The 115469-nt window shown below is 44.9% G+C and overlaps 8 protein-coding genes across 10 annotated transcripts; 6 read left to right on the top strand and 2 right to left on the bottom strand.

The window, feature by feature from the left end:
• The first annotated feature begins 588 nt into the window (after positions 1-588).
• On the top strand, positions 589-10818 carry adora2b (adenosine A2b receptor). Its single transcript, XM_079737601.1, has 3 exons — positions 589-685; positions 831-1294; positions 8014-10818. Exons 2-3 carry the CDS (start codon positions 969-971, stop codon positions 8777-8779), a joined length of 1092 nt encoding a protein of 363 aa, XP_079593727.1. The 5' UTR covers positions 589-685; positions 831-968; the 3' UTR covers positions 8780-10818.
• A 435-nt stretch (positions 10819-11253) lies between these two features.
• zswim7 (zinc finger, SWIM-type containing 7) lies at positions 11254-23509 on the bottom strand. Its single transcript, XM_079738713.1, has 5 exons — positions 23403-23509; positions 22662-22683; positions 21519-21621; positions 13598-13702; positions 11254-11389 (listed from the first exon to the last, which is right to left on the bottom strand). The coding sequence occupies exons 1-5, from the start codon at positions 23476-23478 to the stop codon at positions 11276-11278; spliced, it is 420 nt and encodes a 139-aa protein (XP_079594839.1). The 5' UTR covers positions 23479-23509; the 3' UTR covers positions 11254-11275.
• Positions 23510-23899: 390 nt separating this feature from the next.
• Positions 23900-81264, bottom strand: ncor1 (nuclear receptor corepressor 1). Of its 2 annotated transcripts, XM_079738669.1 has the most exons (46): positions 81146-81264; positions 77946-78132; positions 75841-75935; positions 75251-75455; positions 74688-74864; positions 73277-73390; positions 71551-71607; positions 71394-71446; positions 70486-70552; positions 68700-68872; positions 68350-68440; positions 67825-68003; positions 67601-67655; positions 66267-66368; positions 56686-56816; positions 55632-55930; positions 53497-53562; positions 50723-50859; positions 50516-50609; positions 48328-48847; positions 48109-48220; positions 47245-47413; positions 46275-46442; positions 44841-45004; positions 44334-44448; positions 42710-42795; positions 39672-39843; positions 39193-39318; positions 38842-38925; positions 38337-38584; positions 37512-37821; positions 36963-37178; positions 36272-36481; positions 35668-35817; positions 34508-34762; positions 34079-34220; positions 31898-32472; positions 31376-31492; positions 30909-31093; positions 30268-30473; positions 30010-30147; positions 29557-29699; positions 29400-29453; positions 28828-29013; positions 28138-28311; positions 23900-26458 (listed from the first exon to the last, which is right to left on the bottom strand). In XM_079738669.1, the coding sequence occupies exons 2-46, from the start codon at positions 78054-78056 to the stop codon at positions 26241-26243; spliced, it is 7449 nt and encodes a 2482-aa protein (XP_079594795.1). In that variant the 5' UTR covers positions 78057-78132; positions 81146-81264; the 3' UTR covers positions 23900-26240. The 2 variants fall into 2 exon arrangements, with proteins under 2 accessions (XP_079594795.1, XP_079594796.1); XM_079738670.1 differs by lacking the exons at positions 66267-66368; positions 67601-67655; positions 67825-68003; ... (9 more) ...; positions 77946-78132; positions 81146-81264 and adding an exon at positions 62616-62853.
• Positions 81265-81896: 632 nt separating this feature from the next.
• pigl (phosphatidylinositol glycan anchor biosynthesis, class L) lies at positions 81897-94511 on the top strand (the record flags this gene model as incomplete). 2 transcript variants are annotated; one of them, XM_079738495.1, is made up of 7 exons in its annotated part: positions 81897-82164; positions 83134-83233; positions 90009-90099; positions 90951-91018; positions 92558-92589; positions 93728-93861; positions 94131-94511. In XM_079738495.1, 7 exons carry the CDS (start codon positions 81897-81899, stop codon positions 94257-94259), a joined length of 822 nt encoding a protein of 273 aa, XP_079594621.1. In that variant the 3' UTR covers positions 94260-94511. The 2 variants fall into 2 exon arrangements, with proteins under 2 accessions (XP_079594621.1, XP_079594622.1); XM_079738496.1 differs by having other exon boundaries at positions 81900-82164; positions 93944-94167.
• Positions 94512-96705: 2194 nt separating this feature from the next.
• Positions 96706-99028, top strand: LOC307077171 (polyubiquitin). Its single transcript, XM_079738494.1, has 2 exons — positions 96706-96765; positions 97533-99028. The coding sequence occupies exons 1-2, from the start codon at positions 96714-96716 to the stop codon at positions 98912-98914; spliced, it is 1434 nt and encodes a 477-aa protein (XP_079594620.1). The 5' UTR covers positions 96706-96713; the 3' UTR covers positions 98915-99028.
• Positions 99029-103139: 4111 nt separating this feature from the next.
• Positions 103140-104805, top strand: LOC307077102 (polyubiquitin-B). The gene is made up of 2 exons (XM_079738385.1): positions 103140-103218; positions 103767-104805. The coding sequence occupies exon 2, from the start codon at positions 103774-103776 to the stop codon at positions 104689-104691; it is 918 nt and encodes a 305-aa protein (XP_079594511.1). The 5' UTR covers positions 103140-103218; positions 103767-103773; the 3' UTR covers positions 104692-104805.
• A 4141-nt stretch (positions 104806-108946) lies between these two features.
• On the top strand, positions 108947-110347 carry LOC307076547 (polyubiquitin-B). Its single transcript, XM_079737587.1, has 2 exons — positions 108947-108995; positions 109544-110347. Exon 2 carries the CDS (start codon positions 109551-109553, stop codon positions 110238-110240), a length of 690 nt encoding a protein of 229 aa, XP_079593713.1. The 5' UTR covers positions 108947-108995; positions 109544-109550; the 3' UTR covers positions 110241-110347.
• Positions 110348-112389: 2042 nt separating this feature from the next.
• On the top strand, positions 112390-113844 carry LOC307077313 (polyubiquitin-B). Its single transcript, XM_079738694.1, has 2 exons — positions 112390-112517; positions 113081-113844. Exon 2 carries the CDS (start codon positions 113088-113090, stop codon positions 113775-113777), a length of 690 nt encoding a protein of 229 aa, XP_079594820.1. The 5' UTR covers positions 112390-112517; positions 113081-113087; the 3' UTR covers positions 113778-113844.
• Positions 113845-115469: the final 1625 nt, after the last annotated feature.

The following is a 115469-nucleotide window of genomic DNA, read 5'->3' as shown; positions in this document are numbered from 1 at the left end:
CTGTTTTCAGCAGACCCATGAGTCTCACCCGCTTTCCCCCGTGCCTGTTAAAACGGCCAGAGTAGTAAAACTTTTATGTGTTGGAACAAGGGGTGGAAAATTAAACACCATGTTTGCCACTTTACAAGGAATTCAACACTTTTTATTGTTAGCCTTTATGGTTACTTTTATTCTACTATATATATATATATATATATATATATATATATATATATATATATATATATTCAGAGAGAGAGAGATTTTTTATCTACTAACGCGGCGGGGTAACAACATATCCAAAGTCTCATGTGAATTCGTCTATTCTATAGCTTGTGGCGAGAAGTATCTTAAAATGATAGCTTCCATATGGAACCGAGTGCCTACTGATTCAAACAGCCTAGTCGTTAAAAAAATAATAATTACAAAGGACCCAATTTGACCTCATCTACCGTGCGTAATTACGCATTTGGAAACGGTGAGAGACCGCGAAAATGGTCCCTCTTCTCTCACCTCATAAGTGAGGAGATGGTTGGGCTGGGGGCGTGGCCACTCCGCGTAATTGTTTGGTTTTCTTCACTTGACAACTCGTGCTAGGGGAAGTTCAGCTACAGACTCCATGCGCGACGGACGCAACCCGACGAGCAGCTGACGAGACGAGACCAATGAGTTATGTGGATGTAGAAAATTGTCCAAGTCAATTAAGGTCAGCGACAACATGCTTTATATTATTTTTGTGAATTCTGCATTTCAAAATAAGTCAATCTTATGAGGATCGTGGCAAAATCATTATTTCGTAGTTAAGAAATAGGTATGATTTATGACTTACTTGATCCTGTGTTTTTCTGCAGATGGCTGTTTTCGAGACGCATGCTGGTGGAATATATCTGGATTACACCCTGCAGACTTCTCTCTTGATCTAGGTCCTCCGTGCTCATGCTTCTCTTTCGCCCTTTGCCAAGCCATAGACCTGTTACACACTTGCTGAGATGAGTACAGCGTACCCATACATTGTCATTGAAATAATAATCGCTATATTGTCTGTAGCAGGCAACATATTGGTGTGCTGGGCTGTCGCGATCAACACCACTTTGAAAAACGCCACGAACTACTTTCTGGTGTCCCTGGCTGTAGCAGACATCCTGGTGGGCTGCCTCGCCATCCCCTTCGCCATAACCATCAGCATCGGCATCAAATTGGACTTTTACGGATGTCTTTTCCTCGCGTGTTTTGTGTTAGTTTTGACCCAAAGCTCAATATTCAGCCTACTTGCGATTGCCATTGATCGATATTTGGCCGTCAAAATTTCTCTTCGGTGAGTATTTCTTTTATTACTCTCCATTATATGCCTTTATGTGTATGGTTCTGACTTTAATCCGTTTTGTTAACCAATAGCTGTAAAAAAATTAAAAAAAAACACCGGTTGAATGATGGACATCGTCAGGCAACACCCAGTGGAGCGCTTATTAGCGCGCCTATAGTCCAACAAAACCTTGCCTTGGGGTCCGCAGATCCCCGTTTTAAACACATTTGTTCCGTTGGATAATTCACAAAATTTGAATAGGATCAGCCTGGGAAAGACCATGATCAGCCCTAGGCTCATGATGCTTTCATTTATTGGCGGACTATTTTTACATTTTTACTAAGTTTACATATTTTTCGGGTGGTTAAACTTCATGATAACAATGGAAGATCATATCGCAGAGCTACTGTGTGTGTGTGTGTGTGTGTGTGTGTGTGTGTGTGTGTGTGCGTGTGCGTGTGCGTGTTTGTGCGTGTGTGTGTCAGTCAGAGAGCAGACTCACGTGTCGTGAGTGATTGCCACGAACGTTAATCACGTTGTTTAATGACATTATTTGCTCTTTAAATCGAAGATAAAATACATTCCTCACAAGTCCTAATCGTTATGGTGATGTATTGCTGGCCGAATATATTCATTTAGACATAGGCCTGTATAATATATATAATCTTTATTCAGTAGGGAAATAAAATGCATACTATTCGTTGTAGGCAAAGCGTTCTTAAACGCGTTCCTCAATGAATCAACAACTGAGCGATAACTCAGAAGAACAAGGCAGGCGAGCTTTTCATTCGTCACCGAGGGCATTAAACAACAGGATGGAGAGGTCTGTCACCGTCTCCTCCGCCACAGACAGTGGAAGTCACTAGATTAATACCTAACCACAGTTCGTCACCTCATCGATCACCAAAAAGATTCCGGCTCCAAAAAGATTCCCTCTGGTGACCCAGAGCTTGTTCACACATTGTAATTTCAACTTTTCAAACCAGCCAATAGAAACATCAGGGGTGGTCCATATCAGCTGGGAAAATAAGACCCTCTTATTATATCTCTCCTATCTTATCTTATTAATCATCTGGTGTCTCTGTGGTTATCACACAAAAGAAGATTCAATGGGCGTGGAGTTGGTGTGTTCTCCCCGTATTCACCCCGGTTTCCTCCAACACCACAACATCATGCGAGCTAAACCTCCTGCCCTGCCCATAAGCAAGGCAAGGCACTACACCTTGACTTGGTTCCCTGGTCCCAGCACAGGATTGGTCCAAATGTAGAGCATGATTTTCCATGAAACAGGGATTAATGAAGGCATATCACATATCTCATGTAGGCTTACCAAGTTAATTTTTGGCCATCTTTATTATTATGTAGTATTATGGCTAATTACTTCTAGAAAAGTTGTTATATGCAGCCCGGGCAGGCATGTCATTCAACAACTGAAGCTGATAGAGGTTGGGTATAATGGTGCCATTCAATAAACCCAACCTCTGACTTCTAGTGCGGTAGCTGTCTCCCGTGCTTGACTGTATCTTTTCTTTACGTAAACAAACTGAACCTCAAGAGCAGAGTCTACCTTCTACTCCGCAAACTTTTTACTGCCAGCGCCTGAGTCTGTTCTCTTTAGCAACGTGACATCTCAGTGTTTACCCCGACCCTGTACCCCGACTCTTACCCTACAGCATCTAATGTGCATGTGTAATGAGAACAATGTGTGTGACCAGCTCGTATTACAAACGCATGGCTAACCGTGTGCGTGTGCGTGTGTGTGTGTGTGTGTGTGTGTGTTCATGCATAAAACACACTCTATCCCCTAGAATGTGATGTTAATGTACAACAGGCTATCGTTCTTGTTCACATTGTATGGTTTTCACAGATGGTTAGAGTAGAAGTTAGCATTGTTCACACCACGACGAGGAGGGGATCTTCCACACACTTCTAGAGAACTAGCGACACCAGCATCATGTTTCTTGCACATTTACCAGAAACACATTGGAATTCTGTTGACGTTCACGCTAGACGTGACCACATTTAGCAAGGGTTTCCATCTGCAGATACATCATATCAACCACAACGCTGTCTGCCGGCGCCAACCCAGTTTCAGCCCGACAGTTTCACTTACATTGGTGCGCCTAACGCTTCAACGCTTTGACTTCTGTGGCGGGCGACCTCTCTTTCAGGATGAGTCGATGACATTTGGCACACAACGACAAGCTGGTTCTCGCTGGGGAAAGCGGAGACCTATAGAGGTTGCCCACGGGCGACCACAGGGGGTCGAGAGGTGAGGCTGTGGTGGGATCCCCCTTGCAGAGCTATCATCCCAGAAGTGTGTGTGTGAGAGTGTGGTCACTACAGCGGGTGTGCCCTGTCGGTCACGGCTTTCGTTTGAGCGTTTGAGCGGGATTGGAAAAAAGAGAGGCAGGTTAGTAAGGAGGACGAGGTGAGGAGGAGGCAGGGAAGGACTCAACCTTTTAAAAAACACAGCAATTCAAAACAGCCCAGCTGAATAATTGATCAAAGCATTTACCGATGACAGGTATGTGCTATAGGGGACGTGTGATTGGTTAGTTTGGTCATCTGCAATGCTTCACCTTGCTCGCTCACATTCAGCGTTTCTTCACCTCAGCGGCAACTTAAGAAACCGAGGAATGTGTAACATCTGGCACCAGCTTCTTTAGATCAGCCCATAGTGTTTGTTTTTAGTGGAAATGATCTTGAGCCTTGGTTTTACTTTGGGTGTATTCAGTACTTGGGGATTCACTGCTGAGACTTGGGGGGACTTTACCAAGTTCTGTCCACGTTCATTGGCTCATCGGTTGGGATTTATATGGAGCTCAGCCTGTTTCGGTTGAGAGAGTGCATTCTAAAAAGTTCAGCATCAGTACAGCTCATCCATAATGTTTGAGATAAACTTTACCTACATTAGGGACACAGTCATATTTTCAGCTTTTTTAATAGATTTGTGTTTGATGTAGATGGTTTAACAAAACAATTGATGTAATACTGTTCCATATCACAATCAGAAATTTCTTTGTGATGACAGATAACTGTAGTTTCAATGACAATGAAAAATAATAGTATAGTCAGTTCAAATGGTGTATGCTGGTGAGATTACATATCTATAAAAACATAAATGTTTTGGGTGTGGATGCTATCTCTGAACCCATCGTGGAGAGATTGTACACATATTGGATTATCTTTTCAATCTTCAAAAATGTCGCTGTCAGTTTAGGCTCTCAGTTTCTCAATCCAGGCGTTTTATCTGACAGCAGTCTCTGATAGAACAGACGTTTGCAGTTTCAGAACACTAAGGCAAAATGCCACAACAATGTATTTAGCATCCGCACAAAAGCAACCATGAATAGAAGAGCACACAAACTTCCTCTGTTGTGTGTGTGTGTGTGTGTGTGTGTGTGTGGTTGTGTTTGTTAGTGCGTTTGTGTGTGTGCATGGGTGTGTTATTATGTGTGTGTATAAGTGTGTGTTTGCCTGAGTTTGTGCTTGTGAACATTAAAGCTATGTAAAATGGTGGTCCTCCTAAGCGGATGCCTTGCGGCAGCAGCAGCAGCAGCGGTGGAGGTGGAGGTGGAGGTGGAGGTGGAGTAGGGGGTGGGGGTGATAGTGGGGGTGGTGGGATTGGAGCTGGGGGTGGGGGTGGGGGGGGTGATGTGTGGAGAATGGAGCGAGTGAAGACAGCACAACAAAGTTGGAGATGCCAGCGTGCTGCCGTCATGCCGGAACTAATCCCCAAAGCCGGGCTGGGGCCAGGGACCCCAGAGAGATAGGGCCCTGACCGTGGCACCGCCGGGGGGAGAGAGAGACATGGGGCTGGGGGGGAGAGGAAGAGAAACCGAGGTGAGAGAGGCAGAGAGAGAGAGAAAGGGGGGGGGGGGGGGGTAGGGAGAGAGAGACACAGAGAGAAACCGAGGGGGGGGGGGAGAGAGAGAGACAGAGGAGAAACCGAGGGGGGGAGAGAGAGAGAGAGAGACAGAGAGAGAGATGGGGGGGGGGAGGGAGAGAGAGACAGAGAGAGAGATAGGGGGGGGTAGAGAGAGAGACAGAGAGAATCCGAGGGGAGGGGGGGGGGAGAGAGACAGAGAGAGACAGAGAGAATCCGGGGGGGGGGGGAGAGACAGACAGAGACAGAGAGAAGCCGAGGGGAGGGGGGGGGAGAGAGACAGAGAGAAGCCGGGGGGGGGGGGAGAGACAGACAGAGACAGAGAGAAGCCGAGGGGAGGGGGGGGGAGAGAGACAGAGAGAGAGCGAGAGCGAGCAGGAGAGAGAGCGAGAGAGAAACCGAGGGGGGGAGAGAGAGACAGAGAGAGAGATGGGGGGGTAGAGAGAGAGACAGAGAGAAGCCGAGGGGGGGAGGAGAGCGAGAGACAGAGAGAAACCGAGGGGGGGAGAGAGAGAGAGACAAAGAGAGAAACCGAGGGGGGGAGAGAGAGAGAGATGGGGGTGGGGGGTAGAGAGAGAGACAGAGAGAAACCGAGGGGGGGAGAGACAGAGAGAAGCCAAGGGGGGGGAGGAGAGAGAGAGACAGAGAGAAGCCGAGGGGAGGGGGGGGAGAGAGACAGAGAGAGACAGAGAGAAGCCGAGGGGAGGGGGGGAGAGAGAGAGAGAAAGGGAGGGGGGGGGGGGTAGGGAGACAGAGAGACACAGAGAAACCGAGGGGGGGAGAGAGAGAGACAGAGAGAGAAACCGAGGGGGGGGGAGAGAGAGAGAGACAGAGAGAGAGATGGGGGGGGGGTAGAGAGAGAGACAGAGAGAAACCGAGGGGGGGGGAGAGACAGAGACAGACAGAGAGAAGCCGAGGGGGGGGAGGAGAGAGACAGAGAGAAGCCGGGGGGGGGGGGGGGGGGGGGGGGAGAGACAGAGAGAAACCGAGGGGGGGAAAGAGAGAGAGAGACAGAGAGAGAGATGGGGGGGTATAGAGAGAGACAGAGAGAGAGATGGGGGGGGTAGAGAGAGAGACAGAGAGAAACCGAGGGGGGGGAGAGACAGAGAGAGACAGAGAGAAGCCGAGGGGGGGAGGAGAGAGAGACAGAGAGAAGCCGGGGGGGGAGGGGAGAGACAGAGAGAGAGAGAAAGGGAGGGGGGGGTAGGGAGAGAGAGACACAGAGAGAAACCGAGGGAGGGGGGGAGAGAGAGAGACAGAGAGAGAGATGGGGGGGTAGAGAGAGAGACAGAGAGAAACCGAGAGGGGGGAGAGACAGAGAGAGACAGAGAGAAGCCGAGGGGAGGGGGGGGGGAGACAGAGAGAGCGAGCAGGAGAGAGAGCGAGAGAGAAACCGAGCAGGAGAGAGAGCGAGAGAGGCAAGCAACATAACGAGACAAGTTGAGAGAAACAAAAGAAGAGAGATAAAAAGTTAGCGAACACAAAGGACAGAGAGAAAAAATAACGGTGTACTGAGAGTGAGAATCCAAAACTGAAACCATAAGATGTATGGGTTTTATTGAATTCACCCCTCACAAAATGGTCACCCTGTAGCCTTCCAGCCACATAGCCCTTCAGCAGAGATGCGTGTACGCTCCAGAGGCCATTCTTATCCTCACCTCATGGCATGCCAAACCGCTGCGCATATAATATTTACAACACCTGTTGTACTCAAAGCCACTAATGAATGATTGACCATTGCAACCTTTATGTTGTGCGATTTGCATCAAACCACGGCCGGCACCACCAGAGATCAGACCTGGTTCATGATTAAGAACAGACTTCCCTACTAGTCATTTAACTGGCAAATTCTGTTTAGTAATTGTGTCGTGACAGCGACTGTTAAACAATCCATGGATGGAACTCTTCGTCTTCAAGCAGCTCAACCACTTCCTGCTAACAAAAAAAGTCCCAACATTTCAACCCTTACCTAACAAGGACACTGCACTGGCAGCCTGCCTGGGGGTGTGAACTGAAATGGGCTTTGCCATTTGCTAGCTTGAGCCCTGTCTGTGGATGATTCAGTAGCTGGGGGATGGGCCTGAGGTTTTGCTCTATCTGAGGGTGTTAATAAATCATCAGTGTGAGGCACAGACCGCAGAGACTTATTGTCTGATTTTGCCATCAGCCCTCAGGCTTCTCGTGCCCTAAGGGGATTTCCAATACCTATTCCCCCTTTGTTGATGCCCCTGGGTGCTCCGCGTAGGGTTCAAGGGCAGAAGGCTGAATAGCTCCAGAGGTGGACAAATGGGTCTTCACATTGCCCATACATTTTTAGAGGATAGCCATAGGCCCATGTTATGCACCACCGGTTTACCGATATACCATCACGCTACGAAGTCGCCACAATGCTAGAAAAGTCTGCATCAGCAACTTCAGCCACTTGATCATGTTGATCAGTCTGCCCACATATTTCACATCTAAGTCTGTGTGCCTGTAGTTTAAAATGTCAGCTGCTCAATGAAAATAAATATTGATTGTCTGTCTCAAATTTTAAAGGTGACATATTATGCCACCAGGTGTGAGTGTGATTAGCCTTTACAAGCCGTTTTGAAAATATGCCTCTTCTGACATCATAAGTGGGCGTGTCCAACTGGATGTGTGTTGGATAATTGAGCAACAACCCACTTGTGATGTCAGAAGAGGCATATTTTCAAAACGGCTTGTACCGGCCAATCACACTCACACCTGGTGGTGTAATATGTCACCTTTAAATAAAGCAGGACAGGCAGGATAAAACACATGACCTATTTTTTCACTTAGAATATCCTGAATGAGATGCTAACAAGACGTCCCTCTGCAGGTACAATGAGCTGATGACCGGGAAGCGTGCCAGGGTCATCATCGCCATCCTATGGATCCTGTCCTTCGTGATCGGCCTCATCCCCTTCCTGGAATGGAACAAGAAGAAGGAGTCCTGTAACTCTTCCCCCCCGGGCAACCATTCCGGGGCAGGCGCCCCCTCCGGTGGCGGCGGCGGCGGCGGCTTGCTGAGCAGCTGCGAGCTGGAGTGCCTCTTTGAGAGCGTGGTGGATATGCACTACATGGTCTACTTTAACTTCTTTGTGTGTGTGCTGCTGCCTTTGCTCATCATGCTGGGCATCTACCTGAAGATCTTCACCGTGGCCCGCAAGCAGATGCGCAAGATCGAGCTCAAGTGCGTGGGCAACGGCGACAGCCACCAGCACCACCGCACCCTGCTTCAGCGGGAGATCCGCGCGGCCAAGTCGCTCTCCATCATCATGGGGCTGTTTGCCCTGTGCTGGCTGCCCGTGCACGTGCTCAACTGCCTGAAACTGTTCTTCCCCAGTCTGAATCGCCCGCAAATGTTGATGTACGTGGCCATCCTCCTGTCGCACGCCAACTCGGCCGTCAACCCCGTCATCTACGCATACCGCATCCAGGACTTCCGGAACACCTTCCGGAAGATCCTGTCTCGTCACATCCTGTGTCGGAGGGAGGATCTCTATCGCAGCTCCAACGGTAACCACCGGCATAGGGACCAGGTGCAGAGCTCCGGGGCCCCAGCCGTGGAGGGGGGCCAACGGGACGGCTCCATCGTGTGTTGATTCTACTGTGGTTCAATCGTTTTGAGTTCAACTATCTGTGAGGTTGTTGGAAATGTTTACAGAACAAGACAGTGTGTGCTATGTGAAGGTTGAGTGGATTTTTTTGGATATGCCTTGAAATGTGGACACTAATTTATGCAGTGGCTTTCAAGTCGGCGAAGGAAGCTGTCTGCGAAATGTGTAGATTTTGTTTTGTGAAGGATTTAAATGTCTTTTTTTTTCCATGTTGAAGCTAACTGGATTTGCAGGGCTGTGAAAAAACAATGGGTCCAGAAGGATCTGCCACTTTGCGACGTTCTTAACTTCTAATCTTCCTGCTGTGTCCCATGTTTCCCACTGAAGATACAACACACTCCTCTAACATGGGCCGAGCCGATGAAGATGTCTTGCGTTGTGTTTTTACGTGCTCATATTTAGTTATTTATTTATTGAAGTGTCCTATTCTTGAGAATATCAAGGTTAAAACTGCAGCAGTCATAAAAGACGACTAGTACCGTGACTTGTAGCTACAGGCTGCTAACAGCTGTGGGTATGGTGTTTGTAGGCCAAGTTATCATTCAAGACTGCCGACAGCCGACCGTGAGGGATGACGAAGGAACAGGGTAGGAAGGATTTGAACACCTCTTATCCTGTGGGTTCAATTATGTCAAAAAAATACTTTTAATCAACAAACCTCAGGAAGTGGAAAACTGATTGTGCCATAAAGGATAACTATTTAATCCACTAACGAGATGCCAAAAGCCAGGTTTTTGGTCAGACTTTAGCAAACACCAGAATATCCAAAAACCGCAATACGTAATAGTAGTGTTACTCCATCCCGCCCAAAGCTCAAAACGACCGAGAGCACTTCTGATGTGTTCGCTATGAATGTCTCTCTGGGTTGCTGACACGCCTTAGCAACTATGTTGACAACCCAAACACACACATATATTGACGTTTTACAAATAAAGTCTCATAGGCTGTCATCCGGTCCACTGAGAAGCTTGCAACACATTGTAGTGGGAGTCATTTTGCCACCATCATCGTTTCAATAACAACAGTGAAGTTATCATTGAAACTGAAACAGAGCAGTCCCCCTTTCTCTCTGTCCCTCTATCAATCTCTCTCTCATACACACATCAGGGACAACATTGGTTACCTATTTGTGCAACAGGAAGAGTGCAACCTTTGTGCGATTGGCCCAAAAAGCGTGCCAACTGAAACAACTTCCTGAGTGAACTGGGTTATTGTAAAGGCCCAGTCTTTCCCTCCACTGGGTATTCAGGAAGGTGGGGGGGGCATACCGGGCCTTCATTTGTACCCGCAAATTATTTGAAATGGTTCAATGATTTTCTCTTTATTCCTGGAATGAAATAACAATTGTAAGAAAATTAACTAATTACTTTTACAAGAGGTCATGCGCTAGTTTGAACCCCACATGCCAATAATTGTAATAAAGGGATGCCATAGTGCAGGTTCACTTCGTAACCGGGCTTATCTTGGGCATCACTACTACCTTTTACATCTAAATGCCCTAAATGTAAAAGGTTTCAAAACATAGAAATCTTCAGTTTCCTCCAAGTGACCCATTTCTTGCTTCTTTGTTCTCGTTCTGGCGTTCTTTGTTGGTGACTCACAGGAGCTTCTGGATTTCTACAACTCGATTGCATCACTTCAAAACACCCCATTATCATAACCAAGGGCTAAAAACAACTAAGGTGTGTGTCGACATTCTGGTACATTCCAACAGAGTTGGCTAAACTGTGTCCGTGCAGTATCATGTCAGCATCTTCTGTAATATCCACTATAAAGAAACTACACCTTTCTAGCTATCGACGGGAGTGTGCTCTCTCTTCCAATCCCAAATTCCGACAGAGAGGAACAGGCTAATCAACACTAACATTCCTGCCTTTTGTGTCCATGTGTTGCCACTTCGTCATTCCTTGTCAGGAAGATCCACTGAGGTCCCGCGATGTTCTCTGAACAAAACTAAAACTGTAAAACAATACTGCTATTTAAAATATACAAGCTGTATGTAAGGTGAATTATTTTGTTAATAAAGGCGATGTTTATATTGTTCCACAGCATTCTTTATTGTTAAGGAAATGTACATGTATATATAAAAAGAAACAAGGTTACATTGAAATTGTTGTGCATTAACAAGGTACTTTAGCAAGTACAAAAGAAAAACATGTTATTTTCACAAGGAGCAGCTGGCTCGGGAGCCCTGTGAAATCAAACGTCCCAGCTGTTTATTTAACCAGAACCCGACGAGGAACTGTTCCAGAAAACCCATCTGGAGTCCTTCAGCGAGCAGGAACCTCCGATTAGCGCCCTGCTCCTAGGTGTCACCCAGGTGTGTGCGTTGGTGTGTGTCCCGATAACTCAGCATGGTGGGTTGCGGGGTTAGGGACACGGGGCTTAGCGGAGCAGGGGGGGGGGGGGGGGGGGGGGGGGGTTATCCAGAGTTTTCCAGTGCTTTGGAAATGGAATGAGGGTTCAGGTGGGGGGGGTGGGTCAGGAGGCAGCGGACCCCCCAGCCATAAGGGCGGTGATGTGGTTGTCAGAGACGCTCTCCTGCTGGGTCAGCCCCATGGCCTGGCTCAGGTAGACGCCCAGGAGGTGCTTGCACTGGGCGGGGCCAACAGATTGACAGACAGACAGTCAACAGACAGACAGACGGAAAGGGCTTAATTAAACACACAGTGGAGTCTCCATCTGTCCGAATCACGTGTTGATTATGAGCTTTATATTCTAATGTGTGTTGACTGGTTGGTGAGAAGGATACATTGTACGGCTGATGCCAGCCAGTCTAATATGCAAATGTGAAAGACGCGTGTATGCGGCCTATAGAGCGAGTGCTGTGTTGATCTACAGACACAGGGTTTCGGTAAATGTTTGGGATGATTGAGCGATTGCGACAGTGGTGGTCACAGTCAAATGAAGGCACCAATGGCGTTGGATGGTGAAAGGCAGTAGCTCAGGCATTGGAGGAGGTTGTCTGGCAACGAGGAAAGGTCGCCGCCAAAGAGGCCTAACCCTAAGCGCTATGTAAATGCGGTAAATTTACCGGTCTGGGTGAAATATGTTTTTAGAAGCGTGGTTGTGATCCCGTCAATGTGTGTGTATTAGCATGTTTACTCAAGTAACAGAGGGAGATTTAGTTCTTTGTGTTAGATGGCTTACCACCGTGCCCCCTTATGATTAACCAGCAATGCTTAAAAGGGGCGATATTATTTTTGCAACTAGGTGTGAGTGGGATAAGCCATTACAAGCCGTTTGGAAATCAGCCTTTGCTTTAGTGACGTCACAAGTGGTAGAGGGTCAACCTAGTCGTAGGGATGATGATGTATGATGGATAGATAAGCTAATTGTCTACAGCCCACTGGGTAGGCTGGTAGACTGATTTATCCAGCATGCATCTAGGTGGACACGCCCACTTGTGGACTGTGATGTCTCTAAAACACAGGAAAAGGCAGATTTCCAAATGGCTTGTAATTGCTTATCCCACTCACACCTGGGGGCATAATACCACCCCTTAAAGGGGACATATTATACCACCAGGCGTGAGCGTGATGAGCCTTACAAACCGTTTCGAAAATCTGTCCCATATGACATCACAAGTGGGCGTGTCCACCTGGATCTGTGCTGGATAGATGAGCAACGTTTACTTCAGTCCACTGGGTAGGCTGGTAGACTGATCCATCCAGCACAGATCCAGGTGGACACGCTCACTAGTGATGTCATATGGGGCAGATTTTCGAAACGGCTTGTAGGGCTACACCTGGTATGTCCCCTTTAAACTCCATTCCCATCTTTGGAAGTCCCCATTCAACCTGAACGTGCCCCCCTGCAAGTGACATAGCTTCAAATAGACCATTGTTGTTTTGATACACAGAACAGTGGGGCAAAGCAAGACGCTGCTCATCAAGTATATTGTAGAAGATTTATGCGTCGAAGAAATCTCTCTCTCTCTCTCTCTCTCTCTCTCTCTATATATATATATATACACACAAGCACGTGCCCTGCCGGAGCCGTGTGAATGTACTTCTCTGACCATCTCATGGTACTCGACGGTCGTTAAAAAATCTGCAGAAAATCGACACAGACCCACCCCGCTTGGGGGGGGGGGAGCGGGGCGCTAGGCTAAATTTAGCTCGCAGCGCATAGCATAGTCATAACCGAAGCCCAGGAATGCAATGCAGTGGGCTTTCTTTTATAACCCCTGTTGTTGTGGAGCAGTATTTGCCGGGGGCGCATGGCTGGTGCGCGGCCAGGAGCCACACATCAGCACCCCCTCGCTCGGGGGGTGCTGATGTGTAGCTCTTCCAGCCAGCATCCTCCCTCCCCGGGGGAGGGGGACCGGTCATCCCGACCGCCCGTGGTCGGGAGGGCGCGGCCGTGTTCGGGGAAGCACAGTCGTGTTTTTTCAGCTTTTGCCGTGGGCTGGAGACAACCTCGGACAGCCAGACAACAACAGCACTCGCACCGCACCGAGGTTCCTCCCGGGTCGACATGCCTTAGCACGCGTACCCTCCCTTTCCTAAGAAAAACCCACGACCCAACGCAGGCTTCCTCTGAAGTGAAGCTTAAAGACGTTAACTATAGCGTTGGGGCAGCTGTGTGTGTGTGATGGTTGGATCAATGCATAGAGCATGCATACAGCGTTGGGGCAGCTGTGTGTGTGTCTGTGTGTGTGTGTGTGTGTGTGTGTGTGTGTGTGTGTGTGTGTGTGTGTGTGTGTGTGTGTGTGTGTGTCTGTGTGTGTGTCTGTCTGGCTGTCTGTGTGTGTGTGTGTCTGTCTGTGTGTGTGTGTCGGTCTGTCCCATCAGAGCTCACCAGAAGGCCGTCGTTCCTGTGGAGCACCGCGTAGGCGAAGGCGGGGCATGGGCAGTAATGGCAGGAGGTGAAGCAGGTGTACCGCCGGCCCGAGCCGCCTGTCACCTGCGTGGGGTAAACAAACAGGCCGTCAGTGGTCTCTATCCAGGCCACTTCAACCCCCAACCACAGGGAGTCAGGCGTGTAGAAGCGCTGATTCATGCAAAGCACATTTAAATTGGGTGAATGCGCTCAAATTTAAAACTCAAATGCATGTGGCCATCCGGCCAAACGAATCCATTGGCCATCCGGCTTCTAGGGGTTATGAAAACAACCACCAGTTCCCTGCTCTTAAAAACCAATAGATAAGGGAGTGCTTGGATCCAAACACAATTTTTTATGACGCCCAGAGGTATAATCACAAACCCTCTCTGTGCATCTCCCCGGACCGTCTACCTCTCCGACGAGTCCCGACACACCCACCCCCCAGGTCCTCTCCTGATGGCCCTCCACCGCTGTCACCTGTCCCCAGACCGGCTGAAGGTGATGGGTTTGCCTCCCCGTCCTTCCCTGGGATAATTAACGACCTTGGACAGGCGGGATGCATTTTTTAAACAAGTCCAGCCGAGCGGGACTAATGAGCCCTCAGCTGACAGCATCCCGCCCGAGCAGGGGTCCCGTTCTTGGGGGGGGGGGGGGGGCAGCGGTGACGTGAGACACATGGGAGAGCATGTCAGAGGAGCGTCTCCGCACCGTGATGTAACTAATGCCTCCCTGTCCCTGCTCCATTATTCCCCGGGGGCCCCTCTACATCACCTTCGCCTGTAACCTTCCCAAGTAAAACATCTCATTTGTCCCGTGTGACGCTTCATCGTTAAATAAGTCACGAAGAGAACCCATTACACACGAAGCCTTCTTCGCCGTGCCACAAAGAAAGGGCGGTCTGAGATCGTGATCGCCAGTGGGAACAAGGCACAAGCCCTAGCACAGAGGTCCAAGCCAGGGACGCCGGCCAGCCTCAGAGCACTGGACGCATTGAGAACCAGCTCACATTTTCGGCTCCCCTTTATGTTCTGGATCTGGCATGGCAGAGTCACATGCCACATGCGGCGGCCTGTTTGGGATGCACTGGCACCAGCCGGCTGGTGCTTTGCTCCCCTCCCTGTGTGACCTGGACGAAACCCAACGACTGAGGGAGCGATCCACAGCGGGCACTATTAATCAAGTGGCCTTGCCCGGTCGCTGCAAAGTTGAAAACAAATGAATCAATAAATGGATGAATGGTATGTGTGACGACAGGGCCTCTCTGAGCGGGCCCAGGCATGGGCACGGTCCTCCGGTAGCCATGACTCTGGTTCTCAGGGGGGGGGGGAGGGGGGTTGACATAAAACAGCCAAGAACACCACGTGAGAAATATGAATTGACACGGGAAGTTGTACGCCGGATTACGCCTCCGTTGTTGATGGAAGCATGCATAAATATTTGATCCGACTTGTATGCAATTTGCTGAAGCAGGCTGTTTTCACAAAAGTTGTCCTAAACACGTTTCCAAACGGGTCCAATGTGAACTTCGATTTGCATTCCAACCCGTCCTCTGTCATCATAACAAGCGCACAACGCCGGATTCAGCTGGTCACTCTTATCAATGTTTTGCTCGTTTTTCTTTCAAACAAAAAACAAGGGGAAAATAGAGACTGTTGTTATTCATAAGAAGTCTTATCTTAATTTGTGACTCGGTTGTAACAGGAAGTGTGCCTGTACCCTTTGGTTAGCAAGATTTCCTTCTTGAGAAGAGGAGTAGGCTGAGAAGACGATGCGGCTCATTGTAATGTTAATATCAGAGGATAAATAATAGGTTCATCCGTTTAATATCTCTAACATACCACATTTTGACCCGACATCCTCATCATACTAACATGTTAATCATATATGAACTCGATTTGTACTATCATTTTGATTTATAGTCAAAATCAGCAAAAACAGCCCAGATTTAAATAAAATGGAAAAAAATCACTGGGAAAAACAACAAACTAATTGTCCTATATAAAACTACGAGCAGTAAAAAGCCACAGTCGTTCATCTTCTTCATGTATTCCTCTTTATGAAGTTTCACCAGAGAGCCCTGACCGCATGAGAAAGTGATGGCTCACAACACTGGGGCTGGTCCAAAGAAAACAGCAGAGACATATCAGCAGAGGAACCCAGGACCAGGTGCTGAGACAGGCCTAACACAACATGCAAAGGCAGAGCATACGGTGATTCCAGTAAGGCCCGGCCCTCTGACTCATCAGAAAGCCCCTGCTATTGATAAGATGAGGAACCCACAAAACTCCAGAAGAGTCAACTCTATCTGTACCCGAGTACAGCACGTACACATGATGTGCACCCACAGGCCACTCTATCTGGGAGCTACATTCTACACCGGTATAGCTACAGGTCACCAGCAGGATGGTTTGACATCTTTGGGAACCGTTGGGATACGGGCTTGTGATTGGATGAACCGTCTGTTTATCATGGGTGGTTTCTCATAGGACGCCGATTGGCCCGAACCACTTTGGTGCGTCCTCAATTGCAGCTTGATCTTGCAATCCAGCTGCCTCACAAGATAAAGGGATGGGTGTAGCAAAGGCATTTAAGTGCCTACTTCCTTCATACATTAATAATGATTACTAATATACAGGGTCCATCATCTACTATTCAAACTATTTTTCTGATCTGGTAGGCCAAAAGATACATTTCTAAAAGGTACATTTTGACCCAGGCTTATACGTGCAGAAAATGTACAACATGTTTTCACTTTGTCATTCACTTTATATAAAGAATAAAGATAACAATCGATCACAAAAATAACCAACGTTGGAAAGCCAGTCACCAGTGTGCTGACACATTTACAAGTTGTTATTCTAACTTCATAAACCACAGAGCATACAGTGGGGCAAAAAAGTATTTAGTCAGCCACCAATTGTGCAAGTTCTCCCACTTAAAAAGACGAGAGAGGCCTGTAATTCATCATAGGTAAACCTCAGGTATGAGAGACAAAATGAAAAAAAAAAATCCAGAAAATCACATTGTCTGATTCTTTAAGAATTTATTTGCAAATTATGGTGGAAAATAAGTATTTGGTCACCTACAAACCAGCAAGATTTCTGGCTGTCACAGACCTGTAACTTCTTCTTTAAGAGGCTCCTCTGTCCTCCACTTGTTACCCTGTATTAATGGCACCTGTTTGAACTCCTTATCAGTATAAAAGACACCTGTCCACAACCTCAAACAGTCACACTCCAAACTCCACTATGACCAAGACCAAAGAGCTGTCAAAGGACACCAGAAACACAATTGTAGACCTGCACCAGGCTGGGAAGTCTGAATCTGCAATAGGTAAGCAGCTTGGTGTGAAGAAATCAACTGTGGGAGCAATTATTAGGAAATGGAATACATACAAGACCACTGATAATCTCCCTCGATCTGGGGCTCCACGCAAGATCTCACCCTGTGGGGTCAAAATGATCACAAGAACGGTGAACAAAAATCCCAGAACCACACGGGGGGACCTAGTGAATGACCTCGAGCTGGGACCAAAGGCTTGGCCCAAAAACATCACTGCTCTAGAGGAGATCTGCATGGAGGAATGGGCCAAAATACCAGCAGCATTGTGTGAAAACCTTGTAAAGACTTACAGAAAACGTTTGACCTCTGTCATTGCCAACAAAGGGCATGTAACAAAGTATTGAGATGACCTTTTGTTATTGACCAAATACTTATTTTCCACCATAATTTGCAAATAAATTCTTTAAAAATCAGACAATGTGATTTTCTAGATTTTTTATTTTTATTTTGTCTCTCATAGCTGAGGTATACCAATGATGAAAATTACAGGCCTCTCTCATCTTTTTAAGTGGGAGAACTTGCACAATTGGTGGCTGACTAAATACTTTTTTGCCCCACTGTATGTTGGACAGGGCCCCAGTTAAAGCTACATTGCATATAAAACAACAGACACAACTGTGTCAACTGGGCAAACAGGCAGTGTTACAAAAAAAACACGTTTGACCACCTTAAGAGACCTACTGTACAGAGGCATCTTTCTGTTTTCAACTGATATTCTATATTCAAGAGAGGTCTGCTCAAAGACTACTTTAATTGCAGCCCCACCTGTGTAAGACCTCTCTCATGACTTACACAGCATCTTGTAATGTTTGGACTTAAAGCCATAAATGACAGGTCCAGAGATAAAGCGACCAATGATCTTGTTTCTGTGTCTGAATATGGTAATCTTCACATCTTTTTTTAGATTAAAAAAATAAAACACAAGTGACTAACACGAGAACCTTAATACCAGAAATAGAGGTAGAATGACATTTATCTGTCCTTATCTTGTTGAAAACCTCCATTCTGCTTGGTCGATTACGGCATTCTACCATCTATCATTTCTGAATAACTGTCCGCTGCCATAGATAACAGACCGTTGCTATGGATAAGAGTTAAATTTGCAGCATAACAATTTTCTAAATCAATCAAATTAATTGTTGAGCTATTGTGAGTCAAAGTAGGATAATGTACAGCGTCAATATTAGGAGATATTTGGGGTCTTGCTTCACCCTGTCTGGGTTTATCTCGGCATAATAACCTATTACTCATTACATTTTTCTTCATTAAAGAGGAATTCATAAGGACTTATTTAACTAAAGCGGCTATTAAATAGCAAAAAAAAAAGTCAAATGGGGAATCAGAGACAGAAGGAAGATAAATATTTGTGTCCTATGTATGCAATTGAATACTTCTTACTGTAACAACACAATCCGTATGAAAGACGTTTGTTACTAAACGTCACGTTTCAGAACAGCTGCCCATCATCACGGAAACAGATTCTTCATGTTCCTGTTTCTGCCTCTATATTTTCTAAAGAATCTGATCAAGAATGAAGATAAGGAACCCACAAAACCCCAGAGAGTTCTCTGTCAACCCTCTCTGTGCCTTGGTACTTGACGATACCACTGAGTACAGCAAGTACACATGATGTGCACCCACAGGCCACTCTATCTGGGAGCTACATTCTACACCGGTATAGCTACAGGTCACCAGCAGGATGGTTTGACATCTTTGGGAACCGTTGGGATATGGGCTTGTGATTGGATGAACCGTCTGTTTATCATGGGTAGTTTCTCATAGGACGCCGATTGGCCCGAACCACTAGAATAGCTGTCCGCTGCTATAGATAACAGACCGTTGCTATGGATAAGAGTTACATTTGTAGCATAACAATTTTCTAGATCAATCAAATTGATTGTTGAGATATTGTGAGTCAAAGTAGGATAATTTACACCGACAATATTGCGAAATATTTGGGGTCTTGCTTCACCCTGTCTAGATTTATCTCGCCATAATGACCGGCTCCCAGTAACTTATCAATTACTCATTACTAGATTACTCATTACTAAATGGGGAATCAGAGACAGAAGGACGATAAATATGTGTCACATGTATGCATTGATTCCTTCTTAGCGTTAGACAACAATTTACAGGAAAGATGTTGGTTTCTAAACGTTCCAGAACAGCTGCTCATCATCATGGAAATAGATTCATGTTCCTGTTTCTGCATTGCATGAACCGCATTCAACAAACTACATGTCTTCTTTTAACTTTTATTGTTGTTAGCTATTTGCCTAAGATTGAAGAAGCGGGCTTTTAACCAGAAAACCCTAAGAACTATGACCAAGAAGGTGGAAGGATCACAATGGGCAGGCAGCAACAGGGCAAACAGCCAGATTCACAGTCCCATTGGACGTAAGGGATTCATAATAGTTGCATAATTTAAATGTTAACTCAGTTTAAACAATCCAACAAACAAATACACAATAAACCAGAACATATTCAACATGACACTGTATCTTTTGGAAATGGGAACACAAACATCTTGAAATGGGCAAAGGCGGGTGCACTTCAGGGTTGACAAAAAAAATACAATCTTTAAATAAACTTTTATTGAATTAATTTCCCATAAATGCCGGTGGATCCCAAATACCATTTCAGCCTAGGGATATAAGGAACAATTAACAAAGGTATGACTGAACTGTATCCAAACCCAAAGGAGAGCTCAGGCACGAATGTAGGCTGATTATTTAGGGCTTTTATTGAGACGAAAATAAAAAGGAGGAAATGTGAGTCAGAATGACAATGAGTCACTGTGGACTGATACAGTGTCTATGAATGCCTAATGACCTTCAATTGAGACAAGTGAGGAATTGGAAAAAATAATTTCACTGGGCTTGAATATAACCATTCTGAGAAAAAGAAAATAAGAAGTTTTTCTTTCAGTATAAGTTTTCAGACAAAGGTCTATTTCAACATTCAGATAAGAGTTTACTTTTGCTTAAGATAACCACAGACATTGCCTCAGGCTAGTCTCGGTGGAGTAAGAAATGAAACGGTGATATGGTTGATATGATACTAACATCAACAACCCCATGCTATTAATTCTAGCAAGATATGCACTGTATTCGTCATTATCCAGTGCCTATCTCATGTATTTGGAATTCTGAACAGAACGACATACAATAGTGATAATCCTGCAGACACGTGAGATAGCAAATGCTAGCCTTAACTAGTTTATTAAATAACTAACCTCATTAGTATGTTATGTAGGAAAAAGGCACAAAATATGCATTTAAATAGTTATCAAACTACTTGAAGATATATGGTAAATGAGACTTGAATACTGGTAACATGGCCTTCATTTTAAAGGGGACATATCACACCACCAGGTGTGAGTGTGATTAGACATTACAAGCCGTTTTCAAAATGTGCAGCATTGTGACATCACAGGTGGGCGTGTCCATCTAGATGTGTGACGGATAAATGGACACGCCAACCTGTGATGTCACAATGCTGCACATTTTCAAACCTGCTTGTAATGGCTAATCACACTCACACCTGGTGGTATGATATGTCCCCTTTAAGATGATATTTTGATTTTTTTTTTTTAATATAATAATACAACTTAGGCACTGGGCATTAATATTTAACTATTTTGGATAAAAGGTGGCAGTAGGCCCCAGCGAGAATTGAACTCACGACCCCTGGTTTACAAGACCAGTGCTCTAACCTCTGAGCTATGGAGCCTTGATAGCCTAACCTGTTTGGACACACCTTAAACACATTGCAGTACAAAGAGGCCAACAGTGCATCACCAGCAGGAGGAGGAGTTATCAGTATGGTCACACCTAGTTCTGCATTTAATCTATGAGTTGACTGTACTGTAATTCATTTCTTATGAAGTACAGTAAAGTCAACTCATAGATACAGGAATCCTATCTTTGGGCTGCCTTGGTAGATCAATAAATCCGTTCAACTCTCCCTGACCCAATATAAGCTGAGAGTTGCAGAAACCAGTAGTGGAACAGATCTTTTACTGAAGCAAAAGTAGTAATACCTCTCTGTAGAAATACTCTGTTATAGGTAAAAGTCCTGCATCGAAAATGTTGCTTACATAAAAGTGCAAAAGTATGAGCATCAAATATTCTTAAAGTACCAAAAGTGAAAGAAGGCTTCTCCTTATGCAGAATGGCCTATTTCAAAATATAAATTATATTATTAAATACAAAGTTGGATTAATGTATCCTGGGCTTTATTTATACATTAATAAAGCTCTATTGAAATTATAATATGATTACATAATTGGTTATATTTTTTATTGTTATTCATAATCGTTTTGTTAATTGTTAATAAAGAGGTCAGACATAGTAGAGTAAAAAGTAGAATATTTGCTTGTGAGATGTATTGGAGTACAAGTATAAGATAGCAGACAAAAGAAGTACAAGAACCTCAGATTTCTACCCGAGTACAGAACTTAAGTAAATGTACTGAGCTATATTCCGGCAAAGACACAGAGACATACCGGGAAACCGGTGTATCATCTAACGTGGGACTAAAAAACAATGCAGACCTGGTACACTTTGCGTCCACTGGGTGAGGACAGACAGGTGACCGAGTGCTTGTCCACTAGGTCCAGAGCCTGCACCGCACAAGAGCCAAAGACAAACTTAAGCCTGAAAGAAAGCGGAGGAGAGCATTAGGAGAACATATTCACCTGGATATTTTACACTGCCACCCTAAAAGCTTGCTATGCAATTGAATGGCATTATGTACAATCATTATCTCTTGAATAAATAGTTATAATAAAATAATAATAAATAATAGAATAATAATAGAATAAATAGAGGCACAACGCAAACTTCAATAAATAAATCTGATTTGTTTATCAAGAATGTGCAGGATTGTCTTGGGGTAAGGGGGTTATTGTGGTCGCGCCACTTCAGTCTGCAGTCTACCTGTAGGCATCCTTGATCAAGTTGCCTCACTTAGATTTTTATCTACTAGCGCTGACTAATAGTGAATAATAAAGAAATTAAATTTAAAGCGGGTTTGTTGGATATGTTACCAAGTAATGTTACCAAGTAATCTAGTCATCTATGATAATAGGTCACAAACAAGACTGTAAAGTAAAACCAGTCAAGACTTATCTCGGACCACGTATCGGTTCCAAGGGAACAAATATGTGGTCTAGTGACTTAGTGAGGAGGAAGAAGTAAAAGTGGAAATGCCGATGTGAGAGCGACACTCAAGGTCATCCCTCAAACGAAAGTCATTCTGCCTCACAGACAGGAAGTGGTCATGTTGATGGAGCAATACTGTGCCTCCCTAGTCCCACAACCACGCAGGCAGTTCTGCAGGAAATGTCTTGACAAAAGGACAATAGCGTGGTGCACTGCCATTGCATTGTGTCTTTGGATTGTCACTGTGTCAACACTGAGCTGGTAAAAAAAGAATCAAATCATGCCGGTCAGCGAACAAGTCAGCCCATCCATGGACATGGACAAGGTTGTTGTTTTTTTAATCAATCTGGCATCCAGACCTCAGTGGTCTACCGTCCAAGCAAAAAAACTGATTAGTGCAAGTGCAAACTAAACACATTACTTGTGGGATAATGCATTACCAGAAGCCGTATTAACAACCCTAAGGCATGCGACTATACTTACACAAGTGCAGCTAAGAATACACACTCAGTACTGTAAGCTCTGATACTTACGCAATCAATAGGTCATCAGGTACTGCAAGGTAAAGACAAGACAGAAAAATAAAGTAAAATACCTTTGTTTAACGGTTCAGATACATCACATAAAAGTTATGGACAACAATGGCAGATTGTTTTTTCACAATTACTAAGGTTGAGACCAAAAGCATGCAGATCACCATTCTGGTAGTAATAGGATGTTTTATATTATACTCACAAAAAGTTGAGTCAGATTTTGTTGAGACCCAAGTCATTAATCATGGACATATCTACGTCAAATAACTGTCAATAAATAACTATAAGGACATAATTTTATTGTGGCAATTTATTCTAAGTCAAGATGTTATCTTATGTGAAAAACAACATCTGAATCCTTATCGAATATATGGCAATCATCTCATTTGGAGTTAAATTATCCAGTTGTAAGCCATGGTTCAAACTCCTCTACTGCAGCGGCCCCCACTGGTACACCTCAGACGCTTCACTGATCTTTCGTCACCAAAATAAACTACTGAAGTTATGGACATGACATTTACGTCGCAGTTCTCTGACCGTTGATAGGATTTTCAATTTATCTGAAGAATGAACGTTTTGGTTAGTGTGTAGCCTTTTAGCTTCGAGTTTGTAACGTTTAGTTTGAGGTTACCAAGACACCCTAACATCAACATGTTACGGTAAACGCTGCGTTACCAATATAACGTTACTAATAGGACGTATTAGTTAGCAATTTAAGACACTTAACAGTACTGTCCTTACTTTGTGACTTTTCTTCATATATTTTCTGAATGTCTTTGAATAACTGTTCAGCCACTGAAGGCAAAAAAGAGCGCATTGCTTACAGGAACTCTTCAGATTTACTTGCGGTATCTTGACCAATAGGCTGCTCGTATATTACGACGTTTCCTGTCTACGTTTTATTCCAAAGTAAAAGCCTAAGGCACGATCGAAATGTCATAATAAAGGTTTGGTCTTAAATTCAGGATATTGGTGTAAGGAATGGTGCAAACTTCTTTTTTTTTGCTTCGGCAGGCCTCGCATCCGGGCAACGGCATCATGTGCGTCCTCCATTAAAAAAGGGGGGGTAGTATAGCGTAGATATACTCAAACTAAGATAAATGAAGTTAATACTTTTGCCAATCATTTAGGAGGCACATACAAGTAACCTACCTAAGATACTTGAGCAAAATATTGAATGGGGTGTATCTATGTATGTGAATTGATTAACAGAGACCATTTTCAGAGGTGGAGAACTGATCCACTTTATTTGATTGGTCTGAATTCTTGTAATAGACTACCAAGAGACATTGTGCGATACGAACATTGCATTTCAACATCATAGGATACATGGGTTATTTCAAGTCTCAATTTCAAAAAGTCACCACTGCGTGTTTGATTGTGAGCTGAAAAGACGCTTCAATTTAGTTTCGGCTTCATTTTCATTTTTTTGTCTTTTTAAGATTCAAGTTTGTAAACTTTATTTTCGTCATTGCCATTGTAAACACATAACACCCTGTCAATACGGGATGAAATACATTGATGTGGAAAATCATATAACGGGGGTGGGGGTGAAAGGAGCTAGAATTCAGAATCATGACGAGAACGAAAAAAAAGGATCAAGTTTAGAGCAGATTGGTTGTCTATAATATAACACGTTAGGATTTCACATATTTGACAAAAAAAGAGGCTTAACCAGAAAGGAGCGTAACTGCCATTATAAATTATGACCTAGCGTTAATACTTAAAAGCTTCATGCTTGTGGAAGGGGGGGTAAAAATGCTATCAACCCAGGATCGAGAGAAGAGATAAGGTGACAAGGGTATTAAAAATGACAACGACAGCAACTCCCGGAAAAAAAAGTTTAATAAATGAAGGGACCATACACTAATCGAGACCGTGAAGCAAGTGTCCTACTGGAGAAAAAGAAAGATATGAAGCACCAGCTACTTATAGAGAAGGCCGGAAGTCCAAATATCCGTCTCTCTAGCGAGCCGCGTAGGGATATTTAAAGCACACCTCAGTAAGCTCCTTTGGCGGAGGCTAAATAAGTTACACAACAGGTAGTATGGCCTTTTGTTGACAAAAAGCCCCAATGCAAAACAAAAAAGTGCAACGGTGCAGCGACCTTTTTCACGTTTGGTTAGTTTAATTTTTTTTTTGTCCAACGGAAAGATAATACCGTGTTCAGTTTCAGATGACTGTCTTGACAGTATAAAAAAAAAGGGGGGACTACATAAGAGAAAAGGAACGTACAAATATCAATAAACACCAATGTATATCTCTGAGAAAATTTATTAAAGCTGCCTTGTTTTTCAAGCCGCCAGGGATGGCATACCCTCTCACGAAGGAAAAAAAAAAAAGAAAAATAGATTTCTTCTCTTGCACTGTTTTCACGTTGACTACGTTTCAGAGAGCATCCAATTTGTGCAATAGTGGGAGACTTTACTGCTTCATGTTATAAAAACCCCAAAACATAGACAACGTCAGGTCACGTTCATAATTCAGATCAATGCAGGGCGCAAGAAGTTGTCTTCAAGAATATCACTGTCGGAAATATTAAGCTTATCATTGACTTTCACTTTTCAGACTCTTGACACCAGTGTTTCTAACTCGCACCAAAGATAGTTTCCCTGACTGCAAAGTGGGTAACACAAGTTGACTTTACAGGTCGGTTCTTTCAATGAATTGTCCCAGATGTTGTAGTGAAATGTAAGTGTGTCCGGTGTGTATCTGCATGTTTCACTAATGTACACGATTTTGAGAATCTGGCGGTTTTTGGTGGGCAGGGGGCCGGCGCGTCTCTGTGTTCCACACGCACAATGAAGTATATCCCTCAGGTCCACCTCTCCCTCGATGCATCACAAGAGGAAACGTGTTGTGTGTGTATGTGTTAATGCGTGTGTCTGTGTATGTGTGTGTGTGTGAGAAGCGGGGGTGGAAGATGTTTCAAGAGGGAGACCATCTGTGATACCAAAAAGACTGCGATGCTCCTCCTCTTCCCCATTTTAAAGTGGATCAATTTTAAAAAGCAACATTAAAATAAGAAATCAAGTTACGAAAAAACACTGCAAAAAGCTGACTATTTACATACAATGATTTTCTCTAAAGACAAGGTGTATCTTTACAGAAATCAAACAAAAAATTGTCTCGTGTCGTTTCCTTTTCTCCATTTTAATTTTTTTTGTTTTTACATAAGTTCTTCATCTTTATTTTGTTACTCATAAAATCCTCTTAGTGACCCCCTACTCCCCATCATCCCATCCTCCTCTGCCTGGCTGTGCCAGTGCTCACAGAAAAAAAACAAGAGTCTGTCCTGAAAAGGCCTGGCCGGGTCACGAGCCACAGCTGCTATTCCTGACCGCTGTCACCAGGGGGCGCCATCGGACCCAGAAAAAAATAAACAACATCGGATACCATCCCCTTGCGGTCATTGGCCGCACTCACCAGTGAGTGAGGCCAGATCTAGAGAGTGGAGGTGAGGGGAAGGTGGGCAGGATAAGCTCTCTCTCTCTATCGCTACCTCGCCGGTTCCACTGGGTTTCCTGGGCGTTTCAGTTGGGGAGGGGGGGGGGGGGGGGGGGGCGGTTGGAGGCCCGATCAGTCGTCGCTGTCCGACAGCGTCTCGTACTGCTCTGACAGCAGAGGCTCCCGCTCCCAGACCCTCTGCTGCTGCTGCTGCTGCTGCTGCTGTTGCGCCGTGGGGCCAGCAGGGGGCGGCTGAGCCAGCTGCTGCTGCTGGCTCTGGATGGCCGGAGAGGCGATGGAGGTGGGCGGCATCCGCATCGTCAGTGGGTTGTAGGGGAACTGCATGGAGCCTGGAGCCGAGCAGGAGGAAAGGAGAAGAGGGGTTGATTTGTTAACATTGTTGTATTTTTTGTGAGATAGAGTGAGAGTGAGATAGAGAGGCCGGTATGGGAGAGAGAGTGGAGGACATGCAGCAAATGAGCCCGGTGAGCCACGAGGGCGCCCCGTTTATTTATTCATCTGTACATGTTCAGGGGAAAGAACAGTCTGGTGGACACAGGGGGGTCCGACCCGCAGCCGGAAGGTTCTTGGATTGATTTCCTTAAAGATCTCCTATTGCACTACTTTTCTGGTCTTCATTTCTTATTAATGACTTCTATAGAGCAACCCGACACGAATCACAGCACAAAAAACTATGTCGATTTTCGGGAAACTCTTCCTCTCGTCTGGGCGCTTTCAGTGTTCTCTGTCAACACTCGGCTTCGTCCTTCTCCGCCCCCTCGCCCCCCTCCTGCCAACCCCACTCCGTTGTGATTGGTTACCTTCCGGAAGAGCATGTTGCAGCATTACCATACATGGAAAATACGGATTGTTCTACGTAGATAAATCCCGGAAATGTGTGAATGGCGACCGGCGTCCCTAGTGTTAAGCGCTCTGCACAGCCACCCCAGACGGTCAGCAGGGAACACGTCTAAATGCATGTACGTCATTATTTGACACTTTAGTATGGTTAAACATGACTATAAATCATTATAACAATGTTTATAGGTCATAAAAGTCGAAAAAGCATAATGGGTGCTCTTTAATGTCTGCTGTCTAACCTTTAGGCATCCTTCAGCGAGATGCAATTAATCCGTCATTCACGTCGGTTAAATGCAATGTATCTCACCAAGGACTGAGAAGACTTCATTTGAGAAGTTATAGCTTATCAGGTCAATTGTTCAATCAATTAAATATCCTCAACTGTACACACATAACGTTGTGTGTGTGTGTGTACGGTGGATGGTAGTTATTTGGTACTTTTTGTTCAGTCAATGACTTCCTTCCACCGTACACACAATACCTTTGTGTTTACAGAGCAGGGTAGTCATTGAACTAGGACTCAGGGATGCAAACACATGTATGACAAAAAAGAGCGCTACCCAAAGTCGGAAAAAATATGACGGCGTAATATCCTATTAACATGAGAAGGCCTATGCTATATGCTTTAATAAATAGGAAATTCAATTTAGTATACACTGCTTCATAAGAGACAGACGGACAGACAGCACCAGCTAATCTTAAGCAAAAAGATTGTGTCTTACCTTTATTTATGTGGCAGTGATCTCATCCCGTGGTGTAGCCTACCACATCCCCTTAGTTAAACTAGTTATCGAAGTTATCTGAAAACTAGTAGGAAGTTGTCCACAGCTTCTCCATTGAACGACTTGTACGGTAGCTCTACGTGCGCATGCGCATCCAATATTTAACTATCTGTCGATGCGACGGCACGGGCTGTGATTGGTCCCCTAACAAAATCATTTCCGGAATCACTTTTCTTTACGTCGACGTCTCGAGGGGCCCTCTTTAGATCTGCACGAACCACACAGGTCCCCAAAATCTATGATAAAAAAGCGACTCGCGCCAAAAAGCGCGCCGTTTGCATGTCTGAGGACTACTTCGTCTACCCAAATGATGTGGGTAACTCCCATCGCTCTCCCCCATAGCGATTGACACGGTGGATGGCTTGTAGTTGTGGTGGGGGTCCTACCTGTGGACGAGGGCCGGTCCTCCCAGGGCCAGCCGGCGGCGGCCTGGCGGGTGTAGTCGCCCTCGGAGTGGACGGAGGACACGGAGGAGGGCCGCTCCGCCCCGGCGTAGCCCTGGCCTAGGTTGGGCGACTTGGACTTCCGGCTCGCCGCCTTGCTCTGCGGTTTCTGCTTACCTGTGTGGTCGGGGCACGGAGAGCAGCGTTTAGCAAAGCAGAGCGCAGCGGGCTCCAAAGCTGGTGCGTCATCAATAAACGTCCACAACCCCCCAAACAATAGTTCCGCTATACAATCCTTTAGCAGGTCGGCTTGTACACGTATTTCAAAGTAAAAGAAAATGCTGAGAACCGTAAATATATAATGGTATATTTAAATTATCAAAATTACTCTTACTCTTATCAATCTTAAACTATTCTAATGAACTTAAATGAGTCAGGTTGTTACAGTTAGCACCCTGACTAACTACAAACTATCATTTGGCCCCTCTAAGGAGATTTATGATGGACGTTGTGTGTCAGATTGTATCTTTTGACCTGCCAATATGGGAGTATCTCCCAGCCATGCGATTATTATTAACATAGGACCCAGAATTATTCTACCTGCCAAATGTGTGAATCTATCCGGCTTTGGCTGGTGTGTGCTCTGGGAGCCTGTGTGAGTTTGCGTGAGAGAGAGAACGGTGTGGCCCTCACCGATGCTAGGTGAGCGATTGGCATCCTGGCGGCCCTCGATGTTGGCCGGCTGTGAGCCGGGCCCCCCCTGGTGGTCCTGGTCCGGCCGGTCCTCCAGGTTGCCCATCAGGGCCTTGCGGATGATGTCCTCCAGACCCAGGTTGTTAGCCGGGTCGCTGAACGAGTGGTTCCGGGCGTTGATGCTGCCTGCAGGGCATCAGGGTAGCCACACACAGAGAGAGAGAGCATGAGGCGGGTGGGCTGGCGGCCTCGGCTGGTAGGGGCAAGCAAGCTCCTCTAGTGGTTCAGGTGTTCCTAATCTCTAGCCGTCCTGCTAGGTTGATCAGAACTACAGGGGGGAGACGGCACAGAGCCTGGGACCCGGAAACCAAAAAAAGGTTTACTCTGCCAAAGAAGAAGCGATTTGCGCGAATGGACGATGCCGATTCTAACAACTGTATTTCTACAGTGGAGAGTCTACGTGGTGTTGATTTGAAACCTTTACGGACACTTTCTCACTGCTCACAAGTGCTGGTCGAGTTTGTGTTCACCATTACTAGCCAATGACCCGCCTACAGATCCCCATTATTTACCTGAGCTGGTGACTGCAGGCAGATTGAAGATCTCGGTTCCTGGTTGTGCGTTTCCTATAAGACAAATTGTAGGAAGGATTGATAAAAACGGATCAATAAATCCCGATTTTGCATGAGTAAATGCGTATAGGTATGTGTATGTGTAAGGCACACTTACCAACATCAGAATCCCCGACACCAGAGGAGTTCAATTTACGGAAGATCTCCTGCTTCTTGGACTTCACCATGGGAGATGTGTTCTCCAGCTTGGTGAAGAAGGAGGGCAAGTAGGACATGTTCCCCGGAGAGCGGGAGTCACTCCTGGAACCAGAGGGAAGGCACTGAGGTGTCAATGATGAATGGGTGTCGATGATGAGTGAGTGAGTGGGTGAGTTGTGCAGCTTATAACAATTTAAGACTTTAAATTCACACTTGTAGTTAAACCTAAAAGTGTGAGTTGTTATTTCTGAATATATTTTTATGGGATTTGTCCTTGTGGGATCAGTCCTTTATACGGTTAAGATTCCTTACCAACAGCAGACCGTGGATCAATTGATTAATTTCATCGCTAGGCTTTCATCCGAGACTCTTTCACTACGATGCTGCCCTGGGTCCTTTGAATCCTCCCTACCTGATCTCCGGGTTGTCGTTCTGCCTCCTCTGGGGGGCCGGAGGGCCAGCCGCCTCCTGCTTGTCCTGGTAGCTCTGAGGCGGAGAGATGGGCTCATAGTTCTCCATCTGCCGGCCGCGCTCCGGAGACTTCCCGGGTCTGGCAGGGACAGCAGAGCAAACACAGCGAGTTGGATCAATGCACCAGCTGGGACACAAAGACAACAAGGGGTTCCGGTGGTCGCTCCCACAGGCTGGCCGGCGGGGGGGGGGGGGGTACCTGGCTCTGGGCTTGTCGGGAGCGTTCTCCGGGGACACCCTGTTGGAGGGCCTCTGGTGGTGGGGGGCCTGGTTCTCTGGACTGTAGCGGCTGGGGGCTTTGACCCGGCTGGAAGTGGACACCAGGGGCGCGGAGCTCTGGAATGTGCTGGAGGCAGAGGACGCCGGAGGGTCCTGGTTCCGGGCAAAGTCCTGGGTGATGATGTGCTGTGGGGACAATATGTGAACAAATATGGAGAGTAAATTAGAGCAATAGATGCAATAAAAGAGTGCTTTTCAATCTGGATTTTTTATATCTACATAAATAATAATATATATAAATAATAATTATATATATATATACATACATACATATACATATACATATACATACACATACACACATCTACCTATCTATCTAACTATATGCATGCCATGTCTGTTAATTTGTAAATTGATCAAAAGCAACTTTGCATCGTCAAGAATGTACAGAGATAGATTGATAGCGATCTCAATTGTTGACAGGCCATGACAACGCGTTGACTATTTTACCACACTACTTTACTATCATATTTGTCAATGGGCGAACGGTGATCACAGCAGGAAACCCCAGTAGTACTAGACCACCACTCCGGCACAACCCCAATCCCAGGCGGGTCTTACCGAGATGTGGTCCGCCAGGGTCATGACGCGGTGGGTCTTTGGGACCTGAGCGTAGCCGTCGCCCTGGGAGGAGGGCGGCTGCTGGGATGCCACGTGGGAGGACTCCCCCGGCTGTCTGTAGCGGCTCATGTCGAAGGGCCGCATGCCCGCCGCGGGGACTAGCCCCGACACGGAGCGCTGGTGGGCTGGAGGGCGAGGCGGAGGGACGGGAGGGGGCGGAGAGAGAAGTGGTTACGGAGACGGGAGGGGTTAAGGGGACACGAACAGCCTCTCGCAGTGGCCCGGTGACGGGGCTGCCATGGAAGAAGGGTGACTTGCTGGGCCCTTGACGGCATGGTTTGTTGACGGATTTAGAGTGAAGCCCATCTCTAGTTAAGGCCAAGTTTTGATACAACTTAAGAGTTGAATGCGTTTGCTGGTCAAATTGACAACAGGGTTCGATATTTTACGTATTGGTCGGTCCTCACCCGGTGGCTGCGGCTGCCTCTCGTCGGGTTTGTCTTGCTGCGGCTGCACCGGGGAGCTGGCGGGGCTGATGACCTCGATGGTGCCTCCGCTGGGGTTGTCATAGCGGTTGGATGCCACTGCATAATAAAAGAGATAAAGAGGTTAGCCTGTGATGCATGGAAACCGATAGTACTGTACCGAGCTCCGTAACACTACTGTCATCAGTTTGGCTTAGACAATCCACATTTTTGGTTGCTGCATTGGGGAACTTTATCTACAGTACAAACAAAGAAAGGGATCATCTTTGAGATAGGATTATGTGCTGTTGCTTTGTTGAAAAATGTGGACATTTTCCAGTGTTACTTCAGGGGGGGGTCGTCACATGTGATTGCACCTGTATTGAAGGCAAGGCTCCACTGTCTCCCAGCTCCCTTCCCCCCCCCCCCCCCCCCCCCCCCCCCCACACACACACACACACACACACACACACACACACACACACACACACACACACACACACACACACACACACACAAACTCACAGCTGCTGGAGGAGTCCGAGCTCTGGGAGCCCCTCTCGCGGGAGTCCTTGTCCGAGGCGATCTGCCGCGTGATGATGACGTCGATGAAGTTGGCGGCCGAGATGGTGGTCTTGCCGTGGGTGCGCAGCTCCTCCTCGATGCGGGCCTTGGTGCCCTTGTCCTTGGAGCCGTACTGGGCCTGCATGGCGTGCCGCTCCGCCTCCTGCTGCTGGTGCTGCTGCTGCAGCTGCTGCTGGTGGTGGTGCTGCTGCAGCTGCTGCTGCTGGTGGTGCAGGGCTTGTTGTTGTTGTTGTTGGTGGAGGTGCTGCTGCTGCTGCTGCTGCTGCTGTTGTTGTTGTTGTTGGTGCTGCTGGTGCTGCTGGAGCTGTTGGTGCTCGGCGAGGGTGGCAGCCCTCCGGGCGGCCATGTCGTCGTCGCGGTGGTCCTGCTGCTGCTTGCTGCTCTCCTTGGCCTTGGCCACGTCCATCTGGGGGGCCGAGGCGGCCGCGTCCACCAGGGCGGCCAGTGCGTCCGCCGCCGTGCTGTAGCGGGAGCCCACCTGCGCCGCCGCCACCGCCGAGGCTGAGGACTGGGGTCTGTGAGGGAGAACGACACCGAGACCCAGAGAGATTAGAGAGAGAGGCCGAGACCCAGAGAGATTAGAGAGAGAGGCCGAGACCCAGAGAGATTAGAGAGAGAGGCCGAGACCCAGAGAGATTAGAGAGAGAGGCCGAGACCCAGAGAGATTAGAGAGAGAGACCGAGACCCAGAGAGATTAGAGAGACCCAGAGAGGGGAGAGAACGACACCGAGACCCAGAGAGATTAGAGAGAGAGACCGAGACCCAGAGAGATTAGAGAGAGACACCGAGACCCAGAGAGATTAGAGAGAGAGATAGAGACCCAGAGAGATTAGAGAGACCCAGAGAGGGGAGAGAACGACACCGAGACCCAGAGAGATTAGAGAGAGAGACCGAGACCCAGAGAGATTAGAGAGAGACCGAGACCCAGAGAGATTAGAGACCCAGAGAGGGGAGAGAACGACACCGAGACCCAGAGAGATTAGAGAGAGAGACCGAGACCCAGAGAGATTAGAGAGAGACACAGAGACCCAGAGAGATCAGAGAGAGAGACCGAGACTCCGAGAGATTAGAGAGAGACACAGAGACCCAGAGAGATTAGAGAGAGAGACAGAGACTCAGAGAGATTAGAGAGAGACACCGAGACCCAGAGAGATTAGAGAGAGAGACAGAGACCCAGAGAGATTAGAGAGAGACACAGAGACCCAGAGAGATTAGAGAGACCCAGAGAGGGGAGAGAACGACACCGAGACCCAGAGAGATTAGAGAGAGAGACCGAGACCCAGAGAGATTAGAGAAAGACACCGAGACCCAGAGAGATTAGAGAGAGAGAGACAGAGACCCAGAGAGATTAGAGAGAGACACAGAGACCCAGAGAGATTAGAGAGAGAGACCGAGACTCAGAGAGATTAGAGAGAGACACCGAGACCCAGAGAGATTAGAGAAAGAGACCGAGACCTAGAGAGATTAGAGACCCAGAGAGGGGAGAGAGAACGACACAGAGACAAAGGGAGATTAGAGAGAGAGACCGAGACCCAGAGAGATTATAGAGACCCAGAGAGGTGAGAGAGAACGACACAGAGACAAAGAGAGATTAGAGAGAGAGACCGAGACCCAGAGAGATTAGAGAGACCCAGAGAGGGGAGAGAGAACGACACCGAGGCAAAGAGAGATTAGAGAGAGAGACTGAGACCCAAAGAGATTAGAGAGAGACCCAGAGCAAGAGAGATTAGAGAGAGACCCAGAGAGGTGAGAGAGAAACACCCAGACACAAAGAGATGAGCGAGACCCAGAGAGGAGAGAAACCAAGGCCAAGAGCGATTAGAGAGACAGAGCCCAACGAGAGACAGAATATGCGAAAGGTTGAAGGAGAGTAAAAGAGAGTGCAAGAGAAATAAACGGATAAAGAGAGAAAGTGAAAGATTAATAAATAAATAAATAAATAAATAAAGAGAAAGACAGAAGGATCGAGAGTATAAAGACAAAGAGAGACAAAGGCAAAGAAAGAAAATAAGAGGAAGCGAGATTCACATCAGAGCCACAATGAAAGCCTGGAAGGGGCCGCAGGTCTTCCTGTGTATGCTTGTGAACTCCTCAGAGAGCAGCTACTGCAGGTGTGCCTACATGAGAGAAGTGATGACGCTCTTGCTGTTGGTTCCCTGGAAGATGCTGGGCCTCTGCTGGACCACGCCTTCAGGGGTCCGCACAGAGGGAGACGGGGAGCGCAGGTAACCACGGCTGACCGGCCGGCCCGGCTGCTCTGAACCTGGAGGGACACGCACACAAACACGCACACGCTTGGATTATACACAGGAGACAGACTATTGGATGATATTGATCTACCCCGCATCCATTGAAGTCCTAGCTTCAATCATAGGGCATTAAATGGTCCGTCTATTAATCTAAACATACTTGACCAGTAGGCTCGATAGATGGACAATATAGATATACCTTATTGCCCACAGTGTAAGCGTAAAGTGTTTATTACGTTCACCTTTCGGACATAAATACAATCAATGAACAAGGACTATAAAGAGCCGTGACTCTGCTCACCACTGCGGATGTACGCGCTGGCGCCCGCGGCGGCCAGATGCTCGCGCTCCCTCAACTCTCGCTCCCGGTGCTCCCGCTCCTTCTCCCGCTGCTCGCGATCCCGGTGTTCCCGGTCCCGGTGCTCGCGGTCCCGGTGTTCCCGGTCCCGCTGCTCTCGGTCCCGCTGCTCTCGGTCTCGGTGCTCCCGGTCTCTCTCCCGCTCCCTTTCCCTCTCTCGCTCCATGCCAGCGGCGTTGGCTGCTGCGGCTAGGTGGCCTGAAAACCCAAGGACAACACACACACACACACACACACACACACACACACACACACACACACACACACACACACACACACACACACACACACACACACACACAATGCATAAAGTTTGGGTCCACAGGCGGTAGAAGGAGGGAACCAGGGCGGGGCTCGGAATGCCGTGCCAGGAAACCTTCTTGGAGGTGACGTGAGACTGGATCCCATGGCGGTTTTACTAGGGCAATAAACTCAGGTTGGACCATTACTGTTATCGGCCACTTCGGCAAGGACTGAACCAGGCTGCCAGTTACTAGAGCATGTTTCTATATGAATACATATATATATATATATACACAAGTAAAGCTTGGTGAAGGCTCAAATATCAAGATAAATTACCATTGGGAGTCGACAGTGTTACCATAATAATATAATACATTATTATAAAATATAATTTATTCTTACAAAATATTCTGCTTGTATTTAACACATACATTAGTGAAATTGGCCATTCTGGTTATTGGCCTGATACCAGTAATACACTTAATAATTGGCTCCAACTATTATCTTTGGATCATGAAACCATGCTTCGAAACAGGCAGCCTAGCAATATACATTTAGTTTAAGTCTGAAGTACTTTAAGTGTTACTTCTTTGCTGTGCTCAAGCACATGCCAATCCCCCCTTAAGTGGAGATGGGTTGGACTGGTCCGTCTGCAGATGGACAGGACTGTACCACAAAAAAAAACATCCACCAGGGGGTGATCAAGTGCCTCAAGTGGTCGTATGCGAGTCACCAACACCAAGGCCACAACCACTCGGACCTTGTGGAGAGGTCAACTGGAAAGGCAAAGTAAAGGGGGACGGAGAGGAGTGGGGGGGGGGGATTAAGAGAGGGGGACAGTCTGGGGATGCGGTCCTCACCTGGCGATATGGAGGCTTGGTTGAAGGGCCTAGGAGGGAAAGGGGGCTGAGCTCCGGGGAGGTAGGCGATTCGCTCCATAGTGGGGGAACCTGTTGCCCCAGGGTGAGGTAACAGGATAGTTGGAGGCATCTGGGCTAGATCAATTATCCCTTTTACAGACAGGAGCAAAGGGCCAGCGGTGAACAACAAGAACCAATTCCATCAATCTACCGGACGCCATGGGCCCCGCCATCAGCTGGGACCCATCGCCCGCCACGTCAGTTATAGATTCACAGATCAGTGTATGAGGCCCCAGGGGCGTGATTAGAGAGGCTGGGGACCGGGGGGTGGGGGGTGGGGGGGGGCAGCTGCATGGAGCTGAGGCCCCGCGGTACCAATTTGTACGACCCATGACCCGATCATTGAGGAGTATGGCCCAATCAGTGGTAGCCCTCCTCAGTGATTACAAAAAAAAACCTGCTAATTTTGTCGAGGTCATTTGCTTCTGGGCGTCTGGAAAGGGATAGCCTGTAAAAGGCACACACACACACACACACACACACACACACGCTGTAGGGAATCAGGCCTGCGTCCTACAGCGCATCCCCCAGCGCGGTTGCGTACCTCGAGCGCCGGCCGGATACTGGATAGCGATGGACTGCTGTTCCCGCGGCGACAGGCCCCGGGCCAGGTCTGGCCGCGGGATGACCTGCATCTGCTGGGAGGTGATGTAGTCGTTGAGGATGGTCTGGCGCGTGGTCTCCATGGTGTACAGCTGGTAGGTGTTGGGGTAGCCCGCTGGCGTCGGCTGCCGGGGGAAGATGTATGCGCCTGCTGTGGGACGAGGACAGAATGGGAGGGGGGGTATGATACGAGTAACCGGTGCAGGATGTTCAACCAAGTCGTTTTTTTTCGCTAAGTAAACTGCCACCTGCCATCCTAATATTGACTTAATATTGACTGAAAATAAAGAACTAATTTGTTTTGTTTTTTTTGTTTTTTTTGGTAGAGGGCATGTAAACCTATATGTTTGTATTCAGCTGACTGCCACCTTAATTAATACTATGTTAATAATAAGAATATCCTGATTATTTAATAAATCCTACAGTATAGCCAATAAAATCAAAATTGGCCCTGTGTCTCCATGAGATGTCTACAGTACGGTCAACAGAGCACATTAATAATTGGTGGTTGGACAGAATCCCTCCTGGGTGTACATGTAAACTACAGCTCAACGTAGCCACGTTAAGGTGGGTCACCAGGGAGTGACTAGAGCTACGAGAGGGAGGCTCCGGAGGAGTTGAAGCGGTCGTACCAGGGTCCAGGACTCGCTGGAAGGCCATGGCGGGGTCCAGGTGTGGAGGCAGGTGGTACACCTCCCCGGGGACCATGGGGCGGAGGTGGGGGTCGAAGGGGCTGTGGGAGGCCACCGGCTCGGACACGGGGGACTTGGCCGGCACGTTGTCCCTCGGCGTGGGGGTCATGACACTCTTCCTCTCGTGGGACACCGCCTTCCCGGAGCTGATGCCTCCTTTGTTAAGAGAGGACAGAAAAGACGATTCAGGTTTGGATGTCATGCGTGTGTGCTACAAGCAGTACCAGGGTTGCGAAATAAACAAATCCCAAGCCTCGTGCATCGTCCTCTCAAACATCCCTGTATTTCAAGCCCGGTTAAAATGCAGGGACGTGAGGTATAAAATCACTTAATAATTGTAGCACTCTCGGGTCTCAAAAAATAAGCACAACGATCTTCTGGTATCGGGGGTTGCTGGGCAACTGCCGGAACGGTTGTAGGTCTGCACCTCCATGTTCCAGCGGTCACCAGAGCGCTTGCACACTGGGCGCACCGGGATAACGACCCTACCGTCTGGGGCGCGTCCGAGCATGGGCGACGACCGGGAGTTGGTGCTGTAGTTGACGGGGGTCCTGCGGGCGTTGGCGTCCTCATACATGCCGGGGCTGAGTTGGGTCCTGTTGGCCTCCTGGTGGGTAGAGCGCAGCACGCCGGTGGAGTTGACCACGGACTGGCGCACGCGGTCCGGCCCGCCCTTGCTCTCCTCGTACTTGGCCCGTTCCATGGCCTCCAGCTGGGGCAGGCCATGGGGCATCTTGCCGGGACTGGTGATCAGGGACTTGACGTTGTGCTTGATGGCGGACTGGTTCATAGAATGGATCTGTGCAAAGGGGGAAAAATCCACTGGATCAACAAAGGATGTGTAAAATAAAATGGGGATTCACCGGATAATGTAGTGGGCGGGTAAGGATAGTATAGAGCAGTTGACAACCTATGGTTCGGGAACCCACTTTGGGTCCCCGGATTCGCATATGGAGATGCAGGCAATTGCTGATGTAAGCTATCGATAATCAATTACATTTTATATTTATTTATTTGTATCCACTTGATATTCAAACTGCCTGCCCAAACGATTCACAGCCAACAAGCAAACTGATATTCATCTAGTGTGTAGTTGAGCAATGTCATTACGTTCACGGGGACTTTGATAATACCGATGCAGATGTTCATCAGGTAAATACGATTTGTGTGGAAGCAGATGCACAAAAATTAAAGTTCAAACCTAAACGCCCGCAGCCAGGCTGCTCCCTACATCCAGTCAGTTTGATTACAAGTGTCTGCTTAGCAACTAAAGAGCATACACAGCGAGACAGGTTGATGGAGCCGTGGTCCTACCTGGGACATGGATCCCTCCAGAACCCTTCGGTCCGCCATGTCGGGGGTCTTCCGGCTGTCGCCGCCGGACTGGTCTTGGCGGGGGATCTCGTGGATGGAGCGGCCCAGCTCCTGGATGGTGTTGACCGCGTCGTAGGGCTTGCCCTTGCCGATGCCCCCGTCGAAGGAGCGGATGGGCGGGCTCTCCCTCTTGATCTGCTTGTATTTGGGGCTGTCGTCGTAGGCCTCGGCAGACGTCCTGGGGGTCCCTGAAAGTGAGAGAGACAAAACACATTTGGATGAGCTGCAGCAACGTGTGGTGTCTTTGTCAATTTGTGTGATGACGTCATATGGCTCCAAGTCAAGCCGAAAGGAAAATCAAATGATCAAATAAGTTGTTCCATCAAAGATGGCGCAAGCACTTGGAAATAATTATAGGTGGTTCTTAAAATATCCCCTGTTAATTAAAATAATGTGTCCATTGAATCTATTTATGAGCTACTAGGGCTTCAAGAGGAGAGTCTACCTTGCATAATGGATCCAGTGATGAAAGGCCTCTCTTTAGAATCTCCATGGAGACCCTCTCTAGGCAACGCTCGGCCCATCAATCCTGAACAAAACAACAACATACTTTCAGATAGTCTCATGGGTAACATGAAGAAACATCTTGGTGTGGATGCATTTCTTGATAATAAAATAACAATAAAAGTTAGAACAACACCTCTCCGTGTGTATACATTGAATCAGCAATTACGTAAATGTAATTATAATCAAAAACCGAAATAAAAAAAAAAACGCCACATCTCAATATCATAAAATATCGATTTAATGGTTGAGTAAAAATAATCCGGTAGATATTTCAATACAATCAAACTACCTTCAAACGGAGCTCCGTCGCGGCCGGTGAGTCCCCTGCCCATGGGGCCCTCCATCATGTCACAGGAGCGCTTCAGGTCGTGGCCGGCCCTGGGGCTGCGGGTGGCTTCTCTGGGGTTCTTGATGGCTGTGGGGAGGCCCGGGAAGAGGTTAGGTTCAGCTATGAGGAGCAGGGGCTCCATAGGGGAAAGATAAGAATTGCACCCCTGCTATTTAAAATGACAGACTATCCATGACTAAACCATGACTACATAAGTCATGGTTATACTGATGTAGCCATAAAGGTGATCAACCAAGTGACTTGTTTCGCTAAATATGCTAAGTAAACCGCTAACTAGCATGCTAACATGGACTAGTCTCAAAAGAACGACCTAATTAGTTTTAAGTGTGACGCAAATAGTTGAAACACTGCTTTGCCGTGGCAAAGCGAAATGGCTGAACGAAAAGGATAGCATTGGCAATAGCCACAGGAGGCCTCACCGTCGTAGGAGACGATGTGGCCGCTCTTGCCCTCGTAGATGACGTGGCCTTTGGGCATTTGCTCCCCCCGGCCGCTCTTGTCTGGGCTGCTCATGTCCTCGGCGGCCAGCTTGGTGATGGTGCCCTTCAGCAGGTCAGCAGCGATGCTGGACTGGGCCATGGCAGGAGTACCCTGGACAGCACACAGACAGGAAGAATTGTGGAGTGGTGAACTTCTTTAAACTAAATGATTAATCCCAGACTATGAAATAAATCATGGGTTGCAGCCATATATATATATATATATTAGGGCTGTCAATAGATTAAAAATTTTAATCTGATTAATCACAGGGTAGCTGTGGATTAATCACGATTAATCACGATTAATTGCCATTCATAAATATGCCCGGAATTTCTGAATTTCTCTGTATATTGTTGTAGGAACGGAAAGATAAATGACAGAAGGTGGATATATAGGCATTTAGCATGTTCTTTTATTCATGAAAGAATCCAGATGATGGTGTTATTAATAATGAAAAATAAAATCGAACTTAAACATACCACACCATATTTCAATTTTTGTTTTGTGCCAGTCTCTTTGCAATGCCTATGAGCATATAACATTTTTATTTTAATTTTTTTAATCAAACTTAAAGATAACAGTCATCCCAAACGTTATGGGCATCTTAGCCATTGCTAAGTTTAGAATGGTTAAACATTGGTTGAACATTTTCCCTTTTTTAAATTAACAAACTACCACACCTTCGTACAATAAAATGTGTCTCTTGGCTATTCTTCTTTTAGCCAGTTGCTGAGGCAAACTAACTGGCTGACATTTTCTGAAAGTAAGGCTGACCGTTTCTTTTGCACGATGTGGCCTGCCACTGAGAAGAGTCTTTCACATGGAACTGTGGATGCAGGAGTCGCTAGATATTTGCGAGCCAGCAGGGCCAGCTTGTCATGGGCTCCTGAATGAGCAGACCACCACTGCAATGGACAGTCCTCCATACTAATGCAGGGCTCTGCCCTGTACCTGTGTATGTCTCTGCCAGGCTGCACCTCCTCATCAGAATCTGAATCTGAGCACATTTGTAGGAGCAGGCTCATTTTCTTCTTGGGTGGCCAATCTTCAGAAGTCTGTGGAGACCTTCTTGGTGATTGTTCATGCAGCATGCCTCCCAGTGTGGTCCACACCTCTTCTCTTTCACTCTTGGGCAGGGTCTTCAAGTCTTTAAAGCGTGGATCCAGGGCCGTTGCAAGCTTGAGCCATGTGTTGTTGGTCTTTTCTTGGCGGGAGGCTAGGTCTTCTTTGAATGCCGTCTTAAATCGCACCACATATGCAGGGTCCTCATCAGAGACCTCCATTACACGACGCAAGTGGCAGAGGGCAGGCAGTACAACAGAGCAGGATACATAGGCCTCCCCACCCAGGATCTCAGTTACATACCAGCAGTTGAATGAAACACACACACACACACAAACACACACACACACACACACACACACACACACACACACACACACACACACATCATTAAGTGATTACAACAGAAGTTGGTAGTTTACAAAAAGGTAACATATAATTTCAATTTAATTAATTACATTTTATTTCAAACTATAGGCCTATTAATAATTAATATGTGGATTACTTACCGACAGGGCTCTAGAAGAGTCTCAAGTCTTTGCACCTTGTCCCATTCTGGTGGTGTCAGCATAATGAGTTTGTGCTGCTGTTGGTCCAGGGTTGCTTTTATTGCTGCTTGATTGCGGTTCAGACGCTTGACCATATCCACCGTCGAATTCCAACGTGTTGGAACGTCCTGGACCAGCGGCTCCTGCTTCTGTCCAAGGGCAGCTTGTTGTGCTTGAAGCTCCGCGGTGTTTGCCGGACTGTGTTTGAAGTGGCCCACAATTTTGCGAGACTTTGACAATGCACGCACAAATCCGCTGTCAGAGAGGCTCACCGTGATGCTTCTCTGTAGGATGTGAGCTATGCAAGGCATGTGCTCAAATGTCAAAAGTCTAGCCGCAGCGATCATATTGCGTGCGCTGTCGGTCCCTATAGTTGTGACTTTTCCTTCTATTTCCCACTTGCGCGCTACTGTTAGGAACTGCTCTGCACATGCTTCTGCAAAGTGACGCTCTTCTGTTTTCATTGTAGTTAGCGCAAACGACTTCAGTTCCCACTTTTTAGTGATATGATGTGCAGTTACACCCAGGTAATTGTTGTTACTCACAGAGGTCCAGTGGTCTCCTGTCAGGGCGACATAGTCAGCTACAGCCAAATCCTCTTCTTTCTTTTTCTTTTCCGTTTTGTAGAGGTCGTGGATTTTAGTCATTACTGTGCCTCTTGACGGTGGCTTGTAGAATGCGTCGCGTGAAGCAACTTGTAACACTTCCGCGAGGCCCTTGTCCTCGACAATATTAATCGGCCGACAGTCTTTTGCAATCCATTTGGCAATTTTTTGGGTCAAGTTCTCAGAAATAGACTTACTTAATGCACGGCCTTCGGTGAGCGTTGTCTGAACTAAGCCCCCTGGTCTTGCCCCAGAACTTGAAGAGCCGACAAACGCATGCTTAGCGTTGATATGGTACTTTAGGCTGGAAGTGCTTCGGTGAAACGAAAACTCCTTCTTGCAGAGTGTGCAAATCACTGCTTGTTTGTTAAGTGTTCCATCTTTGTTTTTTTTAAATTCAAACTTTCCATCCAAAGAGCCAACAACTTCTTTCGGTTCAGTATCCATCTTGTGTCTCAGTCAAAACTCTAGAGCGGCAAATAGCGGCGGCAAATAGCGGCGGCAAGTGCTGGAGCGGGAAATATTGGGCGGGTCATTTTGCGCATGCGTTAATGCGTTAAATAAATTAATGCGTTAATTCCACAAATTAATCACCCTGCGTTAACGCGTTAATTTTGACAGCCCTAATATATATATATATATATATATATATATATCTGGGTATGATTATTAAAAGATTAAAAGAGATCTGATCATAGGCTATGATGATATTTACTCTATATTTTACATATGATTGCAAATGATCTGATGGATTAGTCCTACCTGGGTAATCGATCCGCGCCCATAGGCCAGGCCCTCGCCCATCTTGCCTGGGTTGCCTCTCCCATCCTGGACGGATTGCATGGAGCCTGGGAGCAGGAGATTCGGGAGAGTTGAGATTAACACAAATACCAAGGGAACGCGATCCTGTGTCGAGAGAGCGGCTAGCAAAGTGGAACCATTTGAAACTCCATCGTCTAGCAACATCAATGGCAGGCTTGCAGCTGGAGTTTTGACCACACTCACAACCTTTTAGCCTCGTCTGTGGCGTCTGTTGATTCGGTTTGTGGTTGTTAAGATCCCCTGAGAGATGGAGAGAGAGACTACGGAAATGTCTTTGTGGAGATGCATCCGGTCCACACAGCAAAGGGAGTAAAGGTTTTTGAACTTGACTCTGTAGTACATTAAACCCCTTCTGCATCAGCCGAGAGCATCAAAGTCTGTCTGAGTATAGAGGCTCACAGTGGTAGACTCAATGGTTAGTTCTTAAGCAATAAGAAACAAAGAAACAATGTATTTTGATGCATTGCAGGTTTAGGCTTCGCAGGGATTTTGTACAGTGCATCAGTAGTAGTGTGAATGGGAGAAACTCAACGTGGAAGACACAAGTCAGTGTCAGAGAGGGGTCGGGGTGAACGCATGGAGTGATTAGCACCGCCGCGCAGGCTTGTCAGTGTTGTTTATCCGGTGTGAATGGAGCCATTCGTCGGAACAGGAGAGCTACAACAAAACCGCCGCAACTACCAAAACAACTCCAGGAAGTGGGTTCTCAGGACAGCACTAATAGAGTTGCCCCCAGCCTTTTATTGAGGGACGCATGGACCCAAGAGAATACAATGGGGGTTCCAATTCCTCAACCACCACAATCAAAACAGGCACACAAACTCAATCCAATCTCAAGATATGTCGCTGCACGGAAAAACTTGAGGTAAAGTGTTTGGCATTTCCTGTACAGCAGCATAGGAAATGACATCTCAAGGTAAACGGGCGGATTGCAGAACAGAATGTTTACGAGGGACATTATGCTACCTCCAATCGCCAACCTGATCATCATGCATGGAAGGCAAAGAGCCCCATTACAGTTTGTAGGTTTTTTTACATGAACCATTTATTGGGGGAACCCAACCCTAAGATTCACATCTAGAACATAAATACAGGGTGGAAAAATACAGGAACCCAAATTCAGCAAGAATGTCGATAAAATGTTGGCGGCTTTATGCCGCAATGGCAGCACAGAATGCTGTAGACTAGGCACACTGTACTTAACTCTTTCTACTTAATCTAATTAGGGATCACGCTGTCTGTTAAATATGAGGAAAGGATCAAATATCCATCCTGTTGAAATGGTGATAAGTCAATGGAAATTTGCTTCGGCATCAACGTAGAATGAGGAGGGACACTCATAGCCAGATGAAGGAAACAGACACCTGCTTTACCCAGACAGACATGCATATCAAATGGCAGCCTCTACCCGGATCAACGATTAATAGATCAACCTTGCGACCTGCTGGTCTAGTCTGCTAGGTGGACCCCCCCCTAGTGTGATGTCTCTAGAGGGTCTGTTTTTGAAATGGCTTGCAACGGCCAATCCCCATGCCAACCCGTGGTGAAAGCAGCGGCGTCCTACCAGGCTTGTTGTGGTCCTGCTGTCGGGGCAGACCCAGTGATATGGAGCCCACAGAGCTCTTTGTCCCCTCTGGCCCGTAGAGGGCGTGTGAGGGGAGGTACGTGCCGGGGGTTCCCTGGAGGAGCAGGAATAAGAGAGCAGGTCAGCACACCAGGCCAAGTCAAGCTGAGGCTGAAGAGAGCTGGTGCTCTTAGTGAAACAGTTTCGCTTTGAAGTCGGACGGGGATTCATGTCGTAGTTAGTATACATGTCGCGGACTGTGATCTGTACAGTTACCTAGTAGGCATATAACCGTTTCGGTCTCGGTTTTAAAAAGGCTCTTTACATACAATACACTCTGCTTTGTTTATAAAGTAATAATGACTTTGCTGGAGGATTATGCCGGCGGTTCGATACGTTTGTAGTGGTGTGTGTGCATCCAACAGAGAGGATCACCCATATCCATTTAAAAGCCGGTTCAAATCAAATCTAAGGGCGGTTGATTAAGCTGCTCCGGGGGGAGCTTACCTGGGAGATGGAGCCACCCTGGATGAAGGAGGGCTTGTCCGTGTGCTTGGAGGTGGGAATGAGGGGCGGTGGAGCTGGAATGTTTGGGGGCCGGCTGTGCCTGAACGACACCCGCACGGCCTCCGGCATGTCCTGGGCCGTCTGGCTGGGCGTCGGGTGCAGGACTAGAGCGACACAGGGAGAGAGAGAGAGAGCAATGAAAGAGATGAAAATGCTACCATGGATTACGTAAAGTGAATGCAATTGATTGTATTCAAGTTTGTGTTGATTGCACACACACAACCATTAATTAAAAAGACAAAAATAGCCGCCTTCCCCATTAAACACACACAGGTCTCTGACCCAGCGGACAGTATATGGATCCACAAAGAGCTTGGTAAGGGTTTAAATAGCAACAATAAAATATTAAGTTCCACCATAACAGGCTGTTACAGGCAGAGTGGATCTGAGGTCATAAAATGGCGGCTCTGCGCTCTGCCCTTGGGGACGCAAGCAGACTGTGGGGAGATGGCCAACTAAATGGATTAACAACACACACACACACACACACACACACACACACACACACACACACACACACACACACACACACACACACACACACACACACACACACACACACAGAGAGAGACAGACAGACAGACACACACACACATAGTCTGTCATGCCCCGGCACTTAACAAAATCAAAAATGCAAATGGCCGCTGTGTTATTAAGAGTTCTTCCAGTGGTCGCGGACGTTAGCACTCTGCCAACCCCAACCGGGGGAAACACAACAAACCACTCTATGACGCGAGTGACACACGAACGACCCTGCAGCTGGGAGGCATACGGCGGGGTGTAGGGGCGATGACATTAATATTCATTCTGCCAGCTCATTGTTGACGAAAGCGACTGGAAACTTGGTAGGTCGGTTGAGATGGGCTGAAGCGAGAGGAGTGAAAGGAGGGGAATGACCAGTGACGACTCAAAATAAAAAAGAAAAGCCTTTCCCTTCAACACTGAACCACGAGTCATCGTAACGGCCCTGAAGACTGTTCGTTTCACTTCCAAATCATCTCATCGGATTAAAGACATGCAAATGGTGCAGCAAACGACAGATGCTACGCTGCTATTGAGATATAGTAATGACAATTATACATCTACATCGTTATATCTCAATGACAACCTAGCATATAAGGGGGAAAAAAACCTGTATACAACTCAGATGAAACTAATCTAAAACAACCATCGCTCAACGTGCCAATGAAGTGAGGGTCAGGCGGCAGCCAGAAACAGCCCACAGCGTGAGGGAGAAGAGAGGCCCAGTGGCTAGCCAACAGTAGCTCACAAAATGGTGGAAAGGGCCCACTGGTGATGGGAGAGATGGGAGAGAAAAAAGGGGGCAGGCAGCAGGAGTTGGATGAAGAGAGGGAAGGGGGGTGTGCAGGTTACCTGGAGGCACACTGTAGCGGGAGACATTGGGGGCGCTGGGGTCGGACTGAGCAGGGGCCTTGCTCAGCTCCCTGGGGGAGAGCCTGTAGGGGGAGCCAGGCCGCCCAGACTGGGCCTCCTGCTCCAGAGCCAGCTTCATATCAAAAGGCATGAAGGGGTAGGGCTTACCTGCGGGTCACAGGCACACAGGACACAAGGGAGGGAACACGCACTATTAGGAGAGGAGGGTTTCAACAACAGACCGCCAGGGACCTCGAAAAGCACCCCCCGTACCTGGATGAAGGATTGTGTGACTTAATACACCCAGGGCCCTTGAACTCCATGGTTCACCGGGCTACTGTGCCAAAGGGCATGGTTGTCATCCATTTGACAACCATGCAGATGAATCAGTCAAAGGGTTCCCTATAGGCCTTTCCTGGCAAGGTGCTTTGAATATCCCCTTCTACTGGGGTGCACCGGCCTAACAACCATAAATAAAGCCACGTACAGTGGGAAGGACATGACTTGTCTGCAAAGTGGCACTCAGCGTCCAATCTCACTTATGCATGCAATGTGAAAATACGACAACACGAACTGGGTCAGCCAAGTTTCTATTCCTGCACTCACAGAATTCCCCCTCGTTCGACGACCAATCAGACAAACAAATGAGAGGATATAAAAACGGAAAGAATCAATTCTAGGTGCGAATAGTCTGTCATTCACAGACCACAGGAGGCCTACCTCACACCAAAAAGACAGATGGAGAGGAACAGCCAGACGAGGTCAAAGCAGGGTGTGTGTGTGTGTCTGTGTGTGTGTGTGCGTGCGTCTGTATGTGTGTGTCTGTGTGACTGTGTGTCTGCGTGTGTGTGTCTGTATGTGTCTGTCTGTGTGTCTGTGTGTCTGGCGTGTGTGTGTCTGCGCGCGTGTGTGTGTATGGGTGTGTCTGCGTGTGCGTGTGCGCGCGCGTGTGTGTGCGCCTTCCCCTTACCATCTCGCGTGCTGAAGGCGGGGTGGCTGGGGGGACGGCGGTCGGGCTCCCCCTGGTCCTGCCTCTGCTTGTCCTCCTGGTGGGCGGACTCATGCACCGCCTTGATCTGGTGCTGGAACATAGTGTAGCCACTGACGGGCACGGCCCCGGGCCCGTAGGGACCCTGCACCTGCACGGGGGGGAGAGAGGGAGAGAGGGGGGGGGGGGGAGAGAGAGAGAGGGAGAGGGGGGGAGAGAGAGAGCGAGAGGGAGAAGGGAGGAGGAAGAAGTCAGTAACCCTGACACTGGCGAGTATCAGGAGCCAAGCCCTCGCTCCTACCCTTAAGAGGGCTTTGAGATTGTTGCTGCGATTAAGGGCTATGCTAATAAATTGGACTTGACACAACCTCACCAGGAGAGATGCTGGCAGAGAAACTGAATACTCTCGGACTACACTGAAGTGGCCTGCCAGGTTTCAAAGTCACACAAAAGGACATGATTTGGTGCTTTTGTTTGTATAATGCTAGTCCAGGATTAACAGGACATATGTTAGGATCTAATATGCTGGGCCGCTGTAATAAGTGATCCTTCAATAGAAAGGAAACCATTCAGAAATATGTTCCAGGTGTGTATCACACTGCACAGAAATGTGGAAGAACAGCATCTAGCTGAGGAACAACAATGGGCAGCTTACAGCTCAGGTGTAGCGTGAACCTGACACAAAATAAATAAATACCAAATGGTTTGTTGACACAGAACGGTTCAAAATATCGACGGGGCGATCTCCTGAACGCATCACTGCGGATCCACTTCCTGTCCCCCATGCCTCCCTAAATAGCTCCATTGAGCTGCGGGGAGCCGTGGTAGGTTGCCATGGTGACCTACCATGGGGGGTATGTTTGCGGCGCGGTGATGCAGCTGCTGCATGTTGAGCTTGGAGGAGACCAGCACGGACCCCGGGGGCCCCAGCATCGAAGGCTTATCCAAGGTGTACATTCTGTAAAAGAGAGTCATCAGAACACCGCTCTACTACCACCATGAAAATCAACCAAGGTGCCCCCCTCCCCCCCCCCACCCTGACACCCAAAAAGCCAAAACACCCACTTCTGCCTCTCTGGCTCCGCCTCCACATCCTCGTCGGCGCTGCAGGTGGCGCTGGAGTCGTTGTCCGAGTGGAGCTCCCTCTGCCGCTCGTCCGGCTGGCCCTTGTCCCCTCGCTCTTTAGCCTCGGGCTCCACCTTCACCTGGACCTCCCCGCTGCCGCCGACGCTCCTCAGCTCCAGGTCCTGGGGCTCCGTCTTGGGGTGCAGCACGCCGGTGTACGGAGCCGCCCTGGCCCTCTCGTCCAGGGTGCCTCCGTCGCCCTCGGGGCTCTTCTCCTGCTTGACCCTCAGCTCGCCGTAGGGCGTCTCCTGGGCCTTGGAGCTCCCGCCCGCGGCCGTGCCCTGGGCCTGGGCCTGGGCCGCGCCCTGGGCCTGGGCCTGGGCCGCGCCCTGGGCCTGGTCCTGCTCCGAGGGGTGGCTGTTGGCCGCCCCGCCGTCTGCCCTCTTGCCGTCGCCGGCCTTGGAGGGGTCGGCCTGCGAGGGCGAGGGAGCGCTCTCTGTGTCCGAGCTGTTGTCCCCGGCTGATGGGAGGGGGAAGGCGGAGGAAGAGTGCACGAGTGAAGGGTTAGAAATCCAGCAAAAAGGATGTTAAGCACCCTGATTATATGGTCCATGCTGGTTTTACCATGACACAGTTTTAGGAGATAAGATTGATTTCAATCATTTATTAACTCCATTTAATAGGTATACCTAAACTGGATGTTCAATGGGTTTAAATTAAGTTTGGTGATTTAAGCGACATGTTAATCCAAACTGATATTTATTTGATTTATGTAGAAGCCAACAGAATGGGGATGTTGGAGTTTGGACCCAGGACCTTGTGCTGAGTAGACATTAAGATTAGCTGCTAAACTATATAGACAAATATACCGCTAACATATATGATTAACACAACCTATGCTGAAAATTTCCTGTTGGATGTTGGATAATTAACCTGTAGTCCATGGACATAAACTACAAATTGTAGTTTCTAAAGTAACTTGTCGGTGTCAATAGCCAGCCCACGACCACTACAGCCTACATGTATTAACACATTGTCTCAGCAAGCAGAACCGACGCATTATATACAATCAAATATATAGATCCCAGAGAAGAACGAATGCCGATATGCTGAGGATGACAACAAAATGGTGTCCAAAACAACAAAACCACAACAACAAAAAAGTGATCCAGGACGCTCAAATAGAGAAGTTTGACCGTGTATAACCGCTTTGATTCCTTCCAGACACGGCAGTGAGTATGCACTGCAGCACCAGTGAGGCGGACTACGGACGCATTCCAAACAGCAAGCCTTCTTCAAAGTCTTCAAAGCAGAAGACTGTTACGCAACAATGGGGCCCCTCCGGCGCTTAGGAAGACTTCATAACTTTAGATTTCACCGCACATGATTTTCCCACATTGCACACACTTTACAGCGCAAACGTTTTTTCCCTGCCTTATAAAACTGGAGGAGGATGGAGGAGGATATAAAAAGGCTCCGGTTCTTATTTTTTTTATGTAACCGCCCTTTGGCTCGTGACTTGTGACCATGCATGAGGCGTCACGGTCTTACTGCCAACTCGACCCTAGACCGGGACACCTGAGAGCACAGCAGGCTACGGGGGTCGTACAAACACCACATGCAGTGAGTGTGTGTGCCCGTGTGCATGCATGAATGCGTGTATGTATGTATTAATGTACTGTATGTATGTGTGCGTGTATGCATGTATTTTTCTACTGTATGTGTACATGCCTGTACCTGCATGCGTGCATGTATGTTATGGCTGGGCGATTAATCTAATTTCGATCTCGATTTCAGCGTCAAACGATCACAAAACTAATATAATCGATTTTTCGTTTTTTTTTTTTTTTTGTTATAGAACAGCCAGATGCATATCTGTAAATTATTTTAGATTTGAACATTTTCTTTTTAACCATTTTGTGTTTTTTTTTTTAAGGCTAAATTTCAAAGTTCTCAGTTACAAAGGGTTTTGGGGAGAGACATGCTGAATAAATACATCATGTTTTCAAACTCAAAAATAACCGTTTGAATAATTGTGATTTCAATATTGACCAAAATAATCGTGATTATGATTTTCTTTCCATAATCGACCAGCCCTAATGTATGTACTGTATATATGCATGTTTGTATGTGCGTGCGTGCGCTAGAGTGTGTGTGAGATGTGCAATCGTCCCATCCCCCCTCTGACCATCGCTGTCGTCCTGGTTGTCCTCGTCATCGTCGGCCGACGCCGTGGCCAGGCCTTCGCCTTGGGACATGTCAGCCCTCGCCCGCCGCGTGTCCTGAGGGCAGAGGGAAACACGGCCGTTATCACGGAGCCCATCATAGAATACCCATGATGCCTTTGCCCTCATGTTTATGGTAGGGGTGGGGGGGGGGGGCTGTGGTTACATACTTGTTTATGCTGCTGGAGTAGGTTGTCGAGGTTGTGTCGCCGCTTGTAGTTGAAGTAGAAGTTCTTGCACTGCGCTTCGCTTTTGGTGCCCACCATTTTCGCTATGGCTGTCCAGTTACGTCCGTGCTCCACCAAACCTTGAGGTGAGAAGAACGAGAGGACCGGGCGACTTAAGCACGGACTGCCAGCAAACGCCGGTCAATACACTTGTGTGTCGGGTCCCAAGAGGAGCAGATCAGTCAGATCTGCCCTCAGTTGGAGGGTGGCGACGGAACATAGCTTTTCAAATAAAAGTGAGAGTTTGTTGTGGTGGCTAGGGTGAACGTTCAAAACCAAAGCTGGCTGTCAATCCCAGCGCTATCATTTACAGTCGAGAATAGAGCAATTTCATTTGATACATATATACTTCTGTTAATACTTGTCGGTTTAACTACAGTGCCGGCATGCGTCCCAACGTAATAGAGCCGTATAACAGATGTAAGCACAAATATGTTTGCGAGCACAAATATACGAAAAATACAAACATTGAATAATTTTACAATATTTGGTCTTTATCGTGAAAATGCAGGCCTTCAAATAAATGGACTCCAATTTAGCTAAGAGAGTGAAATATGAGTTTTTTTCAACTCGGCATTCAGAGCTCCATAAACCCTTTCTCCCACAGGAAACGTTGGCCCGAACGATGGGACCTCTCAAGATGCCTACAGGAAAACCCTAAGAATCCAAGCTTACAATGAGATCAGATTGAAAGCGGGCCAAGGAGTCACTTAACACTGAACAACTCCCAGACTACCTCCAATAATAGGGCAACCTCCCACACAACTCCTGCAACCCTGCTGACCCCTCTCCTTCCCCTTCCTGCCTGGCATCGCTTATTAGAGTGGACATGGCTGGCATTTAACCCAGTACCCGCGACATAGGTGAGCTCAAAGCCTAATTAGTGCTCCTGCCAAAGTAGCCAGAGCAATGGGGCATTGTGACTCCCGTCCTGTTTCCCAGTCCCTTCAATAGAACAAAAGTCACCATTCAAACAGGATAGATAAGGCACCATGTTGATTATTGTTGGGGCGTTTATCACTGAAAAGGAACTGCCAATGAGTTTGTGTCTACTAGTCAAACTTGTTGTTTGTCCTTCCACCCATCACCGATAATGTTCATAGAATTTATACACTCTTAATATACTCCGCCTACTCGTGCGAAGTACACAACTGTAGACAACCTATTAACCACCTTTTATGGTACGCTGTCCATGGCAAGGTCCGATCGAGTTCGAACCCCCCGGCTGGGCACTGCTGACGCCAGGTTAAAAGTTGGCACCAAAGACTCAAGGTTTTCTTTTCCGTTTCTTTTTTTCAATGAGGTCAGGCTAGACGATTCCCTGGAAATGGCTGTGGGACGGGTGATTTCATAAGGCGTTTACTCTATTGGGAAAGTTTCCTCACTTCTGTGAATGATTTTATTTGAGTTTCATCATCCTTTTGGCTCACAAGTAGCAGATATAACGCACTTCATGGACTGCTGACTGACGGTTGTATAATAAAATAGTAGTAAATAACAAATCTCGTGGGCGGGGGGACTTAATCTAATAAAGATAAATAATTGGCTGACCTGACAGATCAAATGACCCTATCGGTTATGGACTTGATAGCACAGCTAAACCAATAGAATCTATGTTCGATAGCTGACATCCAAAATAGCACAATAGAGACATTATTCTCTTTTCAAAAGGCCCTTGCCCGGGACAACCAGGTAAGGCTCACACATCCAAAACTAAATTTCATCAAATCGATCTTTATCCTTGCTCTGTCTAAAACAAAGATCATCAGTCAAAAACGAATAATCAACCCCAAACACCAAATTACTCAAACAAGTTTCTAAATGTCAGTGAAGCTCAGTTCATCGGTCAAAAACTTGCTGTGCAGTCATACCTCATTTATCTCCCACATTGCATACAGTTACCAAGACAGAACTTCTTATGAATAGCGTCAAACATTCACATGAACAGTGGGCAGAGAGAATCATTTTGAACTCACAACCCCAGTGACTTTGAAAAATGATTTTCAGCTTCTCATTCACACAGAGGGGAGACATTTCCCAGATTCAGTTCTGCCATGCCAGGAACAAAATCATAAAAATCAATCGCCTCCCTTCAATAAGTGGAAGAGCAAAATCATCCCAAAGCTTGAGCCGTGAGTCGTCCTAATCAATCCTCATTTGTCTCACTGCATACGCTAACCTGTCCCGTGTCCTGTCGCACCTCATGGGGACCTTAATCAGGGCGGCTCTCACTAGGGGTCAACAAGGCCTTGGACGCCGCACCTCCAGAGCCACGGAGGCAGCTTGCCAAGGGAAATTTGCAGGAGCGCGGCCCCACCGGCCAGGAAAGGTTCAGCGAGGAGGAGAGAACATCGAAGGAAATGCCTTCAGCGAGTGATGACATTTTTTTTTTGAATGCCCAACAAGACTGTGCGATTGTAAATAATAGATAGCGATCTTTAGAGGCGGTCATGCTCTTCTGCATCACGGTGGGCCTCAACAGAGCGCTTGAGAAGAACATAGACGCTAAACAAATCAACCCTAAGTCTCCCCTCTGATGTGGTTGCCTGAATCGCATATATCCAACAGTCAGCACACCAGCCGATTTAAGCACATTGTATAAGAGTGGGAGTGTGTGTGTGTGCGTGTGTGGGAGGGGGGAGAAGAGACATGACAAAAAGCCAGACGATCGGAAGAGAAGAAAAAAGGGAAAAGGAGACGGAAAGTCCAACACTTACCTTTTTTGGCGACCTCCATCTCCTCCTCGGTCCAGCGAGAAGTTTCTCCAGTTTCAACGGTGCCAGCTAAATCACAGACAGACGAGAGAGAGCACCATCAGTACTCACAGGGGAAAGAGAGTGAGAGAGCAGTAGAGAGAAAGGGGGCCAGAGAGAGAGTAAGAGAGCGAGAGAGGGAGCTTGCACCAATCTGCTCTTCGGTCGTCTCGTTCTCATGGCCACTAATCTATTAATCTGTTTACATTCAGGGGCTGCCGAGACCTGCGCCCTTGCTCGCTCACTCACACGCTCTTTCTCTCCCTCTCCCTCTCTCTGCTCTCCTCCCTTTCTCACATGGTCTCACATTCTCCGGCTCCCTCTCTCTCTCTCTCTCTCTCTCTCTTTCTCTCTCCCCCCTCCCCCCTCCCGTCCAAATCTAATCCACAGTCTGTGGGAGGGCTCTGGTCAGCTGATCTAGCGCCAGACAGTAGAGGACGGAAAAGCACCGCCCTCTTTGGGAAATGGCCTTGGATGGAGACAAGCAGACAGATAGGACTGCTGGCCCGCCGACCCACTACCCCCAAACTCCCCGCTGTAACACTGCCCTACCACACACACACGCACACACACACACACACACTCAAACACAGGCAGGCAGGCATGCACACACACACATATGCATTACGCACACCATGCCTCTATCCGCTTGCATGAGCTTGGCTCCAATGACCCTAGCCTCAGCAAAACTCAGGGAGTAGATTAGCACAGTAGTGAGCGTGTCTGGTGGGGTTTGGGGGTTGCGTTGGAGATGACCCACTCCCTGCCATGGAACCCATTGAGATTATGCAAACATTGTGACGAATGTAGCCTCCCGTGCACCCATGACATTTAGGTGGGACTTCAACACCCTCCTCCCATGGTGAAAGCTGAGCAGATCCATTCCGGGGGTTATTTTGACTGCTCCTACCCAGGCTCCCCTTGCCAGAAGCGTCCGGGCGAGTCAAATAAATGTTTGACGGACCGGCCACCCCCCCCCCCCCCGACCGTAGCAGAAGTCACATGTTCTGGTAATCCTACACGCCACGTCCAGCCATGGCGAGGGCTAATTATTTCCAAGCGGACCTTTGAAGTGATACTGGTGCTGCAGACCACTTCTAAACTTACTATGAGTCACCCTACAATGAGTCAACCCCGGGTCCACACAACAACAACAACAACAACAACAACAACAACTGAAAGTAAAAACAGCTTGCGTCTGGTTAGTAAGCAGGCTTGTGTTTCGGGCACTGACCCAACATGGCCGGGCAGACAGAGCACAGCTCCTGCTTGTCCTCTGCACACACACACACACACACACCTACCTAGAATTGCAGCGGCCTGTGCCATTTCCCCCCCCCCCCCCCCCCCCCCCCACACACACACACACACACACACACACACACACCAGTCTCCTAGGCAGATTGCAAGTGACATCCCCCTAGGTAAGTGGCTGATGGCACCAGAAGGGGCTTCCAGGAGGTCAGGGATAAGGGGGCTTGGCTGAACACACAGGGTTTAGTTAATCAGGGTGCCCGGGGTCTTGTGTAAATCCACCAGCTGTCCTGACCGGTCACCCACCCACCCCCCCACATCCATGCGGACAGCAGAACGATTCAGAGAAACGAACCATGCCATTGCAAGAGTGACAACTCGAACTCAGTGTACCCTGAGTGTACCAGCGTCTCCGACAAAACCAGAGCAATGCCACAGGGGGGGAAGTAAGGGGGAGGAGCTGACTGGCACGCACGGACACGTGAAGAGGCTCACGTGCACGAGGGAGAGCCCAGATAACAGCTTCGGCTTGAAGAGGGGGAAGGCATTGCCATGGCCGGGCGAGACAAGACATGCGTCACAACAACATATTGGACAGTGCCACACATTCCAGCTTTGAAAAGACTGAATCGAATATAGAATGTCCACCCAGTGACACACTGGCCTCCGTGCATTTAAAACGCTACAGTCAGCATGTAAAGCCGTTTTACACGGACTCACACACACGCACAAGCACAGTCACACACACACAAACTGAAAGCAGCGGTGGCCCAGGCCACTTCCAACCCATTCAAGCCAGACATTTTTCAGAGGGATAGCGTCGTTAACGTAGCGCAACGACTTACCTTTGTTGGCTTCCATAGCGGCCAGTGGTGTTTGGGGCTTGGGGGGCTCCTTGCCGCTCTTCTGGGCTGGCTCCACCTTGGAGGCCTGCGGGGGCTCGGGGGGCCCGGGCTCGGCGGCGGAGGAGGAGGAGGGAGGCGAGGGCTCCTCGGCGGCGGCCTCGTTGGCCATGGAGCGGGTGGTGATCCGTCCCTTGCGGCGGCCCTGGCTGTTGGCCGTCTTCCTGCCGCGCGGCGTGCTCTGCTCCTTGCCGTCCTCGTCCTCCCCGCCGTCGCACTTGTCTTTGTCCTTACCGATGTCCCTGGGGGGCGGGGCGGGGGGGGGGGAATGTTTAGTGTAAGAATAAGAGGAGGCTTTAACCTCGGGAATGAAAGCGCACTTAAGTAGGCTCACTTAAAGCGAAATAAACTAAAAGTTTTCTGTCTATAGAATTTTCATGTTGTGTGGTTGCTGGCCCTCGTTTTAAATAAGATACTATTTGGAAACACATCGGAAATCTTTGGAAAGTAGTAGAAAGTGTAATCCCCTGCCAGGAGCAGGTGCTAGGGTACTGTAACTCCGTAAGTGAATGGAAGTGGCTTAGGGAAAGCAAATGCTAACCCAGCAAACTAACCTTATGGAGGAACAATGATTCATTCGGAATCAAAACAACTTGTCCTTATCTGGGTGAGACAGGCAAACGCCAATTGAAAGACATCTCTGCCCGATGCATAAGCAAAGAGTCTAACCCAACCCCTTGATTCATGATGCAACAGGAGAAAGTGAGGGATCTTGCATTCAAGGACCTTCCAGTTAAAAAAAAAGTTACCGTAGCGGTTCAAAACGGCCAGAGATTCTCCCTAAGGCATATTTTTCTGAATCTAAATGGAAGACCGTTGAGTCCCCACAATGAGCATCCAGAGCGCCAGTTGCCTTAAATGGAGGCTCAAATGAAGTCCATCCCATTGGTAGTGGAGCCAAGAGAGGGTGAGTCCGAGTCGACAGCCTAACTGTAGAGCAGCAGCTGGACCATGGCCGGCCCGAAGCCTGCACCCTCAAACCCAGGTCCCATCTCACCTGGATTCCTCCTTCTCATCTTTTTCTTCCTCGTCTTTCTTCTCCTCGTCCTCTTTCTTCTCTGCCTTTTCGGATTTGTCCTCTTCGGCTTTCTCTTCTACCTTGTCTTCTTGCGCGGGACGTGTGATTTGCTGTGAACAAAGAGCCCAGTTAGTCATTCATTTCGCTCTTTGTCAACTGAAATCCTGATTGTTCTTTTTTTAATAAAAAAACAAACATAAGTTCTTCACACAGATGATCAAAGGCCTTTCCGACGGAAAGCCATTTCTGTATCGACGACTACAATGCAGAAATGACAAGTGACAAGTGAGATATTAATCTATTGGTCTTCCCCATTCACACAAACTATCGTGGAAGTGGCAGACAACATAAAGCTCAGCCACTCTTTATTGCATCTCCAGCCCCACCAGGCTGCACACAATTCTCATAAACTAGCACGACAAGATAAGAAGGCGAAAGGCCAGGGGGGGGGGGGGGGGGGGGGGGGGGGGGGTGATATGGCTAGCGTGACCGTGTTACAGGTTCACCTGCTCCTTCCATCAGCAGAAACATGAGGCACCGAAACATTGGAATGACTGCAACACAGATAGCGTCCTCTGGATCAGTGCCAGGTAAAAGCCTGATGCCAATCAAAGAAAAATAAAGGATCACAGCCACAAAGCAATCAGGCCTCCATTCCATCCTCATGGAGCAGAGGAGAGGGCAACGTTCCTTATCATTGATTCTGACACACACACACACGCACACACACACACACGTTAGTGTTCCATGAAAGTGCTGGAACAAGTCAGACTATGCCAAGCCATGCTGGTACCAGATGGGGCCAAGGAATGTGCTTAACTCAGTGGTGGGAGCAGAAAAAAGACACGCAGGCAGACAGGAGGACAGAGATATAATTAAAACAGAAAGAGGCAAAAAAAAATAAAACAGAGGTCGAGGCTGTCTAGGGTTAGGGACGTTTATTCCCCACCAACGTGGCTCGGCGTAAAGTCACCAGCATGGCTCTTAAGTGTCAGTCCACACTCTCTCTCTCAACGCGCAATCGTCCTGTTTCTATCTTCCTTTGCATGACCTGGCAGTTTTATTACAAAGCAGTGTCTGAGAGATGTAAAGAATGCCAGGAGCATTTTGGACTAGTCAGTCCTCAGTAGCCGTCTACTGGCTGTGCCTACTTTTAGTCCTGTGTCACCCGAGTGCCCCAGTGCTCGCCACAGTGAGTGCCGGGCACGGTCATACGCCAGTAAAGAGCCACCAACTTTCCCCTTCCTCCACAGCTGCTTTGGCTTCAGGGGATGCAGCTGTAGGTCAGCTGAAATTATGCCGTCCTGTTGGAATATCTGCTCCATAAGCGTTGATCGACATGGATGGATGAATATATAAAAAGGAGAAATACATAATGCACAAATGCTAATGTGCAATTCTTTACCAGTTTTTTACCGGTATTTTAAACTGACGGGTCCTGATGATATTGGACACAATCAGGGCAATGAGGAACACTACCAACTACCCCACTACCAACACTACCCAAGCAGCAGTTTTCCTGAACAAAGTTCCCCTTATCTCGTCCTTCCCCATAGCCACCACCGTCTCAACCCCTGGCCTCTCCACTGAGATGCTTTCTTGAGTTTTCTCTTGATTTTAATTTAGATTAAGCACATTCCTGATATGGCGCAAATATTTAGAGAGCTTACGTTTCCCCCGGATCCTCAGCCGATTCACAAGAACTAGCCATGGGCCACTTGAGGTATTTTCTCTTTAAAGAAACAAATATAGCTGGATGTGTAAACCTTGTGCATTACCTAAACCTAAATGTTTGGGTAAAAAGCTTGATAAATTGTAAAAGTCAAGAATCTGCTGTATCTGTTGGCAGCAACCGTACATAAGCCAAAACAGAAAAAATGATATGTTTTAACGCTGATTAGAGATACCATATGCAACACTGATACCAAGCGTATAAAATTGGTAATGTAATCCAAATTCACAACATTGGAGAGAGTTGTCACCGCCCGCCCGGCCCCCTCCCCCCCTCTGCCTCCGGCCAAGACACGAAGCTTGCATGGGTTGCCAGGTTGTGGACCCTGAAATAACGCGAGTGCATGAAGAGCAGAGTGCAACAGAATATTCTGAGACAGGCGCAATTATTATATTTTAACAATGAAAAGTTGTCCCACACTTTTCCTACACTGTTAGTTAATCGGTATTAGTTTGCATTATATATATATATATATATATATATATATATATATATATATATATATATATACATATATATATATACACACACACATATATACATATATACATATATATATACATATCCACATATATATATCCACATATATATATACACATACATACATACATACATACATACATACATACATACATATATATATATACACATACATATACACACACACACACACACACACACACACACACACACACCAGCTCATGTGGCCTCCATCTTGGAATCCTTCTGCATTCTAAGCTGAATCTTTAAAATGCAACTCCAAGATGTTTTAGCCCGGCTCTGTTCATAGAGCATTTTCGAAAGAGGAAGAGTCTATTTAGGTACTAAAATGTATCACAATCTGAGTAAATCCAGTTCAGTTGCTTGCTTCCATGGCTGCAGCACACTGTGTTTGTGTGCCAATGTATTTCATGTCTGGCAACACAGGGCACATGGAGAATAGTGATTCATTACACACAGGCCAAAACTAACACAAATGTTCCGACCCGGAACGGAAATTGAAAAAAGGAGAACATACTGGCTGTGGGATTCTTGGTAAGCCAGTATTTCGACATGGCATGTTTCCTTAATTTCTCATGTCATATCATGGTGATTCTATGAATTACTACAGTACATTATACATAGTACATATAGCACCTTCAATTATTAAATGAGCAGAGCCTGCTCTGTATGAAAACCAGGCTAAAACTGCTGTAAATGCATCCATGTTATAATGACCTGCAACTGAGACAAGCGAGCAACTAGTAAATTGATGGACTTTGGGGCAGAACAATTTGGGCACTTTGCTAAATCACATTGCTAAATGAGTACATATTGATATTCAATGATTATCCAAATCTGAATGAAATCTGTAGAAACTGCTGTTAGGTTAGAAGAGTGAAGAACATTAATTCTTCATATAAATGAGGACCAGATGTTTAGGTGAGCGTGTAGCCTGTACTCGTAACCAAGGTGACGCTGAGAAGCGGGGACACATTAGGAGCTGCCTGCGGAGGGGTCTGAAGGTTTATGATAGGGATCGACCGATTATCGGCGCAGATATTCGGCATTTTGATGAATATCGGCATCAGCCTTGTTTTTTGATCCGACGGCCGATAAGAGATCAATTTAAAACTGGGTTATTTTGGCTCTGATGCAGCCGCGCCTCTCTGTCTGCTGTCCCTACGCTGTCTCCAGCATTGTCCCACCCACAGCACCATCTGATTGGTTACACGCTCTGGTTACACGCAGAGCCACGACGGGTAACAGCCAATCAGCAGTGAAAGCTGTGCATGCACAGTGCTGACACACACGGCGGAGAGGAGAAAAGGTTGGTTTGGTTTGGTTTCGAGGTAAGTTAAGGCAGCAGACTCACCCGAAATTGTAATAAACATCCCAGTCCTCTACAACTCACAACTACTAGTAACATTACTGTGAGCCCATTAACGTTATATAAACATAAGCGGCAGCTCTGCTCGCAGTCCGGCATCCAGGCATGCCTGTTAATCACTCGAAACAAGGTTTGTTGATAATATCAATATGGAAATAGTCTGTGATAGTAGAAGTCTCTGTGTGAGTGAGAGTAAAAACCTAATAAACTCAATTCAGTCCAGTTTTGTTGCAGGGAAGCACGTTAAGCGGTGGTTATACTCCTACAACTGCATAATGCGCTATCCAACTGCGTAACTACGGAGCCCCTCGAGCCCTTAGGCTTTAAGGTGAAGGCTGATTAGCTTTTAGCGTAACGTTAGCCCAGCGGTCCGCTTTCTCCTTCTCTGGCTCTAGACGCGCAGCAGACTTTAGCGAAACTCTACAACTCACGACTACTAACGTTACTGTGAGGCCCAATACATTATCAGCAGCTGTCTGTTCCTATGATAAACACTGATTATTAAAGTGAAGATGCTCCTGGCTATTTAGTGTTTTTTAACGGTTTAATCACTTGAAACAAGGTTGCTGATAATATTGATGGGAAATAGTCAGTGATAAAAGTAAGTAGTGTGTGTGTGTGAGAGAGAAAGAGAGAGAAAAATTCAGTTAGTTTTATTGCAGGGAAGCAAGATGAGGGGATGGCTAGAGAATAGTGTGTGTGTGTGTGTGTGTGTGTGTGTGTGTGTGTGTGTGTGTGTGTGTGTAAGCCACATGAGAAGCTGCAGAAAATGACAGCAAAGCACCGTCTGTCAGAGAGAAAACTGTCAGGCAATAATGGCTGTTTAACTAGGGAACTATTTATTTATTTAAATTTTCAGTTAACTTCATTAGAACACCCTGCACTTTTTGTTTTTGTTTGAACTTAAAAGAAAGATAAGTAAAAGATTAACATTTCAGTTCAGGAAAATTTTAGTGAGCCATTTATTTGTTTAAATTGTGTTATGTTGCAAATCTGATAAGCTGTTGTGTTTATTAAACATATGCTTAAAAGCATTTAAATGACGTTAAGTGTTGGAGTTTGTATTATTCAAAATTTTGACACCAATCTTTTCCCTTTTTCTGTAAATTAATATCGGCTCCAAATATCGGTTATCGGCCCCCTTGACTACTAATAATCGGTATCGGCCCGGAAAAAACCATAGCGGTCTATCTCTACTTTATGACACATGGACCACCAGAGTAATTTGTCTCTCTTCTTATAATGATGTCAGCGGAGATATACCAGAGAATTCACTGGACCCTGGAAGAGTCATCTTGCTCATAGCTGATATTAATACAATAAATCTTCCAGTTAAAAACTATTATAAGTTTACAACAACCTACAAGACACCCTTGTAACTTTTGAATGTGTAGCGACAACTCCCAGTCATCAGTCAGCATTTCAAACAACCATAGAGTTATTCTGGAGTAAACCTGAGCTTTCGTGCAAGAGGTTCAGCCCAACATAGATAGCTGCAAGATGATCTCAAGGCGAGTGGAAGTGTCAGAGCTGGCAGGCTGCCACACACCCTTCTTCCTTTGTACAGGGACAAGGAAATTTCAGCCAATCGGAGTAATCACTCATCGGACTTTAGCACTGGACATTAGCAATGGACATGATGACCTGCCATGCTGGAGTCAATTCAGTGATGCAGCACTTTTATCAGAACACATCTCCTCCTAACTGCTATGCCAGGATATGCCATGCAATAAAAAGCTACATCTATAGATCCCCACAGTGGTATTTGACATTTAAAGTGATTAAGAGTAATGATAGCCCTGTTGGCTTGAATATATATATCCTTCTTTGGTAATAGGATAGCTGGAGCTCCTGGATCAAGTTTTATCATATCCATATAATATAATAACCACGTGGGTTAGGTATTTGGATTTAATTAAAATGCAATTTATTACGATGCTTCGATAACACGAGTATACATGCATATTACCTTGAATGCTACAATATATAGGCCAAGGACTACATGTTGAGTAATAGGAGTGGGAGGGAGACGGCCAGAGACCGAGAGCACATGGGGGGGGCGGCGAGAGAGAGAGAAAGAGAGCGAAAGAGAGAAACAGAGAGAGAAATGTGGCAGAGAGAAATGTGGCAGAGAAAAAGAGACAGACAGGCAGACAGAGAGAGCAGAAGACAGAGCGCAACCCATTTTTTTTTTATCACAAACAAAAGTAAACAGTTACAACTGAACTAAGTGTACTCGTGGCAAAAACAACCATTAAAAAACGGAAAGAGAAAACTCGCCTCAACACCCTCGCTTCGCCGACGTACCTTTAAGCTCATTTGTTGCCGGTCACGAAAAAAAAGCATTTGGTTCGCAGCAGGCCACGGCTCTCTGGCACTGCAGATGCGGGCTTAGCCTCCGGTCGGGCCATGGCAGCGGCAGCGGGAGCGGCGGAGAGGCGCGAGTGCACCATGGTGGTGCTCCTTAGAAGGGCTGCCTGGCCACAACACCGCCGCACGGATTCCAGGAAAGCGTGTCATCGGGCCGCTTAAGCCGCCCAAAGAATTGTCCATCTCACATGCACGCACTAATCTACGCAGGGTCACCCAAGGTAATCCCTGCGAGCGCTCCTCTTTGATTGGCACTCACAGCAGCACAGTGAGTTTTTTGGGCCTGTCAGATGGCCCGGGTCGTACCACTAACGCGTAACTTGGAGGGGTGTCCTTTTTTCTATTTTTTTTAAGGAGCGAAAGATCTGAGAAGTTAACGAGGGAGGGAGAGAAAAAAACACAGCGATACTCAGCATATAGCTGCTGCCAATGCTGACTCTGTGGCTGTGGATTTTTTTCCTTTTTTGTATCCGACTCACTTTTTCTGGCTGCTCCTGTATTTCCCTGCCGTTAGATCTACCCACGCTATAAGCGCTCCTGCTCGCCCCAACTAGTTAACTTTAGCCACTTCAGAATAGTGAGCGGCGCAGTAGCAGTGAGTAATAGTTAATAAGTACAGGTTTGAACACTGCTACTCCTGCCCCCCGCCCATGATAATATAGAATGGGGCAATGTCCTCAAAGTGAACAAATACATTTCCTTTCCGATATCAACGCATAGCTTGGTCAACGTTTTCTAAAAAGCGGTGGAGCCGTTTGCCTGTCCAAGCTATAATTTAGATGGTCGCACTGTCTAAACGATCAACTCACCGCCCCCTATAATCTTTAATAACACAGCTTAGAAAAGCGGAACTGCAGCCTGACTCTCCGAAAGGAGCCGCTCTCGTTTCACACAGACACGGTCTAACAGGATGACGTCCCAGCTCCAGACTGCTGCTGTACGCCTCATGTGACCTGACCCATTTGCCTGACTGCATGCTCCATATCCAAATTCAATGTCCGTTACAGGAACCTGACATTAACAGGGAAGGGGAATGGAAGGGCCAGCCGTTCTGAGTAACTGGCCTGACTTTGTTTGAAATATGCAAGTTTTATCGTTTGACTACCCCTTTCCTAGGTTCACAAAATAATCTGGAAAATGGCTTCCGCTTGGGACAGGCAAAAACAGTAAGGTTTGAAAAAGAAGATAGGCAAATTTAGGGACATTCGCGTACATGTTTTAACAGATTTGTTAGCTCAAGTATATTGGCAGTTTTTCTGAAAACGACCGTGTGCAGAATATGTGTACTTGTTTCCAAGGCTGCAGGGTGTTAGTGTCAGATGGCTCACTTATCACATAAAGTTGATCTCCAATCATTGCTCGGAGGATTATCAACTCGCTGAACAATTTCCGGCTATTGGCCAGGTCCCAGTGGAACCAGATTTAGTCGAATTGAAACCATTTCATTGCTTATGGATGCCCCCAACCCTAGGCAACCACATTTCAGTCATGAGTCATTTTGATGGTGAAACATATAATTTGAATGCGGAGTAAAAAAAACAATTTAAATGAAAGCCAGATAACATTAGAAATGGATCCACGCGATACTAGTTGGTTTGTTTTCACAGATGCCAAAGGCCCCCGAAATAGACAAAGAACAGAAACTTTGTCAAAGCTGGGGAGCATCTTTGAAAGGCATAGGAAAATATACTGCTCTGCCATTAACGACAATAAAGTGAAACCCCATTTTGTGGAACCAAAGGGACGGATAAACACTTCTTGAAACGTTTTTAAAAACCACATTAGAGGGTGTATAAGAATTATGATGTGCTGAAGACCAGCACCTGCAGGCACATACAAAGAGCGATGGATAACAAAATCTAAAAAGATGACCACAGCAAAATCGGGCAATCCTGAACAAACATTTCTAAACTGTGGACCCGCGGCTGGCCCGTATACAATGTGAAGTTGTCTGCTGGGTCTTTAACAGAGGCTTGGAGGTGAACTGACTGAAGTATTTTCAGAATGGCGGCACATAATTTGCGCACATCAGCACTGTGTATACAGGTTAATACGAGAACATGGGTTTTATCTTTAGGGTTACTGATCTTTTTTATGACCGTTTCATCAGTTCATATCACAGCTACAAATTCTTTACGACAGTAAATGTATTAGTATATAATATTCTATATTATATTAGTATATAATATCAATATCAATATTATATATATTAATGTTATATTCTTTAAAACAACCTTTTAGACACAACCTCCACCATCATGTCCTCATAGAACATAAGACATTCCAATAAATGCAGAAAAACACGATCCACTCTGTATGGCATTACTAAGGTTCACGTTACCTAAATAACCTTCAAACAAGAAGACCACAACGGATATAGTCAAGAAAGAGTGCAAACAAAAGCCCAGAAGATAAACACTTTTATACAGCGAATGACGAACTTGATGTGGGCTGAAAAGCCAACCTGACCAATAGTCGTGTACTTGTTCTCTCCATCTCGCTCTCTCTCTGCTCTCCTCTTCCCTCCAGGCCAACAAAAACAATGGGGGAGCTCTATGCTAGGTCAACCAGGTAAATAAAGCCTGATTTATACCAAGGCCAGGTACTCTCCAACTGCCCTCTATAAATCTGCCAGGCAGCTCAGGTTATTTTATAATGACCCGGGTTCTTCAAACATCATGCTGGTGGAAAGCCCCTGCTTATCTGAGCGCTACGACTGGGCAGGGAGCTTTCCCCTCGATTAGCACTACTGAGATGAAGAGACGATGGAGGAGGAAGAGGAGGAGGAGGAGGAAGAGGAGGAGGAGGAGGGGGGGGGGAGGTACTTTAAATACCAGACAGAAAAAAGAAAACGTCTGTGGACACTGGAAGGCCTTTTCCTGTGCTACTTAGGTCAAGAGGTATTGATTAGACACAGATGTCTTGTTAGCCGTACATGCATGATAAATGAAGTGAAAACAGAGGACTCGAGAGCTGCACTCTGGAGGAACCACCGACGGGCCTTCCTCCCTCCCCATCCGCTTGACACTGAACCCTCCATGGGAAAGAACAGGGGTCGTGCCAAACGGGGGTTGGTTTAGCTGCTTCAACTGGTCCGAGTTTACCGCTCAAAACCATGAACTGAAGAATGAAGAGTTACCACGATTCAAACGTGAGCTTCGATCTTTTCAATGCGCGATGAGCATGAAACAGCGGACGGCTCGCCACCGTTAACACAACACGGTTCTACTCATGGTTCACTTTAAATGATGTTGTTGCCCTCCGGTCCAGTTAGGTCTGATCGGACCAGGGCCAACCATGTGTGTTTTCGAGACAGAGATCATGTAAAGTGGACACTTTACATGATCTCTCTCTACATGTTGGACCCACTCTGTGAGTGGGTCCAACATGTAGAGAGAGACCATGCATTAAAAACCCATTTGCCAGATATGGGTTTCAGGTATGAATGGTGAATGGAGAAAAGCATTGAGTGGATTCTTGAAAACCCGGCGGTACACAAAATTAAATATTACCCTTGAAAAAAGAAAAATCGAATTCAAAGAAAGAAAACGACAACATGCAAGGGGGGAAAAAAAGGGCCAACTTTACCTGGTTCCTCCCTCTTCGCCTGCCGTAGTTGCGTCTCACCAGAGTCTTGTAGTTGTGGTTCTTCTTGGTGAGGTAGTAGTAGAGGACACAGTCTGACACACACTGAAACAAGACAGGTAAAAGGTAAATGACTCAAGGACAATCAAATGAAACTCCATGTTAATCCATACACTGTGAGGGTTTTCAGCCCAACCAAATGGCTGATCAAGAGTTAAAACACGCAGACACTACAGGATGTTGAGTGAAAGTATGGAGGGACGAGTGAAAGTGCGACAACCCGCAGACCTGGTGGTGCAATGCGATAGAGCTCAAGAGCTCAAGGCCCATCTACCGATTGAGATAAGACGCAATCTCGCGTGAATTTCCGTTCCCAGGAAACGGAAATTCCCTCTGCCTGGTTTTGGTTCGTCCATTAATGAAATGACGCAAGATAACTGACCAATCCTCCTGCATCATGGCTTTGGTTGGCCTCAAACCCCAGTTGAACATTCCTTGACAGTGACCAAGAGACGTGCAGAGCGCTCTCCAGCACACCAATGTAAACACAACACAGGGGAAGAAGGATTGCGCTGCTATGTCAACAGTAGGTCTCCGGAGGGAGACCCCCCCCCAGGTTTACATAGCCGCGTCGTCGGCATGGTGTGCGTTAGAGACAGCAACGCAGATGACTGGGATTTACTTGTATTTGTTTCAAGTCATTCTGTAGATGCTTTATTCCAAAAAGATTTGTGACGCACGTGCCATTAATAAAATAAAGACTCTTGTTCGAGGACGCCTGGGGATGCTGAAGATCTAACCCAGTAACATTTGGCCGGGACCCAAATGGGAATCTTATACCATCCCGCCCACTAACCATAGCTACGCAAATGTTTACAGTATAGTAAAACACCGGCCCAGCTCGTCTAGCCGCCCAGGAAAAGGGGCCGTCTTTACACAGAGGCCTACCGTCACATGAATGACTTTTGATTCATTACGTTTCAAGCTGCACCTGTGTGTTTGACTCTGAACTCACTCTCAGTTTAACACTGCTCTGTGAGTAATCAGGGTGTAACACACGTCTGAGAATGCAAAAAACGACTGCTGTGACCTCACAGGTTCACATCCTTAAGAGGTTTGGACATGATTTGGTTGGCCAACTTATTGCACATTATGGATAACGATAATAATGAATGCTCGTTATTGGTTAGTGTAATAATCAATGATTTTTGACATAAATAACTTTTCTGTTGCAGAAATCAAAGAACAAAATCCTGCTGGATGGGTAACAAATGGTAGGATCACAATGCAGTTATGCATGCAGAGCATTTACATAACTTCCCATAAAAACTGCTCACCTTTCTCTCAAGGTAAGAAGCAATGAGGCCAAAGTTCTTGGGATGTTGCAGAAACCTTTATAAAAAAACAAACAAAGACGAGACATTGTGGTAGTTAGTAACTACATACAATACACATACACATACAAATACACACACACTTCAAGCTTCATAACAAAGCTTGAGTTGGTACAAGCAACACAACCCCGCCAAAGTGCCGACGCCACCTGAGGTCCTCCACTCACTTCTCCTTGAAGATCTCCTTCTCGTGCTCCGTCCAGACGTTCATGAAGCCCCGGGCTTTGTACACGATCATGGGGTCGTCCATGAGGCCGTTGAGGTTGATGAACCTCACCCGCCGCTGCTCCGTGTCGTACATCATGGGGGGTATGACGGACAGCTGCCTCATCTGCTTCTCGTTGTTCTGTTTTGGGACGGGGCGGGATGGGACGGGGGGGGGGGGGGGGGACACAAGCTTGGGGTCAGTGTGGGACTCATCAAGGAGTTGGGCGATTCATAGACTGTAAGGATTGGCGTCATCATATAGCGGATAGGGGGTAGAACCACAAGCCGAGAGGTACTGGGTTTGAATCCCATTGGCTGCACCCAACCCTGCAGGCCTCCTGGTGCAAGGAGCCTTAACCCTTTACCGGCTCCTTAATCACACGTAGCCAAGTTCAACGTGTGTGGCTTTGGAAAGCAGCGTACGCCAACTGACTAAACAGGTATTCAATGGAGAACAGGAAATATGACGTGTACTTCCGACCCACCTCCTGTTCAGAAAGGCCGTCGATGATTTCAGAGATCTCGTGCTCGCTCCTTGCTATGGTGGCAGATAGACCCGTTCCTCTCTGGCCAACCCTGAGGCAGAAACATGGAGGGCGTTAACAACAAACACAAAAGCTACTTCAGAAAAAGACACGTTTTTCTGAATGCTTGTCATCCATTCAAAAGCCACGACGCCGTTTCGTTTTGGTCCAACTTCTGCGTTTCTGACCAAATACACAGACCTGATAGAGGACAGTGACCTCTAGATAACCATGGATGACGGGCCAGTGACCTCCATGGGGGACCTGACCCGTGGCGTTCCAAACGGGGGGGGAGCCGCGGGGAGCTTTACCTCTGGAAGCGCTCCTGCTGCTCCCGCTGCTTGCGGATCTCGGGGAACTGCCTCTCGTAGTACTCGCGCGTCCGCGTCTCTTTGGCTTTCCGCCGCGGGTTGTTCTCCATCCGCTCCACCTTCTTCTCCCAGGCCTCCATCAGCTGGTCGTAGCGCTGGCAGATGTTCTGCTCCTGCCAACGTGAACAACAAAGAGGAGCCATGTTGGGCCGTGGAGTGTTCGACCAGCGGAGTCACAATGCAGAGGTCTGGTGGGATTGCATTGTATTCAGATAGTGGGGTAGTTTGGTAGCTAGGTTGTTCCGAAGGTTGTGGGTTTGATCCCCGATGCGTGGCCGGAGGAGGACAGCAAGATGCCTTATATCTACCCCAGTGTTTCCCACAGCACTTTACAGCTGCCTAAGCAACAAACGCATGCTGCCTTGACTATGACGTCAAAAAAAATATATATACATTTAATAAAATAACCCTAACCCTAAATATTATACAAAAGTATAAAATAATCTAAACTTCATTCGCTCTCTGTGTATAGATCAGGCTGCAGGGCAACCGTCTGACAACCTGCATGAAAATAAGCATAAATGGTCCACCTGTAAAAGAGTTCCATTAAATACACTCCAGAGGAAAAATCTAGCACCAAACTTAAGTCTTGCTGCAAAGAAAAACGACATTCTGACATGAAAAAATAAAAACAAATAATCCAAGCATCCGGAACGAGTTAAAATGTGGAGTGGAAAGAGTCCCATCATGGGAGAACAAAGCAGACTTGTTCCCTCTCTCTGTAGCAAGAGGCCAAACAATTCACCTTCCTATTGGCACATTGCCATGGACACTTCAGAGTCCAAAAGGTCTGTCTGACCCTGACAGCCAGAGAAGGGGAGGAGGAGTGGGATAGGGAGATGGAGAGGGAGAGAAAGGGAGGGAATGGGAGAAAGAGAGAAGGGGAGAAAGAGAAAAGGGGGAGAAGGGGAGAGAAAGAGAGAATGATAATAAAAGAGAAAGAGACAGACATAGACAGACAGACAGAGATTCCACCATGCCACAGCAATTTGCAATAAAGACGTAGAAAATAAGACATGGATTTATTAAGACTATATTTTATTGTCTTTATGTTTAAATTTCTAATAACAAAAGAGATGTTTGTCTCTGACTCTTATTAAAGTAAAGTTAATATAAACTTTTGTCGACAACTCAAATTATAGTAATTGAGTAATGTTTGATTGGTAATGCTTTCGCTCCTGATTTGCCACACTAAAGAGTACAGAAGGAGAAAGGAGAAATCGAAGAATATTTCATGAGGTTAATCGCGTAGCCTACACCACATAAAAATGTAAGTCTCATGAACTGGATTTAAATATAACCGCTTTGCACATGAGCTCAAGATATGGACCACACACAGATGTCAAGATGCATAGTCTAATTTGAGTAGTGTGTCAACACCCCGTATACTTAGAAATAAAAAATAAAAAATAAAAACTTTAACTGCCAATTCCACTAACAGTTGCAGACAAACAAATATTCCAGTCTGTTGTAAAAATTGCGTCCTTAAACCAATTCCGGTGAAACGACCACACTAGAATGAAGCGGCTACGCTACACCACTGTGATAAAACATGGTAAACATAATAAATTCCGAGACATGGTTTCAACGCTTCAGATTTTGGGGGCAACCCTCGCCCTCTTTGGGCCGGCGGTCACCGAGTAGGACGGGTGCACGGCTTTCGAAATAAATTCCTGGAAGCGCGTCCTTGCCACCCTTCCCTTTCCCCGGCCGCGGAGACACTTACCCTCTGTTTACGAGCATGGTTCCTCCGCTTGAAAAACAGAATCAGCTTCTTCCTCATTACTTGGTTACTGCAAGAGAATGGAATGTGTTCAGTTCAACGAAGGCATCGCAATTGCTGTGAGATGAGGCAACAGCTCCTGCAGTCTTGCTTATTTGTTTATTGTAGTGAATTGCAGAAGGAGAGTGATACAATAGGCTAGAAAAAAATGCATGAACGCATAGATATTCCAGAGAGTGCGTTGGACCATCAAGGTGTACCAACACAAGGACACCCCTGTGCTTTGTGTGTTTAAAACTGCAGTCAACAAGTCTGAGAACCTGGGCAGATAAGAACAATTCTTTGAATTTACTCGTTTAATCCTTTTTTCCAACATAGGGGAGACATTTTCTCTTTTTATATTTACAGAAGAAGAAGAAGAAAAAAAAGAGAAAAGATGTGCCGGTTCATTGTTTGTTTACACAGAGGCTGGGCACAAAATACTGGGAACCATTTTGTTTGCACACGATGGTGACCGTGAGGATAACACACTGCAGAGGGGCTGACCCTGGGAGCACGAGCCATCAGAGCCATCAGACCCACAGAGCGCTCTGGGACCCCCCCCTCCCCCATCCCCAGATACAAGCCTGGACCATATGAGCTGTTCTCATGCAGCTTGCTGATAAGGACTCTGACACTAGACTTCCTGGCCTTGGACACTCAAGACACGTGCGGCTCCGCCCCCTTTCAGAACACTTTTTTCCTTCCTTACATTACGCTGCGGTCCTGGCCATCAGCCGGGAACAAGGGAGGTAGATCGTCCTCCTTTAGCAGAAACTAGTTATGGGTCATGCATAGAACATGCTCTTCACCACTGTTAAGCACTGGCGTCGCGAGATGAGGGGGGGTATGAAGCAGAAGTTGATACTCACGTCTTGATGTTGTCATGGTACACTTTTGTATCCGACGGCTGATTGTATAAGGGCTAAAAAAAGACAACAATAAGAACAAACACAGGAAGTTGGTGAGGTGTGAATCATCAGCGCCATGGAAGATAAACAATGAGGGCTTTTCTGCTGAATCACCTACCAGCTCAACCTTCTGGCCAAGACCCTCAAATACTTTATGGGCCTCCTCTGCTTTTTTCTGTGAAAAGAGAAGACAAGGATGAATAACTAATAATTTAATCAATTTAATGTTTTATTTTAGCAATAAGAGAGGACAGAACACAAAAGAAGCATTGCCTCAAGTGACTATTGCTTTTATAAAAACGTTACTATTGACTCCCTTGTAAGATTTCACAAATGAAAAAAGCAACATCATTTTTATATTTTTATGGAAAGCAAATCATGATTCTTCCACCAAGCAACCAAGTTCCTCAATATAGAAAAATGGTTGCCTAGCAACACAGGCTGGCATATGGCGGCACATTAATGCCAAAAAAGTATTATTATGCAGTCATAGGTCTGTGTTACAACAGCTTCGAGCCGATCAGAATCAAGGAACTTAAATATCTGTTTTATAACTTTCATTAAATCACCCTCTCTTATGTGTCATCTCTGAGCTCATAGGTCATTTGACACAAACTCGCTACTGGAATCCAAAAACCACAAAGTATGATTTATTATATATTTTAATAGGGAACAATATACCAAAGATTACCAACAAAAGGGAGAGGTCTCTAAAAGGCAACGTTTTTAACATGTTTTGTCATAACAACCAGGAGTGACTTGTGCTAAACACTAACGTTGTGCTGCACTTGTAGTTCTCGTGTTGTGATCAGGAATGTCAAAAGAGAACCATTATCTCCCTGAAGACCAAAAAGGGAGTGGTTGTCAAAATCCAGCTGTGAACAGGAAAAGTTATTTTCCTTGACTTGTTTTTCCCCCCCCACTTTCTCATAGATCAGCAGAGCATGGGTTCCTTAAAAAGATAAAACCCTTTTTAGACCACTAAAGTACTGATATCTATGTAATTGCGCACACACACACACACACACACACACACACACACACACACACACACACACACACACACACACACACACACACACACACACACACACACACACACACACACAGTGAGTGAGTGAGTGAGTGAGACACCAATCGGCTGCTCTGCAAACTGCAACCAGATTCTCATATCCTGCCATTTTCCTAACTGCCTGTATGCACAGACATGGGGCTGGGGGAGCTGGCCTGGGGGTGGGGACTGTGCTGGGGAAGGCTCTTCTGCTCCCAGGGTTAATGGGTAACTAGAGAGGAAGGCGTTCCCTCTGCTCCGTCTGAGAACCATGAACTATAATAACCTCCTGTGCACGTGCATGTGCAGGCGCACGCACACGCAGGCACGCGTGCATGCACACGCACACACGTACACACGCGCAGACACATGTACACACAGGAAGCAAAGAAACACACACACACACACAGATTTGCTTCTGCTGCACTGCAATACAGGACAGGGTTTTTGTTTTTCTAGAGACTGTAAATTGCTTAAAGTGTTGTTCAGAAAGGATGCTCGTCATTATGTTTATAAACCCCAACAATAATTCTTTCTTAAAAAACTTTAAAAAATAAAGTCAGAGGACATGAGAAAACCTGTCTTAAAATGAAAATGACAAAGATTAGACATAAATGCCCCCTTCTAAAAATAAACCCATTCCCCAATAAAACAGCCAATGCTTTCAGCCTTTCGCAGGCCAGAGAAAACCTGATAAAATAATGCTCAATCTGAACAGTGCAGCAGAGCAGCAGCCGCCAGGCCTGCAGACAGCAGTGGTTTAGCGGTTGAGTGACGGGTGAGGAAGACCAACCCTGTTCTCGTCGTAGATGATCTGCACGATGCTGCGATGCTTGTGCTCCACCGGGGGCGGAGTCGCAGGCTTTTCGGGCTCCACGGGCTTGGCGGCTTCCTCCTCCAGTTGTTGCTAAGGGACGACATGCAGACAAGACAAGTCAGTATCAAATATGCAACGGCAGATTCAACACACCGGAAGGGTGGGGTAGTCCTTCGAGTCAAATCAACAAACGGTGCAAGTCCACTTCAAAATAATTTAATTTGATTTTATGAGCAGAAAGTTGGGAGTTTAAGTGGGAAATAAATGATAGACGCTGATATTGGGGCAGCCGTCTGGCATCAGATTACAGCTTATCCACTTGTTTGAGATTCGTTATTTTCCTGTGGAAGCAGAGGTTTTCCCATTAGACCCCGCTTTGACAGGGAGTTGAACTGGCAGTGAGTGTTTGCAGGTCAAAGGGTATGTCAACCCGCCAGGTTATAGGGACAAGATTAGAAGCTCCTGAAATACCCAATATAAACAAATAAATCCCTGAGAACCTTGGGAACATAAAAGTGCTACCGAATCAAACTGTGTTTGCATTCCTCTCCAATGAGAAAAGGACCAAAAAAAGACGAAAACAACAGCATCTAAAGGAAATGGAAGACAAGCGTGAGGTCGGCCAGAGGTCCACACAGGAAACAAGGATCTAGGAGAGCAAACATTTGCTTTCTGCAAGCAGTTAACTGCAACCAGACATAGCTTGACTAATCATCACACCCAGATAAGAATTTACAGCATAGGACGAGTGGCTTCGACAGGCTACTGGTTGTCCCAAGGAAAACAACCTAGCCAATCCTCTCTCACACGTAATCAACTAATAATACACAGTGCGGCTACTCTGCACTGTGTCAGGTTGTTGTGCAACCCTTCAAAAGTGTGTGGTTGCTCCAATAGTGATGACATGCTTCATTTCGCACCATCTCCGCTGCAGTTCGCTTTGTGTCAAAGTGATTGCTAAATGCAACTATCAAAAACAAACATACTGTAAGGGGGCCTAGGTTAGCAGCCTGTAACCGTGTCAATGGTTCAGAACTAGAAGCGACCTGGTTAATGGGTCTGTTCTGGGAACGGGTGCTGCAGCCCGAGCCAGCCTGCTGGGCTTGGCAGGACTCCCTTACGCCGGCTTTGAAAGATCAAGTACAGTGCGAGACAAAGGCGGGATACATCGGCTTCCTCGTCAACAACAAAATGACCAGGAGGAAACAGAAAATTGCCGGACCAAAAAAAAACAAACATGCTAAACCACACCCTTCAAACGATTTAGTCCGGCGCTCCATTAAAGATTTGTCCTGGTAACTGAGGGACCACACTATGAAGGTAAGGAGGGTTATGTTCAGCAGGGTTTTGTTGAGCAGGTGTATTCCCCCGCCCCCACTACACCCACCTGCTTCTTCTTCAGCTTGAAGATCTGCTGCTCCACTTTGGCGATCTCCCGGTCCACACGGTCCATGCTCTGGATCAGCTCCTCCTTGGACAGCTTGGAGGGGGACGTGTCCTGGTCCTCCCCCAGGTGGGACGCATGGCCGCCTGGGGACTCCATTTTGATGCTGTACTGGGACTCCTGAACGGCAGCAACAAAAAGGTCAACGACGGAGCAGACAAATGAAGATGACTTCTATAAAAAAAAAAACATTAAACTAAAAACAAAAATGGCAAATTGACTGCATTTATGTAGCGCTTTTATCCAAAGCGCTTTACAATATTGCCTGACATTCACCCATTCATGCACACATTTACACACCGACGGCAGAATCAACCATGAAAGGCGACAGCCAGGTCGTCGGGAATAGTTAGGTTTAGGGTTAGGTGCCTTACTCAGGGACACCGCGACACTCGAATTAGCATTCTTGTGGTTACCAGCCAACCCATGCTACCTCCTGATCTACTTCTGCCTTAGAACACAAACACCATGAACGTTTAACAGCGGCTGGAGGCGCTGCGCCACACCTTCTTCACCTCCATGTTGGCCCTGAGGCTGTCCTGGACCGTGTGGGGCAGGGGCATGATGATGCCCCCGGTGGTGGAAGGGGCGCGGGCGATGTGGGACTCGGAGATGGTCTCCATGCGGGGCCGTTTGGCCTCCAGCTGCTCCATGGCCTGGGCGGTGAAGGAGAGGAACTGCATCTCGAAGCCATGGCAGTTCTCCGGCGGCCTGGGGAGAGAGCGGCAGTGGTCATTGCGCGAGGTGCCTGATGGTCCTGAGACCAGTCACCTTAGAGACTTTTTAACCCATTTGTGCCAGCTGCTGCGCAGCGCAACATTGTATCTAGTAGATACAATGTTGCGCCGCGCAGAAGCCGGCACAAATGGGTTAAGCATCAGGGGTTGTCGTTTGTTTCAGCGAGGCCACGCTCCTTGGTAAAACCTCGGCTGTCAAAAATAAGGAGGTTAGATATATTCCATTTGGAAGCAAAATGAAAAATAAAATTCATTTGAAAAAGCCCACGTTATCACAGTTGATACAAAGCAAAACAAAAAGAAAATAGATTAAAAATAAATATTTTTTACAAATAGATGTTGCATGGTGAGTCTCACACCTTTCAGCTCCTGGGTGAAACTCTGACAGCAATGAGGGTCTTCTCCGGCCCTGAGGGTCCTGTGAGTGGGATCGATAGTCTGGAACGGCAAACTCCTGGACGGGGACAGACACACAGAAACACTTTAGGAGCTGGACTGGGACGATCCAGGGAGAAAACAGCAACATTTAGCTGGTCTACTTTGTAGAAACATAACAAGATAGACACAAAGCCAAGACAGAGAAGAAAACACCTGGGTGCTTTAATTAAAAAATGTTTCAGACTCTTTTAAGCCTCCATCCCAGAGAACTAATCCACAAAGGACCATAAATATCCCCCACACAATCTGACCTGCAAACAAACCTGGTGCAATAAGAGGGAATATTTCCCAAGTCCTTTTTTTGTTCCAGATTTAAACAAATAGTCCTGCTGCCCAGAAATGTTCTGCAGACCGTTTTCTACGTAACAACTCTGCTTCTACGAATTGTGTCGTCCAAAATACCCAACAAACATGATACGAACTCCACTGAAGATATATTGAAACTCTAATGAAAGGGAGAAAATATATTCCTTGATGAGCAATAATGTCCTCCCGTCTGCGATGTAGTGAAAGATATAGTTATAACAACTGAATTATTATCCTTGGTTTACACAGAACTCACGACACACCTCAGCACAGAAAGCAAAAGAGAATATTTCTAAGAAATGCTTGATATATTAGTTTCCTTCAAAGAGACAATATAATATTACTCGCCTTCTTGGAAAGAAAGAATGGGCTTTTTCGGCTCATGCTACAATCCATTCTTTGTCCGTAATCATTTGTATACTAAATACAAATTCAAAACTTCATTCCAACATTACCATAAATTATCCAATGCCTCAGAGGCCACTAGACCCCACTCCTATGTATCCAGAATAAAATAACATTGATGTTACCAGAAATTTGCAAGCAAAAAGCTTATGCCAATGATGGGGTGGAAACATCTGAAATATTGCTTGTCGGAATAACGTATCTGTAATACAATAATTGTGCCAATATAACTGTGAGTTCAACCCTACTGACTGTGCAGCACAAAACACAAACCAACCAAACCAGCAAGCTTGCAACGATGGGAGTGTTGACACATTTAGAATGTAGGTGCTTGAAACCAGGAAATGACATTCAACACAAGTCTGCCGGTACACAATGAATATGGTTTGTCCATTTGAAGGGCCGAACTTCAGTGGAAACAATGCCCAAACATTTGCATAAAGTTAACCCAGATTAATCCCTTTGCCTATTGCGTCCAATACAAAGTGAATGGGAGCGTTGCATGCCTCTCATAGTCCTACACCTATCCTTAAGTATGAATGCTGTACATATACACATAAATATGTAAACACAGATGCAAAAAGTTCCAGCCTGAATAAAATAGTTCCAGCCCGAATGAAAGATACAGTCCAAGGAAAACCTATACTGATTTAGGAAACCCAAAGTGGGACTTTTGGAGGCACATTGTGGAGAGGATTCTACCAGATCTCAGCAGAGCAGCACAGACAGACGGACAGCAAGAAAATAACAAACAGGAATTTGAAAAAAAGTGATGTCACCATTTTTGTAACCAACATTTACAGAAGACCTTCAGACATTGGGAGTCAGTCACTGCTCATAGTTTATGTGGTCTTAAAATAACTGGCATGGTTGCATCGCTTCAAGGCTTTAGCAAAGTAGCATTTCAAAGACAAAAAGTAAGTAAGCCAAAAGATTTCTTTGAAGACTTTAAGAAAATTCCTTTTTTTCTCCCAGTGACAACATCAAATCATCAAAAGAGACGACACTTCATCTCCTCTGGCAAATAAGACTCACTAACTTTGGTTGCAAAGACTTCCATTGCCAACCAATAGCAAATCCACTCACAAATCCACCCACTTGGCTGTGGTCAACCAAATCCAGCCAAATCCAATTTCTGCATCATCATTGTCCTAATATATCCGTGTATAGGATCCAAAACCAGACTATAGCACAGTACCTCCCTTCCATGTAAATCTACCTCAAATCTGCTTTGCATGAACCTATAGCGCAGAAGCAGCAACAACAACAACAACAACAACTACATTGCGGTTGGTTTAAAAAACGCACTGCTTACCTGCTGGTGCCGTGCGTTGCTGAAGGTGTACTGAACGGAGTGGGGCGGGTAGCGGGTCTGCTCGCCGCTGGAGCCACCCTGGCTAGCGGGGTAGCCCGAGCTACTGGACATCCTGAGATCGGGAGAAGCAGGCTGCTGCTTCGCGAATCAGGGGACCAGCAGGAGCATGGCTGCAGTACCAAACGACCTGCGGTGAAAGAGAGGGGAGTGGGGGGGGGGGGGGGGGGGGAACAGCACGCCGTCAGACCCCAGTGACACGTGCCGTAGCAAAAAACATCCATTTTAAATCAATACTTTATGTAGCTTACGCTGGGAAAGAAATAACACATCCAACTGCCAGAGGGAGGAAGGGAGAGTTAGAGGTTGGAGTGGGGGAGAGCGAGGGAGAGAGCGAGGGAGAGAGTGAATTATTATGAGTCATAGGAGCCTTACTGTCCCTAATAGATTTTTTTATTAATTTCACAATGACACCCCATTAATGTGAAGAATGATGAGAAGAGCCTCTGTCATATCTTGGCATGTACTTAGCCTGACCTGTTGTGCCAAAATTATGTCTGGTTTGGAACACATCAACAAAACAAGCCAGTGAAGCTAGCAGACGAATGTCCACCTCGTAGAGTGACTTGTTGATATCCTCTTCGACAGGGCCTGTATTTGCTTAATGCTAGATGGAAACACCTTGAACTGTGATAGTTCAATAAAATATGTGCATGAATAGAAAGGGGACATTTTGTTTCTCCTATTCATCAAGTTACAAAGTCTTGTTCATACGCGAATAAATGTATAGAGACCATGTCTCTTCAATGTTGTTCCTTCTGAACATGACAAAAAAAAGAGCCATAATCACAAAGCTGTAATTTATGTGCACTGTACATGGGCCTCCAAGCATAGCTGGTACAATTGTTATGAATAAAGGATAACAATAAAACATACGCTTTGTGAGATCAAGGTACTCGAATGTACTCCTTTGTAAGAGATGCATTCAAAACTTAAGACAGCTCCCCCCCACTGCCATACTGCTAAACGTGAAGGAGTGCTAGTTACCAAATAACTAACAGCATAAATAAATTGTTTTTCTCAAACCACAAATCATTGTTTTGACATTGGAAATGGCCTTTGCATAACAATACCATTAACCATATGAAAAAGAACTTGGCCCAAATAAACACAATTGGCGGCATATCAGATTATGTGACATCCCAGCCCTATACGTGACAACACACTCACAGCATAAATAACTATATTTGGATCTGCTCTTTTGAAGATATGACTGCATGTGTCCGCAATGGATGTCCTTAGTCTTACTAAGTTACTGAGGTAAAACATTGGAACCTACCAAAAGGGTCAATGCATTGATCAACACTTGACCAAGAGCATTGCTTGTGGCTTCTCTTATTCTAAACCTGCAGTTGTCTGTTGCATCACATCTGCTATCACTGGGACCTACTGATACGCCAGGATATTGGAAGCAGTGTTTATATGGCAAACAAAGGAAAGGAGTAGAATAATGATCATCAACTAACATTTGCACAGAGTGTGTGCATTGTTTTCTATTTAAAACAAGGTAATCTGCACGTTAGTTAATATGATATGACTCTTTAGTTAAACTAAAAGATAAACTAAGGGGGGGGGGGGTTAAATGAATCATAATGAACAAATAAGGAACATTTGAATTACAGAGAAGTAAAAGAAGAGCTATATTTGTACTGGTAATATTTACAGCCCAATCGGCAGGTAGTGGGTTGTCCATTTCAAGATTAAGGACGACCTAGGACAGGGAACACGTCCAAAACTGCATTCTGTATTACAGAATGCTTAAAGGAATAGATGCTACCTTTCAGAGTCATGATACATTGTCTGAGGGAAAAAAATGAGACAGCAAAAGTCAACTTTAGGTGAACCATTACAACTGAAGATAGAGTTTGCAACTAACAAGCGGACTAACCTAGAAAAAACTGCTAAGAGGAAATCATAGCAGGGAAGCACAGGCAGCACTTCCAATGCCTTAGAATGTAAAAGAAGCAGCCCACTTTGATGCATCTATGCTAGTAACGTTCAGACTATAGTCAAATATATTTACCTTTGGGAAACAACGATTTAATTTTTTATAAAGAAAAATATATATTAAAAAAAAACATGCTGTACAGCGCCTAATAGTCCAAATTAGAGTATTTGGCCTTTCATTTAATCTTCAAGGTCTTGTGTACGCGTACACGATTTGATAGCCGGATCTGCCCGTTCCTTGCCATGAGCGGGAGCTGCTACTGGGCACTGCTCCTTCCAACTATAGACAATGAAACGGTATTCTTGCAGGCATGCATGTTTGATCCAAGGTGAAGAATGAAGAGAACGTAGAGGAGACGTAATTGTGCATAACGGTGTATTTGTACATTCAACAAGCACCCCCACCAGCTGAACGGTTGCACAATTATTTGTAAACTGCTTACCTAGAAATTGACACCAATTACAGAAATGTTCTGACTGTCCTGCCTAAGATGACACGCAACATGATGTTTTACAGGCCCTTCACCGCCCTCTCCGATAATAGACATCGGATGCCATAGATGTCAGATGCATGCCATGACGTTAGTAGTTTGTGTGCATCGTTTCGGCCAGGCGAACTACATGTTCAATGCAATATATTCGCTAGGGAGCCCTTTACAAGTGGCAGTGGTGGCCTGCTATCAAACATGAGGATATCACTGGTACCATCTGACAGATTTGATCACACGCTAATGGGGTGTATACCAATAAAATCCAGCTTCCGCTGCAGTGACATGTTTGATGGATCCCAGGTTTAGGGGAAAACATTCCAATTACATGTGCGGCCTCAACCAACACAGAGTCGCTGAATGTGTTGTTATTGTTGCTTCTTATCACGCTGTCACACAAACGCAATTGAATGTATTCCATTGGGGGATGGGTCATTCCGGAGATATGACCTTTTCCGGAATAACAACGAAACATGTACTGCAACCAATGTTGACATATAATTATGTGGAGGTTACGACTGCATTATAGTGCATTAAAATCTAGGCTGGTCGTGTTGGTGTCTAACTAAGCAGATTTTCACCTTTGAATTCTCCACCACGTCGCCATCTTGCAAGTCAGATTTTGATCGTAGACTAGGCGCTGAATTAGCGTACTTACAGTACCAATAAGATACGTTTATTTGATCTGAAGAAGCATTTTGCACTCACCTCATGTTCTGAAACAAGACTGACGAAAATTAAGCGTATACCTAGATCTGAATTCTCTCTAAAGCGCTGATGTAAATCGGTGAGGTACGAGCAGTAAAGACTGGGCAGACGGAAGGCTGCGCCGCATTTGTCTGTCCAAGTCCTGACAGGACAACATATATTTTTCTTTGTTATGAAATGATTATATCGTTAATATCCTTGTATAAATCGTAATGGTTATATTATACCTTTGCTATGTGGTTTATGATTAAGGAACTACTGTTTTCGAGAACTTATTTTGTTATGTTGCTTTTTAAAAAGTATTAGAATAATTTATACCTGCAAGGACAATGTGGAGGGACAGCAAAGTCATCCCCGCAAGCAAGTTCCTGATGATTGTGATCTATTTTATACAGTACGTTTGTGATCTACAAATTACAAAGACGTGATTATTTTTAATATAATAAAATGCCTAAAAAGCAAAAATATTTGTAATGAATACAAAAAAAATCCTGCATGTGCCTTTTATTCAAGCTCTCAACATATATGTTAAACTAGCTTGAGAAAGCTAGATACTGTTACTCATATATCATAAAAACAGAATGAATATTTATGAAATAGGATTTGTCTTCGTCAAGTGTAGAAGTCCGTAGTTAAGGGATTTAACGAGATAGTCGTTCATCCATTAGAATCCGCTATTTAAGCTATTGTGGAACCATTGACGTTTTGGATATTGTTTGCACACGGATTGTTTATCGTAGCGGTAAAAACAATGTCCATCATCATAGTATCTATGGTTATATTCTACTTTATTTGGATTACATTCATTTATTACCGAAATCGACGAACACTTGATAAATCCTTAAAATGTATACTAAACTCTTTATCAAACAGGGGTGCCATAGCAGCCTCAGACGATGTTGATGTTAGAGCACTAATTGTAACTGCACATCCAGATGATGAATGTATGTTTTTTGCACCAACAATTATACGTCTCGTGGAATTGAATGCCACTGTTCGCTTGCTCTGTTTTTCAGCAGGTAAAGTACAATAATAATGAAACACAAAATGTATCTGAAGTGTTACACATTTCAATTCTGAGTCCCCAGTTTTGGGTTAGTTATATTTTTCTAATACTTTCGATGACCCATTGCCAACACGTCGTATTTCAATGTCACTCAATAGCTGCCAGTGCCTCCACATCACAATCATGTCCTGACACCTAAATTGGAACATTATTTAATGTAATGTAATCTTAATTTCTTAAATCTGTGAATTGTATTGCATATCATTTTAACAACCTTATTATGTTTTATGATAATCTAGCCTATAACAAACTATGTTTTTTTCCTTTTAATATCTACATGTAAAAATGTATTGTATTATAACTTGTATATCTTTATATTAACACATTTCTAAATATAATTGTTTTGGCTATTAAAACAAAACAAAAGTGATGACCTTCATTCACTTTGAGGTTTGAAACTGAAAAAAGTTTAATGAACCACAATTTTGGATGTGGCTATTTATTCCTCAAATATCAGTGAGATTCAGATTACCTAGTGTTACTCTCTTAAGGTAATAGTAATACGTATATTTGATGTGCTGTGTGCTTTTTGCACCCTCAAGCCCAAAAAACATTTGCCTTAATGCATTAATATTATTGCGAACTGTTGTGCAACCCATTTATTGTCATTGGGTTCAGTTTTAATGCACCATTTGGTTTTAATTATAATAATTCAATCACAGAATTTGCAGATTACTGTATCTTAGTTGACTATTAAAGTGAAAGTAAAATATTATTGAATGTATTGCACTCTTACTATAAATAGACAGATTAAACAGATATGTATTGTATCATTTGATTACTTGGACATTTATAGGAAAACTATTGTCTTACCCTACTGATGCAGACTCTATTTACATTTTATATAATTACCTTTCAGATAAAGACAATTTGTTACTTATTGTATTTACATATGGTCACTTCTTTAAAAAAAATGACACAGGAAATTACTACAATCAAGGAACTCAGCGTAAAAAGGAACTGCTCAACAGCTGTGCACTGATGGGGATACCAGCCTCTCACGTGACCATACTTGATCAAAAGTAAGTCTGCACTGAAACTCAACATCCAAGGCATACAGAACACAGATCATTTACTCACATATCGGGCTTGAGTAAGGAAATCACCCAAAAAATACAAAAGACACAATGGGTATATATATATTTTGAATACCTTTATTATAAGAATATATATTTAATGTTCCCAGAGAGGAAATTTGGTTTACAGACAGTAGTCTGTCAGAAAACATGTTACAGAGAATATGTCATAATAATCAGGAAGAACACAAAATACACAAATTCACAAATTCATTTTCCCTGTCCAGCAGCTACAAAAATGGCTACTAAATATCCCAGTATAATAGAGCACATATCCCTGCCCCCCATGCCTATAGTGTCTGTAAGACGTGGACTGAGTGAACCACAAATCAAGCCCTTCTATTCTTGCCACAGCAGACAGGGGCAACCATATAGTGTGGTTGTATTAGACACATGGCTTACTCTAATAGCCTCATATCAGGGGGATCTGTAGGGACTACAGATGAAAAATTAGCCTGCATGGCTAAATCTGGTACATTTACATGTTGAATTCAGGTGCTCATGTTTATTCATGTACTCTGTCCCTTTTAAATATATATATATATATATATATATATATATATATATATATATATATACATACAGTGGGGCAAAAGAGTATTTAGTCAGCCACCAATTGTGCAAGTTCTCCCACTTAAAAAGACGAGAGAGGTCTGTAATTTTCATCATAAGTAAACCTCAGCTATGAGAGACAAAATGAAAAAAAAAAATCCAGAAAATCACATTGTCTGATTTTTTAAGAATTTATTTGCAAATTATGGTGGAAAATAAGTATTTGGTCACCTACAAACCAGCAAGATTTCTGGCTGTCACAGACCTGTAACTTCTTCTTTAAGAGGCTCCTCTGTCCTCCACTCGTTTCCTGTATTAATGGCACCTGTTTGAACTCCTTATCAGTATAAAAGACACCTGTCCACAACCTCAAACAGTCACACTCCAAACTCCACTATGGCCAAGATCAAAGAGCTGTCAAAGGACACCAGAAACACAATTGTAGACCTGCACCAGGCTGGGAAGTCTGAATCTGCAATAGGTAAGCAGCTTGGTGTGAAGAAATCAACTGTGGGAGCAATTATTAGGAAATGGAATACATACAAGACCACTGATAATCTCCCTCGATCTGGGGCTCCACGCAAGATCTCACCCTGTGGGGTCAAAATGATCACAAGAACGGTGAACAAAAATCCCAGAACCACACGGGGGGACCTAGTGAATGACCTCGAGCTGGGACCAAAGTAACAAAGGCTACCATCACTAACACACTACGCCGCCAGGGACTCAAATCCTGCAGTGCCAGACGTGTCCCCCTGCTAAAGCCAGTGCATGTCCGGGCCCGTTTGAAGTTTGCTAGAGAGCATTTGGATGATCCAGAACAGGATTGGGAGAATGTCATATGGTCAGATGAAACCAAAATAGAACCTTTTGGTAAAAACTCAACTCGTCGTGTTTGGAGGAGAAAGAATGCTGAGTTGCATCCAAAGAACACCATACCTAAAGTGAAGCATGGGGGTGGAAACATCATGCTTTAGGGCTGTTTTTCTGCCAAGGGACCAGGATGTCTGATCCGTGTGACGGAAAGAATGAATGGGGCCATGTATCATGAGATTTTGAGTGAAAACCTCCTTCCATCAGCAAGGGCACTGAAGATGAAACGTGGCTGGGTCTTTCAGCATGACAATGACCCCAAACACACCGCCCGGGCAACGAAGGAGTGGCATCGTAAGAAGCATTTCAAGGTCCTGGAGTGGCCTAGCCAGTCTCCAGATCTCAACCCCATAGAAAATCTTTGGAGGGAGTTGAAAGTCTGTGTTGCCCAGCGAAGGCCCAAAAACATCACTGCTCTAGAGGAGATCTGCATGGAGGAATGGGCCAAAATACCAGCAGCAGTGTGTGAAAACCTTGTAAAGAATTACAGAAAACGTTTGACCTCTGTCATTGCCAACAAAGGGCATGTAACAAAGTATTGAGATGACCTTTTGTTATTGACCAAATACTTATTTACCACCATAATTTGCAAATAAATTCTTTAAAAATCAGACAATGTGATTTTCTAGATTTTTCTTTTTTCATTTTGTCTCTCATAGCTGAGGTATACCTATGATGGAAATTACAGGCCTCACTCATCTTTTTAAGTGGGAGAACTTGCACAATTGGTGGCTGACTAAATACTTTTTTGCCCCACTGTGTATATATATATATATATATATATATATATATATATATATATATATATATATATATATATATTTGATTTTCATCCCTGATTTTACAGTGTATCATGGCATTTCTCAATGGTTGTTGGCCCTTTGGTAATTGGAGTAGGCCTACACCTATCTAAACACACAGTTCCCAATGAAGAAGTTTACCTTGGGCAGTGAAGACTATTATTAAACACTTTATTATTAACACTAAAGCTTATGGACTGTACATACAGATTGCAAAGGAATGGACCTTTTGGGTAATTTAATATGATTTTATTTGACATTGTAAAAAAGAAAATACATAAATGTCTAATATGTGCCGTGGTGAAGCCATATATGGAAAGGAAAACCTGGCCATCTGTCACATTGTTACATTTTCAGAGTTGTGCGCGCATAGCCATCAACAGTTGCATGATGGCTATTCGTATGGCATAGCCATATTCATATGAACAGACTATATTTGAAATTTGGTGTGTTCAAACATTTAATGTTGTTTACTTTGTCAGAGATCATAAGAGATAAAGTAATTTGTGTGAATTTGCCCTTTTGAATCAGAGACTGATTTAAAAATAAGAATCTCAGAATACTCATAAATTATTTGAAATGAGAAAAATCATATTTAGATGAATATATGATTACATTATGATTATAAAATATAATCCTCAGATTGTTTCTTTTGCCACGAGCGAGAAATCCATTGATACAAAGTTGAAGCTGTTTAACCTTGTTTGTACTATAGATAATAAATACAAATAAAACATAAAAGACCACAGAGTGCAGTATGGCCCAAAATTAAGATTAACTTGATTCCCACTGGGGCATTCAGACAGCACAGTAGCAGAAAAGGTGTTTCACGCAGCACATACACATAATGGCTAAATATTTAAGTTGATTTTAATGTATATTGATGGTCTTCTTTCCACAAGCTTATTGAGTTCTATCATGCCTAGATAGTGCCTCATAGTCCGACTGGTCCTGTCTTATTAGCTTGCATAGTCACATATCAGAGAAGGCAATGTTTGAATTGACCAGAGGATTTCTCTCTCACTCTCCAAATAAGCCCAGCTGTTTTTACCAGAAAGATGTTTGGGTTTCTGAGAACTTGGGGCTGCTTACATGTGAGTCCCAGCGGGCCGTCTCACCAGGAGTGCTTAAGAAACACTGCCACAAACCGGGAACTGGCAGTAATAGATTGGAAGCCAGCCTAGATCGTCTGCCCTGTGGAACATTGTTGGGTTGCGTGCTGGGAGAAACATGCGCATGCGCGCGCACACAAACACACAGACACAGGCAGACAGACAGAGAGACACACACTAGACCTTTATTATCTTCTGTGTCTTACTTTTTCATCTTATTTATTTGTTTAATCTGAAAGCCCCACACCCATCCCACCTTCTCTCGCTCTCACCCACTCACCCTCACCCCCAACCCTCTCCTTCCCCCGATTTTTCCCATGTCTGCTGAAACTGTGGGATTCGTTTTGGCACAACCTTGAGACACTTTCAATGTAGGTAATTCGGATCTGCTTCTAAATGGCTGTTTTCTCTGTACTTTCGAACAGACCAAGTATGCGCAGATGTACATTCCTGACCCAATCTCATATTTGTCAGTTGATGGCAATAAAATAAACTCAATGAAGATGCTTTGGATGGCTTGGAATGTATTTTCTTTACTTTGTACTTACTTTTTGTGATACATTTTTTTGTTATTCAGAAAAAAGATTCTCACGAAAATAACTTTACCTGGATTTGATTGGTATGTGGCTCTCTCGTTTGGTTTCTGTTGGAGATGTAAGTTCATAGGCATCTATCATTAACAACCAATGAGTTTGTCACACTTGGGTTAATGTAAATATGAAGTTTGAGGTAGTAAACAAGTCTAGTCAGGTTCAGTTCTCAAGGGCATTGGAAGGCCTGTTTTTGACATGATCCCCATTGCTTGATCTATTTCTTCGCACCCTTCTATTTAAGATAATAATGCCTTACATTTAACTAATGCTACTTTGTCAAGCAGTAGAACTGGAAAATCCCTGGCTGTCTCTTCCTTTTTTCCTTCTTCAAAGCAGAAAGAAGTCTTGGCTTGGAAATTACTCCCAGGATTTCTAATATTTCTTTTTTTTCTTGAGTTTGTCTAGGAAGACTAGCCTAGACATATGCAAACACACAACTTATCAGAGGTAGGTTGGAAATGGTGACCCCAAAAGCAGAGTCAACGATGACCACCAGCATGGTTGGTCAATGGTTTGTTAGCGAGCTCCGTCACTGACCCTAAACCGTTACCATAGCATGTTCTTAAGTTCTTCAGTCACAAGCAATGAAGAATTTTAATGCGTTTCTGGTTGATCTCGGTTGCCATCAAGGACTGGTTGTGCTTCGCCTTTGTCTGAGTGGGGTAACGTAGTATTATAGATTTGTATATTGCATTACAGAATTTTCCTGTGTGATATTATCTTTCTATGACACTCATTAATTACCTGTAACTACAGAAAAATGTGGATAGTGTAAACCTTAAATGCGCATGCAAGAAAAATACTATTTAGTAGTTGCGTATCTTCAGCAGTGACTTCATGATGCGGCGGTGGGTGGGGCGTAGTGGGGGGAGTAATGTCAGCAAGGCGGTGGCATCTCAACCATTCTCTGCAGCACACATAATCTGACTGTGTGGACCGAAGCCTGGTAGTTTGAGAGGGCTGGGGTACATGTGACCAGACTAAATGAGCCCTCTCTGACATACACACACACACCGACACACAGACGCACGCACGCACACAAAATCGGTTTACTGGGCCAAAGTTCAACCACTGCATACAGATGCCTGCAAGCAATTAGACGCCCCATGCAAAGCTAGAGCAGGGGAGCTTGGAAGGTTACTCTAGGACATTTGGCTCTGTTGCCATAGTGAAGCAGACTCTCTGGCTGCATCTCGCTTGAGAAAGGTCAGGTGTCCATCTTTTGTTCATTTTTCTTAGCTGCCTCCCTTGTTTTTTTTCTTCCTATTTGCTTGTTTAAAGCTCCAATGCTGTTGGCGCTTATAAACAGATTTTTCCCCAGTTCATTTAAAAACAACAACCAGAGACAAGCAAATAGTTACAGCATGGGTCTAATAATCAAATATATATTTTCCATCTTTTGTTTTCTATGTTATTCTACTTTTGCATTCTTCGTTTCTCTTGGACACAAATAAATGGAAAAAAAGTACTGCAGTTATCAGTTAAGTTGTTTATATAACTATATATATATATATCTCTTGCAAGAGGCATTGTTATTCTGTGTTCTTTATTGGTTGGAAACAATCTGCTACTCAGATGACACATCTATACATTCTAACTATCATTTGAACTTTGACCACCAAACTCCCAGTGACCCCAGCCCCTTGTCAGTGTAACCCCCCCTGCCCCTCTCCACCCCCTCCCCTCCCCTGCTACTCCATGCCTGACCCTTCCCCGGTGACAGCAGTTTGATTTGTGTCTCAATCTATCACTTCTACATAATGACTCAACTGCCCTGGCTCATTGTTTAAAAAGAAATAATGGGGGTGGCAGGGGGGGCGTTTGGGTCCACAGCTTATCCCCCCTTCCAAAGTATACACAGTCATCATACTGTGTGTGTGTGTGTGTGTGTGTGTGTGTGTGTGTGTGTGTGTGTGTGTGTGTGTGTGTGTGTGTGTGTGTGTGTGTGTGTGAGGGAGAGGGGGTGCATGTGCTTGTGATCACCCAGCTAAACTCAATCATAACAGGGCCAGGCCATCTGCGGTCATCTTATCGCATTAACCCGATCTTTATGCTTCACTAATGACGCGCAGTTGTTTTCGTTGTTTGTGTTGTACGTCTTTGATCACGTGGGATCAATGGCTAAACTGGGCTGACTAGTGATCTAATTTGATACTGTGCTTTCCTTGCTAGTGTGCTCTCATTTGCTAGCGTATTTTCCGTTGTATGTGTGTTTCTGGATAGCGTAGTGGATGCATGGTTCATTAGCAAGAGGGAGCTGCGGCTATGCCTTGCTAATGTAGGCCTCAGGACATTGTCCTGCATTGAACTCCTTTGACCCCGAGACCGTCGGGGTCCTTTTTCAGTTCGATCACGCCTTCCATTTGTTTCGTTGTCCAACGTCTCTGGATACAAGGGGGTTGCAACCAAATCGACCGAAACAAGTGATTCAATTTTTATTCTATTAATTTCATTTTTCGGTTAAACTCTTTTAAGATTTAGGAGTTGCAGAACCTGGATGTGATGGATGCTAAACAAGGTCCCAGGGCTGTAGTTTCAGCAGAACAGGATGCTCAGCCTTAACCTCAGAACACCCTGGGATTTACATTCCAAAAGAGTTCTCTTTGAGAAGTCTGCCTGGATTTAGCCGTTGCCAATACTGTTCTGCAAAACACATATAACTAACCCTTCTCTAAAACAGACCACACCTCACTATCAAATGCAATGCATTTTCAACACAGTAACGTACAGTTTCCATGTCACACCCTGCTGCACCTGGATATATTAACTAGGCTTTCTTTTCTGCTTGCAGAGAACTTCCAGATGACCCCAGTGCAGAATGGAGAATCTCCCTGATCTCCTCCTTGATCAGGAAGCACATGAGATCCCACTCCTCCAACATGGTACGGGCTGAAAACGAACTCAATATTTACAAAAACATTCAAATGAAACGAATACGAAACATTCTTCGCCCACTTCTTTTTTTTAGCAGGTTTTGGTCAAACACTAGACAGAGGCTTTCTCTGGGCCATGAATCCATATGTTTTCTTGAGTGACATCCGTTTATGGCCAACAGCTTTGCTAGCTTATGATCTTGGCTATAATCTGTGGTCTCCATAATGACCATATGTTAACGATGTAAGCCTCACTTTCCCCCTTGGCGCTCAGCCAACATGATTGCACAGCGCCTATCACTGAGACGGCTGCAGCCACAGCCTCTAAAAAACAAATAGTTGTGCACTGCACATAAAGATTCTTATCTCGTCGAAATTACTTTCTTCTGCGCTATTACCAGGGAGGAATTTGGGTGTATTTTGCATCTGTCTCACTTATTAAAAATAGTTGTAGCTGGGAAAAGCAGAATGGTTAGCATCAGCTCACAAAGCCCTGATGTGGGCTTGGCAGGTTGTTATCAGACTAAGCGAGAACAAACAGGAGGAACATACCAGCTAAAACACACCAGAAACGCCCACTACAGTATGCTTTTTGCTGTGCACTCACTGTCTACAAATGCAAATAGGATGGCAAGTTATGGATACCCACATTGATCAGGCTTCTAGTGGAGTGAGGCACTTAGGCTGTAATATACTGTGATTCAAGTTGCTTATAATGTGATTATCTTTGAGATGCATGACTTCACCGTGAATATCCATAGTCCCCCTTTTTTGTAGTACTTTTATTTTCCAATTGTGGGAGACTGTTTGTGTTGTTGACTGATTAAGCTTGGGCTCGGCGGGACCTTTTTTCGTTGCAGGTTCTGACGTTTGACGGAAGAGGAGTCAGCGGCCATGCCAACCACACGGCCATCCACGAGGCGGTCAGGTACCAACATTGGCTTTTTCCCACATCAAAGGGCGCAGAGAAATCCGAGGACTGGCCTTCCCGCGGCCTGCTTTGCCCGATTCAGGCACACTTCAGCACCTCCCTCGCCCGGGTTCCCAACAAACTCCCTCCCCCACACACATACACATACGCCAAGACACATGCACATGCACATCAACACATGCACACACACTTGCACACAAACTCGTACACTTTCTGATACTTCATCTGTTACATAGCAGAGAGGTCATCCAAACCTGAGACCCTAGCTGGAACACAGCACAACACTGTCTCCCAGAGAGCTCTGAGCTGCAGGGATGGCTGGGCACTGGGGATGGAGTGTGGAGGCGGTGGGTGGACGTGTAGTTTGCAGAGGCCAGCCAAAAGTCTGTTTGCTTTATATGAATAGTAAAAAGGGGTGGGGGTGGGGGGGGTTGATGCTTGTCTATTGTATGCGGTTCCTACACAATCGCCTCTGCACACACACACACTGTGCAAATGCCTGAGTTGACCAGTAAGTTGGCAGTTGTCACTTGAGCCTCAGTGAGCATTGCTGGCTGACCTCCAGTATGCAGACCTCAACTGCAGATTAACTCTCTTTCTCTGCCAGATTTTCTCTCTCTCTCGCTCTCTCACTCTCTCTCTCTCGCTCTCTCTCTCTCTCTCCCCTCCCTCTTAGAGGGATGTGCTCTAACCAGTGTTTTTCCCGAGGGCTTGCTCTCAGGCTTTATTTTTCCTTCAAACCTCCTCAAAATATGTTTGCGTAAGAGGTCATTCCTGGCCATTTCCCATATTTTGTGCACTTGGATTAGAATGGGTCGAGGGTGACTTTTAAGAAATACTGTTACTTACATGGACAATTGTCAATTGCTCATGTCACAGTGTGGAGTACAATGTCACCTGCTGGTCAATACATTCAATGCATCATTGGGAATATAAATACCGTATTTCCCGCACTATAACGCGCACCGGATTATAAGGCGCACCTTCAATGAATGACCTATTTTAGAACTTTTTTCATAAATAGGGCGCACCGGATTACAAGGCGCATAGCATAGAAGATACTGTGAGTGTGATACTGTGAGATACTGGGACTGTGAGTAAGCGCAGTAAAATGCTGTGTGCACTGACTACGATAGCCGTAATGCTGCAAGCGGTGTGGCTTTATCGTAGTCGTAGTGAAACATTTTATTATTATTATTAAATTGTTTTTATTGGTTTTTCATACTGAAACATTTTGACAGAGCGCCGTTTACAACCAGTATGGATCAACCAATTAACCAATTGATCCATATATAAAGCGCTCCGGATTATAAAGCGCACTGTCGTTTTTTGAGAAAATTACCGGTTTTTAAGTGCGCCTTATAGTGCGGAAAATACGGTACCTAGCCTTTTGAGATCATCCAGATATTCACGTTTTCCGTTCACAATGACGTGAGAGAACCAGAATGTGAACTTGTGAGAAAGACCCAGTAATGCATCAAATGTAATCATTCGGATATGTTTCATCTGACTTGTTTTATTTTGTCTTCCCAATAGCCACCTTGCTTCCACTGGCCAAGTTACTGATGGTAGGTCTGACCATTCTATCCTTTTATAATAATCGAAGAGATTAGATCATAAAAGCTTCTTGTCTGACTAGTACCAGAAATGTGTGAGTAAGGGAAGCAAAATAAGAATTGATTTCCGGAATTACTGATTATGGTGCTGCTTTGTAGTCTGTAGTGCCCTCTACTGTTCAATGGCGTCCGTCTTCCCTGTTTCGTATATACAATTCCATCTGATGGGGGCAGAATTGGGTTGTCTAAAGAAGATGAACTCGATAAACATCTCTCCAGCTTTAAATGTACCCTTAATCTAATGAGCTTGAAGGTCAAATAAACAAAAATCTCTAACTGACGTTAAGGTAAATGGACTGCATTTATAAAATGCTTTTGTAACCAGTGGCCACTCAAAGCGCTTTTTCGTCTTCATGAACAACATGCGGTCTATTGTATTCAGAAAACAGGATGTTTCTGTAGTGATGGGGATCTATGGTTATACAAGACAATCTAATGGGGAAATCTGTTTTAGCTCTGTGGGAATTTGTAGAGGTTGGCCTTTACAAATCACTCAACTCAATTTTTTTTTTTAATGCTATGAAGTATTGGCATTAGTCCTGCCGTTAGACATACTTATAAAATGGTCAGTGCCTGTACAAAGGAAATCTAATATTAATCTGAATACATTTGTATGAAGACAAACACAAAGCACTTTACTAAATAGTATTGGGATATATTTAATAGAATAATTCATATTATTGATCTTTAGACCTCATCTACATGCTAAACTAAGTACAATCTACCAAAAGGTTTTACTCACACACACCAGTGACTCGGTCAAAAGGTTTTTTATTCACATTCTATAAACCACTTAACAGTACAGGTTTAATAATTAAGCAGCATACAGTTTGTACCTATTTTACAAATTTGTTGAGTTGACTTGAATCTAATCTGATAAGGGGGACCTTTGCTCTACTAAAGAGAACCGCATGCCATTTCCTCTACTCTACACTCCCACTCTAACCATAATGGCTGACTATTAACGATACATCGTCAACCATAGTGGCCTACTTGAGGCCGGTGACCCAGATAAACAATTTGCCGAAGTTGGAGACGGAACATTCAGTCGCATTAACCAGTATCTGTGCCTCGTGTCCGTCTGTCCCAGACTGCTGTCTGCTTAGCTTGGACACTGTGGGCCTCTTCAGGAAGTACCTGTCTTTCCTGGAGCTTCCAGTCAGCTGGCTCTGGCCCTCCGCCCTGTGCTGCGTCACAGGCCCCAGGGGCTATGCCAAGGCCAAGGTGAGGCTGTAAACCGAGTGGTTAAACCTGCTGGGGCTGCTAGGGCTCTCACGTGTCACTGACACTGCCACATCACCAACAGGGCGAGGCGCATCATTCCAGGATCAGTCTTGTGATTCCGAGGCAATCTCAAAGATCACTGTCGAGTGTATGGGCCTAGTAAAGTTACGACTTCTCATCACTCTCCTCGCATGTACAGTATGTTGCGTTGAATGAAAGTGTCTTTGTTGAATGACTAAAATCTAAATATTGTCATCTCTTTCTGTCAGGCGGCCATGTTCTGCCATGTGACCCAGATGCTGTGGTTCCGTCACCTCTACATCTTCTTTTCACGTTACATGTTCATCAATACATTCCAAATGCTTCCACGGGGACCAAAGAACCTGAAGATCTATTAGGGTTCCTCACACAAAATTCAATGCACTGATTGTAGCTTATACAAATTAAATATATAGTTTTGTAAGCCGAAAATGGATTCTTGTTGATATATCTTGTGGGATTTCTATCTTAAATACAGAAACTTTGATTCAACTTGGTAGGGTTTATATTTAAGTGAGTTTCATTTTTCGTTCCTTTGTAATATAGACTCAATAAACAATGCACTTGTTTTGACAGAGGTTGAAGGTTTCTTATGGTTCATTCTGAGTTGTTATTGCTTTTAATCACAAGGTCTCCTCCACAGCGCTTGACATGCCTCTTATGGTCTTGTGAGCTTGCATGCTTTCTTCCCATTTCTCCCCACAAAACTTCTCCACTGTCACACTACAAACAGTACCTGGATCAAGACAGTGAGGTGCGATGCCTAGGGGCAGAAGAACATAAAGAAACGTCAGACAAGTATTAACCCAATCAGTATTAACCGTAAACAAAGCAGGACCAGAAACGTCTCCCAAAATAGAAGGTCTAATGATGATAGGGCATTGAGTCACACTTGCCATAACCGTTGGGGTTCGACCGTGGCGTGTAGAAACTCTGAACGCCACATATTTTACAAAAGGTGTGCTTGGCAGCATGGGTGTTAAATGTGTATGTCGTCAGATCTCCCCCCCCCTGTGACATGAAAAAAACGAAAACGTATACACTTAATTATACATATACGACTGAATTGTATAATTGTTGTTAAAAATTGTTAAGTACAATAATGACGTTTTCCTACCTGCAAAAGGAGGAACTGTTTTTTCGGCACAATAAAATGGAGGTTTTGCTTCTTGGTGCAAATACTACAACTAAGAAAAATACAAAAACGATTAATTAGCTCTCTAGTCTAGGCCAACATAACTTTAAATGGGAATTAAATATGTTGTTTTAAACAGAAAAGGAGACTCGAGTTTTATGTTGTGCTCAAGATGGCCTACTTGCACTCGAAAACATGAAGATTTGGGGAGTTCCACACTTGAAATCTGACAGCACCACAATGGCAACCACCGATGTGTTTTACATGGTCCATCCTGTAGAAAAACAAGACAGATTTAAAACGGCTCATAAGTTTTTGGCCCAATACGTGGTTATTAGAACCACAACATATTTGAAGCCAAGCGCTTTGAAAGACCTGAAAGAACTCTTGTGTAACCTGATGACGTTTCTACAGCGTCCTTTGCAGCTTTCTGCAACCCACCCCTCTGTCAATAGACCCAAACTATAAACTATAAAAGTGGATTATTGTATTCTACGATTGATCATCATGAGCGAAAATAATATGAACGGCAAGGTATGTTCATTATCATCATTGAATTAAAAAAAAATGTATTCGACGAACGTTGGCAGTGGACCTACTTTCAGTTGAACATTCGATTTGTCCGTCAACATGTGAATTAAAACTGACTGAGACGATCACAGTACAAGGTACAAGGCATGTACAAACATGTCCAGCTGGGCGGAACCTTATCCAAAGAGAACTCTGCTCCGGAAAAAAGACTGACGTGGTTATCATCACGCGTTTGGTGATATCAAATTACAGTCTTTTGTGAAAGAAGGAGGGTGACCTGAATAAATATGCTCTGCTTGCCTGTAACTGAACAGCCAAAATGAAAAGGCTTACATACATAATTCAACATGGGACCGCTGAGTCATTGTGGACAATGTCACATAACCTGTCCATGTTGTCTTTTAATACGTCCTCTCATTTCCACTTCACAGATATAAGTACAAACGCTTTTAATTGACCATGTTCTAGGAAAACAATAATGTTCAGCTGTAATTATAGGGCTAATGTTTTGACAGAAAACATTTTTGCCGCTTTCAACAATGTACGTTCACAACCGTCGCCTGCTTTTCATACTGTCACACACTTTCCAAATTCTGGCACAGAACGCCTGAATTATGTTAGAAACACCTTTTTATCAGGCTTGTACTGTTCGAGACTGTTCACTTGTTTAATATAGATTCGATGTATATTATAAATGTTGTCTGTCGCTGCATTTTCAACCAGGAAGGGTGCGGCTGATTAATGTATTTGCATTGACTCAACAATGAGCCATTATTTACCGTCATCATGGGACCAATTGCTGTCGAGACAAACATTTGATGAACCAATCAGAGCCTGGAGGTCGGTTCCTATAATGTTGTTCTGGAAAATTCCAGGGCTTTTGCCGAAGCACAGAAAAGTATTCCTCCGCCTTGGTTCACTTGAAAACGGCAGACAAAAAAAAAAAAACGAAAATCGAAGAATAAACAATGAAAGTTTATTTTATATTTAGCTAATATACATAATTTAGTGAATGGACAAAATAAGACCCCTAATAACAAATGAAATTGAAGGTTATACTTGACATTTCAGACGGTGAGAACTACTTTGGACGGCGGATGGTAATAGAGTTGTGACGTGTGGTTCTAGGTATAAATACACTGTGTCCATGAGTGACGAGCAATACATTAAGACTGTGGGAGCTGAAAAGCCTATAAGTAGTAAGTAACCTTTTTTGTCTATTTTATCTATACTGTTCCTGTCTTTTGTTAAATCGAATAAATTGTCATGGTTTCTTTTCATTGTATAATGGTTGTCGAGACTCTTGTATTATTCCGTTAGATTACCTTGAGTTCCCTGATGCTATTGTCGAAAGCGAATAATAGTAAGTGCATTAAACCATGGCGACGAAACGCATGATTATTGGAATTCTGGGAATAACGTTACATAAACTAAATAACTTACGCATACGGCTTGAAGTGTCAATATTAAGAATAATTTACTTACGATATTCGGAGACTCTCCTAATGCCGAATCGTTTTTACTTATGTTCCACATGGGTATTGATGAAACCTAAATGGTTCTAAAGATTTTTTTCGACTGCGACTAGGTATGACTCAACATTTCGAGTGTCTTCCATTAGCGGAAGGCTGAACAAAAGAAGGTCGACTGAAATCAAAATGGCGCCTGGAGTCGAAAGACGGCCCCTTTCTTTTTTTCCTCGGCTGTCGACTGACTGCATAAATCTTGCGTTGGCATTCGTTCTCGAAAGCAATCCCGTCACCATACGTTGTTACCGGAACAATTGTCAGCCAAAAGTATCAGACGATGAGCTATCGTTCGGAATTATATTGACTAATTTACTTAATATTAACAATTTACTTCAAAATGAAGTTTTAAGTATTTTTAACTTAACGAAATAGTTCTTGTGTTAACGAAATAGTTCCGGCTTGTGTTAACCGACCAACTTCTTTTTTTTTATCCTCAGGTTCTAAAATGCAGATCTTTGTCAAGACCCTCACTGGCAAGACCATCACCCTTGAGGTGGAGCCAAGCGACACTATCGAAAATGTTAAAGCTAAGATCCAGGACAAAGAAGGCATCCCCCCAGACCAGCAGAGGCTGATCTTCGCCGGCAAGCAGCTGGAAGATGGGCGCACCCTGTCCGACTACAACATCCAGAAAGAATCCACCCTCCATCTTGTCCTTCGTCTGAGGGGTGGTATGCAGATCTTCGTCAAGACCCTCACCGGCAAGACCATCACCCTGGAGGTGGAGCCTAGCGACACCATCGAGAACGTGAAGGCCAAGATCCAGGACAAGGAAGGCATCCCCCCAGACCAGCAGAGGCTGATCTTCGCCGGCAAGCAGCTGGAAGATGGGCGCACCCTGTCTGACTACAACATCCAGAAAGAATCCACCCTCCACCTTGTCCTGCGTCTGAGGGGTGGTATGCAGATCTTTGTCAAGACCCTCACCGGTAAGACCATCACCCTGGAGGTGGAGCCTAGCGACACCATCGAGAACGTGAAAGCCAAGATCCAGGACAAGGAGGGCATCCCCCCAGACCAGCAGAGACTGATCTTCGCCGGCAAGCAGCTGGAAGATGGTCGCACCCTGTCTGACTACAACATCCAGAAAGAATCCACCCTCCATCTTGTCCTGCGTCTGAGGGGTGGTATGCAGATCTTCGTCAAGACCCTCACCGGCAAGACCATCACACTGGAGGTGGAGCCTAGCGACACCATCGAGAACGTGAAGGCCAAGATCCAGGACAAGGAAGGCATCCCCCCAGACCAGCAGAGGCTGATCTTTGCCGGCAAGCAGCTGGAAGATGGGCGCACCCTGTCTGACTACAACATCCAGAAAGAATCCACCCTCCATCTTGTCCTGCGTCTGAGGGGTGGTATGCAGATCTTCGTCAAGACCCTCACCGGCAAGACCATCACCCTGGAGGTGGAGCCTAGCGACACCATCGAGAACGTGAAGGCCAAGATCCAGGACAAGGAAGGCATCCCCCCAGACCAGCAGAGGCTGATCTTTGCCGGCAAGCAGCTGGAAGATGGGCGCACCCTGTCCGACTACAACATCCAGAAAGAATCCACCCTCCATCTTGTCCTTCGTCTGAGGGGTGGCATGCAGATCTTCGTCAAGACCCTCACCGGCAAGACCATCACCCTGGAGGTGGAGCCTAGCGACACCATTGAGAACGTGAAGGCCAAGATCCAGGACAAGGAAGGCATCCCCCCAGACCAGCAGAGGCTGATCTTCGCTGGCAAGCAGCTGGAAGATGGGCGCACCCTGTCCGACTACAACATCCAGAAAGAATCCACCCTCCACCTTGTTCTCCGTCTGAGGGGAGGGCAGTAAATTATTCCATGTTCCTAATGCACTGATTCTATTATTTTTCTATATTTTAATCACGCATGTGATTCTGTTCCTTAAAATGTTGCAAAACAGTCAAATAAAGGATTCAAATTAAAAGCTGCTTTATTTTCTTTTGGTATGTTAATTAAATAACACAGGCTAACCTGTTGTAAGGGGAAGAACAAGATGTCTAGTAAGATCAATGATGTCACCAGAGGAAAATCAGCCGATCTATTGGCTATGGCCTGGTGTAATGAATGAGCCATGCAGATACAATGTTTTCGTGTACTCCTTAAAAGGTGGAAATACTGTAGCGCATGATAATCTCCCTCATAACCTGTAATCTACAACGGTTACCAGCATTTTTTCAGTCTTACTACAATATTAATTTCATAAAGGTTATTTTTGAGTAGTACATTATAAAAGCTTTGATACAGCAATAACCCCATACGTGGCACAAGTGAAGCACATCAACGGATTTGACATGTTAAAATTCTACCAAGTTCACTGGCCCAACCTTAGGCTGTTTCTACGGACAGTTGGTTCCAACAGCTGTCAGATGTTGTGACAGTTGTGAACCATTGCCTAAACAAGTTCAAAATCAATTTGTAAAATATAAATTTAACCCGCGCTACTTTGCATAATATTGTATAAGCAATAGGAGCTTAAATTAGTGCTAAAGACATTCCAAACTTAAATTATAAAAGCCAGTGAACCCATTGTCTCAGCAGGAATTCGAAAACATAGTGCGTTTTGGAAAGAGTAAATCGTAGCGTTATGTCAGGGAAGCATAACCCTCGGACTTTGGTATTAAATGAGTCGCTGCTCAGACGGAGCCTCACCATCCACACACACCGTGGGCGTGGCATTATACTATACGTGTCCGAATAGCTCAACTTTATCTCGGAGCACAGTCAACAGCTGGCCATACAGTGTTCACCACATCCAAACATACCCCGCCGCCTGTGACCCTTCGGTCGTGACGTCAGAGTACATTGAAAGGCACTCAGACGTCACGAAAATAACGCAACCTGTCTGCGCAGTCAAGCGGGACGTCGCTTTGTTTTGAGGAGAATGGCGAAAATATAGGATTTTACCAAAATTTTCGATGAATTTAATTAATTATTTCAGAAACAGTGATAAAATAGCATAGATGACTGCTGACGATCATATATGACAAATAACCACGTTTAAAAAACAGAAAAATAACGTTTCTGGTTGTACTGGCTATTTGTAAACACAGGCTAATGTAAACTTTAATGTTGAAAAGGCAAAATGTACCCGTAGTTAGACAGTTATTGAACAGAAAGTAAAGCAAAATACAATACAAAGCATCTGAGCAATAGCAAAAATTGCTAAGTACCTGTCCGATGAAAAGAGGTAGAAATTGGTAGGCCTACAGGAGATATTAACCTACATTACACTTTCCATTCATCCATCCCTTGCTTTGCTTGATTTTGAATTCAATGCATCCACAATGATTTTATTTTATTTCTCTAAATCATATTGGTCTTTGCAGAATTACAATCTAAGTTTGAAGAAAGATTATGGTTACAATGCTCAAAGGTAAAGTATAGGTCTAGAGATGCTCTTGTGGCCATTTCTTTACGAGAGATTGAGTCTAGGACAGATTAGACTTCTAAAAGCAGAAAAGAACACAATAGTTGTACAAAATTAACCTATTTTAAAGGTCCCATGGCATGAAAATTTCCCTTTAAGAGGTTTTCTGACCTTAATGTGTTAAGCCTGCCTAGCCTGCCTATGGTCCCCCAGTAGCTAGAAATTGCGTTAGGTGTAAAACAAGCACTAGCTATCCTGCTCTACACACACTGTCACGCAAGTGCTGTACAGTGTATACTTCTTCGTTCTGCTGTTGGTGTTATGGCGCATAGCACTCTGGTATTTCAACAATGAGATTGTAGTGGGGGTTATGCTGTGTTCCTCAACCCTTATGGTGTGTTCCTGAATCCTCAGACGCCAGCCTTCCGAGTGGCACTTTTGACGTTCTCGGAGCATTTATAGCGTTCCTGTTCGTCTTTGTGATTGTGTCATGAAATTGGCAAGTCATTGTTTATTGTTAGCTACATTAGCCTCTTAGCGAACCAGCCCGAAAACAAACAACACAACTTTACATTGTATTGCACGCACAGCAAGACAATGCAATGTATACATTGGTTATTGGAACAAAGTAGCAATGAAATCAAGTGTGTAAGAGCATTTCAAATCAACATTAAAATGACCAACGTGGTACAAATACAAAAAAAAAGAATCTCTTCACGGACACAGCCATTTTGCTGAGAGTGTCATCCCTGCTCTCGGTCTACTCTCAGATTTCCGAAAGATGAAGACAAAAAGGGGGCGTGCCTCCGAGGAATATGCAAGAATGTTGGGAGATCTTCGACTTTCGACTCGGAAGTCTGGCTTCTGAGGATTGAGGAACACACCATTGGACGCCAGACTTCCGAGTCGAAAGTCGAAGATCTCCCAGCTTTCTTGAGCATTTCTCGGAAGCACGCCCCCTTTTTGTCTTCATCTTTCGAAAATCTTTAGAGTAGACCGAGAGCAGTTATGATGCTCTCAACAAAATGGCGGCGCCCGTGAAGATTTATTTTCTTTGTATTTGTACCACGTTGGTCATTTTAATGTCCATGTCAATTTATACATTGCATGGTCTTGCTGTGCGTGCAATACAATGTAAAGTTGTGTTGTTTGTTTTCGGGCTGGTTTGCTAAAGAGGCTAATGTAGCTAACAATAAACAGTCCGACAAATGAAGTCAAAAGTGCAACTCGGAAGGCTGGCGTCCGAGGATTCAGGAACACACCATTATCTCAGCCATGGTTGAGAAGGAATTGAGAAGGAATTCGTTCATTCAAACTGATTCAGTCACGAACGACCCATCACTACAGGACTCCCGCCGGAGCACCCGGAGTGTTCTAGAATATTTACAGAACACGGCCAAACGCTGTGCGCCTCGCCATTGCGATACAGCCACTGTAAACAGAGCGCATGGTACTACCTTGGCCGCAAGCTGCTTAGGGCCACACCCTTCTCCTTGGCCCACCACTCTCCTCCTCATTTGCATTAAAGCTACAGACACCGAAACGGCGCGTTTTGGGAAAGCTCTCAAATGTGTAACTGGCTCGTAGTGGCTGTAATTCTGCACCACGGCTGTATTTCGGGAAAGTCTTCAAATAATGTGTTAGGGGCCAACTAATATCTATATTAAAACATCCATAAAGTAGCATGCCAAGGAACCTTTAATGTATGCATACACTAGTTTCCTCTAGCAGTAGACTGAACCCAGAATACAGTTAGACAGAGCTAATTCAACTGTTTCACCCCCTCCCCACAATGCAATTATAAATGATCAAATCAGGGAAATATTTACCTAAAGGACAGAGTTGACTTTGTTATCATCAAGCAGAAGAATGCATAAGGGGATCCGTGCGCCCCTGTGACCGGTTTACTCCAGGCACAAATGTTAACGTTATAACACTAGGAACAGGTAGGGTGGCTTGACAATACAAGGAAGAGGAAACAAAGCTTGGATTTTTCCATCACAATGCTGAGAATAATAGAATACGTGGCTATAGCCTAAATTTGCTTCAAGTAAAGATAATATCCAACCACATGGTCTTTATTTCAATGTTTGACACGGCATATGTCGCCATCGACTGCCCACATATTTTAAGAAACATAAATTAGAAAATGAATGTATTTGTAACTGATATTAAATTTTAGGGATATAAACCACTCACAATGAATACAAATAGGATAACGGTGTCAATGTCCCACGCTCGTAACACCAATTTTTGGACTTTGAAACAATTGTTATCAGTTTCTATTCATTCAATAACTATCTCAATAACTGATTTGACATCAGAACATAAAAAACAAAAAACGAACCTATCATTCAGTGGTCATGTTGATCGTTTAAAGAGAAATCGAAACAAAATGAACGCCTGAGATCAGAGAAGCCCTTCGAAAATGATTACTAACCATTCGGAGTTGGCTGTTTCTCAATGTTTCCTTACTAATTCTAGAAAGAATAACCGTTGGTTTAAGATTTGCTTTAATCAACACATAAACACAATAAAGGCCAAAATGACACAGCCAATTCGATTAAAACATTGTGTAGCAAACATATACGTTTTAGAGATAGCATACACTTACTAAAAAATCGGGACTATTTAAAGGCGGATGGATATGGAGAGATCGCGTTGCTAGTATAAATCCAGTACTCCGGTGTTTTACATCAGATAATCGATTGACAGCTCTAAGGAAACGAGAGACACCACACTCGACTGTAAGTACGAAGTATATTGTGTTTGATATATGTAATGATTTGAATAAATATGTTAACAATAACCATCAGCTTTATTTTTTATTGTGATTGTGTTCCATTCCACAAGCCTCATTTGTGTACTTAGCTATTAACGAGTTCTGTTTGCTGCTAGCTAACCATTTTAAAATAACAGTTAAGCCTAAAATCCAACGAAATATAATACCTTGTTTAATATAATTTAGATTTAACAGCATAGTAGATTTGCGTGGGACGATACTCGAAACAAAGACAGTTGGATTCAATGTCGACGTGTTGTTTTTTTCCCGATAAGAATGACTACGGATTTCTGGTACCGACCATGAGCTGGTCATTTAAAACAAATGGAATGCAAATATCAACTTAAAATGTTTATTATACTGGATTGAAGATGGTATTTCCCCCTTATTTAAGATATAATCATTGTTTTTAGGCCTATTTAACTATATTTGGAATGTTTCCTGTGTCTTTGACGTTGGCCTATGGCCCATGCTTTATTTTAATGGCCTTTTGTATTTATTTTCTTTTTACAGTTGAACCATGCAGATCTTTGTCAAGACCCTCACCGGTAAGACCATCACCCTGGAGGTGGAGCCTAGCGACACCATCGAGAACGTGAAAGCCAAGATCCAGGACAAGGAGGGCATCCCCCCAGACCAGCAGAGACTGATCTTCGCCGGCAAGCAGCTGGAAGATGGTCGCACCCTGTCTGACTACAACATCCAGAAAGAATCCACCCTCCATCTTGTCCTGCGTCTGAGGGGTGGTATGCAGATCTTCGTCAAGACCCTCACCGGCAAGACCATCACACTGGAGGTGGAGCCTAGCGACACCATCGAGAACGTGAAGGCCAAGATCCAGGACAAGGAAGGCATCCCCCCAGACCAGCAGAGGCTGATCTTTGCCGGCAAGCAGCTGGAAGATGGGCGCACCCTGTCTGACTACAACATCCAGAAAGAATCCACCCTCCATCTTGTCCTGCGTCTGAGGGGTGGTATGCAGATCTTCGTCAAGACCCTCACCGGCAAGACCATCACCCTGGAGGTGGAGCCTAGCGACACCATCGAGAACGTGAAGGCCAAGATCCAGGACAAGGAAGGCATCCCCCCAGACCAGCAGAGGCTGATCTTTGCCGGCAAGCAGCTGGAAGATGGGCGCACCCTGTCCGACTACAACATCCAGAAAGAATCCACCCTCCATCTTGTCCTTCGTCTGAGGGGTGGCATGCAGATCTTCGTCAAGACCCTCACCGGCAAGACCATCACCCTGGAGGTGGAGCCTAGCGACACCATTGAGAACGTGAAGGCCAAGATCCAGGACAAGGAAGGCATCCCCCCAGACCAGCAGAGGCTGATCTTCGCTGGCAAGCAGCTGGAAGATGGGCGCACCCTGTCCGACTACAACATCCAGAAAGAATCCACCCTCCACCTTGTTCTCCGTCTGAGGGGAGGGCAGTAAATTATTCCATGTTCCTAATGCACTGATTCTATTATTTTTCTATATTTTAATCACGCATGTGATTCTGTTCCTTAAAATGTTGCAAAACAGTCAAATAAAGGATTCAAATTAAAAGCTGCTTTATTTTCTTTTGGTATGTTAATTAAATAACACAGGCTAACCTGTTGTAAGGGGAAGAACAAGATGTCTAGTAAGATCAATGATGTCACCAGAGGAAAATCAGCCGATCTATTGGCTATGGCCTGGTGTAATGAATGAGCCATGCAGATACAATGTTTTCGTGTACTCCTTAAAAGGTGGAAATACTGTAGCGCATGATAATCTCCCTCATAACCTGTAATCTACAACGGTTACCAGCATTTTTTCAGTCTTACTACAATATTAATTTCATAAAGGTTATTTTTGAGTAGTACATTATAAAAGCTTTGATACAGCAATAACCCCATACGTGGCACAAGTGAAGCACATCAACGGATTTGACATGTTAAAATTCTACCAAGTTCACTGGCCCAACCTTAGGCTGTTTCTACGGACAGTTGGTTCCAACAGCTGTCAGATGTTGTGACAGTTGTGAACCATTGCCTAAACAAGTTCAAAATCAATTTGTAAAATATAAATTTAACCCGCGCTACTTTGCATAATATTGTATAAGCAATAGGAGCTTAAATTAGTGCTAAAGACATTCCAAACTTAAATTATAAAAGCCAGTGAACCCATTGTCTCAGCAGGAATTCGAAAACATAGTGCGTTTTGGAAAGAGTAAATCGTAGCGTTATGTCAGGGAAGCATAACCCTCGGACTTTGGTATTAAATGAGTCGCTGCTCAGACGGAGCCTCACCATCCACACACACCGTGGGCGTGGCATTATACTATACGTGTCCGAATAGCTCAACTTTATCTCGGAGCACAGTCAACAGCTGGCCATACAGTGTTCACCACATCCAAACATACCCCGCCGCCTGTGACCCTTCGGTCGTGACGTCAGAGTACATTGAAAGGCACTCAGACGTCACGAAAATAACGCAACCTGTCTGCGCAGTCAAGCGGGACGTCGCTTTGTTTTGAGGAGAATGGCGAAAATATAGGATTTTACCAAAATTTTCGATGAATTTAATTAATTATTTCAGAAACAGTGATAAAATAGCATAGATGACTGCTGACGATCATATATGACAAATAACCACGTTTAAAAAACAGAAAAATAACGTTTCTGGTTGTACTGGCTATTTGTAAACACAGGCTAATGTAAACTTTAATGTTGAAAAGGCAAAATGTACCCGTAGTTAGACAGTTATTGAACAGAAAGTAAAGCAAAATACAATACAAAGCATCTGAGCAATAGCAAAAATTGCTAAGTACCTGTCCGATGAAAAGAGGTAGAAATTGGTAGGCCTACAGGAGATATTAACCTACATTACACTTTCCATTCATCCATCCCTTGCTTTGCTTGATTTTGAATTCAATGCATCCACAATGATTTTATTTTATTTCTCTAAATCATATTGGTCTTTGCAGAATTACAATCTAAGTTTGAAGAAAGATTATGGTTACAATGCTCAAAGGTAAAGTATAGGTCTAGAGATGCTCTTGTGGCCATTTCTTTACGAGAGATTGAGTCTAGGACAGATTAGACTTCTAAAAGCAGAAAAGAACACAATAGTTGTACAAAATTAACCTATTTTAAAGGTCCCATGGCATGAAAATTTCCCTTTAAGAGGTTTTCTGACCTTAATGTGTTAAGCCTGCCTAGCCTGCCTATGGTCCCCCAGTAGCTAGAAATTGCGTTAGGTGTAAAACAAGCACTAGCTATCCTGCTCTACACACACTGTCACGCAAGTGCTGTACAGTGTATACTTCTTCGTTCTGCTGTTGGTGTTATGGCGCATAGCACTCTGGTATTTCAACAATGAGATTGTAGTGGGGGTTATGCTGTGTTCCTCAACCCTTATGGTGTGTTCCTGAATCCTCAGACGCCAGCCTTCCGAGTGGCACTTTTGACGTTCTCGGAGCATTTATAGCGTTCCTGTTCGTCTTTGTGATTGTGTCATGAAATTGGCAAGTCATTGTTTATTGTTAGCTACATTAGCCTCTTAGCGAACCAGCCCGAAAACAAACAACACAACTTTACATTGTATTGCACGCACAGCAAGACAATGCAATGTATACATTGGTTATTGGAACAAAGTAGCAATGAAATCAAGTGTGTAAGAGCATTTCAAATCAACATTAAAATGACCAACGTGGTACAAATACAAAAAAAAAGAATCTCTTCACGGACACAGCCATTTTGCTGAGAGTGTCATCCCTGCTCTCGGTCTACTCTCAGATTTCCGAAAGATGAAGACAAAAAGGGGGCGTGCCTCCGAGGAATATGCAAGAATGTTGGGAGATCTTCGACTTTCGACTCGGAAGTCTGGCTTCTGAGGATTGAGGAACACACCATTGGACGCCAGACTTCCGAGTCGAAAGTCGAAGATCTCCCAGCTTTCTTGAGCATTTCTCGGAAGCACGCCCCCTTTTTGTCTTCATCTTTCGAAAATCTTTAGAGTAGACCGAGAGCAGTTATGATGCTCTCAACAAAATGGCGGCGCCCGTGAAGATTTATTTTCTTTGTATTTGTACCACGTTGGTCATTTTAATGTCCATGTCAATTTATACATTGCATGGTCTTGCTGTGCGTGCAATACAATGTAAAGTTGTGTTGTTTGTTTTCGGGCTGGTTTGCTAAAGAGGCTAATGTAGCTAACAATAAACAGTCCGACAAATGAAGTCAAAAGTGCAACTCGGAAGGCTGGCGTCCGAGGATTCAGGAACACACCATTATCTCAGCCATGGTTGAGAAGGAATTGAGAAGGAATTCGTTCATTCAAACTGATTCAGTCACGAACGACCCATCACTACAGGACTCCCGCCGGAGCACCCGGAGTGTTCTAGAATATTTACAGAACACGGCCAAACGCTGTGCGCCTCGCCATTGCGATACAGCCACTGTAAACAGAGCGCATGGTACTACCTTGGCCGCAAGCTGCTTAGGGCCACACCCTTCTCCTTGGCCCACCACTCTCCTCCTCATTTGCATTAAAGCTACAGACACCGAAACGGCGCGTTTTGGGAAAGCTCTCAAATGTGTAACTGGCTCGTAGTGGCTGTAATTCTGCACCACGGCTGTATTTCGGGAAAGTCTTCAAATAATGTGTTAGGGGCCAACTAATATCTATATTAAAACATCCATAAAGTAGCATGCCAAGGAACCTTTAATGTATGCATACACTAGTTTCCTCTAGCAGTAGACTGAACCCAGAATACAGTTAGACAGAGCTAATTCAACTGTTTCACCCCCTCCCCACAATGCAATTATAAATGATCAAATCAGGGAAATATTTACCTAAAGGACAGAGTTGACTTTGTTATCATCAAGCAGAAGAATGCATAAGGGGATCCGTGCGCCCCTGTGACCGGTTTACTCCAGGCACAAATGTTAACGTTATAACACTAGGAACAGGTAGGGTGGCTTGACAATACAAGGAAGAGGAAACAAAGCTTGGATTTTTCCATCACAATGCTGAGAATAATAGAATACGTGGCTATAGCCTAAATTTGCTTCAAGTAAAGATAATATCCAACCACATGGTCTTTATTTCAATGTTTGACACGGCATATGTCGCCATCGACTGCCCACATATTTTAAGAAACATAAATTAGAAAATGAATGTATTTGTAACTGATATTAAATTTTAGGGATATAAACCACTCACAATGAATACAAATAGGATAACGGTGTCAATGTCCCACGCTCGTAACACCAATTTTTGGACTTTGAAACAATTGTTATCAGTTTCTATTCATTCAATAACTATCTCAATAACTGATTTGACATCAGAACATAAAAAACAAAAAACGAACCTATCATTCAGTGGTCATGTTGATCGTTTAAAGAGAAATCGAAACAAAATGAACGCCTGAGATCAGAGAAGCCCTTCGAAAATGATTACTAACCATTCGGAGTTGGCTGTTTCTCAATGTTTCCTTACTAATTCTAGAAAGAATAACCGTTGGTTTAAGATTTGCTTTAATCAACACATAAACACAATAAAGGCCAAAATGACACAGCCAATTCGATTAAAACATTGTGTAGCAAACATATACGTTTTAGAGATAGCATACACTTACTAAAAAATCGGGACTATTTAAAGGCGGATGGATATGGAGAGATCGCGTTGCTAGTATAAATCCAGTACTCCGGTGTTTTACATCAGATAATCGATTGACAGCTCTAAGGAAACGAGAGACACCACACTCGACTGTAAGTACGAAGTATATTGTGTTTGATATATGTAATGATTTGAATAAATATGTTAACAATAACCATCAGCTTTATTTTTTATTGTGATTGTGTTCCATTCCACAAGCCTCATTTGTGTACTTAGCTATTAACGAGTTCTGTTTGCTGCTAGCTAACCATTTTAAAATAACAGTTAAGCCTAAAATCCAACGAAATATAATACCTTGTTTAATATAATTTAGATTTAACAGCATAGTAGATTTGCGTGGGACGATACTCGAAACAAAGACAGTTGGATTCAATGTCGACGTGTTGTTTTTTTCCCGATAAGAATGACTACGGATTTCTGGTACCGACCATGAGCTGGTCATTTAAAACAAATGGAATGCAAATATCAACTTAAAATGTTTATTATACTGGATTGAAGATGGTATTTCCCCCTTATTTAAGATATAATCATTGTTTTTAGGCCTATTTAACTATATTTGGAATGTTTCCTGTGTCTTTGACGTTGGCCTATGGCCCATGCTTTATTTTAATGGCCTTTTGTATTTATTTTCTTTTTACAGTTGAACCATGCAGATCTTTGTCAAAACCCTGACTGGCAAGACCATCACCCTTGAGGTGGAGCCCAGTGACACCATAGAAAATGTTAAAGCTAAGATCCAGGACAAGGAAGGCATCCCCCCAGACCAGCAGAGGCTGATCTTCGCCGGCAAGCAGCTGGAAGATGGGCGCACCCTGTCTGACTACAACATCCAGAAAGAATCCACCCTCCATCTTGTCCTGCGTCTGAGGGGTGGTATGCAGATCTTCGTCAAGACCCTCACCGGCAAGACCATAACCCTGGAGGTGGAGCCTAGCGACACCATCGAGAACGTGAAGGCCAAGATCCAGGACAAGGAAGGCATCCCCCCAGACCAGCAGAGGCTGATCTTCGCTGGCAAGCAGCTGGAAGATGGTCGCACACTGTCCGACTACAACATCCAGAAAGAATCCACCCTCCATCTTGTCCTGCGTCTGAGGGGTGGTATGCAGATCTTCGTCAAGACCCTCACCGGCAAGACCATCACCCTGGAGGTGGAGCCTAGCGACACCATAGAGAACGTGAAGGCCAAGATCCAGGACAAGGAAGGCATCCCCCCAGACCAGCAGAGGCTGATCTTCGCCGGCAAGCAGCTGGAAGATGGTCGCACCCTGTCTGACTACAACATCCAGAAAGAATCCACCCTCCACCTTGTTCTCCGTCTTAGGGGGGGGCAGTAAATTATTCCATGTTCTTAACTACCTAAATGTGGCCATTTATAATTTGTAAATCGCAAATGCGATTTACTTTAAACATGGCAAAACAGGAGTCAAATAAAGGATTCAAATGAAAAGTTGCCTCATTTTTTGGATATGTTGTAAATAGCAACAGTGACTTAAACAATGCATTAATCATTGTCAAACCACTGATGTTCTTAGACTAGCTAGTGGTCCAGATTACTACATTTATAAGTGGTTCTAAACCTTTCTTGGTCCGACACCACAATCCCAACTGTAAATTCAAGGCACTTTACTTAAAGTTGTGGCCATGATAATGAAAGGTCACGTATTTTTGCGTGGTCTTTATCTATCCCTGTGGTATCACAGGGATAGGTTCTTAATTTGACTAGCAACTGCATTGCTATATATAGGTATCAGTTCAGCAAGAACTCATACTTGGCAAAAGGAAAGCAGATTATCAATGGTACCATACATATTTGTAACCTATACAATCTTAAGTTCTACACATTTTCCCAGCCCACACTTGTCTCAAGCCATACTTGTTGGAAACCAGTTGACTACACAAATGCTTTCACTAAATTTGAAAATTATAAATCTAGTCTTTACTCCTACAAAAGACTGAAAAGAGAATGTATTAAATATTAGCAATAGGTAAATCGGTGCTACAGAGCCATATTTCATTACTTTTAAAAAACGATTAAGCTTCACATACTGATGCAAACCTTATGAATGCAGAATGGTCCGGTAGGTCTAGTCAGACTGTTACTGACCTGCATACTTAAAGGATTAATATCAGACTATTTAAACTCAATAAGTCCAACTGAGTATCTGTACAGGACTCAAATGTATATGCAATAAGGTTTGAACATGCCTACAATCAAAATACTTAAATAAGACCTAGTCGTACGGAAAAGAAGAGCAAAGATTACATTTAAAACAAAGCATCTGAGTATTTATACATATTCCGATATACCTGTCCTATGAATAGAGTTATAAATTGGTACAGGATATGTTAAAACTACATTACACTTCCACGTCCTCCATCACTTGTTTTGCTTGATATTGAGTTCAATGCATCCACCATGGTTTTTTTTTCTAAATCAATTTGGTCTTTGTGGAATTACAATATAGTTTAAAGACATATTATGGTTACAATGCTAATTGGTTCGAGTGTCGGTCTAGGTGCTCAAGGTGATAGAATATGTGCCTACTATAGCCTAAATTGGCTTCAAGTAAAGATAATATCCAACTTCATGGCCTGTATTTCAGTATTTGACACGGTATGCAGGGCCGCTGCTGGCCGTTTCGGTGCCCTACGAGAGCGGGGGGGTGGTGCGGGAAGGGGAGCCTCTTTTTATATATTAGGTAAAAACATATAATTGCCGAAATTGAGTGATAGGTTATGCAATTAAGAAAAAACAACGGTGGGCCTCTTCATAACTAATTTATATATTGTTTTAATTCAATAATGTAATAATTATTTTTATTTTTAATTTTTTTTTACAAACCATAATTTTTGGTGCCCCCCCCCCCCCCCAGGTACTTGGTGCCCTACGCACTCTGCGTACTCTGCGTATAGGGAGCGGCGGGCCTGACGGTATGTGTCGCCATCTACTGCCCACGTATTTCAAGACACAAGCAATTGGACAATGAATGTTTTTGTCACTGATGTTATCTTTTTGGGATATAAACCACTCACAATTGTTAAACATATGATAACGGTGTCAATGTGGCAGGGTCGTTACGCCAATTTAAGGATAGGATATAATGTAACAATTGTAACCAGATTCTATTAATCCAGTAACTATCTCAAACCACTGCTTTCACTTTAGAATAAAAAAACATAAATGTGACTAACTTATTGTTCAGTGATCATGTTGAACGTTTAAAGAGAAATCGAGACAACATGACGGCTTGAGATAGAAGCAGCCCTTTGTAAATGATGTCACCATCCATTCGGCAGGTTAGAGGGGCTGCTGGCTGTTTCTCACTGTTTCCTAACAAATTCCAGATGCACCGAAAGATAACAAGATTTGTATTACAAAACATACATAATATTATTGCTAAAATGACATGGCGACGTCGGTTAAAATATTGTAACGTTTACAGATAGGTTTTAGAGATAACATACAGCTAAAGAAAATTGGGACTATTTAAAGGCGGATGGATATGGAGAGATGACGTCGCCAATATAAATGCAGTACTACGGTTTTTCTTACATCAGATCATCGATTGACAGCTGCAAGGTAGACAGATACTACGACACCACACCCAACGGTAAGTACGAAGTATGTTGTGTTCGATATATTTAATGGTTTGAATATAATCTTTTAACAACAAAACAGATATATTTAAAATTGTGATTCCGTGATTCCCCAAGTCTCATTTGTGTACTTTTCTGTTAACGATTTCGATTTGCCGCTAGCTAACCATTTTAAACTAACAGTTATGCCTATAATCCAACGAAATATAATCCGTAGTTCAATATAATGTACATTTAACAGAAAACGTTAGGTACATTTGTGTGCAACGATACTAAAATCCATGATTGTTGGGTTCAATGTCGATGTTTGTTATCCGATAAGAATGACGATGAGAATGTTTTCTGGTACATTTCTGGTAAAACAAAGGGAATGCTTACCTCAACCTAAGATGTTTGCTGTACTGAATGCTAGAAAATTGCTTAGTATCAGTCCGATTGTATTTTCCCCTTATTTGGGATTATTATCATTGTTTTTAGGCGAAATATTCTTGTAACTTCCGTTTTCTGTGTCTTTGGCGTAGGCCTAAGGCCTATAATTTATTTTAATCGACTTTTGTTTATGGATATATTTTTAAAGTTGAACCATGCAGATCTTCGTCAAGACCCTCACTGGCAAGACCATCACCCTTGAGGTGGAGCCAAGTGACACCATCGAGAATGTCAAGGCTAAGATCCAGGACAAGGAAGGCATCCCCCCAGACCAGCAGAGGCTGATCTTCGCCGGCAAGCAGCTGGAAGATGGTCGCACCCTGTCTGACTACAACATCCAGAAAGAATCCACCCTCCACCTTGTCCTGCGTCTGAGGGGTGGTATGCAGATCTTTGTCAAGACTCTCACCGGTAAGACCATCACCCTGGAGGTGGAGCCTAGCGACACCATCGAGAACGTGAAGGCCAAGATCCAGGACAAGGAAGGCATCCCCCCAGACCAGCAGAGGCTGATCTTCGCTGGCAAGCAACTGGAAGATGGTCGCACCCTGTCTGACTACAACATCCAGAAAGAATCCACCCTCCATCTTGTCCTGCGTCTGAGGGGTGGTATGCAGATCTTCGTCAAGACCCTCACCGGTAAGACCATCACCCTGGAGGTGGAGCCTAGCGACACCATCGAGAACGTGAAGGCCAAGATCCAGGACAAGGAAGGCATCCCCCCAGACCAGCAGAGGCTGATCTTCGCCGGCAAGCAGCTGGAAGATGGACGCACCCTGTCTGACTACAACATCCAGAAAGAATCCACCCTCCATCTGGTCCTGCGTCTGAGGGGAGGGCAGTGAATTTCTCCAATATTTTAATTCAATTTGAGTGCAATCCCTGACCTAATAAAGCATTGCACATTAATAAGTTCCTTGTTTCTTTTTTCTACGATGGAGGTGGGTCCAGCTGGTAGCCTGTCACCGTAAGGCTCTACTAAATGATAACAAGCACTCCATATGCTTTGTGCATTGCATTAAGGACTGCTATTAAGCATTATGTAGGCTATGACACTGGACATCAAGAAGCACAGGGTAAATATTCCTCCCATGGTCAAGGCCCATGAATCTGCCTGTCAAACATATAAGTACACAACTGAGAACAGACATCTGATATAAATGACCAGCAGTTAATATAGATCTCAGGAACTGTTGAGCTCAACCCTAGTTTAGAAAATAAATCAAAGCAATTTTGAAACACACCTTTGGAGTATCATCAATCAACATAGGATCTTTTCTTGGTGAAGTCCTATCCTTGTTCTTAGTGGATTCACACAAAGTTTTTGAAGAAAATGACCTACATTAGTTCTTTGTTTTAATTTTAAATCACCATGGCTTTAATCCTACAGGCCATGGGTATAGGTGGTCCACATATAGATGAAGGGTTTCCAGCAATGGTATTCTCTAGTGGAGACCCATTCAAAAAAAACGTTACAGGCCAACACATTTACATTCCTCAATCTTCCCCTAAAAGATAAAAGAAATATTAGAAAGATAAATTATAGGTTTATAGTCAGACTAGGTTTCAGTCAACTAGGTTGAATAAAATGCTTTGAAGCCCCATCTCCTGATGGGCATGCGTTTGGTACCAAAGTACCTGAAGGAGCTGCAATGGAGCCTGGTACAGGCTTCTCATGTCCGCCGCTTCTTTCATTCGCTGAACATAGAGGCTGGTCAACTGAAAGAGAAATTGTCAGTGGACAATCTATTGTACTCCAATATTATAGAATATAACTGAACAGAATAGAATAGAATGCAAACAAGATTGGAAAATAAATACAATTTTACATAGAAGTTGACAACACTATAAATTCTGGTGAATTTTGCTTTGCCAGTATTATAACTGCATCGCTGTATAAACTAGCAATGTCATTTCTGTTTGTTTAAATACCATGAATAAACCAATGGTGGCTTTTAGCTGCATTTATTATGTTTGTAATGGGGTATTTAGAAGGCTAGCATTAACATAGTTGAAATAAGAGCTTTAGCAAATAAGAAAAATTAAGTTATGTGAACTAATCAGAGGTTATACCAGTGAACTCATTACTTTCCATGTCCTCAGGGACTGATTCTCCCTTTTCTGCAAATTGAAGAAAAAGACAAATTGTAGATTCAGAATAACAATTTAAGCATTTATATTGTTAAAAAATAAAGACAAGAAAGAGAGGAAGAAGTTTGATTGTGGTGCCATACTAGCAATCCGATGTGAAAATCGTATCTCAATGCTCCTCAGAGGGCAGGCTCCTCATCTCGTCTAATTCACTTTCGACCTTTGCCTCTCTTATGATCGGTGTGAGCCTGCAGATATAAACGACAAAATAAATGTCTTGTTAGCCTTCTGCAAAATGCCTACATAATGATAACCAGTGTCAAAACCAAATAGCTTTTCAATACCATTTAACGGTGCTCATTTATTATTTATGGGGTTCTAATTTGCATCCCATTATGATTGGCAATAGAGGCTTAATCTATCCCTAATCATTTTTATGATGAAGA

Source organism: Pollachius pollachius (genome assembly GCF_949987615.1).
Source record: "Pollachius pollachius genome assembly, chromosome: 6".
Taxonomy (NCBI): Eukaryota; Metazoa; Chordata; class Actinopteri; order Gadiformes; family Gadidae; genus Pollachius; species Pollachius pollachius.
This window is presented reverse-complemented; position numbering and strand designations above follow the sequence as displayed.

Coding starts and splice junctions, on each gene's coding strand:
- adora2b (XM_079737601.1), top strand. CDS start 969: ATGAGTACAGCGTACCCATACATTGTCATTGAAATAATAATCGCTATA. Junction 1,295..8,013: donor GCCGTCAAAATTTCTCTTCG/GTGAGTATTTCT, acceptor GTCCCTCTGCAG/GTACAATGAGCTGATGACCG.
- zswim7 (XM_079738713.1), bottom strand. CDS start 23,478: ATGCGCTCTTTTTTGCCTTCAGTGGCTGAACAGTTATTCAAAGACATT. Junction 21,622..22,661: donor CCTGATGACCTATTGATTGC/GTAAGTATCAGA, acceptor GCTTTCTTTCAG/GCTTAAGTTTGTCTTTGGCT. Junction 13,703..21,518: donor GTGGACGCAAAGTGTACCAG/GTCTGCATTGTT, acceptor TACCCCACGCAG/GTGACAGGCGGCTCGGGCCG.
- ncor1 (XM_079738669.1), bottom strand. CDS start 78,056: ATGTCCAGTAGCTCGGGCTACCCCGCTAGCCAGGGTGGCTCCAGCGGC. Junction 74,865..75,250: donor CCAACATGGAGGTGAAGAAG/GTGTGGCGCAGC, acceptor GCTGCCGTTCAG/GAGTCCCAGTACAGCATCAA. Junction 35,818..36,271: donor GTATCCGGCCGGCGCTCGAG/GTACGCAACCGC, acceptor TGTCTGTAAAAG/GGATAATTGATCTAGCCCAG.
- LOC307077171 (XM_079738494.1), top strand. CDS start 96,714: ATGAGTGACGAGCAATACATTAAGACTGTGGGAGCTGAAAAGCCTATA. Junction 96,766..97,532: donor AGCTGAAAAGCCTATAAGTA/GTAAGTAACCTT, acceptor TTTTATCCTCAG/GTTCTAAAATGCAGATCTTT.
- LOC307077102 (XM_079738385.1), top strand. CDS start 103,774: ATGCAGATCTTTGTCAAGACCCTCACCGGTAAGACCATCACCCTGGAG.
- LOC307076547 (XM_079737587.1), top strand. CDS start 109,551: ATGCAGATCTTTGTCAAAACCCTGACTGGCAAGACCATCACCCTTGAG.
- LOC307077313 (XM_079738694.1), top strand. CDS start 113,088: ATGCAGATCTTCGTCAAGACCCTCACTGGCAAGACCATCACCCTTGAG.